Genomic DNA, 142,224 nt, shown 5'->3' with positions numbered 1-142,224 from the left:
TGATGCCTGGCTGGCCCTGCATCATTTGATCTAGATTTTAAGCGAGGAGCAGGAATTTAGGGCTAGTTTCTATGAGAACTTCTACAGCTGCAGTTAAGTGATTTAGAAACACTAAAGCAGCTGAATAGGAGATTCAATTTAGTTGAGCATATTATATGTATATGCCCTCTTTAACAGAGACCCAGGTCCTGATCCTGCAAACACTAACACATATGCCTAGCAAAACATGAATGGTTAATAACGCTCAAGCATATGTTGTTTGCTGCTTGTAAATCTGTCCCTTTGATGAGATTTCACAGGAGCTGAGCAATCTTAACAGAATCATCACTCTATCAGAATTTCTCAATCACAAACATCTTCCAAAAGACTATTGTCATTAGTGCCAATAACAATACGAATAATAGTAATAATACTGAAGAGCAGGAGTAGTGCACAGTAAAAAGCATAAGGTTCAACCTATAGAAAAGAGACACTGTATTTCTAAATTTGAGAAGAATATTCTTGTAAAGTAAAAGAAACTTCACATCTACCAAAGGCTGGCTTTTACTCAACTATAAAAATCTTCAGCTGTAAGTGTGAAAAGGGACTGCCCATAATTCTCAACTCCTGGTGTCCCATGGGGAAAACCTGGGTGCTGCTATTGCCAAAAGCAGTTATAAAGGCACGGCAGCGGAGCTTCCCTTGTACCCAGCACGCCCACCGGTGACCCTCCTTGGAGATGCTGCCCTGGGCTGCACATACGCAGAGATTGGTGAACAGTCTCCTGCTCCTATTCCCCACACTGGTTCACATTCTCAGGCCACATTTGCCCTCCAGGTTCTCAACATTGTCAAATTTAGGGACATCTTTTCTTAGACATACAGCTGTCCTGGTGTAGGTCTTTTTCATTACTACAGTTAAAAACAAAATACAACAGGACTGGTCCAAACTGCTTTGGGGTTATCATACAGGGTGGTGGTTATAATTATTATTGGTTTGGACTAAAAGAACTGCTGCCATTATTGAATGCAAACCAAAACCAAATAGAAAAATGCGCTTCATCTCCCCAATTAAAATTACACATGAAACGCACCAAACTGTCCACAGTCATAGATAGTCGTGGTCAGACAAAGAATCTTTAAAAAGGAGAAGGGAAAAAAAAAAAATCCTAAAGCCCAAAACTTACTTTGCAGCAAGAAGCATATTCTTCCTGTTGGCCATTTCATTGCGGCCCATGTGTGGTCTAGTTAAATATTCAGCCACTGCTTTGGAAGGAAACTCTGTCTCACAAACGTAACCAAAGTCACGAGCAAGATGTACCGCTTCACCTGGCGTGGGGAAAGGGAATGCTTATTAAACATAGTTACATTTGTTTACTATAAGGAGAGCAGGGAAATTAAGCAAAGTACTGTGAATTTTTGAAGTGTTTCTATTTTCAAAAGGGTCACTGCTATTTTACCACCATACCACTCATTACCATTTTCTAATTGTGTTGTGACCAGTGTTTCTTTGTAAGTTTGCATCAAGAAGAAAAAAAACAACAACCAAAACCAAACCAACCTACATGGTTACTGCTAGAAAAAAATAGTTCCTTTATACTGGAAAGAAAAACTCCTGTATCTAGATTAACTGCGCAGCAAAGACTAGGATTCAGTCTACGTCAAATTGTCCACTTATTAAGGCAATTTTGTCAGGCTTAAAAGTCAATTGGCATGACCAGTGCGTTACCTGTGATGTACACGTGTGCATGTGCGCACACATAACCTCTCTTTAACCCAACTTCCAAAGAAAGGTTTTAAATGGAAGTTGCTGTGTTAATTGAGCTGATGTAGAAGTAAAATAGCAGTAAGGTATCGATAGATCATTTCTCACTTTTCAATTACTGCTTCTATTCCCGTTAAATTGTAGCACTACCAGGATCTGCTTTAAACAGAAACACAAAACACAACCACACACGTATATATATACACACACCCTTCAAGTCAGCTTAACTGATAGAGGGTCCACATAACATGTTACAGATTAAAGGGGCTCCAGTTTCCTATCAGGAAGTCAAAAGCTATAAATCTCACTTTATATGCTTGTTTATTAGAAAAGCTTCTGAGGATACCGCTGAGGTAGGGCCAGGCACTGGAGTCAGCTGCCCCGGACTTTTTAAATTTCCCAAAGGGAACCGACTAGAGTGATGAGTTTCCCTTTTTACATTCCTTGCCTGTCCCTGTTCGCACCCTTACAAAACCCAAAACAACCCAGCCCCCTCAGGAAAGACAGAACTGGGCAAATGAGGCATTTCAAACAACTTGGCATACAGGAGTTACTGCATCCCTGCAATGCAGCTGTGCAGAAGAGGAGTAGTAGCTGGGTTTGTGCGGGTAAGGCTCTGAGGCCAAGGACTCAGAGACCAGATCTGAAGGGAGAAGAAGGGGAGAGGAGCCCCCCAAAGGCAGCATAGCTGTTAGTAGCTGCAATATCCCCACCATGCTCACTTCAAAGTAAACAAAAAACTCTCAATTATGTCCATTGACTTTCTAGCCTTTCCCTGCTTTGCCTAAAGGATAAAAGCAGTACACAAGGGGAAAAGAGTTTTATTTTTAAGACATGTTCAAGACTGACCTTCCACCAAAGATGTCAATAGTGTTACATTTGCAGCTTTCCTTCTACCAGCAGGAAGATTCAAGCCAATTTTATCCAGTTTTTCCCTTAATGATCTGCCACCATTTTTAGACTTGGCTCTGTAATTAAAGGGGGAAAAAATGGCCTTATTTATCTTCAGGGAACACTCCTTTTTAAAGATGAGAAATTCCAGTTACTGGCATTCAATAGGGTTCTACTGAGGGGGAAGATAAAAACCAGGCTCTTTTCAAAAGTCACCTAGTTTTTAAATGCTCTACTACAAACCAGCCAGGATGAAACACAGCAGAAGTCAAAATCAAAATGTTTTAAACTGACTATCGAAACCAACAGCTGAAGAACAATCACAAGCCAAATTAAATGTATGCACAAAAGGACATATAAAGTGTCCTTGTAATGATTAATCAAGACCATGATATTTAATCGAAAAATCATTTCATGGGGACACGGTTTGTTACAGGAATAATAAAGCTCCATGAACCATTTTTGAGACAAAAAAATCTGACTTTTAAACAGAGAGTGAGAATTGATGTCAGAGCTGTTAATTGCACTTCTGGAGAAGCAGAAGTGCAAAGAAGTTTTATTTCCAAAGCCTATTAGGATTCAGTGTTGTTGGGCTTCTCAAAAATCAGAAGTTTGCTAAAAGGCTTTCTTAGCTCCTCATTATTTTAATCTGGCTGCTCACGCAAAAGCACAAGAAAAATCGCGAACAATAGACATGGTGGGGATGGTTGTAAGGGGAGTCGCAGCCTACCTTCGGAGTACTCCTCCTAGCAAAGAGGCGTTGAGGCACTCGGGGGGCGAGAGCCGCCTCTGAACCTCTGCTACTGTCACTTTGTATTTCGACGTGGAGCTCAGGAGGGAAAGCCTCCCCGGAACCGAACAAAATACTTCATTGGGGTTTATGACCACTCCAATTAATCCGTCCTTTTGGCAGGGGAGACTCAGAGCACTGTTTTTCGTTAAGGAAATGGGACCTGCGGGAGGAGGAGGGAAAGCAGGTATTTTGTAAAAGGTAAAAATAAATGGGAATTTGCAAATGAATATACTTTCTACAAAAAAAAAAAAAAAAAAGGACCAGGAGACAGGATTCAGGATTTCGTTTTGCGCTAACTGCTCACACCACCGACTCCCGTCCCCAGCATCTCTGCAGCACCGGGCTCGGCGGCAACTAAACGGTCGCCACAACTAGTCCTGAACAGCTGTATTTTGCCACACTAAATTTCAGGGTGCTGCCGAACACAACTAGAAGCAGCATGCTGCGAGTTAGCAAATCCGCGCTCACAAGAAGCCCGATACAACTACAGACTTCAAATAGCATCATCTTTCAGCTACTGCCAAAAACTCTTTCAGATTCTGGGCAGGGAGAAGCCTCCCAGCTCCTGCTGGGGCTCGTCTTCCACCTCGCACACGCGGATTTAAGAAACCGCCTTTGGAATTTAATCCCAACAAATTCGTAACAGACACTACAACACAGAGAGAGATGCAGCCCAGAAGGGAACTGAAAGTAAAACGTGGCTCGTTCACGGCTTCAGCCTTTAGGTGAATAAGGACAACGAAGGCTTTGCAAGGAGCAAACCACAGATCCAGATTTCCATCCCATCTGCCCAGCGAACCCCCAGTGGTGCTGCGGGCTCACGGCACCGATCGCAAAGGGTTAAAAGAGCCGAGGTCTGCTCCGCTTCCCGGAGGGGGAAAGATTTTTCAGTGGTGCATCTGACAGCGAAATTATTCTCCCATGCGCTAAACGCAGCAATCAGCGCTCTGACAAACACTTCTGCTTTTCCTCAGTTAGGTATTTGTTTGAAGTCTTCAGAGGGAACTTCCACTGATTTTTTTTCTAAGCACAAATTTGTTTAAAAACAAAAGCAGGAAAAAAAAAACACCTAAATGACTGTAAATTAAGTCAATACGTCTTTCTCTTTCCTTAAAATCCTCAGCTTTTTGAGGTAAAGTCGAGCAGGGTTATGCCAGGGAACTCATTCCCCTCAAGTCTTGTAAAGAAGTTGAAGGGAAAAAAATAAAACAAAACAGAAAATAAGCCAAACCCAAACTCTCTTCGAGAGTTAGCAACAAAAAAGTCACCGCCACTAAGAAAAGAAAAAAAAAAAAAAAGCGCGCCCTGTGTCCCTTTACACACACGTCTTCCAGGGCAGCGTTAAATTGGGTCCAAGATCCTGGTTTCGATTAAAGCCACACACGGGAGCAGGGACTCGTCCGTGCTGGACTCCCCGGAGGAGTCTCGCCACCCGGGCTCCCTGTCGCCGCCGGACTGGGGCAGCCCCGGGGGTTTGTCCCCGCCGCCACCTTCCCTTGGATGACGTTAGAAAAATCCATCGACGGAGAGGGTGTAATAAACCCTCCTCTGCCCTCCCGATCCGAAAGGATCTGTCCTTTAAAAGATAATAAGGCGTCAACTCACCGGTGCGTCATTAAACTTTACTATTGACAAGGGAAAGTAAACTGCAACGCCACCTTACTGACCTTTTCTAATGACTGTCTGGTCATGCATTAATAAGTGTTGATCTTCCACATTCTGGAAAGAGAAAGGGGAGAAAGTTTCGCACCTTGAAAAGCTGAGTGGGAACGAGCCGGGGGCTTTTGGGATACCCACCCGCGCGCCCCATTCTGAGGACAGAAAGGGAGAAAAGGTGGGTTTCACTCCAAGGACGGGGGTTGGAGCGAGTAAAGGTGGGATGTGGAGAAGGGGACGGTGCCTGGCTCCGCAGCGGAGCGCTCGAGCATCCCTATTAGCCGGGGAGCGCCTGTCCCGCCCGCCCCCCACGATGCGCGGGGCGGCCCGGGGGGGCGGTGGTGGGGGCCCTTACCTGCACCTCCTCCATCTGGTGGGCCATGTCGTGCAGGCCCAGGTTATCCGCCAGCGCGGAGGCGTCCAGCCCGTGCCCGTGGGGCAGGAGCAGGTCGGAGCGTCGGTACGTTTCCCTGCGGCCGCCGGCGGAGCCGCTCTCCAGCGCCGAGAGGTGGGGGACGAGGCCGGGACGGCCGTGGGGGGCGAGGCCGGCCGGGTCCTGGCTCTGCCGGTTGGGCCAAGCGCTCTGCTGCTGGCTGGGGGGCGGCGGCGGCGGCTGGTGGAGCGGGTTGATGGAGAAAGGGTCCCCGAGGTGGGAGTAGGGGTCGCTGGACTGGGAATAAGGCAGCGGCTGATACGGGGGCGGAAAGTAGGGGGGCTGGAAGTCGGAGGCGCCCGAGTGGGAGAGCGGCGGAGCCGGGCTGTACAGGTGCTGGCTGACCGCTGAGAGGTGGGGGAGCCGCGGGTTCCCGTTGCTGCTGCCATCGTGCCGGTCCTGGAAAGCACAGAGGGGTGGGGGAGAAGGGAGGCGGCCGTCAGCGGGAGACTGTCGGGCAGCGGGAGCCCCTCAGACCCGGGGAACTCGCCGGGCAGCGGCCGCTGGGGGCTGCGGGCGATGGCACTTGCTGGCACTGGGGGAGAGGAGCGGAGGAGCCCGCCGCCCCGCTCCTGCCCGGGGAGTCTTCTCTTTTTAAGGCGCTCCGCGAAGGATATCAGCCCCACTCCCAAGGAAGAGAATACAAACCAGTCCTCACTTCTCTCCTCATTATGACTACAACAAACTAACTCCTTCGTTTGTGCAATTCCTTGGAAGAATCATTAAAACAGGAAAAATTCAAATCAGCGACCCAGCCCGATTTCTTCCGCGCTGCCCCGGCTGGGGAGGAAACTCGCTGCCCTTGGAAGAGAAGGGCCCTGGGCAGAGGCCCCCGGCACCGCATCCCTTCCACCCTCCCGAGGCCGCGGGAGCCGTCCGGGGGGCACGGCTGTAGCCCGACGGCTGCTGGCGCGGCAGGGAAGGACGGCGTTCCTTCCTCCAGCCATCCCATCTCTGCTTCTCCCCCGATTTCAAATCTCAGCAGTCAAAGCTTAAATGTCTACATTGAGCTGATCCAGGGATTTAGCAGCTTCTGGCTTCACGGTCATTAAAATAACAGGGCTAGTTAATAAGGGGTGAATGGGGTCCCAATGGAGCGTGAAGCGGGAGCTGCAGCTAATCTGTAGGAGCCAAGCAGGCGGACCGCGACCAATGGAGCCGGGGCGGGGGGTGGAATACAGCCGCTTTAGGAGAGATCAAAACCCGGGAGCACCAGACGCTCCCGCGGAAGAGGGAAGAGTGGGAAGGAAGATCCGCTCGGAGCGGGAGGCAGACCACTGCCCGCCTCGTCCCCGCAGCAGCTGCTACCTGCCGGCCGGCTCCCTCCGCATCTCCCGGCTCTCTCCCACCCGGAGCGGGCCGGCGCCGCTCGGCGCCTCGCAGCCCGGACCGGTCCGACAGGCTGGGGCACTCGGCACCGCGCTCCGCCGGCGGGGCTGGGGGCTGCCCGTTCTGCCGTCGGCCCCGGCTGTTACCCCTACCCGCTCCACGGGGGGACACCCCGCACCCATAAGGCTCGGCCCCACCGGGCGGGCTAGGGACGTGGGATGCGGGCTCGTTTCGCCCAGCCGGGGCTTGTATCCGCGTTTCTTTTAAGAGTTCAAAAGACTCGAGGGGGGTGGGGGGGAAATAAAATTTGCACCTCCAAATTAAAACAAAATTTTTTTAAAAAAAAAGCAACCCAGGGTCTTCGGAAAAGGACAGATCCCGCCTGGCGGGGAGGCAGGAGAGCCGGGCACCGGCTGGGAGGGAGCGGGGAGGGAGGGCAGCGCTGCCCGGGGGAGGGGGGGGAGGCGGCAGAGCCCCGCGCTGCCCCATGCCAGACACCCCCCCCATCTCCCTTTCCCCACTCTCAACCCCTCCCCGCGCTTCTCACCTCGCAGTCCTCTTCATACTTGACATTATCTGCTAGTTTCCACAACATGGCGTCCAGCGTCCAAACCAGGTGTGTGGCGTTGAAAACAGACGAGAGCTCAGGCCCCCCCCCACGGGCGGTAAATCCACGTCGTCGCTGGGCAAGAGGAGCTGCCCCCCGGCCGGAGCTCAGTTGGCAGGCATGAAGGCGGGTGACGGACTAAACCTCCGCGCTAATGGTCACTCGGGTTTTTTTCCCTGCCCAGACGCCCTTAATGGCAATAGGATTATCATAACTCCTCCCCAGGGATGGCTTGGGAGCCGCGGCCGTCAGCCACTCAGGAGGGAGCGCGCAGCCTCAAGCCACTCCTTCCGCGCTGCGCTCCGCGCCCGCGGAGCGGTGGGGAGGCAGCGCTGAGTCGGATCCCCCCCTCTCAGCGCCCACGGAGCGCTCAGAGCGCGGGGGGACAGCCCCGGCCCGCGGGGAAGGAGTCAAGCGTGGATATCCCCCCCCCGCACTGCAACGAGGCTGCCCGAAAAAGCCTCCTCCCGTGTTGGAATTTTTTTTTCTGAGGGGGGGAGAGGTGTGTCGGGTGTTCCACACGCTCACGCACACACGCGTCGAAGGACTTTGTTAAAATCCGCGCGGGGAAGCGCAGCGCCGGTGCCCTCCCCTCCCCCCACCCCCCCGGCTGGTCCGGCGGCTTCTGGGCGAAATAAGCTGGAAAAAAGTCCTCGTTGCAAACGCGAGAAAGTCCGAGCGCCAGCCTGAGCTCAATTTGAATAATTGTCAAGAGTTTGAATTACTGATTACAACTTGTAGGCTACCGATGTTTAAGGTGTAATTTACTTAATTATCCGACAAGATTAATGTAGTTGTGCTGGATCCCTCGTAGGTAAAGCAGCACTGATCCGGCGCCCCCGATTCGGGGCTGTGTGAATTGTGTCACGGGTTCATCGTATCGTTAGTGGTTTTATTTATTTTTTAACGAAAATCCCGCCTGTTTTATCTTTCCGCGCAAACTTGGGGCTGGGGAAGCAGGTGGGAGGTGAGACAGGCATTTTCGGACGCCGTGAGCACACTTTCATCTAAGCTTAGAAAATACTTCCTTGCCAAATTGCTACCTTTCTGCGGCCATTTGATCTATGCAGTTATGTGTGTCAGACAAAATGAACATCGTTTTCAAAAGCAACGACTTCTCCCAGTGTTTTAAGGTGCATCCGGATGACTGCTCATTTGCATGAGAGGAGCAAGTGTTTGTTTATTGTGGCAGGGACAAAAGATGACCCTGGACAGGGCTGGCTGCGGAGATCTCGGCTATCTCTGTGCCCGGGGACGAAGCAGCCTGAAAGCTGTTATTAAAGGCCCGAGATAGACCCACGTCTCGAGATTTAAACCAGTTCACACTTCCCTCGCTTTTTTACCTAAGGATCAGGGAAGAAAACTAACAAGAATAATCATTAAAAAAAAAACCCACACAAAAACCACCAAAACCAAAACACAATCCACCACCTCCATCCGACTAAATGAATTATCTAAAAATAAAACCGAGGAGGACGGGGGTGCTGGAAGTAACTGTTGGAGGTGTTATCTGCCTTATCTAGCACGCAGGTGCTGATTTGCAGCAGTTGCATTAAGCCCATCATCAGCAGGGACTCCGCATTATCATTTTTGGTGGAGTCTCTATTTATTTTTTTTAAACGACGGTGGTTTTCTTCCAGGGATGTTTCTTTGAAATGCAGTTCGCGACGATTATTAGCGAATGTGCTTGCGCTGCTCCTGGCGTCATTAAGACTAGGAATCTAAATAATAAAAGACAGGGGGAGCTTAAAGTTCATTTGTGTTAAAGGGACAAGATGGATTTAGAAAGAAACGAGGAAGGGAACCGTCGAGCTTCCAAGGTTTGGAATCAGCTCTCCTTCCTTCCAAATACGTTCCTGTATTGCAGCAACGTTGGTTATTTTTATTATAACCTCAGAAGACAAATTTTCTTTCTGCTCAGAAATGCGACACTTGAGAAGCGACCGCGATTTTCTCATTCTTTAGAATTGCCAAGATCCGAACATCTTCGTTTTGTTTCTTTTGGTGGCCAAAATCACGAAGATTAATTCAGTTTCTTATTGTTTGTTGTGTATATATAAATAATATCTATAAATAGAAGCTTGGAAGAGGATGAAGTATTTATAAGAAATTCCCTAAACAGGGCGACCAAAATAAGCACTTGGCTTCCTAGAAAACAAACCAAGAAAGCAGAGAAGAGGCTAAACACGGGGAAGTTTGAGACAAACTTTCCCATACATCCACTTGCTCCTCGGTCTCTGCTCGCAGAAGCGGCAGCTGCCAGGGACCGGCACGGGGGTCTGGGCTCTGCGGGGAGCAAACAGCCGGGCACGACAAGGCCAGGCACTGCCCGCCGCCTCCCGCGGGGTGTCCGGCCCGAGAAGGGCTCGCTCCGAGCCCCGGCCGCCGCCGCGCAGGTGATGCCGCCCCCGGGACCGAGCGAGGCTCCTGCCCCAGGTGCTTCTGCCGAGGGATGCTTTGACTAAACAAACGGCCCGGCCTCTGGGCAGCTCAGCGGCTCGGGCCTTTTCTGGGGGCGGGGCGGGGTGGGGGTTATGGTGGGGGAAATAACGCTTTTTGAGGCTCTCCGCCTCCGAAGCGTGGTTTTCCGCAATCCTCCCCGGTTATACGCAAAGCGGCAGAGAAGGGGGCTGCGGGCGGGCCGGGGGCCACCTGCAAAGCGCACCGGCGGCAGCGCCCGTCCGTCGCCCGGCTGTGTCCTCCCACGCCCCACGAAACTCTCCCTTTCCAGGGAACTCCCGGGCACGGGGAAGGCGCGGACAGCCAGTGCTGCCGCAAGGACACGGCACCTCCCTTTGAGACACAGGTCAGAGCTGTGCAGGAACCGAGGAGCAGCCAGGGAGGTGGCTTCTGGCAGGTGGCAGCTTTATTTACTTATTGAAAAAAAAAAAAAAGTGTTCTTCCTTTGGGGACATCCCGTGTTTCCGAGGAGAAGTGGTTTCTTGCTTCCTGAGGACACAGTTCCCCGTACAGCTCTCTTTTTACGAGGATGTGGTTTCCCATCGGGGGCCATAAAGCACCCCCAGGTGTGAACACGCTCTCGGGAGGGGAGCCGGAGCCGCTGCTGAGCCTCTGTCACATTCAGTAGTTTTCCTATTTGGCAGCAATTAAAAGAGAGCGTGGGGATGCTAATTAGTTACATCCCTCTTCCTCTAAAAATTATTTAAGCACACACATATCTGTATCATTAATGAGGCTGCAGCAACTCGGCCGGATTGTCGCCTCGGCTCCCGCGGAGCTTTACAAAGGCAGCTGCTGCCGGGCGGCTCCGGGAGACTTTCTGTGTAACTTCCACACCGAGGCCGCGGGGAGGGGCGGAAAGTGGGGTGTATCCCCCCGCTCAGGCTGCCACAGCAGGACGTCCCTCCACTGCCCAAAGCTGGGGGGGTAGACGCGCCCCCCACCCCGGCTGGGCTGCGGGCGGGCTCCTGTTCAAGGCGGGACGGCTCCCGGGGGGCTGGGGGCTGCCGCCGGGGGGAAATGGGACAAGTTCAGAGGTACGTACGTGCCAGTCGATGCTGCCCGGCAGAGCCATGGGGTGCGCGGCGCCAGCAGCTGCCTCTGTGGCGGAGCCGCGGACACCTGGGCGCGGAGCAGCGCGCCTGCGCACCGCATCCGCGGGCCCCCCCCGTCCTCCCCTTCCCAAACCCTGGCAGCCCCTCCCCTCCCGCGGGTTCTCCCCAGCCCCGCTGGGGGACGAAGAGACGGTCCTGCCGCGGCGGGAAGCGCGGGGCTCCCCCCGCCGGGCTTTATTCCCGGTGGCTGCCTCGCGCCATCGTTCCCTGCTGTCGGACGGATCCCACCGGGCCGCGGCAACGCCGGGACGTTTTAAGGAGGTTTTTGCCGCTGATCCGCCGTTTCTCCTCCCTTTACGGCGCCCCTGGGAATAGGGGGTGTGTGTGTTTCCCCGGGGCTGCTCGCAGCGGGAGCATCCCGGACCGACGGGAGCCTCGTCCTCTGCCCTCCCTCCGCCCTCCCCGGCGAGGGCAGCGGCCGCCCGGGAGGCGCTGGCTCAATTGCACCGCCCCGGTGGCTGTCCGGGCTGTCTCCGCCTCCCTCGAGGCTCCCACATCCCCGGGGGCTGGCAACATGCGACTCAAGCAGAGCTCTGGGCACACACACCAGTATTACACCAGTATTTGAGGTGCGGCGGGGGGGGGCCGGAGCCCGGTCGGGGGCTGTGAGTGCGCCTGCCCCAGCCCTCGCCCCCCCGCAGCTTGCCCCCCAGCAGGGAGCAGAGGCAGGACACGCCGTCGAGCACTCAGCACCTGCCCAGCTCCCTGCCTCAGCTTCCAGCCTCTGCTTCTGCAGATGAGAAGAGAGCGTGCCCACACCGCGGCTAGTTTGTTCCCAACCTATTAATTTGCTTAATAAACACGATTCCAGCTATGTTTTCCTCCTCCTCCTTCTCAACGGAGCTTGAGAAGCAGAGTCCTCTGGCCATAGCATGACATGAACCTGCAACAGAGAAGGTGTGTTTAGCAATTCACGAGCAGAAGTGACAGACTTTGACACCAGGCACTTTTGGGCACTCGGTTAGATGCTGCATGGCATGTGGCAGAGGTTCAGCTGCGATGCACAGCTGCCTCAGGCTCCGGCAAGGAGTTTCTCTGCCTTTCGTACACAAGTTTTGTCGAGCTGGAGGGTTCGTGGCTGGAGACGGATACCTAGGAGGTAGCTCACACGAGCCTGCCCGCAGCCACAGCATGGGACAGGGGTGAGGAAGACCCAAATTCCCAGCCTATCCTTGTCCTTGAGGCAGGGGATGACCACAAATGTGACTGCAGGTGTGTTTATCTCAGTCTCCTCATTCATAAAACAAGAGTAATAATCCCAGTGCTGGTGAGAGCTGGATTTTATCAGGTGGGACCAAGGGCAAAGCAGGAGCCATGGTCCCTGAGACTCTTGCACCCTTCCTTGCATTTCTGCCCAGTGATCCTGAGGTACCTCCCCCGGACTCCAACATTTTACTTGCAGTGGTGTGATCACTTCATTCTGGAGAGATATTATCTTTTTTTTTTTATTATTATTGTCGCTATTGTATGTCTATTAGGAGCAGCAGTGCCACAAACTTCCTTGCTGTTAGCCAGAGTATTGCTCCGAAGGATGTCATTGCTGGACTGCGTGTAGTTGAACTCAGTTTGTTAGGGCAGGAAGCAGACTCCACACTAAAAAAAATCACCACCAAGATCAAAAAACCAGAAACAATCAAAACACCACAATGCTAAATGTGAAATCAAGATTCATATATTTAGTTAGGCTCTTTTCTGAAAGCAAAAGAATAAACAGGCTTTTGGCACAATATACATAATGCATGCTTTAAAAAACAAAGCCTTGGTGGATCATACATTCCTACAGCTAATTGCTTATACTACAATAAGAAAAAAAAAAAAGACACACAGTACCACAAAAATAAAGAATCCAATAGGCTAAATCAGCAGAAAAGCAAATATTTCAGATACAGACACAGAAATGAGCTGAAAAAACATTGCTTAGCCCAATTCAGGCTGTAGCTAACAGAAATCCTTCGACATGAGCCTCTCATTCCTTTTGCCCCTTTAAGAAAAGGTGCGGGCATTGTCACTGAGCTGTACTTGCACTGTAAAAACACTTGCCATGAGATGCTCTCTTTATCCTTTCCTCTGCTTTCACGGTACATACAGCCTACATGATATCTTAAACGATGCACCATGTTCTAAGAAAACAACTTCTGGGGCACAATGGTGATGGTTTGGGGAAGGTTTCTTTGCTGACAGAGATGGGCACCAGGTACAAAAGGTCTTTTGCATCCCCAGCCTTGTGTCCCGCAGCCTGGGCACCTTCAGGGGATTCATCAGGTGTGGTTTTTAAAATACCCCCTTCTCCATGTACATGCACACATACACACACATGCAGCAGTTTAAAATCTTAATAAATTATCCAAACACTTCTGAATATAAAGGAGTTTGGAAGAGACGCAGGCAGTACCTGTACGGTAGGAAAGGAATTTACAGAAAAGTCAGATGCCTTATTTCTAGTCACCTTTCACTCTTCAGTCATCTTAAAGTGGTGATGAAATCAGTAAACTGACCTCAATGTCAGGGAAATGGGTCATGTGAGTTGAAGCTGAGATTTTGCCCGTAGGCAATTTGAATAAGTAAAGAAAACAAATTCAGTTACTCTTTTACTTCCATAGTCCAGTTTCTTGAAAACTCCTAATCCCTCTAAATAGCCGGTCTTCCCTGGAGTCCTTCATCAAAGCTCATCTGGACAAAATCTGGAATGTCTCATGTATGGGGGAAAAGCTCAGAGGGACAAAAAACTCAGAGACAAACAAAAACCTCAAACTCTTTGGCCTTTTTATCACTTATCAGCAAAGAAGAGCGCAAGGACAGTCTCTTCCCTTCCTGTCCCCATTAATAGATCACCACAGGTGTGTGCTTAATTGTGATGGAAATCACTGGAAAATGCAGAGGGTTTGGTGGCACCATGTTTCCTCCTTTGTGGTGTTTCTCCATTGCTGACACGCTGGTGAGCTGCACCTTTATTACATGGCAAGATGAAGCAGAGCTGTGTGGGGAAAAAAAAATTGAACTGCTGGCAAAAATTACATCAGTTAAAACTCTACACCTAATGCACTCTGTCATTTATAATCACACTAATAAGGCACCAGTGAAGGGCTGTCAGCATTATAAAATGTCAGGTGCCGGGAAGTACCTTCAAATTCTTCCAAAACGACTCCAAGCTGCATTCTCAAGGACTTGATTTTGCAGGTGTATCTGCAGAGACAGCAGTCCAGGATGATGCTGCACGGTTACTGTAGCAAATATACGCAGGGTCAGATTTATTTATTTTTTAATAGCTCCATTTTTTTTCCATGCAAAATTATTTGCAAAACTTCATGTAGCGCTATTGCTTCAAAGGCACAAAGGAGATACTCTGAGGTGTAAGAATTCGCAGTACTTAGAAACCTCTTATCTATGTTCAGTTGATTGCACAAAGGTACGATTGCAGAAAGATGCAGACTTGGGATGTCCAGATGACTCTTCTTGTACTAAAAACCTGCACTTTTCACTATTCAGTAATAAAATGGAGGCAATAGGATTCCGAGTGCTTCAGTTCAAATCTGAATTCAGGCAGCCTTTCAGGCATCCTCATTTTTGGGCTTCCAAGTTTTCCTCTGTCATCCCTTTTCTTCTCGACCTGCACATGCATCTGTGCTCCAAGATTTCCCATCATTGCTGTTGTTAACAGTTTTGTGCAGGAACACCGCTGTCACCAGGTAGCTATGGCTCCCCGTGCCTGATCCACAGCTCTTTCTTTGTCTATGCTACATTTCTACTTGCTGGAGTAGTGAAAAGTGCCCAGAACGTACTGATCCAGAGAAGCTTCAGTGTCGTAACCAAGGTATTTGCTGGATTTCCAACTTCTGACATAGTTGTTTTAGGAAAAAGCCACAAATTCCTGTGCCATGGGATTTAGGAGCCACAGTCCAGATCCCACTGGGCAATACAGTTCAACCAGCTTTAAATCTCCTACTACTAGTACAAAAATCTGTCACTGGAAAGCATTAAGTCAGTATAAATTCACTCTACCAATACAAATATATTAAAAAAGAGACTGATGTTAACTTGGTAGCAGCAGGTTTATGCTGCATGAGATGTCTTTTGCCCACACCACCGCAGCACCAAAACAAATTTACAAAAACTCCAAAGCTGACCCTAACCACGTGCTTTGACGAACTCAGCAGAAGTGGGACACTAGGTCCACACCTGATCCAAATCAAATATATACTGTTAGATGACTTGGTGGTCCACAGAGCTGGGATGAATGACTCTGGGAGCATGGCCTTGGACAGCAGCTGAGGGAAGCCTAGGAGGGGGTGTCAGAAGAGCTGCTCCCTCTCTCTGGGGCATGAGGAATTTTTGCTTTGGGGAGCCATGGGGCAAGGATCTGCGGAGGAATGCGAAGGAACTTGGAGGACAGGGAAGGCAGTTTTTACAATCGAGAGCAGTATCGGTGCAAGATGGATGGTTGCCTTTGAAAGCAAGCCCTGATGCTGAGAGGAAAGGAACGAGGCCACCACTTCCTTATGCTGAGCTGCATTAGAGTTGAAAACAATCACAGCAGCGAAACAAAACCAGCTCAGCTGAATGGATGCAAATCCAGTGGCAGACATGGGCTCAAACCAGGTCAAGCTGCACCCATGCAAATTACGGGTTACCCCAGAGCGCACCGTGTCCACACCGAGGGTGTGTGCTGGTGCGCTGCCAGAACCACCTGAACTCCAGCCTGGGTCCAGGCTGTCGGGCAGCGCTTGCCCTGGGGGGACCCTGGCAAACTGCCCCACGCAGGCACGACGAGGCTCTCTCGCAAGTCCCCTCGCCCGGTGCCAAATGCATCTCTCCTTGGAGACTCTGCCCGTACAGCTGCACAGCAAAGCTGCAGCGAGAAGACTAACTAGCCCGAGGGGAGATTTGCCAGTATAGTTAGACCGATAAATCGCTCCTCTTGTGTAAACACAGAATACACCAGCTAAAGTGCTCTTCTGTCAGCATAGCTTATCCCAGCATAGTTTTGCCAAAGGAATCCTCGCTGGTGTTTCAGTGAGACTGTAGATCTGCTGTAGCGTGGTTAGGAGCCGCTCAGAACAACATCACCACAAACAGCACAAATCTCTTCGCCAGTTCAAGTTTGTTTCCAGGTTTCCAACGCACAGCGTTGTTCTGGTGGGGAAGGCATCATCGGCTCTTTCCCAGCCAGCACATAAAGCCACCACAGCCACCACGGTGCCCAGCAAAAGATGGCCATGAAGCCAAAGCCCCCAGAGACCCCAGTGCCCTGGGAGCACCCAGGCTCCTGTCCGTGCCCAGGGCACCAGTTGCCACTTACATCTGTGGCTTCTTCCAGCAAAGCCAGCCAAACCTCACCAAGCCCGCGGTGCCTTCTCGAGTCCAAACCTGGCCCTGCTTAATAATGGTGGCATGTAAATAGACACAGGGAGGCTTTGCAGTGAATGGGAGGGAGGGATAAGTTCACACCTCAGCTGCCACAGCTGTTGGCCCGTGGTGGCTTCCTGGGAGACTGGGCACAACAGCCCCAGTTTATCCACTTGCCCCCACAAAACTGTTTTTACTAACTGAGGAGGGGAAGGGTCAGAGTAGTTGTTTTTTTTTAAATCCTGAGCCCTCCCTTCCTAAAAGCTGTGCCCCAGCTTGTCTGGAGAACGCGTTGTACCCATGAGCCTAATCAGTAGCAAGGACCATGTCTGCACACAAGCAGGGGGAGAATTTACATCTTCAGCAGTCTCAGACTGACTGAACGTCTGCCACACTCCATTGGTCTTCGCCAGCTCTGCACCACCTAAGCACGTACTCAGTAAGCTGCCTTCCTGTCCCAAAAGTTTGGGGACGCAGTATTTCCTTGTTTATAGTGGGGAAGCAGGAAACATGGAAATGTAAAGCATATCTACAAGCTACAAACACCTCCAGCTTGTCCTGCCCCTGCCTCAAGCTGGCCAGATGTGATCTGGGAGTTCCAGAAGCCCTTGCAGCGGCAGAGACACCAATTCCCTGCCGGAGCAGGCACACTGGCTCTGGCAGAGCAACGGCTGGCAGCCTCCCAAACCCACTGACACATGGAGCCAGTTCAGAGCAGGCTCAGAGAAAGCTTCAGTCTCTGCAGATGTGCCCAAAGGGTCTTGCTCAATGCAGGAAGGCTGTGACAGCAAAGAGGTGATGCCAGCTCTGCTGAGGCCTGGGCTGCAACCACAACCTCATCTCGTCCCTTGGACATGGAAAGTCCTTGGGTGGAGGCTGCTGGCTGTATCGCCCAGTTTAAGCTCTGCAAGCGGGTTATGGCACATGGCTCCCCACAAACACACCTTGCCGGCGGGACCGGACCATGCTGGAGACCTTTAGGCTCCAGTCTCAGGACAGTCTACCTGAAGCATGCAATTGATGCTCCTTGTAATTTTACCAGAGCTGGTGCCATTGCAAATGCCATTCTTATCTACCTAAGTACAGATCCTCTCTTGAATTGTTAACAATGTCATATAGTAATTTGTTACATAAGCTCATTAAGTTTTCTAATGTATCTATGTTAATAGGAACATAAATATGGAAATCTTGATTTCAAACCTGTTTCTGAAATCATTAGCTGGGAAACTAGGCTGAGAAAAAGCAAACATGACCCTGGAATACCCAGGGATTTATTCAGGGTTTAGGTATCACTGTGATGGATAGAGCAGGAATAGGGCTGTCAGGATGCCCAAGTTACACTCCTTGCTGATCAGCTCTGTGACCCTTTAAAAGCTTTGTGCTGCGCTTCCAGTCCTTAGCCATGCTACAGTGTCAGGCTTCTTTTATTTCTATTATTTTTCCCTCTTATTGCAGGTGCATGATTAACACAAATAAAAGGGCTTTGGTTCTCCAAAGGAAACAGAGACGTTGACTGCAGCCCAAGTATCCTCAATGGACAAATGTAAGGTTCAGCTGTATTTCACCCACATTAATTTTCAGTATCATTTATAGTAGTAAATGCTTTTTCAGGTGTATTCGTGTTTGGCTTGATCTCTTTAATTCGGCGGTGTAACACGGGAGAACACTTACACACCTCATGAGCCTGCCCTGAAAGGAAAGGAACCAAGCTCTCGGACCAGGCTCATCTGCTCTGGTTCCCTCATGATAGCTTCACCAGGAGCAGCTGCATAAGCTGTGTTCATTATACAGGCGTGTAAGATACATTCACACTGCTATTGATACATCACCACAACACTCTCAGTGCCTGCAAATGGAAGTTACCATTACATTACAATGGTATGAAGTTGGCTGCTCCATATTAATCCTCTGTGCAAGGCTGTGCTGCCAGAAGATGCCGAATCCAGTCTGAAGGCATCTGGGTGCCAGATGAGCAGTCCCATGTCCACACTGAAGCAAATTCCCTCTGTTGGTTCAATTTTATTATATTTTTTAAGAGGTGAATTGGCTGGGGTAGTGGTGAAGCACACACTAGAGAGGGACAAAGCTCCAGAAGACACCTTGGCTCAGCCCAGCCTGGTGTGGATTCAAGCCAAGGATTCCTCATTCGCAGCCAGAACCAGTGACAGGGAGGGAACGGGCTGTCCTAAGTCCTCTTCCTCATTCCCAGCTTTTACCAGCTCTCTTTTGACATCGCGGCACTGGTTGGAAACACCTGTCCTTAAAGCCAGCCATTCCCAGCCATTGTGTCCGTGCAAACTCCAGCCTTGGCATGCAAATGCCGCCAAGTGCTCTGCAGCCCCCACCCCGCACCGCGGCCGTCCCGTGGCAGGGACAGCGATTGGGAAATACTGCGAGTCGTTAATTAGGCAATAATGACCAACGGGAAGGGCATTTCCTGGCTGTTAACTGGAGACTCCTGACCTCCAGGTCAGTATCAGTCACCCAGGAATTATTAAAACGTGGAGGAGGAGAAGGAGGAGGAGAAGAGCGGGACAAGAAGAGCAAAACCTTCACCTTTCTAAGGCGGCGAGAGCTTCGCCATAGCTCCCTGGGCGAGTCTGCTCTCTGTCCCTCTCTTCCAGCTACTTTCATTTCCCAATTAATCTCTGTGGACATGAAGAAATGGGACATTAAATATTCAAGGATTATATATATATATATATTAATGTGGCTAAAATGTGAAGATGCAATTAGGAATAAACAGCGCTCCTGGGGGCCTGTATGTACCAACCCCTCCCTGCTTCCAAGGGGAGGATTTACACCCACTCTTCTGGTTTAAAATCGGGACCTTTCTCCCATATAACCCTGGTGCTTGCCCTGCTCTCCCTTACGACAGGTGACTACATTTCAGTACAATGGCTTCTCGGGGTTAATTAAACTGAGGCGAATCCCTGTATTTCCTAAGGGGTGACCATGAAACACCGTGTGTGTGTGTTTCCACAGCGGGAAGCACCCAAGTGCAGACTGCCTCTGCTCAGAGGGCTGCCAGCAACACGTTGGCCTCTCCAGCCCGGCCCCGCGCCAGAACTCGCGAGCCAGGTCTGAAGGACAAGTAGCAACAAAAATTAACTTCCCCATGCCCTACTTATCCACACAGAATTTGGCAAATAAACACCGCTTCTAATATACTTAAAAGCGAACGAAGAGCCAGAAGGGAGCAAAGAACCAGCCCAACTGACATGGGGTGAGAACCTCCCTCCTTTCCTTGCAGGGAGGGTGCTGTTGCTGCCTGGGTGGTGGCCCAGTCACTTCCATTGATACCTGAGTCACCAGCTCATACAATAGCAAAGGGCCAGAAGCCTGACACTACGGCTGAGGGACTCTCCCTCCCTCCTCCAAATCCTGCATGCAGTTCTTCAAACTTTTCTAGGCCAATCCCCTTACGATGGTACCTTGGTAAATGCAGACAATAAAACCAAAAGAAACGAGAAAAGCTTATGAGCGTGTGTGTAATTGCTAAAGGCAGAGCTGCAGCTGTTTGCTCACGTATAGAGTTGTCCAGAAAGATTTGCCCATTCCTGAGGACCTCCGTGGGTGACTGCTCTGAGACTGCTTCAGACTAGTAGGAGAAGGAGGTCATACACAAGCTATTAAGGACTAGATAGGATGTTTTAAAGTCACATGGTTAACCCAAAGTAGCTTTCATGGTCAAGATTAGCTTTTGGTCAAGGAAACAGTGGTAAGATAATAATATAGAGGAAATTGTCAGGTTCAGAGCTTTGAACATTAAGGCTTTTTGGGAAAAAAAATAAAATCACCTAAAAGCTCAACCCAAAGTCTGCGGTCTTTTTTTTTGACCTATCCTTGGAAGATCTGCAAATAGACAAGGATTACTGCACCCTGCTAGAAGCAGGTAGAGTTGGGGTAGAACAGAAACTCCATCCTCAGCAGCCCTAGTGAGAGTATGACAACCTTGGATCCTGCAGCACTGTCAGCTTTGGCCTGCAGCCTTAGCTACAACGTTGCTGAACTTTACCCGTGCTACCAAACCAAGCTACGATCTTGGACAAAGAAAAGGCTAGAACCAGAGAAAGTCTCACCTCCATTAAAAAACAAGTGGGTCAGCACTGGGTACCGCAGCTGCTCCCTACCAGCAGGCACTTGGACAGCTCTCCCTAGAACGTTTCGCATCAACCAGTAGCCGAAACTAATATTGAAAAGTTAACTCATTGAAGCAAACATATATATATATTTTTTTACATAGTTTTTCCTATTCCTTTTTGCCTGAGGGACGCTCTGAACAACCCTGTTTAATACGCACCGTATCCAAATGATTTGTCAGATCATCTCACCTGGATGCTGGCGCGAGTCAGGGTGTTGCTCTCGTTTCCTGTCCAGCCTCATCTCCTATTCCCAGAAAAAGCAGGTAAGTCCTGTTATCCTGTCTGGTGAACCCTGATTATTTACTGTGATTTTTCAAGTCAATCATGATATGTTGGCCCCAGAGGTACTAGAATACAAGTGGCTTTTCTGGAACATTTCTTGGGGATCAAAATTCCTTCCCCCCACCCCCCCCACCCCCCCCCCAGGTGATACTATTCCCTTGGGTGGATGTGTTAAACCAGCAACACCAGCAGGAGAATGAAAGGACCTGTTATACTCTGGTGCGAGGAGTTTTTCCCATTCTTCATGAGGAGCACAAAGCCGTTGAAATTTATTAGGAATCATACAAAGCAGGATTTATATGCAGCCTAGATTGATGAGCTATGTTATGCTATTTAAAAAAAAAAAGTCACAGTGATCCACACCCAGCACAAATCAGGAGAATAAAGACTTTTAACAGACAGTTGCTGCTTGTGAATTCTTTAAAAAATATTCCATCCTGTCTCTACAAAAGATTGGTGAGGAATTTACAAACGTCCTAATCCCCCTCTAATCCTTTAAAATACCAAGCTGTGATCGCACATGCTGTTCTGTGATTACGTGTCTTCAAGGGCTTGTTTGGATACTTATTAAGAGACACCAACTCATTTTTGTCATAGAAAGCCAAAATCACTTGATATGTTTCAGTTACACTTCACATTCTTCTGAAAAGAAACATCAGGTCTGCTTGGAAAGGCAAGCCATGCCCATCCAGTCTCACGTCATTGCCCCAAGGCAAGCCATGCCCATCCAGTCTCATGCCATTGCCCCAGCTTTTGGGGACAACCAGGACCTCTTCTCCATGGAGGAGGCCAGTATTCCACATTTTTTGAAGATGCAAGCAGAGAAGCGCTCCTCTCCTTGCTTTCTGCCCCAGCTGCTTCTCCTTTGCAAGCAAAGGTAGCAATGGCTCATCTAATTTCTTAAAACATTTTAGGACCTGCATAGAAAAAGCTCTCGAGAAAAAGGCACAGTGTATGACTACATTGTTTGGTGGTGCCTTTAGCAAATGCTTAATGGAGGCTATGGCTGGTTTAAGTTGTGTGTGATATTTCTGTGTGCACAGATAACCAGGGCAGAGCCGACTCATAACTGCTCATATGTGTTTAATTAGAGCTGCATTTTTAATCCTTTTAATTTGTATCTCTTTCTTAATAACCTCAGCTTGGCAAAGGTTGAAAAGGAATAAGTTTCATTTGAATATTGGGTAAAACTTGGTAACAGCAGAGCGGATTGTTTAGCAAAAAGGTTACAGCATGTTCTTTGAAGACTATGGGTAACAGTTTGGCTCCACTAAGCTCTCGCTGAGCCTAGGTTTTCATCCTTTGAAAATCATTTCAGAGAAGCTTAATAGAAGTACACTGGAGCTCAGTATATCACCCAACCTTGCTATGTGAACTTAAACTATATCAGTGGAGTGTTATTTGCCTGTAATCTCAAGGCAAGTAAGATCACAGCAACATTGATCAGTTTATTTGCAGCAGAGTTCTGAAATCTTAATGCAATCATCTTATAAATTCATATTTAACTTTTGCCCAAAAGGAGAAAAGGTCATTGCAGACTATTGCAATATCTGCTGATGAAAGGAAAAACCTACAGGAATGCTTCAAGCTGAATTAGTGAAGATAGTTTCAATAATCTCCAAGTCTTGAACCCAGAGCTAATAGACATGAATGAACCTATTTCTCAAGCACTTGCTGCTTTGTTTCAGATAAATTTGAAACTTCATTTCAGAAAACAGACCTGTCATTAAATACAGTGTAACTAAAAGATGAGCAGATAAAATCAGCAAGTTTTAGTTGTAAATACTATCATGAATCTTAACCAACATACTGGTGGACCCAGTCAGTATCATAGGAAGTCAGACCAGATTCCTCAGACAGGTGGCTTCTGGTTTAGAGGAAACAAAGCAAAGAGATCACATGAAAACACAGCGACTTTCAAAGTGGCATTTCAGATGTATTCCGTGGCATAATCTGTTTCTCCACAGTTCTGCTGTGCCATCAAAATTCAACATTTTAGTGTTAAAAATGGTCACACTGGAGAATACTCTGTGCCCTTCAGACAGCAACCCTTCAAACTCCATCTAGAATATACAAATAGATACTTGCTGGTTTTGTTGTATCTGAATAGCTACTAATGGAGGCCGGTTCTCAGCATGTTTAATTTTGGTGATCTCCAGACACTCTCCAGTGGATGGCAGGAATCACCATATAGTGAATGAAATTTTATTTTTCTTTGTTATCATGCACAGGTCACTTGGAAATAGCCCAGGAATCCCCAGAGGCTGCTGTAGCTGGCTGGAAAGCACCAGTGCAGATTAAAAAAGACCAAGTGTAAAAGCAATGGCTTAATTTGTGCACTGGCAAATCGCAGCATCCTTATCCCTCAGGACAACTATCGCAACCACAGCAGCAATGCAAGCTTACAGATAACCCAAGTCCCTGCACTGTCCTTCACTTTCGATATGATTCAATACAAATTCCTGTTCCAGATGCAGAAGGCTCACTATTGCTTTCAGACCACATTCCTTCCCCTGCGAGTGCCGGTGCCTCTACTCACATTAAACGTAAAGGCATGTCTCTGCATGAAACTTGTTGCAGCTGTTGCATATCTGCATTAAGCGATCTTCAACAGTCGTCGTGTGAGCAGCGTGTCTGCAGCACTTTGATTCTCTCTGACTACTCCAATTTTGCCTCGGATTCTTGTGGCCACATAACACTGGGATGTTTTGAAATCAATAATCGGTGCTCTGGTCAAACTTATTGCTCAACATTGCTCCATGTCTGTGCTGTCCGTGTTTGATGGGATATTTCATGCTGGGTATTATATGGTACTTCCCAGAAGGCATCAGAGTTCTCAGACGAAATTATATAGTTTTCCTAATTCCTTTTGTTCGTCCCATCACTCAGTTGTTTTTATATGGACCATTTTCTGACATTGTTGAAGAACAAGGATAATCCTTGTGATCATGAAATGCCACCATCCTAGAAAAGCACGCAAAGCTTACCACACCAGCAGAGGGTTGCAATGTCTTTGTGCAGAGGGACATAGGGCTATTGATACTTGCAAATACCCTGCTTCCACTTCTAGAAAAGCAGCTAATGTGACACCGAGTTCAGCTGTCGAGGAGATCTTTTTATCAAAGAGATAAATCTCAGAGGGGGATTTTCACAATAAAACGTACTTCTACAACATGGATAGGGGCTGGGACAATGAATAGCCTTTCTTAGGAGGTAGCAGGTGGTATGATCCCACCTGATGTCCTTGCATTGGGGTGCAAAATAGGGTGTGACAGACACGGCACCTTCAAAATTACACATTTGCATGTGCAGGAGGTTCAGACTTGTGTTCTGCCTTTCTGAGTACAGGTGGTGGTAGTTCGTCTGATCCTTCTGGAGTGAAACAGCAAAGGATTTCATTATTCTGCTTGTTTGGCAGTGGAGAAGTAGTCCACCTCTGGCACAGCTGCACCAACAGGCTTATCCCCAAGAAAAGTGTAAACTGGCAGCAACACAGGCTGTCCCTCCATCGCAGCAGGCAGTTGTTCCTCAGGACCTGCCTATGTCCTTTTTGCTGTTCACCTTTCCCACTGTGTGTCCAAAATCTGTACTGCAACTATCTACCCTTGTTAGTGATACAAATTCCTTGAACACCTACCTGCCTTCAGTTCCTTTTCCAGCATTATTATTTGGACGAGCATTCAAGCCAACGTTATCAACTACACCTGAGTCAGAGCACGATGGCAGCTGCTAGGGAAGAAACATGAGAGGATGACATCTGCTCACTCACCCAGCCAACAGTGCTGAATCACTGTCTTGTCTTAGTTTTTTAATTAGTTTTCTACAGCAACTCAGTGCTGAGTGCTGGATCTCTCACAGACACAACCCGGCTTCTCCTGGTAAGGACAAACTCTGCAAACTTCCCAAAGTTGGACCAAGAACTGCCCTGACTGTGCTGCACCTCTACCAGAGCTGCAAGTGCTCCTCATCTCCAGGAGATACACACATTCCTACTTTACTGCTAAATAAATGCAACCAAAGCCCGTTTCCAAAGCGAGCTGATAACACGGACTCCAATACAAGAGCGTTCACATCAAGCGTTGCTTCCAGATGCAAATGTCTTTAGTTTGAGCAACACAAAACGACCTACAACGACAGGAATGGAAGCTAATCACCACTGACTGGGAGAGGTATGGGCAGTCCCAGCAAAAATGCGATCTAGTGTCAGTGGCAACGTGACTTCCACCAGGACAGCATGCTGCTGGAGCACACAGATTGCGCTCTGCCATCCCTTAGCAGGGGGCCGTTTGCTCAGACCTCCAACGCCAAGAGAAGATAGAAGCAAAATGTACCAAACTGTACTGTGACCGGTTGTATCACATATGGTCAACACGAAGAAACATGCTAAAAGCAGAGCAAGTGCCTCCCTAGTGCCCCACTGCCTGAAATGGTCTGAAACCACACGCTGATGCCAACAGCTTTAGTAGGATGCCGGCCTGGCAAGCGAGCCAGATCATTGTGCCATCTTCTCAAAAAATCCTTCTCTGCCTTTGATATGTTAATCCTGCGTAAGGCAAATTCTCCCATTAGAATATAGTCCATTCTGGTCTCCATGCAATCTGCATTATCCAGTTCAAAGTTAAATTAAAAATCCCAACCTGTGTGAATGTTGCAATCACATTATGAAATCTGTAAATCTATTTTTAATGTCTTAATGCTGCTCTAGTTGAACAAGGCAAATAGACTGCTGCATTGCATTTGCTTTACACTTTTTCAGATTCTCATGCACTAGTTAAATATTCACTCTGCACTGGTTGCATTTCCAGTACTGCAAGACCCTAAAATAGAAGACAAGTTTTTCTTTCCCTCTTTTGTTTTTAAAATTCCAACTACGGGCAACTTGATTTGGGGATCTCTCCAACTCAAATGTGCAGTACTAAACACTGCAAGGAGAGCTGCTGAAAACGTTTCATTGTAATACACATGCCCGAAAATAGGACTTAAATCCCAAACATGCAGCTATTTGCGGTGTTTTTAGAGGGTGACGTAACCAAATATTTTATTTCATTTCAAATTTAAGATACACTCAATGTTAATTCTGTGAGTAGCTTGTTTTTTAAGAAAGGAAATATTTGAATATAGTTGGAACTACTCAAGCAATGGGCCCAGCTCAACTGTCCCAAATCAACATTTTACAGAACATTACTGCGGGAAGCAATTTGTGCTTTTCATTACGATCTGGAATGGAAACAAGCTCTGAACACTGGAATTTTCTGTGGAACAAACCTTCTATTTTCTGACCAAGTCTCTTTGAAAAATCAGTGTATTGAACAGTCAAATAAATCCTGCTGGTTTCAATTGAGAGTCATCCTAGTGAAAGACGGGCACTGTTTCTCCAGTCTTCTCCCTCTGGAGATGTTTCCCCCCTTTTTGCAGTGTCTCTCTTCACTACTACTCGTATTTATCCACTCATAATTTTGATGCATTCCCTGATATTAAGTGCATACGAACTACCTACATATGAAAACTGAGAAAGAAGGAAAGGACAATAGGGACAGTAGATTCATCCTGTGATTCTTCAGGGCAGAGCCTACAGCGAAGTTCTGTGCGACTCGGACCATCCGCAGCAGCCCTTGCTGCACTGCGGACCCTACGCCACGCTATGACATCATCTACTCACTGTGACCCGGAGCTACAGGCACCCAGCGCAGCAGAAGGTGCAGAAGGGGAAGCTTTAGCAAGACTGTTGTTACCCAAAGCCGTTTATCAAGTTTGAAAAACGGCGACTTCCAGCACAGACCGGGGGTTTGGAAACTTTGGGCAGTAGGGGAAGCGAACACGAACGTTCGGACGGGAAGTTCAGCTCCGGATCGACGCCGGTGTCGCTCCGCGCTGCCCGCCCGCCCCCGCTCCCGCCGCGTTCTCCCCTCCTGCCCCCGGCCGTGCCCGGCGCTGCCCGGGCCGGGCCTTTGGTGCCACCGCATGGACGGCGCGACCAAGCGCAGCGCCTCCGCGGCAGGATGTTGGCGCAAAGCCAAAAGGGCGGAGGGGAGGCGGGGAATAGGTTTGAGGAATATTTTAAGGAATAGATACAATTTGGTGACCCAGCCTACCGCGGTCTCAGCTCGGCAGCGAAGCAGCTGCATTGTCCAGCACCCGCTCCCGCACCTCTGCCCGCTCTCGGGGCTGCCTTCACCGCAGCACACCCTCACACACATTTACAGGTACTTGTTCTCAGGTAGTTGGGGGGGTGTGACTAAATCTTCACCCATTCGGTCAAATTCCAGCTCTTCCCTGCGGTTTTCAAGCGCAGGAGCGCGGGGATGGCTCTGCCGATCGCCCTCGCCCGGTGCGAACGGGTGTCTTGAGAGTGTTTAATGATTCCCGAAAGAATGGAGACATGCAAACCAAATGAACTATGAGTAGCTTAAATCTCAATGGGGAAGTGAATGGCTACAGCTTAAGAGATCCAGCCAGCCCAGCATGCCCGCTGCCGACAACAATTCATATGCAAATAGATTCTGTTTCACTGAATTAAACAACAGTGCTTGTTCAAATGTTAGGAAAGCTGAGAAAAAAATGTTCTTGGAGAAACAAATCCTGCTGTGCTGGATCAACTCCACGGACTAACTAATCCGGGATTCTGTCCTAGGAGCCGCCAGCACTAAATATCTCTGAGAAAGGTGCGGGATACGGACACCTCGTCATCTCCAAATCCTAGGGATGTTAATAGTTAAGGGAAACATTTACAATAAATGTATAAGAACCAGGTAGTCTTAAGAGGACACCCATGAAATACTAGAGTTCAATTTCATAAGCTTGAACACACAATGCAGTTTAATGGCTCAGTTTTAATTTTGTTAGTGTAATCTATCGGTCTCAATCAGATCCCAGCAGGGAAGAGAAGAGCCAGTTTCAAGGGACAGTTATGGGCTTACTAAAAATACATGTAATCATATTAGGAATACCATGTTCTCACAAGTAATATATAATGCAAAGCCTGACTGGCAGCTGATGCTCGAACAGACGGGACGGGAGCTGGGACATGGCACTCCCAGCACTGGACGTGGAAGGAGAATCGTTGGGGGGTGAAAAGAGCATATGCAGGTATTGCGGTCGGCCTCAGCCAGTGCTAATAATCATCTCAATTCACAAGCATAAGAGTCAAGTATTCCCCCCGCCATTGCCATTTAAAAAGTATCTGACCTAATTATTACTATCCCTGTTGTGTAAATTCAGCACTTTGTCAGTCTGAATAAATGTACATTAGCCCTAACATGAGTTAAACAAGTTTAAACAATGAAGGAAGCTTTGTAAAGCTCCCTTGCTTTTTAACTTATTTGACACCACACTAAAGAGCCCATTTAGGCTAAAGAGTTCAGCGCATTTTGGGGCCCATTAAATACCCAGGTTGAGACTAGATATTCGCTTTTTCTTTTTTTAATTTGTCCTGCCTAGTTGCTAAAGTCAGCACAATTGAGCAATAAGCTGCTTTGCATTTCTTTGGCTTTGCAGGCAGGTTGGAAGCTACACCCATCCCGTTCAGCGCAGCCCTTGCGATGCTAATTGGGCAAACCCCACTTATCGCTGCGAAGTGGGTATTAATTGATCCCTCAGAATTACTTTTAATTAAAAAAGAGGAAACTCATGGCATAAAAACGTGACATTTATGACTGTTAGAAAAATTTACACCGTCAAATCGTTTCTATTTTAGGCTAAAAACATATTTATTTCCAAGTCACCCTTTGACAGCCCAGGGAAAAGCATTCCTTGTCTTCTCTTTACAAATTACACTGTACCCTGATGTGGACATCTTCCAGCCTCCAAACGTAATAATTAAGTCTTAAGACATCCTCATACAGTGGGAAAGTGACTTACATGGGAGAGAAGGGAGTGAAAGACTGGACACCCATGCATGATCAGAGAAGGAAGAGGGGAACTCGTTTTTACCAGTGACATGGAAACGGAAGAGATATTGAACATCATCTTGTCCACCGTGGATCCAACTCTGCTCTTTAAAAACTGCCATACGGGGAGCAAAATAAGTAATCCGTACCGTGACAAGCTACGAGCCTATCCTGGCTCAAACTGCCACCAAATTCGAGACCTGGCCTGGAAGATGGAGAAAGTTCAGCTGGGTGAGGCAGCCAGCCTGGCTGCATGACAAATACAAATGGGCCCCGAAGAGCAAAGAGGGCTGCAAAACCAGAACATCACTCACCCTGATCATTCCCTGCTCTCCTGATCGTCATCAAGCAAAGCACTGTCCGATTTCTGTAAGCAGCAGCAAAGGAGGCAAATGAGAAAGAACAAGGGAAAAACTGGGTGTGGTCTGACATGATGATGAGTGCTTCTACAAGGGAAAGGGGTTGTTTTTCACCAACTCACGCCCTTAACTTTTGAGAAAACCTCTTAGAGATCTGTCAGAAATACTACACAAAGATTGAGTTCTGTTGGATGTGTTAAAAAGAGCTGGTAAGGCAACATTTTAAAAAGAGAATTTCACTTTCCTCCATGTCATAGTGAAATAGGTTCTTCCCCAAAAAAGATCTGAGGTCAATTTGTGGATTGAATTCTGCCACTGACCGGTAAAAGATATTTTAATCCACATTAAGTTAAATGCTTGACAAACTCACAGCTACACAATTGTTAGCAGTACCTCCCCTCCACAGTAACTGAGCACTTGGATATTTAGATTAAAATCCTGGCTTACAGGCAGAATTCCCATCAGTTTCAGATAAATTAGGATTCCACCCCTCTGCTTATTTTGAAGGTTGGTAAAGTTTAAAACACAGAAAAAAACCCAACTCAATTATAATTTCTAGCTGTCAGGAAGAAATTCTGTCAGCTCCATCTTCCAGAAGGCAATCTGCTCTGTCTAGCAGCAATCAGTTCCGTGTTTGTGAAGCCTTCCAACAAAACACTTTTTGTCGTTGATTTGTCTTCATCTTAGGGCACACTGATTTCAGACCCTCTGTGGACTGTAACGTATAAACGGCCCTTTTATTTTTAAACGCAACTAAGAAACTATTTAGCAGGGCCACCCTAGTTCTGAGTCTTGAGCAAGATACACCAACCGCAGTGGCGTCTAGGCTGCAAGGCGAGCAAGACAGGACACTTGCAGACAATTGTGTTTGTTCATTCCCTTTAGCTAAGAATAGGACATCAATAAGAAATATTTTCATCTAACAAGCATCATGTTTTAAAGGGAACTTTAAGCTTCTTTTTTTTGGTCAATTTGACAGGCATGTGATGATCTCATTGCATGGAAGTTGGAGACTGCAGCAGAGAGGTTCCGAGATTCCAATAAAATCTCCCAACCATCTTAGCCAACCACATGCTTTTTCCCACTGTACGTCTCTCAAACTGTATTCCCATTAGAGAGAAAGTAGTTCTATGATTACTTCTTAAAAAAAAAATTGTTGAAGGAAATAAAATTTAAAATAGCCTTACAGAATGAACTAACTACAGTTTTATCAGAAAGATGTCACTCAATTCATCTTTTCAGAACAGATACTACTCATTCCTCCTCAACTCTGCCTTCCTCATGGCTGTTGGGGGTGCTGTCTCTTCTCTGAAGGATTTTAGTCTAATTTTCCAGAGATTCAGGGCTGCTACACCCCGACTTGTACCAGCAACATTATAAAACATTGTTTAATTTCAACTAAGATTCACAGAGACATAAAACCCTTGAAGACATACCGTTTTTAGAGGTCTTGCAGAAAAAAAAAATAACTGGAGAGACATGACCCCCAACAGCAACGTGCTTACAGAGGGACAGGCTGCAGAGCTTGGCCACTACCTGCTGGCAGACGGACCAGCACATAACTCCAGCCTAACTGCTAGTAAAAACACATGGGAAGGAGCTGCTGGTACTGGCAATGCTGTGAGGCCAGGAGATGCACAAAGAATGGAGATACTAGAGGTTGGGGAGTAAAGGAGGAAAGTCACCTTTTCCTGCAGTGTATCAGAGCCAGCAAAGAGCAATCCACCCCAAAGCCACGTTTGTCAGAGCCAGGGTGTCGTTCAAGGTGTGCAAGGTTCAAGGTTCACTGTCCTCCACGAAGACAAAAAGCCACAGTGCCAGCAGCTCCGGTCCTCGTTGCAGATCAGCACACGGCACAGGTGAGCACGAGTTGGTTTATCAGCTGCAGTAGGGCATCGTGGTGCTGCACAGCATCCGAGGCTACAGGTACTGTAACAGGTCATTGGGACAAGGGGAACAGGTAGTTTACAGAATATCCTGTGAAACGGCACGAAACATCACATCCGCTTTGGTGCGACTCGGGAATAAAGCTGCGGTGTGGAACACTGATACCAGGCTGATCTCTGCTGAGTCTGAACATGTGAGCTTCTCAGGTTTTCCGTTTTAGAGGCACCCATATCGACAGGACCGAACACTCTGCAGTGTGCAGACAGACTGTTCACGGGGCTGTGAATCAGCATACGCAGCCTCACAGCATCTTTTCACGAGTGTGTATCTGGGCCCGGTTTCACAACCAACAGTTGATTATCGAGCTGTGTGAAAGAAGTCTTTGAATTTCAGTCCAGCTCCCAGTAGGCAGGTTCCACATCACAAAAAATCCCACTATTATACAACTGACACCAACTGGATCCTCTTTAAGCTCTTCAGAAGAGAGGCCAAGGCTTGAGCATCATGGAAACAGAACTAACTGTTCTGTGAACTCCCAGAACAGTGACACATAGACGCGATGCGGTGGGAGACCTACGCGGCATCTCAAAACATACAGGTTTCGGATTCTAAGACTTCTGCAGTCTTCAACTTTCACCAACATTCAAATTCACCTACATTAAAAGAAAATTAAATTGCCCTCCCCCACAAAAAGCGAACCACAACAAAGCAAACATCCTCCAGCAAACTATTCGCTTGAATCTATTAAAACTTGCCAAGTCAACGTCCCAGTCTCCACTGCCTGACCCAGCCGGCCAACAACAGAAGTGTCAGTTTTTTGCTCCTCTATTTTACATTAACAAGAGACAATTCTGGCGATGAATTGCATCACATGCCAACAATATATCACACTCCTTTACAGCTGTTTTTTGTAAAGGGAAGGAAAAGACCTCATCAGTCACTGACACCACTTCTATAAACTGTAAACATTTTGAGAACTCCATCCACATGGTCAGGATGGTAAACTACCAAACAAAATCCTAACAAAGTGGCATAACATGAGCTATTGATTCCGGACAATAAACCCACGTGTATATGAAGAATCAGTATGTTAACCAAAACACGTTACTCATGAGTTTACTTTATTAGACGAGCAGGTCAGGTTGAAAAAAAGAAGTCACTATTATGCCCAATGAGCAGGAAAGCCCGTTACCAAGACAGCAGGCTGGACTTTGCTTAACACATTATCAAAAAAAGAGAAACAAACCTGCATATTACGTTTTCTTTCACTCTTTAGCAAAGTAATAGCTAAACTATTTAAATAGAAGAAAAATGCACTCCTGTGAAACACCAATAGGACTTGAACATGTATTGTCAAAACAGAGTCAGACTACAAATAAAGGGCCTATACTATAGTATATTTTTTAGTACAGTAATTTAATTATCTGTAACTAACAAATAATAAAGGACAATAATGAAGAGGAAAAGAATACAGAATAGGGAGAACAAAGCTGATTACTACATACAACATGTAGCTGAGTGCTTCCTGGAAGCTCAAGTAAATCTCAAACTGTCTGATGTGATGTATATATGCGTTCACATCTCTGAAAACAAAAATGCTTACCACCATATAAATTCTACAACAAGCCATTTTTTAATTATACCTATGAAAATAAAAATAAAATCCTAGCAGTTTCATTCAACGTGCTTGAATCATGGAGACCACCTACACAAATATAAACACAGCATTTGAATCTCCAACTAGCGCCAATTATAAATGGGGACACTTTTAAAAATAAATTATGAGGATAATTAATCATTTTCACACACAAAGGTAACAATGTAACATCATGCAGTGGTTTTAAAAGCCTCCTACTTTCTGCATTTCTATTCTGGTTAGTTTGTGCCAAGATTATAAAAGCATATTTTAACTTTAAAAGAGGAAGAAAGGAAGGCGAAATGCTTCCATCCTTCCCTCCGGTCATTTCATGTAGATATTACTGGATTCAAATATTCAGCCACTAAATCACTGCTATGGAACATTAACATTTTAAAAGGATTCCTGTGCTTGGAAAAAAGCTGAGAATAAAAGAGACAAAGGAAAGTCCATAAAAAGTTATTCTGTTACAACACTGACAAAGTAGGCACTTGTGTATCTGTTCAATTGAACACAAAGTGTTACGGTCATATGACAAGAGCAAGTTTTATTTAAATCAATGTCACAGGAACAAAAAGCATAAATATAAAAGCAAAACTGATTGATATACTATGCTTAGCATCTTTCTGTAACAGCAATTAACAGCCAAATAGTTTGCTGTTAAGAATTTTATGTCAGAAAATAACATGACGTGTACTATGGATGTTGTGAAATCAGCACATTCCAGTTGCCAGCAAAGCGAAAGAGAAATGTTCTCAGATGCTAACTCCAGCCTTGCACCATCAGCCACCAATGGGTTTGACTTGCGTGACACTGGTGCCACACCATTTCTCCCTGAAAAGCCAGTTAAGACCTGCCTGCTCCTATTCTGACACCACCTGTTCTTCTCTCACCCTGTGCAAATGCTTGTATTTTCATGTAAGCTGCTGAACTCAAAATGGCAAATTGCTCCTCAGAGATGTACACAGAACCTTACTGTTTCAGCAGAAAATTCAGGAAACTTGTACTTTTGTTCCACTGTATTCTGATCCTCTGACAAAAGAAAGCAAGCTCAGACCTGGTACTTCTAGCTGTAAAAACACACATCCAGAAAGAAAACCTCCAAACCTTTTTGGGAAAAAAACAGCCTTAACTATTACAGGCTCATCTTTATAGATAACGATTTACAAGTGAATACTCTGTTATTAAAAACAGGCTACAACAATATGTACAATATAAATGTTGTACAAATATTTTCAAGATCATACTTTCATATATTCCAGCAAAAGGTAAATTACTTGAAAACACCTACAGAACCTTTCAGAAACATAAACTAGTTCTACTGAGGGCCCAGTTAGCTAATACAGAAGAAAAGCATTATTGCTCTTTTTCCTGTGAGAAAGCTTAAAAAAGTTTGAATTTCTGTACTAATACGTTGAAAACTATCATTACAGTTGTGCAAATATCAACAGAAGAGGACCATAGGCAGATCCTTCTACCCTCACTCCTACTACTGAGGACACTAGCTAGTGTCACTAAGCATGACAGCATCCAGCTGGGAGAAGAAAATAAAATCTTTTGTGCAAATAATCCATCATTTTAGAATAAGGTCTGCTGATTCAACATGGATCTGGTGATTTATTTCTTATTTAACAGAAGTTACAACTAACACAAGTTCATTAGTTATTCCTAAGTTTATAAACAACTTACAAACTGAGTAATTCCAGATAACATCCCATTACAACAAAAGTTCTGTATCAGAGTCGTACAGAAAAAGCCTTAGGGAAGGAAAGCAGTAATGAATGTTACAATCAGGCCCATCATTGTTTCAGAAATAGTATGCTGTGTGAGTAACCCAATTGGAACACTTTTCCTTTGAACGTTTTGCTGAGCTGTGTGATGTAAAAATAGATTTGTATGCCTCAGATTTCTCCTCGCTGTCTGCAATGGATCTCTTCGTGGCAGTAGAAGCAGCCTTATTGACTTTTCCTGGTACAGATGAATTTCCATTATCTGATAGAGAAAAAGGAATAGAATGAAGCATGTGTGACAGCTTACAACTGATAAAGATATTTAAATAAAGACCAAAAAAACTCCTTAAAATATAACATGTACAGAGATGAAGTATATACATTTTTTTCAGGGCTATTGCAAATTTATCCCATAATTGTACTTAACAGCACAAACGTTCCTAACAGCAAACACATTCCTAGCTTTTAGAATTTATACTCAAAATGCATTTAGAAATCTTGGAGAGAGAGGAATTCCCTACTTGTGTAAATGCCTTACACTGTAATTCAGTATTGACAATATTTATTCCTCTAAGTGAAAAATGGCTCTGAGCTCTAAGTCTCTAAGAAAGAAACATGAAAGTATTCCACCACCCTGAAGTATTGTTTAGAAATTAGCTATCAAATGACAATAGCTAAACTTCTGACATACTGTCCCCTGGGAATCTATCTCCTCCCTTTATTCTTTGCAAAGTCATTTGTGACCAATACCAACGGTCTGCACCATTTTATATTTGGGATAGGAAAACGCCCATCTCTCTGTTTCCAATACCACCTCTCTCAGTGTATGATATCTACTGCTACAAAAACCCCCTCTCTTTAACAACTATTCAATCTTCTTCAAAGTTAAAGGACGGTATCTTAAAAAGCATGTGCCAAGTCTCTTGTGCAAAGAAATGAATACACAGAAGTCTAGAGAAACTACGTATTTAGCTTAACTTAGGCACAACGGCATGTAAATAGTTAGTAAGGAGCCTGTCCGAAAATGCACTTAACTGATTTCTGCATGTAGCCATAGGAATTATATGTGAATCCTAAACCATCACAGATCAGACCCTTTTTGTATTTGGAGACTGCTGCTTTTAATGCCACCAGTGGCTGTCTGGAAAGAATTACCAAACACTAGATCTGAAAGAATGCCTACGTATGCTGCAAGTCCAGAAACCTTGGGGTGCCATGTTCACAAATTAATTCCTATGCTACTGCCATTCCTCAGTCCATGGATTTCGCTTTATTCTCCCTCTCTCTTCTTAACCTCTTGCTGGTCAATGTAACTGCTGCCAGATACATAAACCAATGACTTGACATTTCAAAAGGCATATTTTTTTCTTTTACACTCTTTGAAAAGAAAAATACATCAAACATTATTAGAATTACTAGGTTCCTAAACATCCAAGAACAACTGTAATCATCTGGAATGAAATATTTTTAAAAGTCTATCCTTTATGAAAACAGACAGTAGGGGGCAGGTAAGGCATTTCTGATCGAAATTCTTCCAGCTTCTCACATAGTTTATCCACAGTTCATTATTTAACTATTCTCAGATTCTTCAAACAAATTATATTGACTTTTTCTGTGGCTGTAATGTACATGATTGAATTCTTCACACAGAAACCTCAGACTGACTTTAAAAATGTACCCATTCCTATAGTTCTTTATGAAAACATCAGGATGAATTAGAGACATTAAATATCATAATATATGTTACATAAAGAGAGGGCACCATCCTTTGGACTACAGGACTGCCAACTTTCCTCACAGCTGCCTGACTACTGTAGGTACATCAGCACATCCTGAAGTTACATTCCACTGCTCCTACTAACGCACAGCAAATCAGCACCTAAAACGGACAACTAAAAGTAAAGTCATCAGCTCGGGATATTTTAATACACTTCATTGAAATGAACTGCCATAATAGATTTCTTGACTACTTGTACTTCAGGAAAACAACTACTAATTCTTCTGACACTACCTCCTAGCCAATAAAACAGATATACCAAACCCTCGACTATATCACTGTGTGAATAAGAGTATCTAATCTCATTCATTCAGGTTGATTCCAACCAACTTAAAGCAATATTGGAATGACATAAACAAGCAAATCTGGCTTGTTTCACGGTGAAAAAAAATGTAATGTGGTGAGAAGTGTTTATTATTATTTTTATTAGTTATCTGCATCACTACAGCACTTGCCAGGCACAAGCGTGAGCAGAGACCCTGTTGGTTTAGGTATTTTGTGAAAGTAACAAGAAGTCAGTACCTACTCTGTGGACTATTTAAACAGACTATAGGATGATGGAGAGCAGACAGGACAAAGGCAAACTGGGCAGAATAAGGAAAAATAGGCAAAGAGAAGCCCTCACACACTTTCTGTAGCATCAGTTTTGTAGACTTTGCAGATTGTAAAGCAAAGCTCTGTTTTAAGAAGAAGTTACACTGACTACAGTTTCTATTGAACGAGGAGATTTGTGCATGTTCACGACACAGCCTCCTACTCCAGCTTGGAAAGGCAGCCTTTCAGGACAAGACTTTTGAAAGAGAGGGCTCTTTGAAAAAGTGAGACATGGCATTATGGCTCCCTTGAAGACGGGAGTTGACCTTTTATTACTGAGAAAGATAAAAAAAATGAAGTGAGAGGGTAGCTTCTGAAAACTATGAAACAAAATAGTCAGAGAAGGACCTCTCCTATAATGTTTTTCAAAGCAGAACTGTTCGTTCACATTTTTCACATTTAGATTAAAGAATAAACACCAACCTGAACTTTTGGTGAAGATAATCTGCCTCTTTTCCCCAGAACTGGAATCATTACAATCCTTTCCATTCTTAGCCTTCGATGGACCTGGAGAATCTATGAAAGAAAAAAAAAAGGAAAAGATTAATCTGCTTCATGACTCAGAAGGCCACACATAATTTGTAGCTGTGACATTACCTTCAGTGGTATCTTGGTGAGAAGCCGATTCTGCTGACTTACATTTCTTTGACTTCTGAAACAACACAAGCAGAAATCTGGTAATGTACTGAAAGGATATACAATTCCCAACTTGTATTTGATAGACACACAATTTCATTTAATACATTTTTATGTCTTACACAGTGGAACTCTTCCTTCCACAATATTGATCCACACTTAAGGGGTTATTTCTATATGGAAAAATAATAACCTTGAGAACCTTGAAGTTATGGTAAAGAAAATTGTGCAGGCCAAAACTAAACTGTCTGGATACAGTATTTTGGATTGTAGACTTTGCAGGAGAATATGTTTGTTATCATCATTAAGGTAATCTGATACTCTGAACCCACATGGCAGAACAGTAAATTGCATGACATTAAACAGGACACAGTTAACTAATCAATACAGATGTTTTTCAATAACAATTTCAGAATAATCCTGCATCTCATACCCACTTAATTTTGTTTAGTTAATAAAAAAATCTCTCCTCGGTAGCCTCTAATAACCAGGCCCTTTGTTGTGGGATTGCTTAAGAAGAGAAGACGCAAATAGTTAATTTAATTTTTTTAAGAGCATCTGTGGACCAGATTTTCCAAGTTAATTTATGTTTGTCCAGATAAAAAACCACAAAAAAAACCCCAAACAACAGCAACACGAATCCCATTACTGGCTTTGATTATATAAATGCCAAGCTGAGAAGAAAGATGTATTAAAACAGTCGGTGTTATCATCACAGGAGATGGCTCTGTATACATTCAGAATGGTGTACGTATTTCAAGAAAGCTACACAAACTCAAAGAAAATAAATATATTTAAATGTGTTATAAAAATTAGGAGAACCCATGCTGTCAAGCATATGATGATTAACGCTTGAGGAAAAAAATGCCACACTACATGTTGCTGCAAAGCGCAGCCAGAAGGTGGTGGCAGAGGGTTACTATTCCAAAAAACAAACTTGCTCTCCCGGCATCCTTCAGCCCACGTGGAAAAAAACACTCTCTTCTGTGTGCTTCCACCTTCAGAGGATTTACAAAGAAATGTTCTCCCCCAGTATCTGGCATCCGAATTAGGAGATGTTTTTAAATATATATATGCATATATATTATACATAATAAATATATATAATACATATTTTATCATGGGGACATATAATACAGTTGAGCTTGAGTAATTTTTTACACTAGTGCTAGCTGCATCTTCCTTATGCTTCCTGCTCCAAATACAGCAGGTCCACTTGGGCTGCTCCCCTAGCTGAAAGAAGGAACTGAGGAAGAGGTCTGACCAGCAGTGCCAGCAGATGCCAAACTAGAAACTGTCTTCTGATGCTGGGACTGGAGCTCACAGATCTCAGGTCAGAGCAAATGGCACCAGTGACAGCAGAGAAGACCAGTTCTAGCTGCAGAAAGATCAGCAGGTGCAGCAGCAAGGTGAGGCAGTATTGCAAAAAAAACATCAGCGAGAAGCTTACTGCGAGATTTGCAAATACTGCACCTGCCTGTAGTGTAAGTCTCCACTCAACAAACAAACGTATTTGCATAGTCACATAAGGGACACAGAGCCTGAAGACCAAAGCATCGTTTCCTTTTGTCTGCCACCACCAGTGACTGTGCTGACAACATAAGAGACAGAAGCACAGTGAGCTCAGCACACTCAGGTACCTCTTTGTTGTGCAGAAGTTGGAGACAGCACCAGCTTTCAGACTATTCCAAATTATTTGAACCAAAGCTACAGATGCTTTGTTAGAGCTACCTTCCTAATGCAAATCGAGTGCAAATGACCACTATTTTTGAGGCTGATTACTCATCTGCTGAGATCTGGAATATTCTATCTTTAAATTATCTTTAAAATTCTTTCAAACATTTAATTACAAAGTACTGGGGGGAAAAAAAGAAAAGAAAAAAACCCAACCATGTGAAAAAACAGCATAATATTTACAGTATTGCTCTCACACCAGAAGCTACAGGACACAAAGTGTAGAGGCTATGAACAGAGAGGAAACAGAACAGTATAATTTCTGTAGGTAACCATCCTTTTCTTTTATTGCCCAGGCCCAATGCTGCTGCATCCGTGCAGATGAATAAAGAACCTCTGATGAGAAGGAATCATATACTGCCTGGTAAGTAAATAAGTATTTGTTTCAAAAGAATCTAGGAAACATTTGTGAGCCATCTAATCCTGTAGGCAGACAAAAATCAAGCACAGTAAGAGGGGTGAGATGATCAATGTCCATCTGAAATCTCAGTTGCTGAAAGTGTCAGACAATGATGATTCATGCTCTTGAGATTCGACTAAATGTGTCGACACTACGGACTGAGTCAACACTAATGTTTTTGCTTGCTTTGTCATCCTCCAGAATAGCAATGCCAGTTCAGAAAAAAATAGCAATACTGAATGAAGTCCCACATGCAGAACTGTCGTTTGACAGTGCAGTATCACAGAACAACTACTGCTTCACAGAGTAGTACTATACAATAGAGTGTATAGTAGAGCTGCAACAACTTTATTTCCATGGCATTTTGCTTGGTCAGATAAAAAAAAAAAAGCAAATACCTCAACAGTATGGTGGGAATTAGCATCACCAGTAATCGCTTAGGACAGTAAGAATTACAAAACATGAAAAAATTTCCAAACAGTGGCCTTACAGAATCAGACCAGGATTCTACATATTCCTGTATCATGTTTCTGCCAGTGGCCAGTACAGGATACTTAGAGATCAAAAAAACTAATAACTTGCCATCAGGAACTACCATATGAAATATAGGGAAGATTTTGCTCATTATTAGAATTAACTAATAATTTGTCTCAAGACAAGCCTGAAGTGTAGCTGGCATACCATTCATTTTACCCACAGCACTGAAATCCTGGGATTTTTGGAGCACTATGCACTGCCTGCTCATTGAAAGAAAGTTCCAGCCCATCCAACTTCAATACACTATCAGCACAATGTGCACACAATCTCATTACTTTTAAAAGCAGCACTGAAGTACAACACAGCTTGCAGGGTAAATCCTCCAGTCTGCGTAAAGATTAGCAAAGATATGTGATCTAAGAGTAGATTGCACTACAGACAAGAATTCTTTCAATTTTGTTTTAAACAATGTATAAAAAGATTACCTTTTCCAATTTACTTTTAAGTCTTCTATCCTCCATTCTTTTCTTCAATACTTCTGCATCTTCTTTACTACCATTAAGGACAATCACATCTTCCTCTTGAAAGGGAACACCACACTTCAAGGCAAAAAAAAAAAAAAAAAAAAAGGACAAAATTAGTATTTTTTTCAAGATCTTTCTGCTGTTGAATCTTTGTTATAATTAATACTGTGTTTAAACTCTCCAAGGAGCTCTCCAATCCTTCCCCTTGCCGCAGCGTCTTTTCCAATACTTTCTTCTCTTTTCATACAGTTTAATACATCTCACCTAAACTGTCAAAGGGAAAATCTGAGTTTTTACCACTGAGCAAAATAATGCTGATTGACAGCATCCCTCTTCATGAAAATAAATACTTGTCTTACTAGTGAATTGTGAACTTTTGATAACTACATTTAAAAGCAGCTCACATATCAACCTGCATAGCAAATTATAAAAGAATTTCAGAAACATGAAAACATTTTGCTCCTCTTCAAAGCGTTATTCCATGTCATAGGGCTATGGAAATTGCATATTTATTTCACTATCAGTTCCTTATAAACAACACTTTTAACTAATTCTTTTTTTTTCTTTAAAGAAAAGGCCCCATTGTCTATTTTCTGTTCATGGGTTCCTTGTTTTACTAGCATAAAATGCACAGTGACTAGATAAATCAAAGCAGCCCTAACTAGAATCTAATCAATTTTCTGAAGCCCATAGCTTTAAAACCAGAACACTAAGGTGCTTTCTGAATTTCTTAGTTATGAATGCATTTGATTAGATCTAAACATTATGCCACTCTGCTCTACAATTTGTCTTTCAACTTAGGAATACAAGGAGTAAAAACTGATAGGAGCAGTTCCTTTACACTGACTAGGAACACCACCAAAGGTGTTATTCCTCTACATGTAGAACAGACAGCACCAGGGAATTTTTCTCCCCAACATCTAGACTGGAAAACCTGCTTTGTTTGGGGTTTTTGTTTTATTTTTTTAATAATTATTATTTTTATTTTTTAAATTACTATGGGGATAAAAAGGGGTCATAAGAGCAGCATTATTCATTAACCCAGCCTTGCCCTCTAATTGTCCTTCATCTGACTTATACTACCAAGTTTGAAAATACATTTGTAAATTAATCTTGATAATGCAAGTAACATGCTTCATGCAATTCCACATTTGTTTTCTGTTTGAATACACAGGTGTTCCACTGCACACATTTTCAACCATTTGGTGAAGCCAGCACATTGACTGCGACATTTTCTAAGATCTCAGTTGTGGGTTTTTTTTTTTGCTTGTTTGTTTTTTGTTATTTTGGTAAATACAGAAGCTTTCTGTTAATCTGCAAGATTAGTTTGTAATCCTGCCTCCGTCATTACTCTTCTGTTTTCTAAACAAAGGTTTAGAAAGGTTACTCATGTATTTGTAGTAGGAATTAAACAAATGAAAGGACAAACGGATGGTACTTTGACTACAGTATGCTCAAGTGATGAACACAGTTTAAAAAATAAATCTGAACACAAGTGGTCAGAGAGATTACGAAGGAGAAGCAAGGGTTACAGAGATGCATATTCAGTAAATCAGGCAGAATAAATACTAAGTCACACACAAGCAACGAGTGAGTAGCCCAAATTTTTCCATTGCTACTCAATGAGCTAGTGTTAGAAATACCAGCTTGGTATGATCTCAGACACTTGCGAGTAAGAAGTCTAGAAAGTCAAGACAGACAATCAGTCCTCACACTAAGGCAGGAGGGACCAGCAGCTGTCTTGATTCTGAAGAAGTCCTACGTATTCATTTCTAGTGGGGTGTTTCCTGAACACAGCATAAAAGACTGGCACCCTCCTACAGGCTAGTGATTTAAAAAGTAATTTCTGCAATAATTTTTAAAACATACTCTGTTAAGCATACAAAAAGAAGCGGACATTTCCTCCAAGTAAAAGTTTATGTCAAAGGACTCTAATTTCTTGCATTTTGAAGATGCAAGCAAATTAAAGTTCCTATCTGGAAAACACAGATGGAACTGTTCTAAAATGAAAAGTATTTACAAGAAACAGGGAAATAAAGACAGTGTCCTCTTTCCATTTACTGAAACAAATCATTTTTTGCCATGACAACAGCCAGATTATATAAGAGACCATACCCTTCCAAACATACTTTTAGTACAGCAAGTTACAGGCATAGAGCCAACTTTGCCTTCCAAGGTTTCACTAACTCCAGCAGGTACAATTTGTTGTTGCATCATACATGTGCATCATTTTTCAAGTGTCAGTACTGTTGGATGCAAAGCTTTAATTCTGATTTTTTAAAAAGCTCACTATCTCTTCATGCACAAAAGGAAAGGAATCGTAGTTTAAGATGATTTCCTGGATTCTAAAGTTTACAATTTCTTCTTAAGTTTCAGCTACATAAGACAACAGTTGCACCTTATTTTTGCTGTAAACAGTTGTACTTTATTTTGGCTGTAAACTGCTTTTGACAGAGCATCTAAGATGTAGTTCCATCCATGACTACTCCGGTCTCAATATAATACAAATCAACAATTTCATATCTAAATGTTTACATCGATGTTACAATTTAATGTGTTATGAGAAACCTGAAACCTCTTTCCCAAATTACAAACAATAAGTTAACTCCTGCAATCCTCCTAAATATGACCATTACTAGGAAAAGCTAAAAGACATTATCACTTTTCCAAAACAATTCCCACTAGATTACGGAACACGTATTACCACAACCTGACTGTCCCTCTTTAAACAGGACAGTATTTAGAAAGAGGATTCTATTCAATCAAGGACCATACCACCATTCATTTACCAGTCTCTCAAACTCATGTATTAAAGATCACTGCCTCTTGCAACAGTTAACTAAAAATATGTTTTGAGAGATACTCTTCCAGAGGTTTATCCATTAGAAGTCCAGTAGTGTAAGATTCAATGAACCCAAGTTTTGACATTGCCACCCTACTCAGATACACAATGGGGCAAAAAGTAAATGGTAACTTGGCAAGAGTGGAAAGTCTCCTACACATCAATTCACAGAATGTGAACTTCACTCAGGGGTTGCAGCACCTACTACAAAAACACTGTCCAAGCAGACGCCCCTATTTACAGAACTTCCCTTAAAGTCAACAATAATTTTGTATCTGCCATGTCTGCAGCTCTGCCTTAATTTACTTTGAGGTTTTCTCTCTATTTATTTCTGACCAATATGCTATTTTTATCTGAACGTGTGAAAAATACACCAGCTTTCTTACTTGTTTCTAGAACCCCAAAGCTTCCTAATACCAGTAAATGCAAGCTGTTAACTTTTCACTTATTAAAAACCCCAAGAAACTTCACAAAAGTAGTAATATACTAAACATCCCGTTTCGGAAGGAGATATTCCATCGATTACCTTTTAGTTTCCAGCTACTAGAAATGACCAGAGGCAATTCTTTGCTATACTTATTTGCTGCAGATTGGAAAGTTTCAGCAGGCAAACAGTTAAGAACCGAGGGAGGAGGAGGAGGAAGAGAGAGTTGTTTCCTTTCCATTCTATCATTCAGCACGCTCAGTCAGTAGTGCAGAGGTTAGAGCAAAGCAATACTATTTATAATCACCAGCGCTGTACTCCACAGATTTGAAAGTCTGATGTCAGTCCTTTGAAGGCTGCCTTCCAAGGGTGGCAACAGAAATTTGGAGAAGCTCAAGTTTTCGGTCGTTATTGCGAAGCAGAGGACGTTTCTGAAGCTGAACAGCAGAATCAATACGCTGGGCATTGCGGGAAGCCAGATGAATTCTTACATGAAAACACTGACGTTAATGTTTAACTCTCTCCAGTTACCTGAGATCTCCACACAAGCCACAGAATGCAGAACACTGTCTGAATTCTGCTGAAGGACAATGGGACTCTATTTATTTTCATTATGCTGCCGTCTCCTGGTTAATTTTTGTACAAGGTAAGACGGAATAAATTAGATTGTAGGACTCCAGGTTTTTGCTTTTCCTTTATTAAAACACAACGTGTTTTATTTTTTTGTAAAGTGACAAATATTTGCACTTCAGAAAGACCATTTCGCTTTAAAAAATATTCAAATCTGAAATAAGGGTAATTTTTTTTTTACTTTATCATAGATGTACAGTAGTAGGGTGGAGGTCATTACTACTAGTGCTGTTTGTATTGTAAAAATCACAATACTTATGAATACTTGTTATGCCCTGTTGCAAGCAACTGAAATTTTTTTACAGCCCTGTAAGTTAATGGTTTAAATAGCTTTCGTAATATTTAAGTTGTTATGAGGTCAAACACACTACACAAGGAAAAAAAAAACAAACCAGGAAAACTGAAAAAAAAACACCCAAAGATGAACAGGTAAACCTCCATAAATCTGTTTCATATTTATCAGTAAATACCAATGCAATATTTTTAAGTACGAATGAGTTAAAATTTCTAAGGCAGTACTAATTTGGTTTGATAACGAATTTTTTTCTTTTACTTGATGCGTGTCACAACACAGAAGCAGACTCAGCAATCTTACCAAAGCTCAAGGAAAAAGCAAAGCAAAGTAAAAAGCAGCTAAAAGCACTGATTTTAACATTATGTTTTTAGTAGACGGAGTATTCACTTGCTTATAAAATGTCTACCATAATGTCTGCATAAACACATTCCAACAAAAACAGACACAAAAAAGATTTGGAAATAAGGAGTTAATGCCTTTTAATAATTTTATTAGAAGATTAAGTATTCCTAAGTAATTTGTTAGTGAATTATGAAATCATACAACCTAAATTTTATCTAAACATTAATATTAAGCAAATACAAGCAATACAAACAAAATAGAATATTTAGAGCTACAATGATGCAGTCCGAAATACTATGGTGGGAAGAAACAGTGAAATGTAAAATGATTTGTTACTACGAAATGCAAAGCAAAGTAGACAGCTAATGGGGTCTTAATGAAGTGAGATGATATTTCACAGGCTTATTTTCAGGCATAAACATAATTCTCCTTCTCTCTAGAGCTTACCTTTTTAATTGAGATGGAGGAGCTTAGGCTTACAACAACAATTTTCTGTTAAGCAATATCCATAAAAGCAGCCACAAAGGTGCTTGAAAATCCCTATAAATAGGTTGTTTTTTGAGGAATGTCAAACACTGCTCTCAGCACTTCTAAAAATTAAGACAACTTCATCCTACAGATTTAGAAAACCTATCCATAACATAGAAAAGGCTGAGTTTCAGAGATATTTGGACAACAGTAAATACTTGTACTCTTGCATAAAAGGCAAGATAGACTGGGTTATGCCTGGACAGTGGATCTCCTCAATAGTATGGTATCTTGCTCTTCAAGGACAGGAGAAAATATGGTAGCATAGTCCTTGACAGCAGCCAATAGCACAGGGGCCAGAGGATTCTTGTAAGTCGCAAATTTCATACACAATGGGACTAACAGCTGAAATTCTAAATTTGGTAAAACACTAACAGAAAGGCAATGTTTTCATTCTGTAATATACCCTGAAGATGAAAGATGTCAAATACTGTTCTCTAGGCAAGGCTTCATCATTTAGTCACTCCCCAGAAACAGGTTAACACTAGAGAAGGAATTGTTTCTTCTTACCTGATAATGGGATGTTTGTGTACTTTTATGCTGTCAGATAAAATACAGCTTCTAGATGCTATGCAGTTCAATAGGAAAAAATCCATAGTAAACACTTAACGACCTGAAACATCCCTGGAAGCTATTATCTGAAGGGTAATAAAAATTTAAGTGTATGAAACAAACAGGTTATAGCTTGGTTCCCTAGGGAACTAACCTTTGCAATCTGTCCACAAGGATGTATTTAACCAAAAAACCTGACGAGTGCACTCATTCTGTACAGATGTTCTATATTCGAAGAAGGTATAAAGTCCCAAATATTTCTGTTACTGCCAGGTGTCTTCAGTGTGATTCTTACGTTCAGAATGAACCTCTCTGTGACCTACCGTAGAGACCACATCACATCCACTAATTCAGAGCAACCTCAATGCTCGTCCTGTAATTATTCACTCAGAATAATACAGTTTTTCTGACTCCAGGTCCACAAAAATCAGTGCTTCTCTAACAGACCCTCTCTCTGCCCAATTTCGCCTACTGGGAACATAACGGCCCTTAAGGAAATCTGTTCTCAGCTCTGGTAGTCTGCTGGTAGCAGGCTACAGCACTGGGGTGTTTCATTTGTACTGTGAAAATCCTGGCTTTCACCTTGCAGTGGCATTCTGCCACACAGTATTGAAAGGTTGACAAGGATTTGATTTACTGAAGTTTTTCATTCAAATGGATGGAAGGCTCACATCAAGCTTGTTTACCCAGTAAATGTATCCCTTAGGAGTGGTGAAGAAAAAATATTCTTGTGGGACCTGATTCTCTAATGTTTTCCTTTGGCCTACGCATGCAATGCAGACTGAGGAGCACCGCTGCCGGAACACAGTAGGAAAATGGATGAAAACCCTCCACCTAACACACAACTCCACTTTCTGGAATGTTAAGTGGAAAAAAGGCATTCTTCCAGCATGAAATCCAGTGCATACCAGTAAGGACAGTAAGATAAATACATTCTTTCCCAACAGCCTAATAAGATTTTAAAATTCTCTTGCTTTGAATTCTGTTTTTTTTTTTTAATGCTTTTTAAATTCTATGCCTCATGTCTACTTTAACTACAATGCCCTCTACTTTCAAGCTTCTAAGACAGATACATACTGAGTTTTCATTTAACAAGTATTTTCCACTTCTTTCTAATGAAAACGTAAAGTCTTCTAACCACAGCAGCATTCCTATAAAGAAACTACCTTTACAAAAACATGCTTGTTCTCTCTTCCTATGTTATAACAAATACATCGTGATGTCGACAGCTGCAAAGCATGAAATATTTACAGGTGAAATATAAATTTTGTTAAAAACAAATTCATTGAATAAAAAAAGAGAAAATTAATACTCTTTACAGTAAAATCTTTCTTAGCTTAACTGTTAAGCTTAATGGCAGTAGATGGACCCTTCCCCCAACCTTGGAATTTTCTCTAGGAAGTTCTATACCAAATGCTCCAAGGGTAAAGACTTCATGTAATTGCTGTGGGATTCATGACTGCTGCACTCCCATTCTTCTGACTTTTCAACAAGGCATACATAAGAAAAAAATGACAATGGAAAAACTCTTATGCCAATCCTGATGTAAATTACACTGTTATCTCTGAATGCTAATGGTAGGGTACTTATCTCAGGATATGCACATAGGCTAAAAATAAGAAGTGGGTGTTGTCCGAATGTTCTGTTTTCCAAAGCACTAATACAAAGATGTCAGAGAAAAAAAAAAAAATCTCTCAAAGAGTTAGAAACATTTGCTGTCTTTATAAGGATAAAAACCAGCGCATTTTTTGGATTATGTTTTTATCTCTTCCTTTTGTTTATTTAATAATTTTTCTGCTGATTTAATTTACTCAATTCTGGTCCTCTGGCAGAACTTAAGGTTTCCTAGGCCTTCAGGAAATCTCAGCAGCAGCTCTCCCTCAGCACACAGTGCTTACACATCTTCTCTATTCCAAAACTAGACCTTGATCAACTTCCAGCACTGGACTCACCTACTGGCACACACATATTGCCCCAAAGTACAAGAAACTTCTATCTGATGGATGAGGCCCCTCCTTGCTCAAGTAATAAAGTGTGAAAAGCCATTTTGGGTTCTTTGGATAATTTTGTTTGTCCTAGAAAGACTGCTTCATGCCTCTGCAAGTACCATTTCCAGTGGCTGAGTACACTGCAGCATGAGCATGCACATGGGCACACACAGAGGCCCTCCTAGTATGTGGAGTGAGAGTAAGCTCAACATTTATAAATGTATCACTAACATGTCATCTATCAAAAAAAAGTCAAAAAAAGTTCTCTCCCTCTCTTTGTCTCACCTTCCCTTTCAGATACTCTGAACACTTAATTAAACTATGATGAGAAGACAGTATCCGGAAAATCAAAGATGAACCCACTTGGTGCAACAAAATCAGGATTTTTAGTGTGTATTGCTGTCTGTATGTTCATCTACACTTTTATCTACCTAAAGGATACGCTTTCTGAAGAACCAAATGAACAAAACTTTAATGCAAATATAGCAGAGTGTGGTTTTTACCCAGATGAAATTTGTTCAGCTCTTTTTGTGGGGAAAACGGCTGCCTTTAAAATTGGAAGCTTTTGTCAGAACACGTACCAACCTAAACCACTCAGCTGCATTCAGACGTCGTGCAACTGCTCCATGGTTTTGAAGACTCTGCATTTTATCACAAGACCACTGTCAGATGAAGAAGGAAATTTCTCATTGGCATACATCATCACAATTCACAAGGAGCTGGAAATGTTTGTAAAGCTGCTAAGAGCTATTTATATGCCTCAGAATATTTACTGCATACATATTGATGAAAAGTCACCAAAAGATTACAAAACTGCTGTACAAAACATCGTTAATTGCTTTGAAAATATTTTTCTTTCCTCAAAAAGAGAAAATGTTGTTTATGCAGGATTTTCAAGATTACAAGCTGATATTAACTGCATGAGAGATCTAGTTAATTCCAAAATTCAGTGGAATTATGTTATTAATCTATGTGGTCAAGATTATCCCATTAAAACAAACAAAGACATTATACAATACATCAAAAGTAAATGGAATGGTAAAAATATGACTCCCGGGGTAGTCCAACCACTTCATATGAAACACAGGACACAGGTTAGTTACAGAGAATATGTACATTCTGGAATGTCACACGTGTATCCAACAAAGAATATAAAAGCTAAACCTCCATATAATTTGACAATATATTTTGGTAGTGCCTATTACATACTCACTAAAGAATTTGTAAAGTTTACATTGACTGATGCACGTGCAAAAGATTTGCTTGAATGGTCAAGAGACACGTACAGTCCGGATGAACACTACTGGGTCACACTGAATCGTTTAAATGGTAAGATGTGTGTTATTTCTACTATGAATAACCCCTGGACCAACAGTGTTGGAAGGTGTCTGACGTGGAGAGCTTGTAAGCTCCAATTCAGAGCTTGACACCACCACTTAAGTGGGTTACGTTGCATAAGTATGGTCTTTATTTATTTATTTTCTTAATTCTTTAGCCTTGATGCTGCCCTTTCAAACAGTCACATCTCATGGCTGAGAAACAAAGCTTGATTCCAGAAAAGTACTACTTATGGTGCAGACCATTAACTACAAGGCTAGACAAATATTGGTTAAAAAAAGTAAAGTTTTTTGCTACATAAATGCTCATGCTGTCAAGGAATAAAAAAAGCAATAAGACTGAGAATGATATCTGTTCTTATGATGTAAATATCTGTAAATAAATACTTCATGAGGCCACATTTAAAAAGTCTTCAGCAGTGAAAATTTTCCCTCTATAAGTAGAAAGAAATCTTACAAGAACCTTATGTTTTTAAAGATGCTCCAGGGGCTACACCCAATGCAGACTGGGAAGGAAACATACGAGCCATTAAATGGAAAGACCAGGAAGGAACCATACACAGCGGCTGCAAAGGTAATGTGAATTTTGATCACAAACTTAAATTTGATTCATTGACCAGCATTCATTGCAAATCACGTACTACGCTTTAAACTAACTATTAGACGTACCACAGCAGTCACATTTTATTTTGGAAGTTATCAAATGAAATGGCAAGCTATCCTACTAAATTACTCCACTGTATCCAATCTAAATAGCTCCTGATATATTCTTACAAAGACCATCACAGTATCCATATACTGGCAACCATTCTTCCAACCTCCAACTGCCAACGCGCTAACTTGACCGATCAGTCCTCAGGGAAGAGCAGGAGGTTTACTTGACAAGCACGTTTGTCAGATACTTTCATCAATGTTGTAAAATCTCTTCTATTTGAACAATAATAAAAAAAAGATAACAGTGCTGACCATATGGAAAGAATACAAAAAAAATCTGTATAAACTCAGCACAGTGAAGTACTGCATGATTAAACTGGTATCCAGATAGAAGTAGGAGGTCAGAACTTCGGCGTGCCCAACTACAAGACACAATATTGAGCAGAGCAACACATCAATGAGGCAGCTGGAAGTAACATGTATTCATTTGGGTAAAATACAACAGCAAACCCTTGCCTTTATGTTCAAAATCTAGCATTATTGTCCAGATATATTTCAATGATGCCTAACGTGAAATCGAAAGGCAATTTTTGTTAGTAATGCTACAGAGTGAAACTATTTTTTTTTAAATTATTCTGTTCAGCTTTCTGCTGCTTTCAGATACCTTCAATTTGTCTTTGCAGGTCATTACATCAGAGACATTTGTGTCTACGGACTAGGCGATTTGCAGTGGATTATTGAGTCCCCTCATTTGTTTGCCAACAAATTTGAGCCGGCAACGTACCCACTTGTTATGGACTGCTTGGAGAGACGCCACCGGCTTAAAGTACTGCACCAGGCAGAGGTCTCGATTGAAGACCACTGGCGTTTTCAGGAAGAGAACAACTTCAACATGAAGCTGAATATTTGAGCTTGACTAACATCTAAACGAGTGTTCAGAATACTGACAGAAACCATTAACTTTTTAGCCACAGACCTTGCACTGTGCATTACAGCAAGAGGGTAAGCACAATACTGTACTACCAGTCTGCCAGTGAAATAACCAAGTTTAATTTATTACAGTAAGATAAACAGCAACAACTGGTAATGGGTTAATTCGCAAAGAAAGTGACATATCTAAATCTGTAACTAACTGAAGACAAGGGGGAAGTTCATAATCTTTTAAGCGACTTATTTAACTGGAAAAATACATATTCCTCATGTCTGCAGCCAAAAAAAGGACTAGCTGGTATGAAAATAATAAAATGGAAGCAATGACTGAACAAAGATAAAATATGAAGACCACAAGTTAATTAAAGTCATGTCTACTGTATGTCTTATGAAATAGATTATTTTGAATAATGAAGTTCATGCTAAAATTGCAGAGCTTGTAGATAAGCAAGTGACAACCAGTTTCAGACACAGTCCATCTCACTGGGTCTTTCGGTGTTTGCTTGTTGTTTTTTTTTCCCCATGGTCAGCTGCATCTCTAATTTCATTGTGTAGCATGGCAACATCACTTTTGTGTTACTCAGGCTTTGCTCCTAATGAAAAGAGTGTGCGTGCCAGTAACGGTAGTAGGGGCCCTGCCACGCATATTTACATTTAAGTCCTTGTTTCTGAGTCTCTGCAGGAGTTTACAGCAAGGAGACATGGGAAATTTGAGGCCAGGGAACAAAGGAATACTGAGTGAAAAGCTATCTTTTGATCCCAGTGTACCTGACAGAGGGAAATAAAACTTCCCTGAACCTTGCAACAGTCTGCAGCAATTGGAGATAACACCTAGCAGCAACCAGGACAAGCATCTCATTTCCCAAAGCCTCTGCAGACCAAATGCAGCACTTGTTCGTCTACAGTAGCGAAGCGGCTTTCAACACACAACTCAGGCAAAAACAGGGAACGGGAGTGAAAAAAGAACAAAGATCCAGCCCTTTTCCAGGCAAGAGTTGCTCTTTCCTCTCTAGAACTCCTAAATTAATCCTTTTCGCTCAATCCGAAAAAGATTGAGGGAATATGAGGAAACAGACGATATAGGTGGTGGTCTTTCATACAATGTGACAACTCTTCCGTGCGATTAAACCTCTGCACCTTTCCAGAGGCCTTTAGCTAGGCGCTACTGACAGAAAGAGAGTAGGACAAACCTGAATTGTGAGAAGTTATTTCAAACTGTTCGTCCTCCTTTAGAAGTATTTTGGCAAGAATGCAGATGAAAGTTTCATTCCAATGAATCCAAATAAAATCCCAATCAGTTTGCATGAACTCTGATAGAAACTAATAAAATACATCCTGTTACTTAAAAGCTCACTTACTTATAATTAGTAGTTTTTAATCAAGTGTCTAGGAGCAATTTAGATGTAAGCTTCAATATGCACCCAAAACATCACTCAGTTTTTACAGGAAAACTGACTTACAGATGAAGCATTTTTCCAAAAACTCAACTGAATCAACAAATGACCCAACAATAGAACATGAAAGTTTTCTATTACAAACTTATTCCCAGGTTCCTGGAACTGTACTGTTCATTTTCCCACACAAGTTTCTTGGAACCATAATTTCTTTCAAATGAACTTTAACCTAAAGAAAGACCATCTGGTCCCTATTTATTTACAGAAACTTACAAACTCAACCCAAAGGCCCATACTCAGTTTCATGAATAATCCAGGACTTATCTTGTGGCTAAATATTGCTGGAGATGCTTTTTTTATGGAGAGAAATAAAAGACAAAAAAAAGCCATGCAGCATGTTTGCACTGAGCTTGTTGACAGTCCCTCTGAAAACCATTACTGAAGCTAATGGGTCTCTGGCATGTATTAATCATAACAATATTAATAATCGATCTCTCGCCAAACCACACCCATTCCACTGTAGGGCACATTGCAGCAAATCCAGCATCGAGCTTTCACCTTCCATCACCATCACACGGAACCACTGTTGTGTATCCCGTCTGAACTGAACTAAACGGAGAAATTCAATAGCAAGGGGCTATATAACATGGCCTTGTTTTGCACAAACTGCACCAGGGAAACTGGGAAAAATGACCCACACAAAAACCCCTCTTAAAACATCATTTAGGTATCAGTTTATCCATGTCAGTCCAGGAAAAGCATTGAAACTGATCCTCCTTCCTTAAAGGATTTCCCCCAGGAAAATCACAATTAATTCATCCCATTCTCAATCATAAAGACATAGTATTCGACGCGTTATTCTGAGTGACCATAACCAGATTATATTCTTGAGAGATTTCTTTTACTTCTAACAACAGTAAAAAATTTTAAAAACTCTGAAAGTTGAGAGTCTTTAAACATCGATAAAAAGCATTCGTTAGGTTCTGTGCACGTTGCTATGTTATGAGTAGGTCAACGGCAACTTTGAGATCTCAGCAACCAACGTTTACTAACTTTTGGTAACTGTTGACCTAAGAGCGTATAGCATCAATGTGACCTTGTTGAAGGAAACACTATGCTCTGGCACATGCTGCACCCACATTACCTCTGCATCTGTAGATGTAGGCATCATTTCCGTTTCAAAAAGCCTGAGGCACATGCTCAATAGCTCTGTATCCAAGTTAAACATTTGATTAAGTGTTTTATATGGCACAGACTTTAACAGCTAGGGTACTATTTCAAGTGCAAATTAGAACCTGTTGACTCTGAAAACAATTCCAAAATAAATTTTGAAGTGATACAAGAAATTACAATTTAAAATGTAATCTTGTCCTTAACTTCCAGAGTGAGTACCTGACCTCTCAAATGGACTTCCACCACACAACCACCATCCTGTCTCCATACTACCACTAGCACACCATTACACCAATAGCGACTTCTTAGACAGGAGAGTCAACATTAAAAATGGGTCATGCTGCCTTTTTCAACCCCCTAAAAGTGAGGTTAAATAGATACTATACACTGCTAGGTAATTATTTTATTCCATCATTTCTAAAAACATAATTTTTATCAAATAACAGACTTCCAAACAAGCAGGCACCAAAGATTGCCCGAGCAAGAATCAGGAAGCCAGTTAGAACAGAAGTTCCAAAACATTGAATCACTTTGGGCCCCACTAAAATCCACAGGCCACCACAGATTAGCACTAATTCAAAATCCACAAGATCCCATCAAATACAAAAAGAGTGAGTAGAAACAGTCTTGCTTGTTCTTTTAATTTCAGTAGTCTGCTGGAGAATTAAACACAACAACAGTTAAGGACACCCTACTCAAAAGTGCAAATTTTAAACTGACAATTTCCATGTTACACATAATTTTTCCTGAAGAATAGGAATCAGGAGGCAGCAGAAAACTCCTCATCTTCAGAGCTTCTGCTACAGAACAGACATCACCAAACTCCATTACCTGGAAGCAAAGTTTTTTCTCTTTTTGCTGATTGAGTCCTGTCCTGCACGTTTTAGCATGTGACTTAGTACTGATAGTTTAAATTTTCTCTTCTTACTGTACGAAACCTCAAAAACATGGCTCAAACAAAAGACATTTCTGTGTAACAAGGTGCTATATGTTTTATTTGTATTCAAAAGTTGCTCTGTTTTAGACAAAACTCTTTTCAACCCTTTTCAGTCTAAATAGCTAGAAGCTTCAAAATTTGTCCCAAGCCCTTCATCTAAAAAGCCTGTTCTCCAACATAAACCACCACTAAAAAATTGTCATTGCTCTTTCAAAAATCTCTGGCCAGGGAGTTTTATATTTTAGCAAGACAGTTCAAAGCATTTACCATTTGGGCAATAAGAGACAATCTGTCTCTCTCAACACTGCTACAGTGTTTGCCTCAAAGTTTTCATATTTTGATGTTACTTTTTAACTTGCATACTGCTACTTAAGATGTGAAGCAAGAAAGAAGAGTTTACTTCCAAGGGAGGTAAGTCACTTAGAAAAAGTCCTCACAAATTAATTACAGTTGCCTTACTAAAAGTCCTCCATTCGTGACATTTTCCTCTCGCATTCTTGCACCTTTCCCTAGTACCAACACAGTCTTTTTAACAATTCCATAAAAGCAGAAAAATACATGTATTTAATATTGTCAGCTCTTCACATAAAGTTTCTATTGAGGCAAAGTATGGTTTTTTGAAAGAGAACTCTGATAGAAAAACTGCTTCATCCTTCCTGTACCTAGACTCCATAACACCTTGCAAATCTAGCACTACAGCAAATACTGTCGAGATAAACCAAGGAATGCCTAATTCTTCATCCTGGGTTTTTCTGTTTCCTTAAAATAGACAAAATCTGCATATGCATTCAACTTTTTCCTAAACATTCATTCTGTGATCTGCACACCACTGGGCAAACAGATTGCTCTATTTCTTGTATGAGCTGCCACAGAGAAAAATGAGAAGAAAACTGAGCAGTGAGACAACTGTCTGTGGGACTTCCCACAAAGTGGTAAGCATTCCCATGAGCCAAGCCAGAAGGCCTAGAAAAGAAGCAACCCTCTGTTCTGAGCATAGGAAAGTAATTTCCTACAGTTTCATGAAGCACAACACTTTGTGATATGCATCTTGTAGCATGTAATAGACGTTCGTTATCTAGCTCAGATGATCTAGTTTAAGGTATCCGAGCATAAAGGTGAGGACTGCAGAAGTGTTTGGGCTGCTGGATGTCTGTGTTCTCTGGTGAATGTTTGCACTGCATCATTACAGCATCTCTTTGACAAAGTCCTTCGGGAAACTGCTGCTGTTTACAATTTAGCAGACTATCAAGACTGCTCTGTAGGCTCACAGGTGAAATGAGTACACAAGAATAGCTTGTTTTGAAAGAGCTTTCTTGCATTTCACAGTAGTGGGGAAGAGAACTGCCACACAGCTCCTAGATTAACACTTCTCCAGTTTATATCCATGTTAGAAACCTTGTTCCTGGGGATGAAGTGAAAATACAGATTCTGCTAGTTGAAAAGAGAGACTGAATACGCAGAGTAAACAGGCAAATACAGGATTCTTCTTTTTGAACTACTCTCATCATGTCACTCTACAAAATCATATAACAAAGCCTCCGCACACACAGATGTGGCAGGGGCACACAGGGCTGGGCATCTGGGTACATACTGGCAGACAGAAGATGGCAAGGCCACGAAAAAAGTATGCTGTGGCCAACATGGATCCCATAGGTTGGATTTTAGTTCAAAAAACATATTGTAATTCTTAAAATACAGCAGTTAGCACCAGTAGAAACACATGTATGGCAATCCATAACATTCAAACATTCTTACTTCAAAAACCTTTTGTGTTTTAAAAGAGCATGTATGAGAAGAGGATTCTATTTACTAATAAAAAATTTCTAGCCCTACCATATGTACAATATACAACTCCTTTTTTTTTTTTCCCGCTTCATTAGTTCTAGTTCATCTTACTATATGCCCCATTGCTGCACGACGATAGGATGTGCCGGGGGAATGCTGCTAATTAGCACTTTGGATATAAACAAACTGTTAGCTACCGGAAAGCACGGCAACCAGTTCTCCATGATCCTATTTAGAAAACTTCTGGTCTTCTTCTTGATTCCGAACACAGAATGAGAACATTATCAGTATATATCCAAAAATTTAACAAATCACTCTTCTACCTTAATCGAGGGAAACGTGGACTAAAACATGTTCTCCCAGCTGGTTACTGTTGCCTTTGTGCACTAAAATCCGATAACAACAAGATGACACTAGATTATATTATATCCACTTCATTACTTCTAGAAGCATCCTTCTGAATATACTGAAGAATTTACAGACACGTGAAAACAGTTGCTCGCAAATATGAGGCTATGATACATACTGATTATTAAAAAATACCTCAGATCTAGGTGTGAATGAGTGTGAGATGCTGACAGATGGTCCCCTGGGAGCAGCAAGCTTTGGTTTTACTTCAGAGCATCACAGAGGCAGAGCTGGGGATTCCTTGTTCATGAGCACAGCCTGCCGGCTCCGACCGCAGCCAGCAGCGACGGGCGCGAGTCCTCCTCCCTCCTCCACACCCACACCCGTTGGTGTTTGAGTTCGGGAATGCTTTGGTTTGTGGTTTCCCCTGGGAAATGGATACGGCCACTGAAATCCCCACGAGATACCCCGCGGCCTTTCCTCCATGGTGTGAAGAATAGATCAGGAAACACCTTGCAGCTCTCCGCAGGAAAAAAAGAGGTTTGAACTTTTACAGACAAAATAAAAAAAAAACCAACCTCCAGAAACAATGGAAAATAAATAGTTTCCGCCCTCTCAGACCACTGGGCTACTTGGGGGCCCTAGGGATCGTGAGGCTACTGTAGGCTGTGGCATCAATTGACATTACCAGGCACAAAAGTAGCCCAAGGAGGGAGGTCTATAAGGACATGAAAACTCAGCATTCACCACAGTTCTACTGTTCTCTTCTGAAAATGGAGCAGGGGGGTCTGGTAGTCTTTGGGTCAACGCAGAGTCACTGTGCAGTCAGAATAATCAGCTGAACCCAGAAATGCTATTCCCAATCCTTCAGGTTAGACATAGCCTACAGAAAACATGGGGATCAGGCATCATCAGTCTCTCCACCCTGAAATACTTCCTACAATTGCTTGCTGGTGAAACTGTGCTTCACTCTTACAAACTGCAGGTAATTACTCCTTTGCTGCGATGTGCAGGATTACGGTCTCAGCCACAGTAACGTTACGAGATACTTAACTTGCATAGGATGTTTGATAATGATCTATTATTTTAATATTATAATCTATAACAATAATGTATTCTTTCAATATTATATGCAGGCTCTGCAAACAGAGAAAAGAATGGCCACAATCTTAGGAGAGTTACGGGAGGATGACAGGATCACCATTCTATGAGCCTTCCTCTCAAAAGAAGAAAAAAAAAAAAGAAAAACCCCATCCTCTCCTCTAGAATGAACCACTGTCCTGGAACTCGATCTAAAACCATAAAGTGATCTGGAACCTGTTCTAGAACACAGTCTAGAACCATAACCTGATCTAGAACCTGCTCTAGAACCAAGTAGTAAGCTAGACAACAATCCAAAAAACCCCAACTGTCTTGACCCAACAAGTGAGCTAGAAGTTCAAGACCGTCTACCTGAACATGAGATTGAGAGCATAGCAATCAGGAAACAGTAAGCAAATTGAATCCCAAACTAGCCACATAACAATCACGATCCAAACCGAACCTGCTCTAGAACCATAAAGTGATCTAGAACCTGCTCTAGAACCATGAACCAAGCTAGACCTCTGTCTAGAGCCCTCTCACTACCAAACTACCAATTCATCCCTGATCTTGGGAACAACTGCGCCAACACCACCCTAGATGAAAATCAGACTCAAAACACACCTGGACCCAGACTCTAGGGCCCCAGGTCCACAGCAAGCACATTTGTTCTTTTCAAGGAAAGGGACTGGGAAATAGGCAGATGAATGCTGATATTGTCTACCAGAAAAGTAAGCAGCACCACCCCAACATTGATGGGAACCATCGATGCTCTCATGAGACCCCACATGCAGTACTGCCTTCAGCGCTGGGGCCTCATAAGAAAGACACGGAGCTGCTGGAGCGAGTCCAGAGGGGGCCACGAAGATGATCTGAGGGCTGGAGCACCTGTCCTACGAAGACCGGATGAGAAAGTTGGGGCTGTTCAGTCTGGAGAAGAGAAGGCTCCAGGGTGATCTTATTGCGGCCTTCCAGTACCTGAAGGGGCTACAAGAAACCTGGAGAAGCACTTCTAACAAGGCAGTGTAGTGATAGGACAAGGGGCAATGGCTTTAAGCTGAAAGAGGGCAGATTTAGATCACATATAAGGAAGAAGTTCTTCCCTCTGTGGGTGCAGAGGCACAGGGACTGGTTGCCCAGAGAAGTTGTGGCTGCTCCATCCCTGGAGGTGTTCAAGGCCAGGTTGGATGAGGCTTTGAGCAACCTGGTCTAGTGGAAGGTGTCCCTGCCCATGGCAGGGGGGTTGGAACTGGATGATCTTTAAGGTCCTTTCCAACCCTAATCACTCAATGGTTCTGTGATAAACACGGATGATTAAAAAAAAATCCAGAAAACACGTGGGAATCATTTAGTTTTTAAAAGATTAACAGACTGGCCAAACCATGGACAAAACACCTCACTGCTGCATTTAATAATCAAGTTAGCAATACGAGGCTAAACCTAACTCACAATATTCCACATCACCTGCAACAACTTACCAAGAAAGTCTTTCCTTCACAGGTCTTGTGACAAATCTACAAATCAAATATTGGGGTGTTTGCTGAAAAATAACTCGGCCTAAATGTGGCAACTATCACCACAAATCTCACTGATAGTAAAAGTACTGATAGGAAAAAAGATTGTATTTGCAACTTTTATCATTGCCCCTAGCTACAAAGAAACTGATATAATGAGAGCAAACCAGCACTGTAAAATGAAATGCAGCCAGTATTTTCTACAATAACTTACATAATTGCCCCTCCCCAAGACAACAGCAAATGTCCTTTAAAAATACAGGGATCAAAACATAACATGAAAATGTAATCAGTTTAAGCACACAGAGCAGACACTGATAAAACACAAATCACATGCATTCAGGGGGAAAAAAAAAAAAAATAATCAAACCAAATACCCAAAACCTCAAACAAAAAAAACTAATCGCCCTTTTTAAAACTGAAATTATAACCAAATATTTGAAAAAATGAAATTTTTAAAGTAGATACTGCAAAATCAAACTGTCTCTGAGAACACAAATACTCACTCCTGCAACTACTTAGAAATACAGTTTTACTAAAAAAGACCACACAGAATGACTTCAGGCCATCATAAAACAGAACTTCTACAAGTTCTGTTTCAATTTGCATATTCAGAGTAAAAAAAAAACAATTTAAATAGTGAATGTGAATGCAATTGTACACACATACACGCAGGTATGTGCCTATATCTATCTGTGGAGGTCATACGTGACCCCACTGCTACTAAAGCTGAAGAAAAACTCACCTTGTGACAAACTTCTGATTTAATTTCTTTGAGAGCACGTTCAGAGAACACACAGCCACAGTTTCTCAAGAAGCAAAACCTTCAAAGGAAAGACAACAAGACATACAATTGTTTTGAAGAAACCTCGTGTCTAAAAGATACACATGCAATTCTGATTTAACACAGAAACAAAACTGCAGCAGGCTAGCAGGGCACAGCTAACTTGCTCTTACAAATTCTTGCAGCTAATCAAGTATCAGCACTTTTAAGTAGGCACTTACTAATTAGCACAATGTAAGAATCAAATGAAAAATACTGGGTACGTTAAACCACAACGGGTACTTTGTTATAACAGCATAGGTTTATGACAATCTCTCATAGGGATCATAGCAAAACAGAAGCTCTTGAGATGTTTTGCATATTTGCTGTAGGTCTGCACAAGCTTCTCTAGCATCATCACCACAGCCTGTTTCACTACAAAGTTGGACTATTTGAGAAGATTGCCAGTTTCACGTACTCTGACTCCAGCTCTCCAGCAAAGCTGCCACAAGCAACCCTAGCCAGCACTTGTCCTCCCATGTCTCTCCAGCCCACATGGAAGATTCTTGCAAGACTATGTGAAGCAATTACACACATGGTTCATGTGATCTCCCTTTCCTGAGAGCTACTGTTAATCTCTTCCTCTCTATCACCATCAACTGAATAAAAAAAAATAAAATACCAAGGTGGCTCTGGTAAAAATGGGTTTACCTTTCAGGTTCTCTCCTTAATTCCACCCGCATATTTCCTGGCTAATCACTCTCTGGAGGAAGAAATATTTCTCAACTATCAAAGCTGGGAACTCGGCCTCTTCTCACTCACCAGGGTTAACATACACAGAAAAAGAAATTCCTATTTTGCCCAAACCAGGATGCAAAGAAATGTCCTTCCTCAGCCCAATAAGAAACACAGACTATTGCAGGATTAGAATCAACATACAATCTATCTCCATTCTGATCCTGACACAGAGAGAGGTAGAACTGCTTGATGCGATACAAAAGGAGGTCTCATCCAATCACCCTCTGCTTGCCTATATCAATGGTTTAGCACTTAAACAACTTTTAGTCACTTTTTCTCTGCAAACGGAGCCCTCTACTCTTTATTATACATATAAACTCATTCAGGAAAGGGTTAACTTTTTATCTTTCCTCTTGAACGCGAAATGAAAGGACACTCAGTAGTCTCCTGAACTCCCTTCCACTGAAAGGGGGACAAATATTCCCCATAAAGGCTTGAGTAAGTCCACGACCTGCAGCATTATCAATTCAAACATTTTCACTTGCTCTACACTGAGTTTAGCACAGTACTTGCCTCTAAAAACAAAATCCAGAAACTTACTGACCTGTGCCTTCCATTCATTTCCAGTCCCACCACAGGGCATATAAAGCGTGCAGACTGGATGTCATCGTATTTGTCACCTTTTATACTCTCCTTATCACCGCTCCACGCTGGATTATCTGCAAGGTTCAGTTCTGTTACGTTCTGAAAAACACAAACGCAAGCCTTCAGCTGTTTACTGGTGGTTTTTCAGCCATGGTACCATCCCCTAAGATTATTTTCGTTGTGGTTTACTATTTTTAATACTTTTAGCACACAGTGAGAACATAAGCAAGCTGAGGTTTTGTAGCATGTTTTAACTTTCATGGCACCCTTGAAAATTAGACACAACCTGCTTACCTTAATGCTCTTGATATGTGACGCAGCTTCCATGGGAGTTTTATCCGCTGACTTGTCCAATAAAAATTCAATGACGGCATCTTTATTATACAACCTGTAACACAAAATTTTTAGTAATCGTATTTGATTCTTACTACGTTCTTTTATGTATAAATTCGTCCATTTTCATTCTCATGACGTTCTTTTATTTACAAATTTATCCACTTTAATACAGTGCTCTTTATGGAAACATTCATACCTGCCTAGCTCACAGGCTACAATTGGCCGACATAACTTCTCTTGACTCAGAGCACAGTAGTTCCATCTCGCCACCAATTCAGCGTTTTTGTCAACCTGAAGGCAAAAAAAAACCCCATTATTGTAAAATAACTTTTATATTTGTGAATTATTTAAAAAGAAAAAATCAAGTAATAGTTGAAGTTTTCATCAAATCCCCAGGTATCTTGCCAAACCTACTTCCTGCATTCACAGCTAATCTGTAAAACAACTTTAGCAAAACCTTTTAGCAAAATTCATGACGAGTTTCAAGGGTCTACCTCTACCTATTGTACACGTTTCTGCGTCTTGGGGCTTGAGACCTATCTTCCTAACTATAACTCAGTTTTCTCATTTTTTTGCCAATTTCACCTGTCCCTTTCCCTGCTTATTCTTTTTTTTTCTCTCCACATGTTCTCCACTACCCTTTTCTCTCTAGTTCTACATCTCAGCCCTGCTTGGGTTAACTACCATTTCCACTCCCTGTAAGGAACAAGATAACTAGAAAAGCAAATCTGGGGATGTCAGGATCCCACCCGAAGCTCCAGTCTAAAAATGTTGATTTTATGACGTGCTAGGCCATCAAAGGAAGGTTGAGGTTCACAGCTACTCTAACAGTCAGGCATGGAGAGGAAACGGATTTTATTTACTTATTTTACATCACCAAGTGTAACTTGACGAGGTTTTCTGCCACTTGCTGCGAGATTTCTCCTCATCTTCATCCACCTATCCACACACATGACGCCACTGTATACCCATGGCCCTAAAACACCCTAAAAAGCGAGCCCGAGCCACACGCAGAACACAAGCCGACAGAATGCAGACACGGCCGATGGTCCGGCCACCCCGAGGCGGCACCCGCCGTACCAGGCCCGGCTCGCGAGCACCGCGGCACGGGCGGGCCCGGCCGGGCCTCGGCAGAGCCTCCCCCGCCCGGGCCCTGGCTCGCACAGCCGCGCCGAGCCCGCACCGCGCCCCCGCCGCCCTCACGCAGCCCCCGCCGACCTTCTCGACTTTCCGCGGCCCCTTGACCAGCTCGTGCCGCTTGGGGATGGTGCCGCCATCGCATCCCATCGCGCTCCCCCCAGCGCTGCGCTTCCGGCTTCTCTGCCGGCACGGGACACACACTTCCGGGGGAGGGGAGTACGTCCGACGTGCCCTGAGCGCGTCACGCCTGTTGCATAGCAACCAGCCGCCTGGGGGCGGGGCTACAGGCGCAGCAGCGGGAGGGGTGGGGCTACGGGAGCACCGGCGGGAGGGGCGGGGCTGGGCGGGGCTACAGGAGAACCGGCGGGAGGGGCGGGGCTGGGCGGGGCTACGGGAGCACCGGCGGGCGGGGCGGGCGGATCCATCGGGCCGCTGCCGGAGGGGTGCGGCACCTCCCACCGCGCGCAGGGCTCACAGCGCCCCCTCCCGGCGGCGGGGCGCGGTAGTCCGTCCGTTGCCCGTCACTCTCCCGGCCCCGCCTGGCCGAGCAGCTTTCCCTTTTTTTTTTTAATGAGGAAACCGCCCGCAGGACACCCGCTTTGGGGGGTTTACGGGCAATTGTTGTTCCCGAGCGCGGCCGGGCTGCGCGCTGCCCCTCGCCGTTCCCCCCGGCCCCGCGCCGCCGCGGCGGGAGCGGGCGGTGGCGCGTTACGAACGCTCCGTTGTGCGGCAGCGACTTTGATACAAAACGTGCGAAGCCAACGGGAAGCGCAGTTACCGCACTGAACTGCGCCATCTGTAACGCTTACAAATGTCGACGCTTAAATGACGGTATAAAATACGGCGGCGGCCAAACAGAAACAGAGCAGAGGAAGATGAGGGAGTGAGAGCAGAGGAAGATGAGGGAGCTGGTTTTTCCGCAGCCGTGCACTGCCAGTCCGCTGCAAGCACTCGCACAACTAATGGTGCGTTTTCAGGGCAAAGACACGGGTACCACGTTGCCCAGAAAGGCCAGACTTTGAAATGTCGGATAAAAACTTTTAAATAAATTAATTAGGAAAAATACAAATAACACGGGTGTACAAACAGGCTACCTGGGTGGTTACAGGGCCTTGTTGCATTTCACATCCAGCAAATTTAGGGATAAAGTGAACGAGCTACACAGGGCCATGCTGGAAGGGCAGGTCTGAGAAGCCCCAGGCAGCCCGGCCAGTGCGGGTGTTTTGGGCACCCTCCGAGAAACAACGTCCCCATTCCATTTGGAGGAAGAGCTTGTCCAAAGCCTCTGCAGATTTAGCGACTAAAATCACTTCTGTTTTCAGCTGGAGCACTGCTCTGAACAGCTTCAGGCTGCGACGGAGGACAGCTGAGGTGCAATCCCCACAGATTTTATCGGGAGCCACGACTCCTCCAAGTCAGTTTTCCTCTATGCTCAGATACCAGCTGGAGCATTTCCCATCACCATCTAGGCTATGTGTAGTACCTGCCAGATTTTGTCCTGTAATACGTTCATGACGTTAGTACATGAAGAACAAAAGTTAGCTTTGCAGCTGTTATAAAATAAAATAACTGTAATTACAAATTTTAAGTCCTCAAGAAACAATTGATAATGGGATATCATATCTTACAGAACATTGTGCAGCAAAATTTAAAGAGAGACTTTACATATCCAAATAGAAAAAAAAAGAAAAAGGAAAATATATTTATCTGACCTATGTAGAAATTAGAAAAATAAGAAGTCAGCCAGATAATAAAATAATTTTGCTCTAATACACAGCAAACATTCTTTCCCAGCCACTAAGATGATGACATTTCCAGGCAGGATCTGAACAATGGAGAAATATGTACAGATTTAATTCTACGACTCCTCTTTTGCATCTGCTGTTCTGTGGATCTTCACCTGCTAAAAGTGCACCAGCACCCAGGGAAATGCGCAGCAGGAGTTTCTAGAGGTGACTGAAAGTTGGTATCACTGAGCTGCACTTGACCCCTTGGCTGCCACATGCCCAAGGATCAAAGAAAGAACCATAACAATGGAGAATTTATAAAAACAGCAAAGTGCCTTTCATTCCATCATTGCTCTAAACTGCTGCGTGTACTTGGACAGCTCCTCAGTTTGATCCTGAAGTTCCCTCATAGCATCTGTGTTTGGATATTGTATTGCAGCATTTTTGGTGGCGAGAGCCAGATTCTTCAAGAGGCTGCAAAACCGGCTGCTGCTGTGGAGAACATCATTCCGAGCGTCTCTTTCTTGAGTTTCCTGGCAGAGAGAATCCACTAGCTTTTGTCCTACCATAATGATCAGCTTGCTGTGGGATATGAAGACTTCGGGTGGCTGGTTGTTGCTCAGACTATTAGTAAATACGCCAATTGCCTTGTGAAGTGCACCAAAACACAGCTTGCAGTGTTCTGGAAGAGCGATTTTCTTTGCAGAGTCCTGCTTGCTTTGAATTACAGCCGTTTTTGCAGATGGCAAAACCTGGAAAAGTGTTAAAAAAAATAAAATAGTCTCAGCTTGGTGGCACACTGATTGTTTCTTTATTTGCTCTACCCTAAATTGTTCACCATTCTTCACTTACAGGAAGTTTTGTTAGTTAATAGTCTCCAAATTGCCCCAGCCCAGGAGTCTTTTACAATAATTTCTCTTTGCAAAAATTACTGGACTTCAAAGCGGTGTTTTCTCCTGATTGTCCTTTCCCTAAATAAATTTCACTAAATTTGATTTTAATAATGGAGAGCACACAAAGTGCTGTATCTAAACATCAATCCTTTATACAGTCTGGACTTCAAGCTTTCAGATAGTACAAATTCTGACTTGATCTTTAGTGGTGCTGACGTCATGAACGTTGTGAATGATTGAAACTGTGCAACAACAACAGAGTCAATCCTTGTACCAGCACATTACAAGATATTCTGAAATACCAGCTCTCACAGCCTTATCCCAAATGATACATGAAGGCACGCAAATAAAGAATACAACTTTAAACTAGAGTGGTTCATTACATTTGAGGAAAAGAAATGTTTTGCACAGGTTTCCAGCAGGAATTCTAAGAACAAGTTCTGGGAAAATGAACTGTGAGAAAACAAATAGATATCTATGTGTAGATATGTGTGTCCAAATGTAAATTATTTTAAATTATAGCAAGCACAGAAATCAGGGTCTAGAAGCCCTCATAAGTAATAAGTTTTCAAAATCAGAAATACCTTTGGTTTTGAATCTGTACTCTTCTTTGCTGCTACTTTACCTGAAATTATTTTCTGTGCCTGTTACAAATCAAAATGAAAGCAAAGTTGAAATGGTTTACATAAAATATTCAAATATAAATGTGTTTTTCTCTTATTTCAGGGGGAAATAACTACTTGCTATGCAGCTTTCGTGGTATGGAAAATAATGGTACTTTTATTAGAAGCAACTGTAGTTTTTTCTAAGTAGAAATATAGCGTCTGATCCTGCAAGATCTAAGACTGAAACCCACATCAACAAAATGACATTTCCTAAATTCAGAGGACAAGCCAGCATTTCTTTGTGGAACCAAGAGAGTTATATTCTTAGTAGACATTTCAGTAATTTTAAGAATTATTCTAAAACATCCAAAATTATTCTAACAAATAAATTTGATAATTCACAGTAAGAGTTTAATTTGTTTAATCAAAATTTTCTACAAAAGCATGCTTTCCTCTATACCTCAAGTTAGACAGTTAACACCTCTCATATGGTTATGTCCGAGTCAAACAAAACGTACTGGCAAGAAGAGAACTACTAGTCAAAAGAGAAGAGACAAATTGCTATCCCCCAGCTAAAAGCTGTCTCTCAAATTAATTTAAATGGGCAATCTTTAATCTTTTCTCAGTGCTGGCTGGCCAGCTGCCTGGGTAAATTCTCAAATGCCAGTTCTCTTTATTACTTGAAATTACTGTCGTTCTACCTATGCCATCTAACACACTACCAAAATCCTGAATTCACATAAAGTCTGGAAAATAGGAAGCAGTGCAAACTGAATTTGGCACTAGCGCAAAGATAAAATAACGCTAATAAGCTTAATATCTGCAAATGATCAGGAATATAGATAGTAAAATCCAGTTATACTAACCTGTAACTGAACATAGTCACAATCGTCAGTGGCATTTTCTTTTGGTTTCTCAGAAGAGACCTGACTTTGGTTGGGATTATCAGGAATATTTCTTTGAAGTGAATCTATTTCTGTTCTTCTTGGCACTGTGATTTGCTTTGCCATTTTGTATTCTGGGTTCACTTTTGATTGCTTCATTTCTTGCTCCTTCTTATTCTTTCTGAAGAGCAGCTTTCCATTGGCAATGATAATGGATACAAACCTTTTGATATCGTCTGGAATTGTGCGGGCTACCATAACAAAGCGATCAAGATCATCTGGATTGTTCTGAGGTTTTCTGAGGACCAAAGCCTCTAGTGACCAGTTGCAGTTGTTTATAGCTTCTCTTGTTTCTGTTAAGATTTGGAATGAGTTCACAAGAATTTCTAACTGCTTTTTAATTCTGGTCTGAAGGTTGTTATCAGTGAGGTAAGAGGTATTTACCTTTACAACTTGAGCAAAGGCCAAGAATTCTTCCAGTGATACCTTTATGTGATCGACGGCTCTATGGATTTCTTCAAGGCTTTTCTCGAGGTGCTCTTGTAATCTCCATTTACTACTCACAAAGATCATTAAACTGGCAACCGAGCTGGATACACTGTGCTGCAATCTAGTCAGTGTCTCTATGGCTACCTCAAGGTCCAATTTAATTTCTTTGGCAGGCTCTTCTGATGACGACATAGAAGAAGACTCAGCAGAATGATTTGAGAACGTAGAGAGTGTGCTGCTTCTGCTGTCCACACTAGAAACAGATAGTCTGTCTTGTTCCAATTTAACATCTCTTGAGACCTGTGGAGGAGCACTGTATGCTTGGTCTCCAGAACTATCGCTGTTTTTTCCCATCTCTTTCTTGGACTGCAAAGCAGTGGGCAAACTTTTTGGAATATCATAAACATTCTCTTCAGGAATCTGATTCTCAGCCTTTGGAGCCAGGAGACCTGGAGGTATATCACAGCTACCATTTTGTGGCAAAAGGAGCACGTCCCGTGAGGATGGAACATCATAGAGACGGATATCTGGAAGCGTTAATTTCCGTTGTGTTGGTGGGATGTCATATAGTTGTGGATTTACAACTTTGGCTTCAGTATTTGTTGTTAGCGCTTTGTACCTTGCTGGTGGTTTATCATACAGCACCTGGTTCTCCAAGGAATGGCCAGAAGGGTTTTGTTTTAACCCTGTTTTTTCAGGTGATACTGGAATATCATAAATCCATTCTGACTTTCGAGGATTTGGCAAAGTATTGTAATGGCCCCAGAAGTTTTTCTGAGAATCATTTTCTGAAACATCAGTTTCTCTTTTGGGAGGGACATCATATAACTGCAAGAGAGCACAGAGGATTTAAAACCAGTATTTTTAAACAAGAACCAAGAAACAAAACTGGATTCTTAGAGCATGTAAATGTATGCAACTCCAGTAATGTCAATGGAACTGCACTACAAAAAGGCTAACCCATAGTTTTTATTTCCTTTCTAAAATGCACAAGCTGCACATATTAAGGTACCACTATGTAATAAAAATTTTAGAAAAAAACGGCCAGGTCAGGCTTCCCCATCTGCAGAAAAGATGTATGAGAAGGGGAACCCAGACAAGAGTGTTTCAGGCCAAAACCAGAATTTTCCAAATTGCCCATGAACAAAGAATTCTAAGAAAATTTGATTTTGGAAGCAACAATAAACTGTGTCTCCAAAAGGAAATCTGCTCCCAGGCTGTTGTGGCTGGTTGGTGCAATTGTTAACAGCCATGGAGACGTCAGGAAGGGCAGCTTCAATGAGCAATTGCTCTTACATGAGCGTCCCACTTCTGGGTAGCACCAGTCCTACTGTCACTGCAAGACTGGCATCTCCAGTCCTGGGGCAGCCGTGAACCTACAGCACTTCTCTTTAAATCCACAGGACCAGGAAACCTCAGATTTCCTGCGCTGGGATGGTCTGCCCTGAGATCCTGTACCTCAGCCCTGGGGGTATGTGCTAAGGAGCCTGTCAAAATTCTCTTGGATCCTACAACTCTTCAGGAAAGTTGGCATTGCTTGTATATATTATTATCATTATAAACATATATAAAAATTATTATAATAATTACTTTAAATTTTAAATTATTATTAAATTGTTCTTATCTCAACCATGAGTCTCCTTCCCTTTTCCCCTTTAATTCTCTTCCCCATTCCCCAGGGTGAGTGGGTGGCTGCGTGGCTTTTAGTTGCCGGCTGGACTAAACCACAACAGTAGAGTATTGAATTTGCTTTTCACGCTGTCATAAAAAGAAGTTAAGGCAAGAGATCTTGTTGCCTACAGCCTAAAAAGCAAATGTAAATGTAGTAGTACTCCTAGTCCTGGTAGATACCTTGACTATCCAGAAGCCAGGTAGTATTCATGTCTTTAATATGAAAGACAAAGTACTGCACTGAAGATGTGCTGGCCTTATCCCTGTGATCACCTTGAAAGAGGTTCAGCACACATGCCCAATATCATAGTAATGACGGATTATTGTCTCGTGTCCAACAAGTCTTACTTACATTGCCCACTAGTGAATCTTTCTGGATAACAGTTCCTGCCTTCTCTGTGCTGGATGGGATGTTGTAAAGCTGCTTCTGGTCTTCCTGGAAACACTCGGTGGATCTGACCAGCACAGAGCCCTTTCGTGAGGTGGGTGGAGTGGCACCGCTCTGGTCAAAGGGAAAAAAAAACAACAGGTTGACTTCAATTCTTTTAGAGCCCACTGAAGACTTTGATGGAATCAAAGGCTTTCAGGCCATATGCTGCGTAGCTCCTAGTTTGGACAGCATGGGTCAAACTCAGCCTGCTAGAGAGCTGCTGGAGAGCCTTCCTGCAGTGCTGCACGGAGGGCAGTGGGCACTGGGTGGTGGAAGGCAGCTGCTACCTACACACCTGGCTTTGTGTCTGAGCAGGGATCACCCCACTTATACAAAGCGGCTGACACAAAGAAGTTTGTGGATAACTTGATAATAAATCAGTCAGAGTCGGCTCAGCCCTGTACTGCCAGGTGCTGCCAGGAAGGGCAAGATGCATGGGGAGGCTCCGTGGATGTGCTCCAGTCCCACACACACCTTGCATGGTAGGTGTTGGGATGGGGCTGGAGCCTAGCGTCCGTCCCAGCCTGGTGACCTTGTACAAGCTGCAGTGAGACGCAGAAGAAACATGGTGACATTCACTCTCCCCAGGGCAGCATGGTATCAAGAGCAAGATCATGTAACAGGACGCTTCAGCAGTAGATGTGATCGATGTGTTGTCCTCACCCTGGATGCGTCGCCCTCACCCTGGATGCGTCATGGTTACATGATCTAATCCCTTGTGTTTTGCTGCCCAGGAGGCAGGTGGTGTGAGTGATGTTTAGTGTGCTAGTGACTCTTCTGTAAACATCTTGAAATCTTCCTGATCAAATGACACAGAGACAAACGTACGTTTCCTGATGGATAAACCAAGGCAGAGAAGTCGACACTCTGATACTGAGAATTCATCTGGAACTCAGTAATGGTAAAACCAAAAGTGTTTATTGGAAACGTACCAGATTTAAGACACATTTCTCTAAACAGCTAAAATTCAAAAGAGAACTGCTTTAGGTTTTGAACTTCCCAGGTTTAGAACTTCCCGAAAAATAGATGATTTGCTGCCAAATTTCACAAAAAGCAAATGGGGAAACACTAGACTTTACCTTAAAATCTATTCAGAGGTCCTACAGGGTCCCAGCTGCATGGGGGGGACCATAGCAGGACTCACCTGTGTGAGTAAGGACTCCCGGCGCTGTGTGGATGGAACATCGTACACCTCACTCCTGATGTTTGGGACTGAAGCCCGGCATGCTCTCGGGAGAGTAAGCAGATGCTTAGAGGGGAACAAAAAACAATAATGAGAAAGCTGCAGTGAGCAGTAAGCACAGGACATTTTTGAAAACTCAATTAGTTGAATAGGCCACTGTTAGAGTAATCACTCTTGAGAGATTAAAAACTTTGAAACTTTTCACTGATGGTGATAGACAGGAACTGACCTTATGAGCAGGCATGGTATTCTTTCCCCGTAATTCTCCTTTGCCAGCATTTCTGCTTTATTTCAGATAAACTAAGAATTGGCACATACAAATCACACACAATCTGCCTTACTAACCAAGGAGGGGGAAAAGATTCTGAGAAAATCCAGCTTCAGTTATCGCTTAAATCTTTAGGCTACCCAAAAGCAGAACCACTGAAAAAAGAAAGCGGGGGAATTTCTGCTTCTCCAGGCCCACAGAGCCATTAGGTCAAGCCGTATTTAGCAGAAGTAAGAGCAGCAAAAACATACAGACTGAGATGCATTACTCTCAGTTAGGAAAGACTAACTGATTCTCTCTAGTTAGGAAAGACTGACTGATTTAGAAGGAGCAATCATAGTTACCTCGATGTCTTGTCTGGCTCCATAAACAGAGAAGCCTGATATGGGAATTACATTATTCGTCTGTAGTCAATTACAGACCAATTCTTCTGTTTGCTTAGAATATAATTCGAAGAGCCATGACCAGATCTGTGGGACAATTAGTTAAGGTGCCAAAACACAAATGTTGGGAAAGGACTTTTTTTTAAAATCAACCCCCAAAACTTTGTGTTTTGTTCATTCAGCATGGGTTTAGCCTAGCTTTCCACAGCTAGTTTATAAATGGACTGCTGCAAACTACTGACCCACAGAAACACCGCTGGAAATGAAACATTAAATTATTTAAAATTGGAGGTAATGTTCTCCATCATGTAAGTGTTGTAGCAACTAAATTTAGGGGAAATATGGTAGAGGAACAAGACTCCAGCTTTACAGCTGCCTGCTTCATCTGTGCAAAAGCTCTCAGCTCTCTTCTGAAGAAAGGCAATGAGGAGTGAATGCAAATCCCTGTAGCGATCTGCGATATGAGCCACCTTGCTTGCAAACAGAGGCATGAAAGAAGATACTTCCTTGAGTAGAAAGAGTAAAAATTAAGTGGTTTACAAGAAAGCCATTCTCAGTCCAGGCTTGTTTTCAGATGGACAAATCTTACTTAGCATACAGCAAAAAGGAAACTCACTGAATATCACATCTTACTTTTTTTTTTTTTCAAAGTACTTTCAGTCACAGTAAAGCAAGAAGGTGCCCTGTGTATTAGGCAGAAGCAACGAGGGTGAAAACACGCAGGCTTTGAAGGATTTTGTTTTGTTTATTGCTTTCAATCAGCTCCCTCAAAGACTTAACAGTGGCTCTACCCAGCTGCTCAGAGGGCAGCTGAGTATGCCAGGAACTTTGCCAGTTGTCCCATCGGATCTACGCGGGGCGGTCCGGAGCGCTGCTGCTCGCGCTGCACTTGCACAGGCGGCTCACCCCGAGCATCTGTGCGTGGCGTGTGAGCCCACAGTACAGTTGGTGTAGTAACAGCTGGGACGCTGTGCCAGAGGCAGCTCAGGCAAATCTGAACTTCGAAGTAATCAAAGCAGGCTAGGATTTTTATTTTTTTTTTTCCTGCTCTGTTAGAGTAAACAAGGCTTAGGTATATAAACTCGTGAAATGACAGACACAGGAATAGCTGTGGAGCTCTTCTGTTGGGCCATTCATTCAGATAAAGAATAGGAGATGACGTTTTCAGCCTGATTTACTGGCACAATGTGGAAAATTCGTATCAATCTTGCATTCAATTTGCAAATGCCTTCTTAGGGTTGGGAATGTGGAGAAATCAGATCACGGCAAGTGCAGAGGGGTCTTTTGTAGCTATTTCTCTGTTTGAGCTTGCAGTTATGGTAACTGGACACAAAGGCTGAACATGCAGCTGCAGCGCTGAAAAATAGGTTTCAGTCACCAGAGACGCGAAGAGTTTGTTTGTTTTGCAGCACCCGTTTGCCACACAGAAGGAACCAGCACCTCGGTTTCCATAACTTGCCTTTTGGCACAGCAGGATGAAAGCTGGCCGACCAAGTCCCATACATCAAATTATCATTAAATCAGCCTAAAAGGCTGTATAGTTCTGGGCTGAATTTCTTTCCTTTTCCTTTTTCAGTTAACGTTTCTAACGTGATTGTCATACATGGAATAAAGAGCCAGTCAGGGTTGAAGAGCTCATAAGACTGAACAAAAACTTGTGCTTGAATTCCATCTGCACCTGCTCTAGATTCCCCATTCATTTTATGCTGAAGAAAGCACAAGTTTTTTCTGTGTTAAGACACTTGAGATAATATTTAGTTAAATTACGTTTTCCACTTACATGTTTCATTTGAACACCCAATGCAAGGAGCAGGGAGAAAGAAGAGGCCAGGCAGCTGGAATGACACCCAGAGAAGCTAGGTTTGCAATTCTCCTCTGTAACTAGGGGGACACTGGTGGCTGCTCTTATCCCATATATCCTGGTCACTGTCTCAGCAGCAGCAAAAACCAGCTGGGAGAGAAATTGCTTCAGACTGCACAACCAAACCCTGCGCCCTCCAGTACGTCTCTAGTAGGTGCTCCTGCTTTGTGCAAGTGTAGTGACAACCTTGAGTAGCAGAAGAGAGTGGCAGCAGTGCTCTGAGATTGCTGAGGTGCTGGAAATAGTAAGAACTAGACCAAAGGAAGCAATGGCACAGAAAAGCGTGATTTTTTTTTAAATTATGAATCATCTTTCTATGCAGATGGATGCAAAGTGTGCCCAGAGGATTCCAGATGGACGCATGCTGTAGACCATCAGAGGAGAAAGTTCTGTATCTTGTTATTTTAACTTTGGAGTAGGTTTGTAAACCATTTCTAGATTCTTCCAAACAAATGGTATATTCTTTACTTCCTGCCCTATTTTAGAGCTGCTTTAAACTGTCAAAAAAAAGTGAGGGACTACAGAATACAGAGACTCTCATCTGTTCCCCAGAGCAGCATTTCTCACACAATGCTATAAACTGAAGTAGAACCGATGGGAGTTTCCTAAACATCATTTATCAGAATGGCTTTGCTGTGAATTCCACTGAAACGCTCAGGCCAACAGCCTTTATTATTTTCGCCGCTCCCAATGATTGTTTTAATAACATTTGTTACTTTTACAGATGCTTACATTCTTACCTGGTTTGTTGAGCTTTGGGTCCTTTCACTGAGCAGCTGTGCAGCCAAGGCTGGTACCTGGTAGATTCCTTGGGCAGGTAGGGTAGAGACCCTCGCTGGAGATTTAACCCAGCCCTCCATCTTCTCATAGGTGGATGACAACACGGTAGGCTTGGGGACGGAGGGAACTTGGTAGATGTTTTGTTGGCCCACTGTTGACTCCACGGAGTCGCTGCGGGTGGAAGGAGGCAGCAGGACAGCCTGAGAGGCGGCGAGGAGCTGGAGGCGGTTAGCGGGGGCCAGGCCCTGCCTGCCATGGAGAGAGCATTTCCACCAGCCCTCACTGCCGATGACGTGTTGGTCCAGAACCGTCAGGATGTCTCCTTTGCGGAAAGCGAGCTCATCTGAGCACTCCGCTTTGTTGTCGTATAGCGCCTTCGCCAAGGTGTTCTGGAGAGAGAAAAAACATCAGCGTCGCACCGTTACACCAGCAAAAACCTTCATTAGTTTCTGGTTTGGTGTTCATCTCCGCCTTAATTTCAGTTTCATTGAAGTCCACACATTTTCACATTAAACAACACTTCTCAGAGCGCTGGTTTCAGAGTGCCAAACGTTTGCAGCCTGTGTCTGTTGTGTTCAGTGCAGTAAGGAAATAGATAATAATACTACTGCAATATGCTTCTTCACCACCTTTTCCCCCAAGGCTCTTGAAAAAGATTGCTAATGTTCATTACTTAGACCTATTATGAACATCCCTATATGAAAAATAGGTGGTTTTCTCATTGGCGTTCTGTGAATTCTGTCAGAAGCTGCAGAGAAAATGCATCAACCATCCAAAAATAAAGCTCATGCCTCCCTGCCTGCTACCCAATTTACCTGGAGACTTCAACTGCACATGAAAAAGGCTAATTATTTCTTATCTAAAAAACCCACAAACAAACAAACAAAACCCCAACCTTCCTTCTTTTCCTTTAAACTTTTTCTTTTCTTAGAGCCTTATGAAGACAGACCTCTCAGTGACATCAATGCTAAGGGAGTTAATAAGTGCCCAGTGGTAACACCAGTGGCAGAAATATCACTGTAGAGCAGCGATGGGCTGTGGTACTTGTGAAGACCCAGACTCCAGCTAGCTGTGTCCGTGTCCACCCAGACTAGACAATTGGATCCCACCAATTCCAAGCATCCCAGGCTAATGATTTATGTGATGCATTAGCTCAGGGAAAAATCTAATTATGCACACAATGACACCAAATGAACAGCTCTGCTGGCTGGTGAGTCTTCATGGCAGGTCAGCGCATTCATGAGCTGATCTTCAAGTAAGCATATCCGAAACAGTGTCCGTGTTTCTCTCCATCACACAGACATCACCTGTATCTGAATACTTCTGCCTCTGTATGTTCTGCCACTATATCTTTCAGCATCTTCACAGAGTGCTCTTACTGTACGTTTTTTCAGACAGGAAACCAAGTTAAAAATAGAGTAAGTGACTTTCCTAAGATCACAGAAAATCTGTGAGACAGCAAATATTCATATTTCCCAGTTTCTTCACCACAGGGCAGCCCTACCTGTCTCAGGAAGCCCATAAATTTCTGGCCATCATGAGTGCATAGATCACCACATTTTATTTTTGGCATATTTGTTTTGAGTATTTGCTTACTCATTACAAGAAGACAGTTAAGAGAACGAATAGTAGTAGCAGCAGGTAGCTTTATTCATCCGAGGCATTCGTGCAAAGGATGGAGAGAGCTGTGGATGTAGTGTTTTTCAGGACAAGATACCATTTGCTTTCAGCTTTAGAATAAGCCTGACTGCTTCCCAGTCAGTGGGACACTGGCTGCGTTTCAGCATTAGTTTCTTATCAGAAAGTGCAAGTAATGGCCAAAGAGATAGTGCCCAAATAGGAAACATGATGCCTTGTATTTTTGTCCAGAGCATTTGCTGTAAAGCAACAGCTGGTTTGAAGTTGCAGTAGAAGAAAACCAATTTGTCAGCTCAGCTGATGGAAGCGGACTGTTGTTAGCAGCATGCGTTTCTTCGTCAGAGTGGCCGTGAACAATGGCCTTTTTATGATACGTGGGCTTGTCCATCAGCAGCTGCCAGAGATGGACAACAGTCCCATTTACCTTGTGTCATGGCCTGGTTAAAATAGTCTTCTTGCCTCGAACATGGGAGCCCACTTTCTATTCGGACAATGCCAGATGCTCTGGACCACCTGTGTTGAAGTCAAGCCCTCAGGAATGCCACCACAGAGCACAGCCCAGCGCGGGTTTGGGCTTCACACGGCATTGTTGCAATTGTGAAAAAAAGGAAACCAGTCAACTTTTCCTATTATTCATCAGCAACACTTCTAGATCTGGCTTAACATTTGATCCGTTCTTGCTGGGCACTGCGCAGACACGCCTGAAAGACAGACCGTCTCCTTCAGACCCGAGGAGGGCAGGCAGAGGGACACTCTTGCCCTGTTGCAAACAGGCAACTGAAATGTGAAGAGCCTTATCCAGGCGCACACAGGAAACCGGTGGCAGAGCCAGGAAGCCTGAACTCAGGAACTGAGCCCCTGTCTAGTGTGTTAGATGGCAAAGAGGAAAACTTAGCTCACAGTATGGTTTAGAAAGGCATCTAAATGTTGACGTTTCTCCAGCTAATTATTTCTTGTGGAAACAGCATACTAAACATGTTATTGGGTCTAGTTCTTTAACCAATCAATGTATGAAACTACGCAAGTCTAATTTCCAGTCTCATTTGCTTTAGAGTAAATATGCTGATTTTTCACTAGGTCAGAATTTGGTCTGTACACATCAGAGAGAATTTCTGCAAATAATTACTGTAAACTACAATCTAAGTTATGCAGAGAGAGGAGGTACCCTTCCTATCAGTGACACTTTAGCAACAATAAAACGTGACTGCAGCAAGTATTAGCAGCAGAAATAATGCCAACTATTCTCTCATCTCTTTTCCCAGGCATTGCTGGGTCTGCTTTGCTGCAAAACAAGCGAAGCGAGAGAACAGCCACATCAGTGAAAGCAAGAGGGAGGTCTAAGCTCCATTCAACAGCAAAGATGTTCCACAGAAAGGTGGTCCAAACTCAACTGACCGACATTTCCTTTGACAGTCAGGTGAATATATTCAGGGGTACTCACACTGAAGAAAAGTCAAATTTTGAACTTACACCGTGAAAGTCATAAACCTTTTCAACAAAGGGATCTCTTCACTTGAAGCACAGCACACATTCCTTCAGTTTAGCCAGCAAAGCTGTGCAAACATCCAAGGGTGAGTAGCCCACAGCAAGATACCAATTCAAAGCAGAACACAGTGGTTCAAATTTTGAAAAGTGGTCTCTGGTTTGTAGAGCTCCAATTAGGGCATGTGAGCTCACATCAGTAGGCAACAGGAATAACCAGGAACCTCTGAAATCACCTCAATTGCAAGCCAAGCAAACCATATGCAAAGAAACCATAGGACACTTTGGGAAACTTGACCTAGCTAAAACAAGAAATCTGTTCGGAGATCATCTCATATTCCATCCATAGGGCTGGAACCAAAAGAATTAAGACCTTAAATAGAGAAGTGATGGAGACAAGCTCCAACCTCCAGACTACAGAATGGGAATGAATTGGAAGACCGTCAGACCTCTGCGGGTCAGCTGGGCTCTCAAACAGAAAAGGGGGAAAAATAAAAAAACCCATACAAACAAAAACAGAAAAGCAAAGGTTCTTCTGTCTAAGGCAGTGCTAAATTAAATTTCAAGTTTCAGGACACATGGTCAGTAGTATAGAATTGGAGAGCAAATATTTTCCATCCACTCTGAGTTTCAGTTTTGCATAAATGCACAGCAACATATTTCAATTTGTCATGATTTTCTTTCAGGAGCACCAGCTCCATCACTGGCATAATGGGCCAGCCACTGGTACAGATACAATTCCAGGTGGCAGTGAAAGGCATTAGTGATTGAACTAACTTGCAGCCCTTGGTGACATTTTTCAGTGCATTTTAAAAAGAGTAGAGAAGCTTAGGAAGGTATTTTAATGAAGATTTCTTATGCTTTTGACTTGGAACTAGTCTCTGAAGGAATTCACAAAAGGTAGAAACATGTGCAACAGAGTACATTAGTAATTTATAACTAGCAAACTACAGGAAGGTCCTGTGCAAAACCCTTTCAACAGACAGCCTCTTGTTGCAGTGCAATCTGAGGATGTAAAAAAAAATAAAAAATCTAAGCCACTAAGACAAAACAAAAACCCCCATCATCATCTTCCCTGAGCTGACTCTTCTGCGTATTTTCAGTGCCCACAGCCTGGCAGAAAGTTGCAGCAATGTGTTGAAAAAACAATGCAGGCAGCACCACACTGCTGAAGTAACTAACTTCTGCTGAATTCTGATCTCTCCAAAACCAGAAGGAGGAATGTTTTCACAAGGTGTAAAAACACCAGGTCAAACAGGTCTGCCTTTATATTTCACTGTTCTCCTTTGCTCCTCTGTTTACAGGACTAGTAAGTCCCCTTTACTTCTTGTTTCCTTTCCAAGCGCCCTGGTTGCTCACTCAGGCTCTCAGGACCTGATCGCACCAGGGCTGGTGTGGAAGAGACCAGTGAAGCATTTCTTTTATGCAGCGTTATCACCACAGGAACACAGGCAATACTGCTCCTATAAGCTCCCAGCTGTGGATTCAACAAGTATCAGCCCAGGATGCTGAAGCAGACGTTGAAGATCAGCCTAACACTGGTAACACAAACTGTAACAAACCCCCAGCAATGCCGAGCACCACAGGTGCTGATGCGTTTAGGTGTTTTATAGGGTATACTTAAAAGCAAACATTGAACTAGCTGGCTCCAGCACTGGAACACACTGTAGCTCTGGTTCAGCAAAGAGCTGGCTATAGGTTACCTGATTTTCTAGTGGAGGGTGGTATTGAATTCCACAGTGCTAGAAAAAACCTGCTGGAGCCACTGAGCTGGGTCAGATATGAAAGCTAGACTGGTTATATCCATGTTCCACTGAAATTAAACACCTAGTGATATTCCCGTGAAGTGGGTATGGCCAAAGCACTGTGAGGTCTGGTAAGGAACCGCTGCTCTCCTGTCTGTGCCCTGTCTCTTACTGGCATCCAGCCCACAGCTCTGCAGCTCAGCGTCCTACGGACTCCATCTGCCCATGTTAAGGAACAGAGTTACTGAGAAGCCACTGGATGCCAAACCTGTTCCAATTTGCTTTCCAAAGAAATCTTTTTGAGACACTTTTAAGAGTCTCGGCCAATAGATTTTGTGATCTCAATAAGGGTAGGAGCAATTTTATAGACAAAGTTACAGGAGGTTTATGGCAGGACAGTGCTTGATCCAACAGCACAGATAGCCAAGGTCTACCAAGTCTATCTCCAGTTACATGGAGTGAGGTTATTTGTAGTACAGGCTCTGGCTCATCTAATGTGGGGCTGTTTGTCAGAAATCGGGCCCTATCTACACTTTCAGCTGTCTAGGACATATGCAAAGACTCACTGTGGCAGCCCCTTTCTATCATGTAAGCAGAAGCATCTCTGACCTGCCATTAACTATAAACAAGTACTGCATTCCCAGGATCGCAGAGACCTTACGGGATGCTTAGCTAGGAGGAAGCTGTGCTTTGGGGCCAGTGGGATCTGCATTTTTTCTTTATTACCAGAGGAGCGGAAACTGGCTGTCTACCACTATCATCCACAGAATGCCATCCAGGGCCAGCTGTGGATAGTTCTTTGTTATTTTATGTGATCTCCTTAATGTGTCCTTAGAATAACCAGTATGTAGTAAGTACTAAAGCAACACAGATGAGATCAAAGTGGTTTTCCTTCTTTGACGTTTGTTGCTTCTTCCCTGTCAGCAGCCCTGAAAAAAATATCCCAAGACAAAGAACATCTTAAAAGCCAGTTCATTGCCCCATGAGAAAGCCCCTCGGCAGACAATGCTGTTGCTCTTCTCTCCCTAAGCAGACTTTAAAAAGATGGTGACAGAGCACAGACCTCGAAAACATCCCCTGCATCCTCTTCCTGAGACTTTGTTCTCCCCCATAGAGAGTCCATGGCCTCATCAGACCAATGCAAATTACTCACATATATTGAACCAACCATACTGAATGGATTTCCAGCACAAGACCTCTGGTAACACAGGTTCAGTTAACTTAGGTGTGAAGAAAAGTTCTTGTGTAGTTAGAAGTGTGTCTCCTTTTATTGAATTGTAGATCAGATGTTAAGATAGTAACTCTCCCTACAAATCAGAATTTTTACATCTTTGTTGTTTGTGTGTCCTTATCCAGCAACACTCCCACTACAAAACCTAACAGCCCTTAGGAGTCTTCAGAGTGAAAGATTTTAACTCATGTTTATTAACGAAGAAAAGGAAAAAATTGATTGAGAATTAGTAAAGCTGCTAATTGTACAATTCTGTAATAAAAATTCTATAACATCAAAATGGGAGCACTCGCATAGGCTGACATCTGTGCTGTATATACATAATAAATATGTACTAAGGCAAAACCCCAGCACTATTACTGAGATTTCCTGATTCCTTTCCTATCCCAATCTCTATCCTCAGCCTAGAGTGCAATCAACAGAAACAACCACCCTCATAAAATATATGCAAATGCTGCTAGAAAAATCCTTCACAATTATCAAATGATAATTTGAGCATCTTCCCTGCAAGTCTGCCAAAATAATTTATGTACTCCTCTTCCCACTTAGTTTGTATTTGGAAACTCCGGTTCACTACTATGTACTATTTCATGTGATACGTAGATAACTGTAGTACTTCACAGCATTTCAAATTAAAAAAAAAAAAAAGTTTTTTCCTCTATTGTCTTAAATTTGCTTCTTAAAAAAAACTGTTGCAATAATCTAAAAAAAGAGAGAGCGCTTTAGTCACAGGAGTTTCTTTTGCGGATGAAGATAAATACATTTCAGTTGCATTTTGCACATTTAAAAAAAATATGTGTAAGTACTTTTACTGCAGGAAATCAGGAGTTAAAATATTTGAAGGAAAAGATACAACTAAAGGCAGCGGGTTGTGTTTGCTAAACAGTTATGTTCATGCATCAATGACACCCTCTGACGTGTTTACAGAATTGTGTCCAGTTAATCTCTTCACCTCTGAACAAAGCTGAAGAAATAAACATTCTCCATTGCCCCCTTAGCTGGGAACACACTTCCCAGAGAAGTCCCTTTTGAACAGTAGACCAAGTTTTGTCAATTTAAGTTTTGTCCAATTCAGTTAATTGTAGAGAGGGTTCACGTGGCCAACATTCACAGAAGAAAGAAGAATTTAACGTAAATGCTCAGATCTTTCTCTACATGCCTGTGCCTTCCTTCTAGCCGTGGGGTTTGCACGTCCCACTCGATGTGCAACATTTCCTGTGACTTGCAGAAGGTGCTTCTACTTTATTTCTTGTTTTGTTTGCGTATTTTGGAAAATAAGTGTCCTTGTTATACAGAAGTTTCAGATCTTTTTGTACGAGCTTCAGCGAGGTGTGGATGTCAGGTCTTGATTTTATTGCCTATTCAAAGGGTTAATTGATTTTTGGAGGATGGAACGGAGTACTAATCATCAGGTTTTAAATTCTGAATGGTCAAATTTTTAAACTTCAGGCAGAACCATTGAGATGGAAATTGTACAGATTCACATTAGTCAGTGATGCAGGAGTGGGAATTACAAGCCAGTTCTGGTAATGTTCCCCAAAATCTGTTTTCTCCACAAAAGTAGTTAATCAAATTATAGCTGTATTAAAACCAACAAAAAACACACACGCCCCCCCTCTGCTCCCCACCCTGTTTTCAGTGTGATCAGGATTTCATTCCCATTCATAGCATTTGTGCATATGTGGTCTTACGCTCAAATTCAAGGAAAAAAAACCCTGCCATTTCCCAGTATTTAAAAACTAAATGTGTATGTATTTCTGGGTTTTGGCTCTTCTTACTGTCCAAAAGTTTTTGCCCATATGCACCAAATTATTTTTTGACTTTTCTAAACCTTTTAGTATTTTAATCACATTTTACTCCAAACATGGATTTAAAGATACAGAAAGGTCTGATGAGTACGAGTTTTCTCCTTCTGCCTCCTAAGCAATAGATGCTTCACAGAGCCTCGTTAGAGCCGGGCGCTTGCTCTCCTTCCTCTGCCTGCCCAGGGAACAGGCAAGAAATTCCTAAGACAGGTTGTCAGGAGCAAATTGCAAATTTTTCATTTGCAGTGACTGCTGTATGTTCTTCCTCTTGGGTGTCCCTGCATCCCATCTGACCAGGGTTTCTGCTGATTCCCTGGATGTGGCAGAAGTGACAGTAACCGAAGAGGCAGAGGCTCAGGGGTGGGTGTTCTCTGATTCATAATGAATCAGCAGCAACGCCGCATCTCCCAAAGGCTGCCGCTTCCGACAGCTCTCTCACTGCAGTTATCTGTCCAAAAACATTAATTCTGTTTTAAGACCACTGTTTTGGACAAAGTTGCATTTATCTGAAATTTTAGCCTTTTTCTGGGAAAAGAAGTGGCTAGTTTTTCACCTGCACTGATCACTAGCGTGCGCCACGGCTCCCGTGTAGCAGCTGTGGGGTGCCCCTTCCCCTGTCATTAACACGGGGCGCACGGTGACCGCGCAGACCCTGCCCGAGTCACAGCTGCCAGAGATCAGCTGTGGCATCGGGTGAAAGATCTCGTTGGTTTCACAGCCAAAGACATTCTGCTTAGCACAAAGCATGCTAATGCCAGGGGTTTGCGTGTGCGCTGTGCTGGAAGTCAGGGCAAAAAAAACATTAATGTATGACTATAAAAGGGACTTGATCCATCCACTTCTTCCCCCCTCCTCCCAGAGCAGGGAGTATTTCTTAAAAATGAACACTGCGGCCACTTCTTTCCTCTTTTGAGCTTCTGTTCTCTCTGCAAAGAGCACTGCAGGACACGGTCAGTCATTATCCTAGAGTGCACAGACTTCCCCAGGCTCACATAACTCATATTGAGATATTGAGATTACTTGGCATTTTCTCCATCAAAGAGTGACTCAAGATGTTAAAGGATTTCCATTACCCGTTTTCTAGTAATCAGTGTAAAAAATTATAACCTTTTTTGAGATACTGTATGACTCAAGTGCTAATCATTTAAGCTCATTATTTCCAAGAAAATACAAGAAGCCAGGGATATGATTCTATGATAGCCTAATGGCCAGCCAAAGTCATTTACGGTAACTTTTTTAATAAGGCATATTATTGCCCAGTATGCACAATGCAAGACCTTGCCCTTCTTAACCAGAGTGTTGCTCTTGATAAAGCATTTTTTATCATCTTAACTTGGACTATATTCTATATTTAAAAAAGTAAGTCTCTGTGCTCTGTTAGCAATATGCAAATAAGATCAAGAGCATGCTTTGAAAAGCAATCCTGACAGATGCAGATTTTCCACTACGTTCACATCCACTACAAATGAAACGAGCAAAGCCATTAAGTTAACTGCAACAGAAGTAAAATAACGTAGTACTCACATTGACCTTCATTTTGTTGTGTCCCGTTTCCCTGTTACTCCATCACCTAAGGAGAAGGATATGTTCTCCCCCAGCTCTTTCTCTTCCAGCCCAGTCTGGTGGATTAGACAGGAGCACTCAAGGCTCTGGCTAGAAGCCTGAAGAGCAAATGCCCAACCTCCTTCCACCTCCTGCTGCATTTGCTGGGAGCCCCAGAGGAGAGCAGCTAATTACATAGCAAAATTATCTGCAGGGTGCAATTGGCCTGCAGCTGCTGATGCTAATGAGGGCCTGGTGCGGGACACACAGATGTCCCCCCTGCAGAGACCCCCAGGGAAACGCCTTTTCTGCTTTGCAACTGCATCTGAACAGGAAAACACGGGGCAGTGGAGATGGACCAGAAAGTGAGGATTGGATTTTGAAGCATTTTTGCACTTTTTACAGCATCATTTTTTCACTCCTGATTTTCTTTTTGTTCTTAAAAGTGGTTTGATACACTTTGAAATTTTCACGTTCAGGTCTGTAGAAAACTGATGTCCTTTGCAGTTACAGAAATCCCTGCAAAATAATCTTACTTTTCAGAGGCAGAAAACCTGAGGAGCAAAGCTAAATGTTAACTGCAGCTGAAGGGTTTTGTTTATTTGATTATTTTTAAAAAAATATTTAATATTATTAAATAATAGTGTTATTTAAAAATATTCGTAGTTGCTATTTGCTCAGCAACAGTTCTGCTCAGGTTATGCTTATGCAAATGCACAGGTTTTACTGCTTTGTACTTGTGAATAACTTGGGGTTTGCAAACTTTTACTGGTTTTGCCTTCACACACTGCCTTTCCCCTGGCAAAAGTCTTTTCCTTCCTCTTTCCACGGTAGCTTCAAAATGAAATTAGAAAATTAGATGCTCACTCCCAAACCCACAATCACGTAACTAGGAAAGCAATGCATCTTGAATAGAAAATGCTGAGTTGAAAAGGCTTTCTCAACCAAATCACCTCTCAACAAATACACCTCTGGGCTGGGGCTCAGAGCAGACAAGCAGCTAAGACAGTTGTCCAAATGGGAAAGAATTCCTGGCACAAAGCAGCTCGTGTTAATGCCTTTGAGGTTTTTCTTCCTCTTTTTTTTTTTTTCTGTTAAATATTACAACCAGCAGTTTAACTAGCTTGAACGCTCCACTTCATGCAGAAGATAAAGAACAGCCATTCACGTACTACCCTGGCATTTTTGAGGTGCTACCAGCATTTGAAATGATCCAGAAATACAAGTAACGAAGCCACAACTTGGCATTTTTGAGGTGCTACCAGCATTTGAAATGATCCAGAAATACAAGTAACGAAGCCACAACTTGTGGCCACAAAACTACTTTCACACACAATTTGATGTTCTCTTGAATTAATCCCAGGCAGGACCCCTGCCATGGCGGGGCAGGGACACCTTCTGCAGACCGTGGGTGACCCACGCTGGGGCAGGGACAGAGGCACAGAGGAGTGGAAGAAAACGGGCGACCATCACAGAGCAGCAGCCAGAGAGCTTTTCCCCCAACTCCAACCTCCTGTGCCACCGTCATCTCCTTAAAGGAACTGGGGTGGACTGAGTGTACCCCAAACAAAAATAAGGCAAGTTGAGACTAGGAGGGGGGAGGAAAGATGCTTACTTAAGTGCTTGCTTAATTGTTCATGGTTTATTCTTTCTCAATCACTCAAATCAGTGATTAGAAGTTTGTGCTAACTGGCAATAAATTAAATGAGATGAAAATTCCCTGGGTCAAAATTGTTTTGCCTATGACAGAACTAAAGTTTTACCTCTAAGATTTCCCCAGGAAAGCTGGGCCTCGACTCCGCTTCCACCTGACTGCATCCCTGAGAATAGCCCTAAATTTATTGTCTGAGGCCTGGGAAATTGGAGACTTCGCCATTGTCTCCAGTATTTCCTCTTGGCTATTTCAGTAACTCCTTGCTCAATATATCAGCTCTGGCAAATCCTATTTTTAAACACATATTTTCTCCCAGGTGTTTGAGATGGAGACTGGGGGGTGACCATGGGCACTCTAGAGCCACGGGGCTGTAGGTGCACCATGCCTGGGTGCTGAGGAGCTCACAGAAATAAATCTCACATCGTTCTTCACGCGCTTGTTTATGGACAAGATGGGAATATGTGAACTGGGCGTTTGGGAAGGGGAGACAAACTTTCTATCGACTTAATGTGTGTTTAAACAATGCTCCTGTTTTTTGGCCACAGCACAGAAGATGTCAAACAGAATGAGAACTCTTTCCCAAGCGCAGCCTGTCATGCGAACTGTGTTCTGATTGCACCAGGAGGTGCAGCGTTTCCTGTGCAGACTATGACGCAGGTGTGTACGCAATAAGAAGGATGCAACGTCATTTCTCTGGCTGTGGTCATATACTGAATTCATTTTCAGAAACAGTTTTCCTTGGGAAGGTGGAATAGTTGGGGCACAGTACTAATTGCAAAGCGTTACCTGTCACAGCAAAGCTACTGATGGCTGACGCATGGTGCTTCAAGAAGTCCAGATAACAGAAAAAACACATCCTTAGTGTTTTCATATTAAGTATAACATTTGAATATTACAATAAACAGTGCTGCTGGGGCAGTAGGAACCTTATAAACAGTTCAAAAATTACACAGCAGAAATAAATTTGACTTTCAGTGGTGACTCAGCTGAGTTTAACTGGGTGTGCTATGGCTGTGTCTAAAGATCTTAGAGCAGGACAGGAAATCTGCTTGCTACCATTACTTTTATTTAGTATATTATAATTTAGTATATAAATTATAAATTATTTATAATAATAATAATTTACTATTATTATTTTAGAATAAATAATACTTATTTATTCAAGAAAACTCAAAATTTCATGCCTATAAATAGAAATTCCCTTCTCTGTGTAGAAATTAAAAATGTTCTGCATCAATTTCTGATGACTTAACATGAAAAATACATTCTCTTTACATGCCTCAAAGGAAAATTTTAAGAGCAAAAGAATGACTCATTGAGATAGTACTAAGCTCTTCTCCCTCACTACATTTTCTATCAAATTTCCAGGAGGCAGTTTATTTACAGTAGGCACTGAGATCATAATCCAGGATGAAAATAATAATTCCATTGCACTGCTTATTAGAGTTGCAGACAGTAGGACAATCAAGATATGTACTTTGAATCAAGATTTCAGCATTCTCTAACCCTTACAGCTGCAGCAGGTTATTTTATCTATGTGTATATATAAACTTACACTAGATGCAATATGAATACACAAATAAATGTAAAAAAACTTATAAACTAGGTCCAGTCTTTCAAAAGAAACAAATACAATGCTTCAAAATTTCTTCTGTTCTGTGTGTAACGTAGGGAAATTATCTGTCATGCAACAGGTCACCTGGACCGTCACTGAAAGTCTCTGACAATACAGCCGTGCCTGAAATGTTACTGCAGGATAGCAGTAAGACAGGTGGAACCCTGAAGGTATATATTTATTATTTCATGACTGTGTTTATTCACAGATATTTGCTATTTGGGAATTCTACTTTATTCACAGTTCTCAGAAAGATGACATTTCTTCCAGTTAATAATTTTGTCATGACAAAAAGCACAGGGAGGTGGTACATGAGCATCGTGAAGACCCCTCTGTCCACCTCGAGATGAGAATACCAAACATTTCCAACACCACCAAGCGTCACGCTGAATTCAAACATCAAACCCTACTCTAAGACCCTTTTTTCTTAATTGTTTATATGCCGTACTCAAAAACCCAGACATACCTTTGCAGTTGCGTGGATTCTGACGTTGCTCTCCATTGCTGTCATTCACCAGCAGTGCCACTTGGAGCAATGCAGATAATTCCCGCAGGATGAAGAGACTTCGGCTTCGCGCAGTCACTGCGTGTCAGGGACTACGTCTCAAGAAAGCACATCTGACAGCTCTACCCCTAAAAGCATTTAGGAATTCGTAGAAAAGACTCTCATGAAAGACAGTATCTATGACAACAGATAAGATGAAAAAGAACAGAACGCAAAACAGAGAAGCCCTGTTAGCGTCTAAAAGTGCGGAAAAAAGTCTGTCTGCAAGTGGAATTTTCCTTGATCTGTGTGTCACTAACTTGTCGCAATTAACCGCAGCCAGAAGTCTCACCCTTCTGTTTTGCTACATGTTCCTGTATTTCCTCTTTTAGAAATGTGACAAATACAAAAATACTACGGTGCCACCAGAGGCTGCACAACGCTTGACAGAAACAAGACCGCCACAGTCGTATCAATCCGGCATTTTGAAGCCAACTTTTTTCACACCTTCCGAAGTTGTCTCAACATTTATGGCACCGATAAATTTTTTGTTATAAAGGGGCTTTGTGAAAACCTTATGCATTACTGTGCAAGCCTGGGGGTGAGCGCAGTGCGAGAGGGTTCTCCTGGCTGACCAAGGCTTAAACACGTACACAAGGAAACGCGTGGGCTTTGCTTCCTGTCCTGCGATATCCCGCTCACCGAGTAGAGCAGTTGTGCTGCAGCACATGTGAAGCGTTCCTTACACCACCACGGAGAACTTCCTAACCTGAACTAAACTGTCTTAACTAATTTTCCTTTATTGCACTTCAGTTATTCCTGGGATTCAATCTTACAGGGCAACTCTGGCGGAAAGACAGAGCTCTGTGTCCACAAAATGAGAAATGTGTCTCAGACCAGTATGCTCCCTTAAGTAGAAAGTTTGAAATCTGCTTCAATGGATGGCAAACAAGCCCAATTCCAGAAGTGGCCTTTTAGGAAAGCCTTTCCCAAGAGCTGTGTGCCAGTTACTGACTGCCAAGGAATGCTGAAGGCCGAAAGATACAAAACTGCAATTATGGTCTGTCTCCAATGTCGCTTTGCTTTCAGGTTGACACATCGGGCTGGCCTGATGCATCAGCTGCGGCATCACCTCACCACGTTTCCACGACAGTTTACACCAAGGGGAGGCAAGAGTAGGTTACGTGCCAGATGGATGCAACAGACCTTTAGGCAGGTGATGGGAGACTTTCCTGAGGAGGCGATGAATCCCAAGTGTGACTGTGCTTCTCGGAGTGGAGCAGCTCACTGGGATGTAGCTACCAGGAGATACAGACTGCAAAACTTGTCAAGGGCAAGTGGCTGCACTGGAATTTAGTGGATCAAATACAGCTTCTATATGTGAAACCTCTCTTGAAGAATGACTACTTTGGTACTTCCAGGTTTGCACAGAGAAAAAGATGTGTTCCCATCAAATGCAGGTCTAACAGGACGACCATGTGTGTGCACAACCTTTTTCTCCAAGATGTAGTTATGGCTCCTCTTTCCTGTACTCCACGTGTGCTTGCTCTGAATGCTGTAGAGCAGCCTTGACCTCTCTCATTCTCATCCCCAGTCAACCACCTTCAACTACCAGAGTACCACTGGGATGTTATAGTACTAAACTATTTCACTCCAGGGCTGTGTTATCTACCTAAACAGGATGAGTTCAGTTTCTTCCAGCTCTTATTTCTTAAACAGAAACCCCCAAACTTCTGCCCTCAAGCAAGATGATACACAATATGAAAAGAAAGAAATGTGCCAATTTCGGGATGTTTTTGCATTAACAGAATAAAATTCTATTTCCACACTACAAGTTAAAAGACCACAGAATTAAGGAAGCTTGAGGTGAAAGCTAGCATGCTGCTAACTTATCAACCACAGTAGTGGTTTAACACCAAAATAGGGTTTTAAAAATAGAAGAGTCCAAACACCAGGAGCAAATATGTTACTTATGGAGAGCTTCTTTAATAGAATTGAAACAAATGTGGCACTCCAAAAAAAAAAAAAAAATTATGCCACTGCTATCAATTTAGCAGGCTGGCTCTAATAGCAGAGGGCTGCTGTTGCTGAGCGAGTACAGCGTGCATTAATGTCAGGGCTTGGCTTCCCCCCCCTGCCCCCCAAAGCTCTGGTTCTCCTTGTTTCTCCACCAAAAAAGCCACCAGAACTGCTATCTCATGCCCTCCATGTTTCTAAAGTTTTAGAAACTTGTAGGGGGGCAGAGGAGGAACAAAAAGGATTGCTAAGCCTAAGAAATGTTTTGCATAGCAGTAGCTTTTAAGAGTTAATTAAATTTCATCCTCTACTTCTTTTTAAAAAACCACCCCACGTTCTATACTCTATATCTGATTCAGATGTAACAAAACAAACAAATTAATTGAATTTCCTCCTGTATATATTAAATAGCTTTTAAAAAAGGTAATCTTTATTTAAATACAAACAAAACCTGTACCCTCATCAGCCCTTGAAAAGACACTTCATTAGCCGTAACGGAAAGTCAATCCGGCAGTAAGAACAATCTTACATTTAAAAATCCTCATGGAAACAAGAGTTGAACTTTTGACTAAAGGAAGCATCCCAAAGCGAAGCCCAAGAGCACGGCACAAGGACGCTTGAATCAACACATTTAAAACTGCACAGGCAACCATCTGTAAAAACAAGTAGTGAATTTTCCAACTTAGAGCAGATTTAAGCACAGAGTTTCTTAATGATCTGTGCTTCTGTTGAACAGGATGAGGTCTGGGAAGCTTGAACTATTAGAGGTAACAGGGAGAAGAACCAGGGAGAGTCTAGGTTTCTGAATAATTAAAAAAAGAATGTAATTCAAGTGCTGTGTAACAGACATAGAATGAAAAATTCTCAAAAAAAATGAAGCAAAGTGACATTTCTGAGGTACGTATACAGAAATTAATATGCACAACAGTTTCTTTTTTTGAGAGGATACTGAAGGTCTCTATGGCAAAATTATACTCGTTTTCACATGCTGCAGCACTGTCACATTTTACAGTTGCAATGTGGATATTCCTTGAAAATCCTATGAATTTGAGATCCCACTTGTTAAGATAAATTCAAAATAAGACAAGATTTCAATTCTGAGCTTCAATACCAGAACTAGCACATAATTTCTTGAATTCATCTAAACAATTTAAAATCCTCTTTCAAATTCTTATGGCACAAGACTGGCTTGAACTGAAGACCCACTTGGCCAATTAAAAAAAAAAAATCCACCAAAAAAAAAAAATGCAGACTAAAAGATACCAGAGCTTTACAAAGAATGATTCAGAACTGGAGGCAGCTTAAGGCTTCATTAAAATATCTGCCAAGTTCTGCTGTTACTTGTGTAATCCATTTTCTAAACAGACTTCGGTGGGATTGCACAGATACAATGCAGAGCAAAACTGGCTCATACTGCCCAGTTTGAGCAAGATACAGTCACATTATCTTTCGCGGGATTTAGAGAGACAGAAGAATAAGCGTAATCCTTCCTGCAAGGATCATTTTATTCTCCCTCCCTCCTCCTTGAGTACAACTAGAGATGACTTACAAAAATTAATACCACACACACTAATAAAAAAATTAGCGTGGGGCAACGCTTAGTCTCAGTATTTTGATATTTTTCTGCCACGTTTGACAGAACTGAAAAACAGACACAGCACGGCTTTCATCTAGGCATCTGCTGGCAGTACAATCAATACAAGATGACATAATGAATCTGGATAATCACTGTTTTATAAAGCTGTCCTTAGTCTGTCGTTGATCTTCTGTACCAGAATCTAGCCCTGTAGTCATCACTGCAGGTCATGAAGCCAGGATTGGTAGGAGAATGGACAATACAACGGACAATGCTGTTGTGCCCAAGAGAAAGAAGATTTCTCCGTTCAGCAGTTCTTGAGTCCCAGCAGCAGAGACTTATGGTCCTTTCATCTGGAAGCAGCACGTAATCTTCTGTGTGGTTGAAGACAGCTTGTGTCCTGTGTACTTGTCGTCCACTCAAACCAGCTCCTAAATATATGCAGTAGAATATTAATCCAAACAGGATCAGTTTTAGGAAGTTTCCAAAGACCTAAAAATAAACCTCCCCTTAAGTATCAATTTCTGCAGTCTACAAAGCAGTACTTTACGACTTCCACATACAACAGGTGAGTCACTAATGAACACTCCTTTGTAGTTATGTACATGGTACATTCTAAGGACAGAAAGATTAACTACTCCAACTGTGGCAGTCAAGTCAAACCGCTCACTACGAGTGCAATCACTTAACTGTACAAGCACTTTCACCTTACATTTGTTGTGTGAGGCTTACAGCTGTAACCAAGAGGAACGACCACAGAGTAGAACACACAGATTCTCGTTATCAATGACAGCTGCTGGTTTTAATGTATGTATCATATGGCACGTTGTATGATCTAGCCTGGCCATACCTTCCCTTCATATCCTTCAAATAGAACATGTGTTTCATACAGAGGCATTTATTTTGCAATGCACACACCTACATCCCATCTCATATTTTGCAAAAGTTCATCAAGGAGGTGCTGCACCCTGCTGGTTGAGAGCAAAATAGAGCTAGTGTACAAATACAGCCCAAAGGCTGACACACAAAATTTTCAACATCCTCTCCTCTTTCCTGCCATGACTCCTAATGCTTAAGCGCATCACTGCTTGACCCAACAGCTTCCTCCATCACACAGCTGCTATCATATGCAAAGCTTCTACATCCTTCACCAGTCTTTAAGTCCTGCTGAGATCAAAGCATGGTGTTGTCAGCATGCTCTGAGTGACTATTTTGCACACAATCACATCGTTAAAAAAAAAAAGAAGAAACAAACCGGTTGTAGCTATTTTTCAGAATATTGCCATGGCTTACTAGGGCCTCTTTTGCACAAGAGTCTAATGGTGAAAACAATTGTCTCAAAGTATGTTCAATTCCCCCTGTCTGGGTGGATACTCTGCAGGAAAGTGGCCTACTCTAGCCAGAAATGGATTAGGTGTTACTTTTGACCTTTCCAGTTTAAACTGTGCTCCTAGTCTACCAATAAATGGACAAGTCACAAAATCAGAATGATCACCAGCAAGAAAAGTGATGATGCTGTTTTGTTTTAATACTGTTTCTAAAACACTCTAAAGAAACACTAGAGAACAAAGCCCTCTGCACAAACGTGCTAGTCCTTAGGGCAGTGTTCCTTTTTACTTTGCTCTAATTTAGTGGTAACTTCCCTCCAAAGCAATGGAGTAATGATGTCAGAAGTCTCCAAAATCTACTCAGACTAAATATATTTACGCTGACTGACATACAAGAATCACGGCTTCTCTTCTGGAATTAGTCTATGTTAAGTGTTTTCAAAAATTTGGGGCAATTTATCCCCAAAGCAGTAGCCTCCCATTGCCTTTAGGAATTACTATTCTTCTGGAAATATTACCACTCCTGCTGTGGATCGGTACCTGAAAAATAAAGTATTTGGAAGGTCACCTGCCACATACCTGTGTATTTGACCAGTGTTCGACCAGTGGATATCTCCCATAGTTTAGCTACAGAGTCTTTTCCACTTGACAAGATATACTTTGAATTTTTGGAAAAAATAGCAGAACAGACTTCAGCTCCATCATGCGCCTTCTCAAAAGTGGTGATACAGCGATTCGAAACACCATCCCACAGTTTGATGCATCCGTCCTTACTTCCTGTCACATACATGTTTGCACTTGCGTTGTAATTTACTGAACATATAGCATCAGTGTGCTGATCTTGAGGATTGCAAGACACAAAACACTGGAAAGTATTGATATCATACAGTCGTAAAGTAGGGTGCTGGGTACCAACAAGTATGAAATCTCCAGAAGGGTGAAAAGAAATTGAGCGCAACATCTCTGCTTCCTGTTTGATCAAAAATACATAATTGGTGTAAGAAAGAAAAAAAATCTGAAATGGAAGCGTCAATTCTGGTGGCATTAAAGTGCTAAAAAAATAGTTGTTAAATTATCAGTTAGCACAAATGTGTTCTGTTTTTGCGAAACAGAAAATGCTTCCTACAGGATTAAAATGACAGGCTACCTTTAAATGTATCGTAGTTGTTGTCCTAGAGCAGCTTGCAGTGCCTACTCATTTTTGGGCTATCACACGAAAGTGACAGGAGGCTTTGTCAGCCAGTCACACACCCCCAAAACCCACCACCACATAATCCCAGACTCTCCTCCAAAACAAAGATGATATAATTGACTTCAAAATCACCCATATTAGATTTGGTCTAGATTAACAAAAAGCAGACAGGCACTACATTTAAAGACCGTATGCATCCATTAGGCACAAACTCTTAACACGTAATTACCACAATGCCTGTAAATTTTGTTGCTGCATACTCCTACATACCTAACCACTTATAAACTCAGACATCATTCAGCTCACTGGTACCTCAGTACTTAGACATTCAAGCTTTGGTTGCTCTGAACTGGTATTGTATCTAACCTGTATATATTTGAAGGCTCTTTTGGCAGAAGGTTTTGAATAATCAAACAATTTAAGTGTGTAGTCCCTTGAACCAGATGCTAGGATCTGTTCTGTTGGATGAAAAGCTAAACACGTAACTTCATCCACATGATCATACAGAGTCCGAATAACGGGGTGATTTTCCATGTTTTGCTGTGCTGTCTCATTCATCATGACCTACAAAGAATATTCAACAAGTTAGAGTGTTAGCAAGCAGAACACGCTTTTGACAGGAAATGTAGGTTTTATACTTGCCCAAGTGGGAAACAACAGCTACCTTCCTGACATATGGCTAGGCTTGTAATCACTATTATCTTCATTATTTGAAGGACTATTATATATTGTTCTCAGATAAGATCCCTGTATCTTTATGAAGGTCAACTGCTCAAGGGCAAAGCAGTTTCAGTAGCAGAGAACTGATGCAAGAAAACATATCGCCTTCTTCATACACAGTTCGAATCAAAATACTGTATTGCCATAAGAATTAGGTGAAGCTATACCAACCAGGAAAACTGCAACTTTTACTCGTGCAGGCTACTGCTGAGAATTCGGTGTGCGCTTTTTGGTGTGGAAAAAAAACGAGCTCCCATGTTTAAACTGCTACCCGATAACTGTATTAGAGAAAAACTGATGCAAACAAACATGTATTCTGTGAAATAGTTCTGAAACACACAGCCACTGGAGGCTGTAGAGGCCAAAAGTGTAAGTGGGTTCAAAAATGAACTGTGTTCATACAATACAGCAAGCATCAGCAACTACCAAAAGCAGCTTCTGGCTCAATTCTCTAGACTGATGCCAGAAGTCACACAGGTATACTTGCCCTATTTCTTCTTCCTTTTCTTCAAGGGTACTTTATGAGCTGCTCTTGAAGTAGGAAATACGGCGAGACAGATATTTAGTCCAACCCACTGGGCCAGCCACAAGGCACAGACATGGCATGAAACAGACAGCACCTCAAGAATTCACACAGTGGTTATGATTCAACTCATATTTTACCTCTATAGGCATAGCACTTTTGGCCAACATTCTCTCTGTATCGAGAATTTTTATTGAGGCATCAGCAGATCCTGTAGCTATTAACTGTCCATCTCTGCTATACGTAGCTACACGACACGGTCCTTTATGAGATGTGACATAACAAGTCTCATATTCAGAAGCCTCAGGAGACATGGTCTGTACATCTGCATCAAATTCCAAGTCAATTCCTGTGCCGGGAGCTACTGTATCTGACCGTCCAATTGCATATTGAACAGCACTGTCATCGTTCTCCATTCCTGAAAAGAGAGAAGTTGATGCACTTAAACCAGGTTAACCTTCTCCTTAGACAGACAGGCCGTGGCCAGATGTGTGCTACAGACTTCTGCAAGAGCTACGAGACAGGTTTTAAGAGAGGCAGCCCCTGTTGAACAAGCTAAGCTAGCAGAGTAGATTTAGTTACACAGCAGTGCTTCTCGCAAGAAATGAGCAGTATTTTGGCTACGCTAGAGCAGAACGCAGCCCTTAAAATTAACTGTGGAAATACAACCAGCAAATGCTGTGAGATGATAAATACTGATAAATGCACTGACAATCAGGTACCGAAGCCATTGACAGGCCTCTAGTCAGCTTTTCACAGGGGGAGAAACAAGCTCCAACATTATTATATGAGATTTGAAGTAAAAAACTGAAGCATTTAGGGATTCTTTTCCTGGTTTATTGCATTGAAGAAAAAAGACCATCCCACAAACAACTATCCCAGCATCAAAAATGAAGATTTTTACTCCTCTTCACATCCACTCTACAGATGCTTTTTATTTTTTTTTGTATTTCCAGGATGCATCTACAGAACAAAGACATTTCAGCACTGTAAGTGGTAACAGGACTGGCACAATCATTTTCAGCTACGTGCCCAACTGTGATCATCAACTGATCAAATGCAACAGAAAAGTTTCTGTTGCTTTCATCCGCAAAGTGCAAGTCTAGCATTCTTATTTCAAACAGACACAAGGCTTCACATATTTATACTCTTGGAACTCAACTAGTTCAGGCAGCAGAACCAGTTCAGTTACAATACGAAGAAGATATAATGTTATGGCTAGACCTCTTCCAGTAACTTAGTCAGCTTGTTTCAACAGCAGCTCAGGTATTTGGACTCCATACTGCAGCACGGATGTACTTTCAGAGAGAAAGATACACAGAGAGAGAGTAGGCAATACCTTTGCTGAGACCCTAGACTGTGAAGCTTATTTTCTTGAGACTGATATATAAAGGCTAGTGGAGATTGCCAATGGAAGGGTTTGCTTCCTTTCCAACACCGTCAGGAATAATCACATAGAAAACATTTCTGAAGTTGGCAGAGAACTGTGTGAGTCAGTTTTCTATTAGGTCCGTGGACTCAGTGATCCCGTTTACTGGAGCATATTTTTAGAAGGCTGCCAGTCACCCAGGACCCCGGGCAGGTATTCTTATTTGTTACAAGTTCACACAAACAGATTTCGACAACACTCAGTGATCTGTTTTGCTTTCAATGCATACTAAGGAACGAAACATAGAAATAGAATGCTCTTCAAACAAAGCCACAGAGGCAAAGGTGTCTAAATATACTAGAGGCTGTATCTAAATATACAAACACGTTATGCTATTACTAGACGTAACCTTTATATAAAAGATGTCTTTTCGGTAACACTAACCTCCTAATTCACAAGGATTTGAGATAGGGATTTAGAAACTGGATTTGTATGTTATCTTTTTATTCCAGCTTACCTAACTTAATTAGGTGCAGCAGTTGTTCGGATGGTGCACACACTGATTGTGGTTTTATTTCATTTATCAAGCCATTGGCAATATTTATGTATCCATCATATAGCAGCTGACTAATTATCAGTTTATAAAGTTGCTGACGGTCTTTCAAACTGACTTTTGTTCTATACATTGTGAGCAAGGAATGCCTTGGAGGGGCCTGAAATAAATAAAAAAGAAAAATCACATACGAGAGTTGCATGAAACAACCACAACCTTTACACCAAACACATCCTGCTGAATTTCAGTGCAGACACCAAATACTAACATATTTTAGGTACGATTCAGAGACATAGAAATGAAAGAGAAAAAAAAAAAAAAAAGGAAAAACCTGTTGCACTTGTTTGCGGCAGAAATGAAAACCTCACCAATAAACAGAACACGAGCTGTATTAAGGAGCAGCAGAGAAGACAGAAATAATGCGGCATTAGTTAGCGAAACGGTTCTGCCAGGATCTCTCGCTCGGCCTCGCCAGCGCCGCCGGACCCGGGCAGCGGGGCGGCGACCAGCACAGCGTGCGGGGCAGTCAAACGCCCCACCGCCCGCCCAGCCCAGCCCGCTCCCTCCCTTCATCCCGGGAGACCGCATCCTTCCCGCGCCTCCTCCCGGCCGGACGCCGGCCCCCCGCCCGCACGCCCGCTCCCAGCGCCAGGCTGCGGGACCAACAACCGGGTCGGGACCCATAACCGGGCGGGGAGGGGGCGTGGGGGACAGGGGCTGAATGAGGGCGGGCAACGCTCGGCCGACAGAGCGGGCTCCCAGCGCCGCGGCGGGACGGGCAGCTTCGGGCGGGAGCTGCGGCGGGCGAGATCCGGCCCGGGCAGCGGAGTCGAACGGGAGGGAGAGCCCGGAGCGGCCCCGGTACCTACCGACCCTTCCTTCTGCCTCCCTCGCTCTCCCCCTAAAATGGCGACCGGAGCCCTGAGCGCATCGATTGGCGGCGGCGGTAAGGGAGGAGGCGGCGGCGGCGGCCGGGATCGAAGAATGCTCCTCCGCGAAGGCTGCTGCATCGAGCGCCCGCAAATCGATTGGAGGCGACTCTTGAAGGAGAGAACCGCAGCATCACATGACCGTGACACCCCGCGCGCGCGCCAGGGCACTGGCAAGCCCCGCTGCGTCACGTGACGGGTGACGCGCCCAGGGAGCCCCCGAGCGGCGGCGCGGGGGCGGGGGGGGCGCGGCGGGGCGGGCCGGGCCGGGCGGGGGGCCGCGGCGGCCCCGCTCCCCCTTCCCCCTTCCGGGGGGGGTCAGGGCCTGGGCCCGGGCCCAGGCCGGCAGAGCCGCGCTCAGGGCGGGATGCGGGCAGCAGGCCCCGCCGGCTGGGCAGGCTGCGGGGGGCCGCCGGCTGCTAACGGGAAGGTGGCTGATGGCGGGAGGCGGGGGGCCGGGGCTCTTTTGTGCCCCAGCTGCAAAGCTCCGGAACGCTGCTTCCGCTGAGAGCCCGGGATCCCAAACACGGGAACGTGAACGGGCTGTGAAATAACACGTTGCCGGCACTGCTGCTCAGCGCTGCAGGCCTCCCCGGCGATTGCAGCCACTCGGGCAGCACAGTCACAAGCACCCCACAGTGCCGGACCGCACGGTCTCTCAGCAGGCCGAGAGCCTGTCCCCAGAGCACACCACCACCCTCCCAAGAGCCCTACTCACGTCAGCCTCAAGAAACGGCAGTCGAAGTGGCCGCGGGTCAAGGAGCGGGGATGCCATGCTACCCATGCCCCGTGGTAGCTGACGTCTATCACATGCTGCAGCGACACGACGACCTGACATCTTCTTTTTACCTATCCTGTACCACTTGTAAACACCAACACACACACTCGGGTTGCCTTCGCACTTGTTTTCAGCACCGCTGAGACAGTTAAAAGTTGCCTTCAAGCACGGTTCTTCAGAGGCCCGAAGTACTTAAATCTGGTTTCGGCTGCCGCTTGTCACTCAGCGGCCGAGGTCCCTCTCACAGGCGTGAGCAGGACCAGTGGGGCAGCCGGCAAGGGAGACAGCACAGCAGCCTCGCGCTCCTCTTACGCCGCTACTCACAAACTGCACTCACTGATCGTCCGCTGCCGGCGTCGGCTCGCTGCCGCTCGGTGTCTCCTCAGGAACCTGCGCGGTTTCGGAAGCTGCCACGGGCTGCGGGTCCCCGCGGGGGCGACTCGAGTGGTCGGCGGGCTGGTGGCGGCACCCGAGGCCGGGCGTCCCCTGGCGTGCCGCGCTGTGCCGGGGCGGGCGTCCCCTTCGCGCGTCTTCAAGCACCGACGGCACGTGGGGCGCTGCCCTGGGGCACACGTCCGGGCGAGCGCGAGGCAGAGGCCTGCTTCACCCCTCCGCCCGTCCTCCCGCTCCGCGGGGCTGCGAGCGGCCACCCGGGGCACCTACCTCGCCGGCCGGACACAATGGCCCCCGGCCCCACTCGCGCTCGGCTCCACGCGAGGTGGCAGCACCGCCTCTCCCTCGGCCCGGGGCGGCGGGTGCGTGTGTGGAGGAGAGGGAAGAGGCCGGTGCTTCGCAGGATGCGGGACTAACCTGGCGCCCTTCCCCCCGCCGCCGGCGGCGCGCTCCGAGGCCTCAGTGGCTGCGAGGGAGGGATGGTAGTTGTAGCGTTGCCACAGGTGGGTGGTCTGGACGTACGCGATTTGCGTAACGGAAGACCCGGCCAGGCAGAGACTTCGCAGAGAAAAGTGTGCAAACGGGGCGCCGATCCACGCAGTTGGAGTACGGAAGAAGCCAGCGGCGGAAAGACGGTACGTAAAATACGCATGTAGCGCAAACACCGCCCTCGGGGCGGGCGGGTTGGACCGACTCGGGATACGCAGCAGGCCGCCGTTGCGCATGCGCCCCAGAGGCTCGCGGCGGCGAGGCTCGGCCTCGCAAGGAGCGGAGCGCGCGGAGAGCCAATCGGCGGGCGTGCCGATTGAAAAGGAGCCAATCAGCGGGCGGGAGCGGTGGGAGCGCGGCCAATGGCGAGAGGCGGTGGTTTAAAGGGTATTTAAGGGAGGGCGGTTTGAATCCCAACGGCCGCAGGCAGCCGAGGCGGGGGTGAGCGGGCGGCTGGGCTCCGCGGCGCGGGGGACCGGGACCGGGCCCGGTGGAGGTGCTGGCAGGGATGGGCCCGGCCGGGGAGGCTGTGGGCAGAGGCTGGCGGTTGCGGGCGGTAGTGCGGCAGTGCGGCGCTGAGGCCGTTCCGGGCCCTGACTAGGGGCCTCCCGGCGCTCGAAGCGGGTGGGGGGGGGGGGGGGGCGGGCGGCGAAACGACGCGTTTCGAAGAAAAGCTCCAAGTTGTCGCGTTTTCTGTGGAACGGACCCCCATTTACTACGTCTTATCTGTAGGCTACGCCGTGTTCAGCTCTTCTCCTCAGGCGCTATGGACAAGAATACAAAAGAGAACCGTTCTGGATATCCCAGTCGTGCTACGAAAGTAAGTGACTTTACGCTGGGGGATGGATTTCTCCTGATCGCTGCAGGTTTCAAACTGTCTGTGGTAATTACTGTTAACTCTGCTAAATAACGAAAAGGGGGAAAATTGTCTTGAAACAATGTTTTCTGAGTGCAGGAAACAATTGCCAGCTTTATCCTTTAGTAGCTTTCTCTTGGAGAGCACAGTGCCCAAGGCTTAATTTTTTATAATTGCTAATATTGATACGTCATACTTGAATTGGGAAATCCTCCTAATATTTTAAGTCTAATCTAAGAGCCTTTAAAGAGAGAGCAAACTTGTGTAGGCAACCTATTCCAGATATGGCTTCCAAAAGCAAGCACGGTGTTTCTGTTACTATGCACACCTCTGTGCAGGCGTACTCATAATCATCCTGATTATGTGGGGTGTTTCTTTTTGCGTATAGAAACACAGAGACTTTCTCATTATTTTAACTTAAACCCAAATGTTTTAAAAATTCAAGCTGTAAATACATTATTTTTAATCAACTTAACGAGAAGACTAAAGAACATCTGGGGAAGGAAGAAGTACAAATTGATAAGTACGTATCATTAGAAGATCAAAATTGTGAGAAGCTATTAAATAGCATTTGAACTTAATTGTAGGCAAAGTATCCTAGAACTACTAAAAATTTTTTTAAATACAAGCTTAAACTACCTTCTCTTGCTGGAAGCAGAAGATTAAAAGCAGATAGCTGAACCTTGCTAAATAAACTTGCTTTGTTCCGCTGAACTCATGTTGCAGTGCAAGGTACATCAAGATGAACAGCATTAAAGGCAGCAATGACTCAAAGCAGTGTATGTTTTCGTAGTAAAGATCTGCTGTCTTACAACCTTTGGCTGATATTCTTCAGGTGTGTGGAAAAGTTCTTCTGCTAGCTATAAATAAGCATGCTGTTGATAAGAAAAAGCTAGTGTTTTTCTACGATGTAGAAATTTAAGAATGTTTTGATTCTTAAAATATGAAATCTGAATACCCTAACATCTTCTGTTAATGTGCTTTGTGGCTTTTTTTTTTACCCCCCCTGCTCTATTGAATGGGGCCATAAAGACTGTAGTGTGCTATTCTACAATTAACATATCATCTTTTCTTTTTGAAGACTGCTAATCCCATTGGGGATGGCCCGAAACGTGTCCCTGTGTCTCAGCATTCTGCCCAGAACCGGTTACTGAACAGCGGAGTTCAAGCGCAACGTGTTCTGTGTCCTTCAAACTTTGCCCAGCGAGTTCCCGTGCAATCACAAAAACCTGTACTGTCAAACCAAAAACTGTCTAATAATCAGACAACGCAGCAGCCTCGACCAAAGTTTCCGGTCCAACCAACTGCGAGGCCTCAGGTTCCAAGCAAGAGCAATGAAAAACCTCAACAGGCTTCAGCACCTGGTAATTCTGAAGATGATGTACATGTATTTGTACAGTTGTGATGTGTGGGATACTTCTGTGAAGCAGAGCGCAGTGCAGAAAACCTAAAGCTGATGATTATGTGGGACAGTCCTGTAGAGAAGTACTTGGTTGTGCCCAGAAACAAAATAGCAGCACATATGTTGGTTTAGATGTTGCTGCACTATCCTTGTGGCCAGGATTACCCATTTGCAGCCAATATGGGTACTGAAAAATTTCCAGATGCTGGCTAGTAAGCTGTGAATTAATGTAATTGGCACTTGTACATCACAGTTTTTCCAGTATTCATGTCAATCTCTTATACACAAGAATACTGTATTTTTTTGGGAAGCTTAGATTTTTTTATTTTAAGATTTTTTTTTAATTACATTTTGACAACACTGGTAACTGCTATGCTGCTTTGCCAATAGTAAGTTATGCTAGGTTGTTTAAAATGTCATTGAATGTATACTAAGAACTGTTGCAGGTACAACACAGAGGTTAGATTTGCTCTCATGTGAATTTTCGCATTGTGTTCGTGGTCTGGTTCATAACGTTAACCTACTTCTCTATACGTAGCAAAAAGTTCTGAAGCAGAAAGCACCTCTAAACAGAAAAATGAAGAGACTGCTAAAAAGAAAAATGAAGAGACTAGAAAGTAAGTGGCATGCCTAAATTGTTCTAGCTACCTGAGTCTTGTTAGATAAGGCTTGTTTTTAACTTCTAGGACTTAATGCTGCAACTGAGTTTCAGCTAAACCGAAGTCTAATTGTGCCCCTTGGTTGTGGAGAACAGTGACCTTGCACTTCACAGAGACAACATACGAAAATCTGGGAAGTTTTACTTTGACTTGATAATTCTCAGGAACACGGATTTTCTGTAATCTAAAGAGAACTTTTGGCTAAACAAATAATGGCTCTTTCCATAAAAGAACACTGATAGCCTCTACTCCAGTCACACGATGTACACTTGAAAACAAAGCCTCCCTCGTATGTGTGAGGCAGGAGTCTAAAGATGAAGTTAGAGCTGTAACATGGCTGCCCTCAACCAGTTCTGTGCACCAGTAAGTACATCTGTACTAAGTGTATTGAAACGAGCCTGGCTTGGTGTACGCAGCTTTTACTTTGTAGTAGTGGGGTTGGTGTTAGTATCTCTGTGTAAGTTTTAGGAAGGAAGAGACTAGCTTTCAGAAGCGTCTTTTGAAAACTCTCAATGTGTGTTTTATCCTCTTGCTGATGTTCACTTAAAGACTAAAATCTAGCTCACATCACCAAGTATCTATTGAACAGAAACATTATCGATTGTAAAGGTATGAGTCAAAGCCCACACAAGTGTCTAGCTTTGGTAACTTTATCTTTCTTCTTGCAGAAGGCAATGGTCTCTCGATGATTTTGAAATCGGTCGTCCTCTGGGGAAAGGAAAATTTGGAAATGTGTACCTGGCACGTGAAAAGCAGAGTAAATTTATTCTTGCACTGAAAGTGCTCTTTAAAACACAGCTTGAAGAAGCTGGTGTAGAACATCAGCTACGGAGAGAAGTTGAAATACAGTCTCATCTTAGGTAAAGTTTAGTGACCAAAGCAACTCTTTGCTTTGTTTGTGTTCAAATAAACAAAGTAACCTTGTTTATGATAACATACCCTGTTGAAGAAAAAGTTGCTTTTGAAGCACATGACACCTTGAAATTGCTAGTTAGGATTCTACTCTTTCTGCACCAAGGTTTACCTTTGTCTAGCTTGCAGTGAAGTAACCTCTGGTAATAAATATTTCCACTACAAAAAAAAACAACCCTTGTCTGCTGCTTGGATTTACATGGGTAACTGCAATTTCTGGAGTCCAAGCTTGTTTCTGGTATTCTGTTTCTTGGAAAACAAGCCCAACTTGCTGAAGAAATTAGTTTTCACAAGTGTTTAGGCTTAAATTCCAAAATCCATAGGAATTGGGACCTTCAATGGTAATCTTCCAGTTGCTGTAGAAAGGTATGTTCAAGAAGATATGAATTAGTGAAACTCTTGATTAGCTGCTTGTAGGGAGCATAAGCCACTGTTTTGGTAAACACCATATGTCTGCTGTGAATCTCTCTGAATGGATATGTTGTGAGCTGCAGGAACACTTACAAGATGTTGAAGTTCCTATGCTTGCCTTGAAAGGGGGGAGGCAGGAAAGGGAAATCTAAGTTACGTGGACAAATACGTTGTTCAGAAGAATATTTAAATCTTTTTGCAGGCACCCCAACATTCTCAGATTATATGGCTACTTTCACGATGTCACAAGAGTCTACCTTATTCTAGAGTACGCACCTCATGGAGAAGTGTACAAAGAACTTCAGAAGCTTACCAAGTTCGATGAGCCAAGAACTGCTACTGTAGGTTGTTCTAGCTTCTTGTACATTGCTCAGTCTGAAATATCCGCAGCATAAAGCTAGCTCTGCAGATGAAGCTCTGTTCTGTTGTGTGAAACTGAGATTCCTTAGATGCTCGTTTGCTTGTGCGCTTGTAACAAGGAGGAAGTTGGGAGGACAAATTTGTGCAGTGCTAACACAGCTGTGTTCAGTGTTGCTTAATAGCAAGTGCTTGATCACTTCAGGCAGAGCCTGTATTGCCAGACTTCAAGGGCTTAAGGAATAATTGCTCTAACTTAAACTCCTAATTATGCCTAGAAAAGGCTACAATGTAGCCCAATAAGCTAGAGCAACGATGTCTTTAAAGGTTTGTTCTCTTTCCAAATACAGTACATCACAGAACTAGCAGATGCCCTGTCGTACTGTCATTCTAAGAGTGTGATTCATCGAGACATCAAGCCAGAAAACTTGTTGCTTGGCTCAAATGGAGAATTAAAAATTGCTGACTTTGGATGGTCTGTGCATGCTCCATCGTCTAGGTGAGAATGCAATATGTACCTTATGCAGTGAAATACTTCTGTAGTGGAAAATATTAGCTTTCTTGTCACACTTAGTTGTGGAATGGAGGTAAACGTGAACTGCCTAAAATACTGGGAAGAATCCTTTAAGAACTGGGCCACTGCAGCAATGGCCTTAATAGTCAACTGGTGTAGCAGAGAGGGAGTGTCGTTATCCTGTTGTGTTTTTTATTTTCAACTTGTATGGTTCAAAACTTGTTGAACCTCAAACAAGTGAAGAAGGTTGGTGTACTGTTGTAGAGTTATAGTGGTCTCTGAGATAAGACCAGCACTGGTGTTCAAACATCACACTAGCAATATACTTAAGACATTTCCTTAATTAGTCTGAATTGCACCTGACAAAGAAAGACCATATTTGATCTAGCAAGTCAGATGAAAAAAGGAAGGATAAGACCGCAGTGACTGAGATGGTTTAAAGCAAAAGTAGAAAATGTACTACTGGAACTCCTTCATCAGGTCCTCTGGTGGTGCTGAGGGTATCTGGGGTAGACTACACAGAAGCACAGATAATTACCAGCATTAGCTTCTATCTGGCTCTTGAAATGGATCTTACAGTTGCCATAATCAGTAAATTATTAACTTATTTTTTTCAGGAGAACAACTCTCTGTGGGACACTTGATTACCTGCCTCCTGAAATGATTGAGGGAAGAACACATGATGAAAAGGTGGATATCTGGAGCCTGGGAGTTCTGTGCTATGAATTCCTTGTAGGGAAACCACCTTTTGAAGCAGAAACATACCAGGAAACCTACAGAGCTATTTCCAGGGTGAGTGCCAATATTTATTTGGACTAGTTGAACTGTGCTGCCTTTTGGTTCTGTTGTCTTATCAAAGCTTAACAAATGGTCATTTGAAGAAGGGCATGTATTATAACTGGAACTGTGGCAAGACATAATGATATCCATAAAACTGGATCCCTAGAACTGTCTTCAGTCATCCAGCAGAACGAGTATAAGAGACCTTAAGCTGCCTTGCTTGACTTCCTTGGTTCCACCCTGGTTCTACCTGCATCTGAACTCCCACCTCTCTCAAAACAACTAATCTCCACATCTTTCCTTTTCTAATTTATAAAATGAACATTTAACTTTCAAGGTATTACTAAAAATACTTAACTTTTCCTGTTGCATACCCTACAAAGGTTCCAACAAGCTAATCTTATTTGAAGTACACTGAAAAATACACTAGCTTAAGTTCTCCAAGCAGTGAGAACTTTGTTTTCTTCAGGATTATGATGAAATTACTTAATCTAATCTCAATAGGCATAAGGCGTGTAGCCCACAAGGCTGACACAGCTTTCCTCTCTAGATATGCCTTGGAGGGTACAGACTTTGTCCCTCTAGTTATTGCCAAAGAATTTTTGCATCATCTTCAGTGTCCTTCCTTTTCCTTAGGTGGAATTCAAGTTTCCTCCATTTGTAACAGACGGTGCAAGGGATTTAATTTCAAAGCTCCTGAAGCATAACCCGTTCCATCGACTGCCCCTGAAGGATGTACTACTTCATCCCTGGATTACAGCAAACTCTACAAAGATGCCCAACAGTAGAAAGAGTGACGTTGCTGCCTCTTCCAGAACACAGTCTTAGGGGTAGCCTCCACACGGAGTCTTGTACTGTGACTACTGTAATGCTTACAATAGGAAAAGCAGGTCTTGGAATCTAATGCCAATAGGAATGCAAATCTTTGGGTTGGCCGTTGTCTTAAACTCTAATTGCCATGTAAAATTATTTGACTTTTAGCTGGAGGTTGTGGAATATTTAATATACTTGAAATCCAGTTACATGTGGGCCAGGTTTGTTGATGTAAGTATTAAGCTGTTCAAGGCTCTTATGGTGTGGTCTGTCCTGGTAATGGTTTCTTGTTCCAGTAACAAGAGGAAATTGTGGTTCTGGCTTATTGAACAGTGCAATATCCCAGAGATACCCGCCTCCGAATTTATTGGGCTGCTAAGGGTATCGTTAACTGTGGTGTAACCTGAAAGTGAGCGATGTGAATGCATTTCTCTAAGTGTCCTAAAATGATGTGTGCATTATTTTGTCTCTGTTTTGTCTTAAATGTTAGCACTCAACTTTTTAAATAAAGATCTGTTATATACTGCCACTAGCATGGTAAGGTTCCTTATAGCATTTAGCCCTTCTACTGGCTGTCTCTAACCACTTATCTCTACCATCACTACAGCTTGACTCATTGTCCATGATCACAAAATAAGTTTACTTCCCATGTCTGTCAAAAATGAAACTGGTACCACAAAGTAGATGTGGTCACTTCCCGTTCTACAATGAGAATACAGGATTACAAGGTAAGTACCAAATGTATTGCTGCTTAACCTCTGAGTTTTCTGCAACCCTTAAACTAATCTAGGCCTGCTTTTCCTTTTTTTTTTTTTATTTAATGCAGTTTGTCAAAGACATCAGAGTCTCAAAGCACCTCTAAGAACTGGAAAGTAATGTTATCAAATGGGATATGTAACAGGAACTAATGTTAACATCTGGTGGTGTAAGACATTTATTCCCTAAAACATAGCAAGGGTCAGGCCACTCACCAAGAAAACATACAAACCAACTACCTTCCAGTAAAACACTTCAAGCAAACTAAGAGAAAGCAATTTATTGTATTTTCATTATAAGACTTTAAGGTCATCTTCACTATTTTACAAACCATTTTTAAAAAGGATCCTTTTACAAGCAAGGATTCTAGAGTTAAAAATATATTCTCAAATTAATTTTAAATATACTTTGCAAAAAAACTTCACCTAAACAAATTGCCAGTAGTTTATACAACCATAATTATCTTAATAGGTAACCTAAATTCTGGTCATAATTTAAATGAAGCTTGCTCTTTACTGCAAGAAAATCTCTAATTAGTGCTGGTGACTTAATAATGTTTAGGTGCATTTGCTTTAAATGATTCCTGCTTTGCAGATTGTGTTGTGTTTTTTTTTTTTAAAAAAGTAGCTTGAATTGTCCTTTGATATTAACTTTAGGACAAAACATTATTATACCAGAAATGACTGATTAAATGAAGACTACAAGGATGCCTTGTGACTATTCTGGCATTCTTTTGTTATCCTTAGTAACAGAACATTGCCCTAAACTGATAAAAAGAGAGAGGGCATGTAGAAAAGAAACTTCAGAAAGGCTTCTGTGAACAGGAAAAAAATAAGCCATAGTACAACTTACTCTTAAGAAATACTGACTCCCTACTTGATATTTAAAAGGCTGTAGCTGTTCTAGAAGAGTAGGTCATAGAAAGCTACAGTGGTGTTAGCTGGGAGTTGTCAAACCATGGTAACCTTTCAACTGCTGTCTAGATACTGCAGTTTTTACCTATCAAACACTTGGCAAGAAGCTTCCTTGAAGGACAAACATATTTGAAACTTATGCTCAAATTAGAGCTGGGTCAGACAGCTGCAAGCTGAAGCTAGTATCCTGGGCAAGCTGCCATGCAAAGCAGGTATGAAATAGGAAAACGTCCAGTCTGTTATTAAAAAAACAAAAGGCAGCTTGTCAAGGTAAGCTTGCCAGCCCCTCCTCCTGCACACACAGGTACACGAAGCAGCAGAGCATCAGCTCTGTGTTTAACAAGCCAAGCAGCTGGGCTTGACAAGCTCCGTTAGTGATGCAGCTCACAGCTCCCACAGAAGCAGAGCGTGCTGCAAGGCTGGTTGTCAGTGTGTCCTGCTTCCAAGGGTGGCATTTTGAGCAGTGTTCTAACTATGTAATGCATCTTTACACACATGCCATGTATAGCTGTGCTTGTATTGTGCATCAAAGCCTCTAGCATGTGTACCTGCTCTCTGCTGCAGCTGTTTCCATCTTAAGACTCTAAACCCTAATTTGAGCTAACAGTGCAGCCCCACTGAGACCAAGCCCTTGTCAAGGTGGTTTTTGTTTTCAGGTGGCAGGCTCTAGCCTCAGCTTACTTCCACAAGGCAGAGGAAGTAAACTGCCTCTTCCAGTTTTCCCTGTCTTAGAGAAAACCTGATTAACCAAGGGTTAACAATAACACAGAGGTACCAGGATATATGGGGCTGTGACTCATCTTTCTAGAGTGCAAACGCTTGCTCACTTTTGAGCCTGAGAATCCTCAGAGCATCCAACTAGCCTAGGGGTTGGACTTTCTGAATGGGAAAGGACTTAGGGTGCAATTTAATGTTATGGCTGAGTGGAGTTAATAGGTTGCTGATAACAAATTACTTGTTCCTTCTCTCCCTCAGCCAACTCTCACCCTGATCACATGATTTCTTCCTCTTGATTCACTAAATTTCAGAAAAAAAATCCCCATTACTCTGATCACCAGAGTGATTTCCTGCTATTTTACTTTAATCAGATTCCTGTGTGAACAGATATGTCAGAGCCACCTTGTGGCGAGCACAAAGGCAGAAAGACAATACAAAAAGAGCAGACCTGGAAGGAGGAACAGGTCCAAAAGACTGATAGGTCTGTAAGCTAGCTCACAGAAGCACAGTCCTAAGTCTGAAACCCAGGTTTACCACAGAATGTTATTCTGACCTAGTTTTGGGATGCAGCCTTTAGGTTAACTGAAAAGTGGTATGTGAACGTATGCATGTGCAACTACATTCTAACAGGAATAATGTCCAAGTAAGGAGTGAAAAGCAACACTAACTGGTACATTCAACAGTCTGTCAGACAAAAGCACAGGAATTGTTCTTGAGAACATGAAGTATGAATTGTAATGTGTGGACTTCAGGTACAGATTTGAGTTTCATCCACAGGAGCAGAAAGCTGATAGGGTTAGTTTTCAGATGAAAATGTGTCTCCAGTACATTAAAAATCCACAGATACCTTGCCTCTGACTTGGTGATCTTTGGAATATGTTCACGTAAGAGGTAATTCTGGTTACACTGATTTCAGCAGACTCAAGATTCCTTCTGAGTCTATAGGCATAAAAAAATTAAAAAAAAGGACTTTAGTAAGGCCAGTTCCTAGCCTATAAATAAAGCACACTTTCAAAAAATAAAAATCTTGAAACATGGAAGCACCACTAATGAGCTGTACTTTCAGAACAGTGCATCACATTCTGGCTAAAACAATTATCACTGTGCAATAATTAAGAACATGGCTACTCAAGTGAGTTCAGCATGTGTGTTGTATTGCAAGACTGGGGTCATCATATATGCCTTTTGTAACAAAAGAAACACCTTCCTATTACCTTAGATTTCAATGCATACAGTTATCAAAAGAACTATTCATATAGCAGGATATTGTTTATTCCACAGACTATTAGGAAAAGAATCTCACTCTGTTTCTCAACTGCACAGTAATAAACTAATGCTGCCACTCTATTTTGACAAGAAAAAAATTAAAGCCCAAAAAGCTAGATTATAAAGACCAAGAATTATGTGTTCTAAAGAGACTGCTCATTGTCAAGCGTTTATATTACCACTTGCAGTGGAAACCAGATACCATTTTAAGAGGTTTTGCTAAAGAAGAGGTGGCAAAAGGGAAAGAAGATAAGGACAGCACTTTTCACGGTGTAACATTTACCTGAAAGAACAAATAAGAAACACAAGAGGAGGTTAGCATTAACATGAATTCAAATAAGTCTTTAAAGAAATTTACCAATCTGAAAAGCTACATGGATAGAGAGCATTTAAAAACCAGTAAAAAATCGTCATGGATTTGGGGCAGGGGGTTTGAAGAAGCCAATCTTCCGGCAGTATCGGACAATGAATGGCACAGAAACTAACGTGATGCTGATTCGTACTGGAGCAAACAATTTGTGAACAGCATACGCCAACACAAACGTGCTCGTGCCGGCAGCCATCTTAGATTGCAACGACGACTCGCTGAAGCCAAGTTTGAAGAGAACGGCCGTCATATCCACACCGCTGGAGAAACAGAAAACCACATCTTTCAGTTTATTTTCAGGTTGCATGCTACAGAATACAAATTAAAAGTGCTATTTTTTTCCAGGGAATTTAACACAGCATACTTCCAACTCTGGAATTTATGTTTAAATCTAGATGTTTAATAAAAACAACAAATTATTTCAGCAGTAACAGCTCAAGTTACTTCTGTAGCAACAACACATACGATATTTTCAGATGTGCATTTTTTTTCTTAAATTGACAAGTTCCTTGTGAAGTCAAATATAGTCTTAGTTTTACAACTGTATGGAGAATACTCAGTCCCATGCTCAACACTGATAAAATAATCTATTTCCCTACTTTTTAATTTTAAAAAAGTTAGAAATTTGTGAATTTGTGTTAGAAATTAATCTACCCAACATTTACAATACAGTATATTCTGTGTCTCAATTAAATGTATCACATAAATATAGATTAATCCAAACCAAATGAGGTACAAGCTGTTAGCCTTAAAGTGTTCCAACAGAGGCATACAAAGCTGCTACAATGACAAGCACCTAAAATCTAGCAAGTGAAGGAAGATTATGGATCTCAAATAAGCATTATCCACCAAATCCATCAATATTTTAATTCTCTACAGACATAGCAGCTTTCATCAAGGTTCCTATGTTTGGAGTATTTTTCCAAAAGAAGTTGTTACTGTAACTTTTCTCCCTTCACTTGCCAGGATAGTGTCTTGTAACTGGGAGTTAAATCATACCTGAATGAAAAAATTTTCTTTGTCGCCCTGTGCCATGATGTAGTAAAGGAGAGAAATGAAGCATTCCCATATTCCCACGGAAGTGAAGAGTAAGTGGCAGGGAATGGTTTGAGAAACAGTGTTTCCCTGTTTCCTCAGGGGAACACAGCTAAACACCTCATGCTCAACAGACACACCTATAACTGATGCCTTCCCACCAGGAGCCACACAGCCCATTTCCCGCCTATCTCCCACATGCTTATCTAGTATTCCTTCTTTTAAGCTAATCCTGGTTTAGTGGCCATTGCCTTCTGCAGTTTCAACTCCAGAAACTGAGTTCAACACCCAGAAAAATAAATTTATCTCTAAGGTCCAGCACTTTTGTATGGCTCTATCTTTACAGACCATACAACTGTTTGAGAACAAAAGATATCTCTGCAGAACAAAAATAAATTCTCTCATCTGGCTAGTTATTCTGCTGCAGTCTCGGCTGTTTCCACCTGCCCACCACGGACCGTGAACCTATGCAAAAAACACCATGTACATCTACATTCTGTCATGCCTGATGAGAGATTAGATTCATTTATGGATCCACCTATACTCAAAACTCAGAAAATTACTGTGTATAGATCAAACAGACGTAGAGTACACGTCTCCCTCCAAAAATAAGCACAATGCTAAGATGTTGTTCTTGGCTAAACTACTACCTAGAGACTACAGACAACTGTACAAACCTCACCTTGACACAGCCAGGTAGAAGATTCCTAGAGATACTAATGAAATTCCAACATGGAATGAAACCCCTACAGCACCATATTCTTTAAAAACTTGTTTCAGTTGCTGGGATTTGTTGAGTTTCTTGTTTTCACCACTGGGATCCGTGGCTGCCTTTTCAGGGGATACACCTGCATCCTAAAAAGAAAACAATTATAAGTATTTATTAGCATTAAGCACAACATCATAGTCCAGTCAGTTGAAACAATCTGAGATATTGAAAGAAGTGGCTTACACACAGTCATGTTCAGAATGCTTTGGGATCAATAGTAACACACTTTTGCTCTTTCCCATCAGGATAGCAGATGCCTGTGGCAAAGCCCATGCAAGCTCCATTTTCCCAACTATTTATATGAAAGGGATACACTGAGCTTGGTGTAATTTCTTACACAATGCAAGTTTCATAATGAAAAAAAGTTATTATAGCCTCAGTCTTCCATTTGATCCAAATGAGTGCCAACACCCACACAGTTGCTTGAGAGATGAGACCGAGGTGCCAGACAGATCTTGGCTTACACCCACTGCTCAGCTTTATACAGTGAATTCTTGTAACAGCTTTTTGCTCGAGGGCTAAGCAGCTGATGGCACTGGAAGCCAACATGATACCACACTGATGCTGGCTTACTAAGAACTTACTGACAGAAGAGCTCCAACATTTAAATCACTCTCTGTAGATCAGCTGAAAAAAGGAAGAACCAGGGATTGGCTACTGTTGGCAGGAACAAGAAATACTGTTGCCGTGGTGTAGATAATACCTACACAGACATGCTGGTGTAAATAGCCTAACTTCACTGAAAATGTTTGTCATAGTAAAATTTATTGACGGCTTTTTATCTGGGTAAATTGAAAGCACAGAACTTCCTACTAAAATATCCCCCAAATCAATCTGACAGTGCAATGCAGGCAAAGAACAGCACATATGCTGCTAGTAATACCTCCCCATACTTGCCATAGAAGAAATACTAACTGGAGACAGAAAACGGTTCCATAAAGACCTCAGGATTTTTCTCTAATTAGTGAGTGGTTGTCAGGAAAGATTAGAAGAGTCCGTCCTTTCCTGCTGCATTCAGCAGCGTCATGACAGCCAGACTGCAGGACAGGTACTGAGTGCCTGGCACCGCTTTGTCCTACTGTAGGCTGGTTTGAGGCATACAAATTAGAAGAAAAATACTTTTGATTAATCCTTGGAGAGATTGTAAATTAGGATACAAGACAGGCTCTTCTTACAACACTCATGGTATGATGAAGTCGTTAACCACACCAACCCCACAAACTCCCCAAAAACATGTCTGCTGCTGTTTTTCTCTTTTTTAATCATAATTTGTGTTACTTTGTATTTCATTTTAACAGGAAATCATGCTGATCCATAAATACATATTTAGGGAATTGTGTAGCTCAACTTATTCTGATTCCTGTATTTTTAAAATTTTCAAACTTAACGGATAACATTAGATTTTTTTCTTTTTTGGCTCATGAGCCAAAGGAATATTTGAATAGAAACTGAAACTTGACTAAGAAATAAAAATGTCCAGTAAAAAAAGAAATCCTTTATTGCTTAAACCAAGCAGTTTTAATACTAGAAAGTAAATGAGGAAAAAATGTTCAAATATATATGTATTTAAACAAAAGAATGGATTCATAGTGAGATAATCTAATTACTTTCAGCCACTGGAAGTAATTAGATTCCATACATGGCTGTACTACACGGCTGCTATTTTACCATGTTTCAGAACTCATTCTCTTACTATTCAGTTTTATTACAGGCAAAGGGGAGGTGGGGAACTGAGGGGGAGGAGGGAAGAATGATGTTTTAACTCCTAGTCTGTAAAATCTAAGTACTGAGTTATGGAATGGAACTCATTGAATAAACTGAACAAAATAGTCTCATAACACCTTCTGCCAAAAGCTGTCCTAACAATTCAATTGACATCACATGCTTAGTAAAGAATATGCATTTTTTCAACAGCGTGATTTTTCTTAGAAGCCAAGCATGGTTTGAACGGCATTTTAAGATTTAATAGCTTACAGTGAACTTTTCATCCAAACAAAGATGATCATTATCTATTTAAGGAGCCACACATAAAAGATTTTCTTGTGACAGCTGCCCTGAAAACAGTGCTGACAATCTACAGAGGAACTCTGGGTCTTGCGGCCACACTTGCAAGGTGGATCATAAGGACTGAAAAACAGCTCGTTCTCATCACCCACGTACATGTCAGTTAACTCATGCTCTCATGCCAGGTAATTTCTGAATGGTATCAAAGCAAGATGTTAAAAAAGTATCACTTCAACAGATACAATTTGGACTATCCAGTAGTAGTCACCTCATTTAGGCAGAGATTCAGCTTCTGGACGAACTAAGGCATGAAAACACATCGAATCATCATGTTATGCTTTGCAATACGGCTACAGAAATTAACCTGAAAATTAAGCTGTAGAAATTAAACTGTCAGTAAGGCTTTGTATGGAAAGCCCATGTTCAATCTTGGCACAAGCAGGTGTAAAGCAGGTCTCTATCTCCTACAGAAGCCCAGTATAAACATGATTTAATAATCCACTGCAGTGCAAAAACCTGTTACATGTAAGGCCTTCACTTGCTTTTCTCTCTGAGTCAATTCGAACTTAAAACAATGAATTGTACAAATTCATACACATTTTTCCTTTCCATCTCCAAAAAACGTGCCGAATGTTGAAAGCTCAGTGAAACACGTAATTAACCGGTTGCTCGTTCATATTTCCTCTCTCAAAATTCTCTCTCTCTGCAAGGCGCAGTCAGGACCTCTCCCCGCAGGCACGTCGCCAGCGGGACACCCGCTGCCGCGGTCAGAGGCCAACCCCACGGCACTTCACCCGGGCTTCGACCTGCGTTAATCACGGAAAACCCCGGTTTTTATTCCTCGTGACTCACCTGAAGTGCTCAAACCTCCGCAGCCCCCAGGGAAAGCACATCCCCGCTGAACCCCTCCTCCTGAAAACACCCCAAAAGCTGGAAAACACTTCCAGGCCAGGCCAACTGGTGCTTTAACCAAAGCTACGACTCGCTCCCCGCCAAGACCCCCCTCCAGAGGCGGCCCCGGGCCCGCGCTGCCCCCTCACACACCGCGGTACCTCACGGGGGGCTCCCAGACTCCCCCCTACCTTGGCGGAGGTGCCGGCGGCGGCCCGCAGCGCTACCGCGGGGAGCGGCGGGCTGAGGCGGAGCGGGGAGATGCGCGGCCCGCAGCCCAGCGCGCGGGGGGCGGCGGCGAGCGGCAGGCGGCGCGGGGGGCCGCGCGGAACGGCCGGCGGCCGCAGCGGGCCCGGGCGCGCCAGGCGGTACATGGCAGCGGCGCAGCCCCAGCTGTGCGCGCCGAGCGCGGCGGGCGCGAAACCAGACCCGACCAGCCGAGCGCCGGCCCCGCCCAACGGCGGCGGCCATCTGAGGGGGTGGTAACAGGCGTGGCTGCCCGCTGGACGGGGCGGGGGGGAGCGCGGCGCGCTTGTGGTCGGGGGGAAAAAAGTCTGTGAAGGCTGCATGGTGCCGCTTGGGACGGTGTAAGGCAGTCCCCTGCCTTGTCTCGGCGGGTTAAACCACCTCCGGTGCCCTTCTGGAGGGGGCTGTGGGAGCGTGTGGCCTGGTGTGGCCTTCCAGGTGGCTCCTAAGGGGGAAGAATTGCCTTTTATTTGATATTTGTGCCTGTAAGCGTGGAGGGGAGGTGATGCCTCTTGTTTTCCAGAGTGCTCCCAAGGTCTGCGCGCACACTGGAGTAGCGGCTGAAGTCTCAGCGTTACTGCGGTCTGGTGCACGGGCTCACAGTACGGGCCGTTTTTTTAATTACTGACTTTATCTTGAAGGGCTCCGGTAATTTGCCAAGACTTCGTGTTACAGGGCAGCGTGCAAACGCAGAGCTTTTCCAGTCCAAAGGGTCCGTAGCATCTCTGAGACCAGAATAAGCCTACCGACAAACACTGTGAACGTCTTGCATTTATAGCCTGGTTTCTATATTAAAACTGCAACAGGAAAAGTAGGAATTAAAAATACCGTTGAAGTGTAACATCACTGTGGGAGAATTGTCAGTATTGGCAGGGGAGACATTCCTGGCTGGTGAATCCCAGTGCCCTGGGGAGCTCTATTTCAACCATTAGGGCTTTGGTGGATGGGAAAGATCTGTCTACATTGGGTAATTTTCAGGATCAATTCTTAACCGTTGTGATTTCCAGACCTTTTGTGGTGTTCCAGCCATTCGGTGTTAACACTGACAGAACATGGTTCAGAAGTGGTGGCTCCTTGCGGTCACAGAGAAGGCTGCTCACTGTATGGGGAAGGGTAAATGTTGCATAACCATATGAATGTACTGAAAAAATGCATCTCAATGCTAAGCTCTAGCAATAAAATACTTTTTTTTCTCCTAGTTGCTAAGCCTTTCTTCTTCAGGCATGTGATGTAAGCATACAGGGCTGAGTACAATAGGAGAGCTGTGTCAGATAAATAGGAGGTTTTCCCTCTGGAAGAGCTTGCAGTTCAGAAGCACAAGCTGGAACTGTGCTGGACAACACTGAAAGGCACAATGCTGAAACGGCATGGTGGGTGGCTCTTGTTAAGTGCAATGCACCACAGAACAGATGGGTTTCAAGGAGTATCTTGGAGGAAGAGAGGAGAGAGCTTTGTGTGCATTAAAATAGAGTGTGTTCTGGCCACAACTAACAGCCCTGCCAGTTCTAGGATTTTACACTTTCTTTAGTTCTTGCTTTGTAAATCTAATGTCTCTCTGAATGCTTTGTAGAATAATGGTTTCTTGGAACACAATTTCACGTGTTTATTATGTTGACGTATTTATTATGTTTATTACTGTTCCACAGCAATTTGCTAATGCATTTTCTGTGACTATTTATACATTAGCAGCACCTGAGTAGACACATGATATTGACATGGCAGTGCTCTAATTATCGCACACTACAATCGCATGGTAGAGAACACAGAGCTGCTCTCCTGCGGCATGTGTCTTATGCTGCTGCTAGACATGTAGAAACCCTGGGCGAGTGGAGAGAAGAGCAGGAGGTTAGTTAATGAGGCATAAAAGCATTAGGGTTGGCAGTTTTGTATATACTGTCTGGCTGCCTGCTGTCTCCAAAACCTCAGTGGGAGGTTTTGCTTAGAAGCAGCAAGGAAGAATACTGTAAACATCAAACACAAAGCTGGTGAAAAGGCTGGAGGGAATGTCCTGTGAGGAATGGCTTAGGACTTTGGACTTGTCTAGTTTGGAGAAAAGGAGGCTGAGTGGTGACCTCATTGCTCTCCATGGCTTTCTGAGGAGGGGAAGTGGAGATAGAGGTGCTGGTTTCTTCTCCCTGGTGTCCAGTGATAGGATACGTGGGAATGGTTCAAAGCTGCACCTGGGGAGGTTTAAACTGGATGTTAGGAAGGATTTCTTTACCAAGAGGGTGGTCAAACACTGGAACAGGCTTCCTGGAGAGGTGCTGGTGCCCGAAGCCTGTCAGTGTTTAGGAAGTATTTGGACAATGCCCTTAATAACCTGCTTTAACTTGGTCAGCCCTGAATTGGTCAGGCAGTTGGACTAGATGGTCGTTGTAGGTCCTTTCCAACTGAAATAGTCTATTCTTCTACTGTATATATGCTCACTGAAAAACAAGCAAACACCCAGGTTTAAGATACCTTAAAGTGAAGATAGTTTACAAGTGCAGGGAAAAGACGTGAGCTCTGTCCTGCTTACTGTAACTAAGACAGAGAGGAGAAGGTACAGCTTTCAAAGGCAGCTCGAGAACGTGCTTCTCCGCAGACACGTATTTGTGCAGGTCTCTCTAATATGTGCAATGGTTACTCCTTGCATGTCACTATATTTACGTGGACTCGAGTCCACGATAGTAGGACTCGAGGCCATCTTCTAGTTTCACTAAATTGTTTTTTATTACCTGAAATCTTCAGGTGTTGCCAGGACACCTGAAATCTTACCTAAAAACCTGAAAGTACAAGTAATCCCGATGGTGCAGCTGAAGAAGTTAAAGGAAAGACTGATGAGCCTGAGAGTTCACTTGCAATTCCTGTGGTCCTTGGGAGAACAAGGCTTTAGGCCTAACAAAGAACTGCCTTGAGCTTGTATTTACTAGCTGTTAACGTGCCAGATCCCATGGGAGGACCTGATGTTGTATCCGCTGCAGTGGGAGCAACAGCAGCAGAATGTGAAGGAGAGATTCACTTTTTGGTTACTGAATTTCTCTATTACATTCATACAGTGAGTTTATTGTTCATGTAAATAGAGGTGATTGCTACTGTTAGTGAGCAGGACTGACTAGCAATTTTAGTTTTTCTAAACTAATTAACTTCAATTGTCCTGTTGTTCTTTGGTAATTACAGTATCAGTCTTTATACTATGTAATTTTTTCAAGCAATAACTTCATAATTTATCTTACATAAATATACTTCTTTCCCTGTTGTTCATTTTCTCACAAGCACCCATGTATCAAAATCTTTTGGTGTCTGTACTAAATATAAGATAAACCGAAAAAAAACGGATGCTACAAAAAGCTAAAATATTTACGGATTTCAAAAGTGTGTTCAGCAGTCCTGAAACAAGAGCACGCTGTCTCGAGATGTGAACCCGAAATCAAGATGGCTTAGGGATCTGTTCTTTAAAAATAGACTAAGATCGACTGTGCACATGGGTCTACTGCGTTTGTGTCCTGTATGAACCACTCCTTCATCTCTCAGCCTGCTGCTATGTAGATTTACTATTATTTTCCTTTTGTAATTTTCCAACAGCCAGATAGCGCTGCACTGATTTTGTGTTATTCATGTTAGTATTGCATTGTTACCGTTTATCATCAGCAGGAGTAAAGCTGAGAAGTGAGATGAGAGATTGCCAAAGAGGCAGTAAGATGTCACCAGAAGATACATTTGGATTCCGGTAAGGCAAAGACTTTTCCATAAGGACTGTTCTCATATAATTTGTCAGAAATGTTTGTCGTGCTTTTACCAGACCATTTATGATGAAGTAGCATAGGGGATACCCTTTATCAAGATATTTATTATAAACCCCTTCCATAAGACTTTCCCTTCCATAATTTGACTTTTTGAAGTCAAAATCTCTCTTGGTTTTACAGCGTTGTAGGAGCAGCAACAGAACCGAAGCAAGCTCTAATGTGCAATTTTTGTAACTAGAAATCCATGTTGCAGAATTGTTCAATCTGGTTTGCCAACAGCGCAAGCTACGTACTGCCATTGGTGCTTGCAGGACCCTGCCATGAGCTGGTTCAGGAGTAAAGTTAATTTGTAAGGATACATGTGATTAGTAATTCAGGAGCAGCTTACTTTTAGTAATGGCTTAGTCAAACTACAATGACGTTTTGATGATGAAGAAATCTTAGAAGTCTTCTAAGTTTTCTAAATTGCATGAGAACAAATACATCACATGTTTTTCAAATCATTTCATCTGCAGATAATTCAGGGATCATGAACGTGGTAGTTCCAAAATATAATGCCTTCTAATGAGCAAGTAGGAACTGGTTCCTGTATGAGAGTGGGAGGCAATTGCTTATGCGTGATGGAAGCTGTACCATTTAGTATTATTACAAATGTAGTAATGCCATGTACATAAATGTAATGAGAGAAGTTCGGACATGATCATGAACCTCATTAAGAAAAGAAGCTAAAGTAAATTTTTTTATATTATAGTAAATTAAGGGCATGACATGTGAATAGTTTTAAGTGGCCTGGTTCTTTAGTACATTGGCTTTTTCACATCATGTTCCAAGGGTGCTTAAATTATGAAGATGGGATAATGTGCGTAGTTGATAAGATGAACATGATTTAAAATTATATCAGGAAATTTTATTTCCTTGAAATTAAAATTTGTATCTGTGCAAAGTATAACACAGTGACTGTTTATTATTTGAGGAATCCATATGCAGTTTATAAACATATTTGGCAGAGAATTTCTGTATCATGAATACTTGAGTATGTACGGTTAGCTTTCAGGGACATGTTCCTTCTGAAGCAAAACCAGTGGAAAATCGTTAAAACTTGGTATCTTCTGGGAGGACACTGCACTGCTAGGATAGCTAAATCCAAAGGAAGCCAGTCCATGTATTTTTGTCTGAGAGAGGAATTTAGAGTGAGACAAATCTCCAAACAGTGCAGAAAAGAAGAAATTATTCACTTTATTTACCTGCAAATCCCTGAAGAATGGGGCTGTGTGACTCTGTTTCATTCCAGTGCCCTGGAGATGCGTGGGAACTTCCATTGTGGACCTCTGGTTGTCCAAGCAAGGGGAACTGTGGCTTCAACCCGTATTCCTCTCAGAGCGACTCTGGCAATTTATGTGATAACTTTTGCGGGAGCCTCTGCACAAAGATGAATTTCACCTGCTCAGCAGATCTTGCTTTCTGCCCATTGGCTCTCCAGTCTTGTTGAGCGAAAAAGACTGTAAAGTAAAACCAGAAGAAAATAGAAGTGAAAACATCCAAATTGCTTGTATTTATGCAACCCGCTGATGATTTCATGTGCCCATCCTTGGCACGTGTGTGGGTGAGCAGACTGTCCCCGTTGAGCACTGAAGGTCTCACTCTTTCTCATGGAGGAAGCAGAGTTTTTTCAGGATCTTTGTGCCTTAGTTGACAGAACAAGTCAGCAACATTAATTCTTTTCTCTGCAAGAGTCCTCTCCGGTAATCTTCTGATGAGACATTTTTTCATTTGAGTGGTGTGATGTATAGCCATTTGAATGTGTGAGTGAAAATCGCATCCAATGTCTCCTGCTAGGTGTGGGATTGATAGCCCCGGCAAAGCAAGAAGGTTGTTTTTTCAGAGAACAGATAAACTACAGGGAGTGTCAGCAGAGGCAGCTTCCTTGGCTTTTTCATGTGTTTCACCCTAACGTGGAGGGTAACGCAGTGTCCGTGTCCAAACAGCTCATGGCCTTTTGGCCCTACCTCTGCTTATTATTTGGTCACTGAAGACACACACAACGTACTTCATAGAAGTCACGGGCTGTTCTCACCATTCAGTAACTATTAACCTGGGTCACATTCGAAGCAGCAGTAATTGCTGTACCCACCGCTAGTTCCGTGAGTCATGTTATCTCGTACCTACTCACAGTTTGAAAGACAGGCTTTAACTTTTAACTCAAGTCACCTTTTTTGGTATCCAGCAAAGTTTCTGTTCCTCATGTCTGCGAAGAAGTTACCATCTTCTGCCCTTAGACTGATATTTATTCTGCAGTGAAGTGCAAACAATTCATTCAGGTAGCTGGGGTTTGGCATTTGGATAAGATTTCAGTTGGCCATTTAATTTATCATTCAGTGCAACCCACTCTGAGCAGAGGTGTCTGCTTTTGACTCGTACCTCTGGAAAAGAGCTATCAAACTTCTAAAACAGATGAAGTCAGCTAGCCCAGTGAAAGTGCAGTGTCTTGTGCTGATGAATATAACACAGAGAGGGCTGCAAAATGATGCTGTTTAGTGATTTTTTTTTTAATGTCTGCTGCTGTTAAAATGGATAAAGTGGTATTTTGTGAAGTGAAAAATTATGGGGCCAAATTTGGAAGCTGAATGTTTAAAATGCTTTGCCTCCTCAAGCTGTTTTATACCTCTTCTGATTCCCATGGACGTTCAAATCTGCACAGTCTCCTTTAGATTTATTTTTTGATTTGTTGCACTACTGTACTGGTCATAATTTAGCTGCATGAGAACTTGGCAAAAATTAGGCAAGAGATGTGTTTTGTGTTCATTTTTCTAAATGTTCAACAATTTCAAATTGTTTCCACAAATAAAAAAGCCAGTTGTCCTCTTCCCCTTCAGACTTAAAAGCTGTGTGAATAGTCGATAACATTCTGTTGTTGCAGCCCATGACTCAGATTCTCAAGTGCAGATTTTCCTGCCCTTCGCTCCTTACTGATATTGCTGTAAAGCAAATCATCAGCCTATTTAGACAAAACAAGTAACAGCCAAGGCCAGATTCCCTCTTTTCTACCTCTCACTGCATAATGCCATAATGAGATTCTGGCCAAACAACTCAGTGCAGTGCCATATTCAATCTGCAGCGTACTCAGAAGAGGCTGATGTGAATTACTAAACACAGTCATTAGCCCCTGTTTGTATGAGATTGCTGGAAATTGTTCCCACATCTTTCAGCTGGTTATGCTGCTGCACTGGGACACGTCCTTTCAAAGTGAGTGACCCACCCAGTCTGAACTCTAACGGATGTGAGTTTACCTTGCAGCTTTTGAATATGCACCTTTAGTTTGCTGAAGAGGTTCTGATGTGACTGGCCATAAGGAAGAAAACCTTCCATGGACTTCCTTAAAAGCATGGGTAGAGGGGCCAAGGTGATCCTTAACTCCTGCCTGCTCTACAGAGCCAGCATTCAGGAGCAGGGCAACAAGAGAGCGTTTTGCAGGAGGGCAGGTCCCCATGCTTGCTGGACGTACCTCATCTCTGGTCTTGCACCAGAACAATTGCATCCAGTTTCCTGAGACCAGAAGAGGAGCAGGTGCAGGAGAGGAGCATGCCTTCATTTGGTGTCTTCTCATGCTCTTTTTTTTCAGCCAGAATTTGATACACACCTAAAATTGTAACTGCTTTGAATGACCAAACCTTAAATAATGATAATGATAATGACAGTGATAATGATAATGATAATACTTGCATTGATACAAGCGTTGAATAGATGTGAGTATTTTCTAATATAAGCCCATAGCTAGAGAGCATCATGGATTACAAACCACCGTTACGAGCAGCCTTTTGGCCTTCTGACCTTTCTAATGATCCCTGACAATGGGAAATGTTCTTTTAAAGCATCTCACCTATCACTTATAAAAGATTTGTGTCATATTTTCAACTGGGATTTGGTAAAGTAGGACCACTAGTAATGGAGTCATTCTGTATAGAGTTGTCAGCTTACAAAATAAGGAGCCTTTTTTTGGACTCTGGGCATGCGATCACCTGTCACTGGCCGTATTACTGGTGCCATGTTACTGTACCTGATTCTGATCTTGCATTATGGTGATGCTTGTTCTGTGATTTCAGTAGGAGAAAAGAAAATAGCCTGTTCTTTGGCTCTAGGCATGTGATCACCCTGTGACTTGTCATGTTCTTGTGACACTAGTTAGCTGGCACAAGCACCCATCTATCATGAATCAACAAGTGTGAAGGTAGATGCTCCGCCTGTATGAGTGAAGCCTTTTAACATGTCTGGCAGCTGTTGCTTGAGAGCAGGTGTTGTGGGAACTCGTTAGGGTCCAGCATCCAGTGCTTTCTTTGGCAAATTATCTGCAAGAACAAGAAGGCAGAATGGAGGGATGTCGCTTGTTCCCTGATAGATATTTCTCCCCTGCCAAGCACATGCCTTACAAAGTTTAGTCAATGGATGGCACTGCTGACTTTTCACAGCTGGGCTGGTTTTGGGAGCTGCCTTGTGCAATGCATTTATGACTCATTGTTCGGTTTAAACCATGTCTGAAAACTTGCTATTGCAAAGTGAGTGCTTCAATAGCAGTCATGCAGCCAAATCCCTGGAACAAAGAGGGAGTAAATGATGTTGTGGGCCATTGAGGAGCTCTATTAGGGAAACGTAACTGGGTCCCCAGCCAGTCCTCATTCATCACTGCCTAGTTCTCATTAGGTAAAAGGCTTGCTGTGCCCCATCCTGTGTGGGTACAGAAAACAGAGTGAGATTTTTTTTTATTGTGAAGGCCTACAGCACATTTTACTGATAAGACCTCAACCTGCTTGGGCTTTGAGATAACCAGAAGTCATGTAACTGTTCTGTGCTGAGCTAATGAGCTCTGCTGAGAAAAAGCTGTATTATTTCAGGGCCAATGCCATGCTAATGTGGTTACCTGACTTCTAATAAAACTTGGAGCCGCTGCCAAATACGCACATATCTACTGGGAATATGGACAGATATAGAATAAATGGATGAATAATTTTTTACTGCTGCAGAAGGTTCTTTACTTGTTCTTCAGATGTGCATCCAGTTGCCAGGCTATGCTTTCAAGAACCACTGTATGAAATCTGCTACAGTAGCAAGTCTGGAGGAAGGAAGGTTCAGAAGGTATCCTCAGCACTAGGGAAAGAGGAAAGAAAACCATTCTGCTATATTACTTCCCATTATTCATTATTTCTTATTAATAATGAATAAGACATTCTTCATTATTTGTTATCCTGTGGGATAGTACATGAGAATTCACTTCTTATTCATGGATTTAGCAAGTTTATCTATTTATTAAAGACTACTTCTCACTTGAGCTCGCTGAAGCAAATTCTTAATTACACTGTTGTAAACCCAGAGTTTGTAAAATGGGAGAGAAGAACAAGGAGATATGCAATATGAATTTAAATGGGGAATCAGAAAAGAGAGCTGAAAAATTGAAAACAGTAAGGATCTTGGATGTTGTGCAAAGGTTATTAAGCATTCAAAGAAAAGAAAAAACAGAAAAAAAATGAAAGGAGAAAGTTAGAAGTAAAGAAGAGATCCTCTTGTTCCAGAAGCCTGGATGAGTTCTAAAAAACAACCCAATTCCAAAATTTGCTAAAGAAACTCAACCTGCTGACACTCTTTGTTTAGCTGGATGTAGTTAAATGAAGCGCATAGTGTTGTGATAGGATAAAACTGACATAAATCAGAGAGTTGTCTGTGTCTGCCATAAGAGCGATTCAGCCCTATGGAAACCCCAGGTGGTTCCCATGGTACATCATCCCCCACATACTAATAGGTCAGTTGCCTTCTAGAAATACTTTCAAGATGATTAAGAAAAATAATGAACAGGTAGACCATTTTACTTCTAATTGGGGGTCAGAAGGATTGAACCCTTCAAAATTGGAGAGTTTTGCTAATAATCAGAGACAATCAGCATCCTGTGGTGCTACCTGCTTTGTTCTTAGTTGTTTGTGAAGTGTCAGATTTTTAGTGGATGCAATATGCACCACAGATAACCCAGAGATGATGATTTTGGGGAAGCTGCTCTGCTGCTACAGTGGAACTGAATTTTGCTGGCCTGAAAATAAGGTGTTTCTCATCTTTGGGGTTACAAAGCCTAATTTTGCCTGTTGTTAGAAAAGCCTTCACCTGCCTCTAACAGGACTGCAAGCAAAGGAATTGTACTGGAGAAAAAGATCTGACAATATATGTTGTCTGCTAAAAACTTCACTAGGGTAAGCAGTTCTGTTTCGTACTGACTCATGAAGCAAACAGACATCAGTGTTTATCAAGTGCTGGTAACAGTCCATATGAATCCAGCTTTTTGATGCAGCGTTTGGGGTTTGGAGTTGTTCCTGGATAATGCTTGAACACACAAACATTAAGCATGTGGTTGTAAGCAGTTTCCATGGGAATAGCATTAAAAGCTATTTAAGAATGAAAGAAAAATGAATCTTTTGTAGGTTTTTATGCTAAAATAATTGACGCTAAAAGCTAATGTGAAGCAGTTCACACACTGACACATTGGTGCACAGAGATGTTTAATTCTGCTTTTGTTAGAGGTGAAGTATTTGTAAGTACTTGTAACAGGCAAACACTGTGCAGACAGAAGTTATATGAACATTTATAATTCTGCTCTGTCTTCACTTTATGTGCAGAGGAACTGTATTGATGAACACCGCAGTCTTTCCCAGCCAGTATTTAATACTAGTATTTAATTCTCAGTGAGCAGAAGGAGCTCGGGCTTATTTCAAAGTATTTCCTTCTCTTTTCTTATCAGAATAAAGTCAGGAATTTAGGAGGAAAAGAAAAGATGAGCTCTTTGGTCTTTTTTGAAGTTGAGGAGGTGGCACAGGAGTAACGAACCAGGGCATTCGACACTCACAAATACCCTAGAATAATAAACCAGCATGTAAACCAACAGTGAACAGAAAGGGGGAAAACCAGCCTGTGCAGCCCTTCTGAATAACTCTGCTTTTACAGAGGATAACCACGGGATGCAGGGAGGGGGAAGAAAAGGATGGGACCAGGAGGCTGAATCGATTTGAGAAGCAGAATCTCGTTACAAGCTGCCAGGGAATAGTGGCTAACAGAAAATGTAAAGGATTATTTCAACAAGATCTGAAAAGTGCCGTGTCAGTGTCATTTTGAATTGGATCACTGTTGCTCTAGTGAAATGTGCTGGATGTGATGAAACTAATAGAAACTAGGAATGTTAATTATGAACCAGGTGAGCCGTCCATTTACTATTAGTGACAGTGTCATCCAGCTGCAGTACCTGAATAGACTTTCTTACACGCCATTGGCAGTCACTAATTTTTAGGAGCTGATAGACCCCAGATCAATAACTTACCGAATACATTTTCTGTGCCACCTACAAGCAACTTAACATATGTGAGATTGGAAAGAAATAGTCTGGAGTTTATGATACCCCATTTTTTTACAGCTGTTTCCCTTGGAACAGGATGTTCTCCCCAGGCATCAGAGGGTGCAAGTCCAGGACTGTCTCTGCAGAGGTGCAGCTTTGGCTGTACCCAGCTTCCACGTGCCCAGCCATGCAGACAGCATATCCTGCCTGCTTGATTGAACTGTTCTGTATCAAGCAGCACCATCAGGCTGGAACTGGGCCAGGGGAACTTCATTCGTGTCAGAAAGTTTCCCTTTTACGATGGAACAGGTATAAAAATGGGACCCTTGAAGCACATGCTAATGTTTGCCTTGGTACGAGTTGCCGAATAGGGCAATTAGAGCCTGACCTTGTGGCAAACTCAGCATGTGCTGCAAGAGATGCTTAAAAAGCCTTGGGACTTTTCAGATCTTTATTTAGAGGAATGAGGAGATAATCAGTTCACAGGATGTACTTTGGTGGACAAAACCAATCAAATGGAAATTCTAAGCTCTATATTCATGCTCAGCAATAGATGTTTTTGTAAATGATGTAAAACGCTAGCTAGAAAAATGGTTTCCATCTAGGTTAACAGTAGGAGCTCTTGCATAAGCCACTGGAGCTTAAAAAAATGCTTAAAATAATTTCCTGAAATCTTCTAAATGGAACTAACTGAAGATAAAAATTGGAATAATTTCCTCCGGAACCTACATTACGTTTAACTTGTTATCAATGTCTGGATTGCATTTCTGAGGCAGCAACCATATATGCTGACAGCCTGGGACCTGTATTGCATGCTTTTTTTTTGATTTTTAGTTATAAATGCTCCAAATGAAGGAAGGAACCTTTGTTATTAGGAAAAGTACAATGATAATTAAAAAAATCCACCTTGTCCAGCTTGTTATTTCCTGCTGTAGGCTACCAGGTGCCAACTTTATATTTTTTCTCTGCAGTTGGAGCATTTGTATATTAGTAAGGTACAAGAATGTCCAGCAAGGAAGACATTCAACTTTCTGGAAATTTGTTGAAGATGGAACATTGGAACACTGCCCAATATTTTTCTCTTCTAAACCTATAGCTGTACATTTAATAAATATTACGGAATTTGTAACATTACCATCCCCATATCTGCCTTAATATCAAAGGACCTGAAGGTTGCACATTTTCATGCTGAAGGTTAAGATCCTTGGCAACTAGAAAACAAACTAGATGGATAGCCTGTAATGAATATTGTTTTTTTTTTGGTGTGACTATGGGAAAAAGTTTGATTAACAGATTTGTCGTCTTCTGATTTCAAAAGGATTCACATTTCTTCTTCACTATCTTTCTTAAACCATAGTGTAAGACTACTGTGTGGTCTCAGGCAGATGTTTCATTGTACCTCAGAAGAATTTAATGATTTTTTGCACATTTCTAAAAGCATCTAAGATAAAAAGAATTATATTGATGAGCAAGTACCTTATAGCAATATTTAGGGCTCTGTAAAAAAAGATACAATACCTGTCCACTGTTGTAAAATATTCTAAACTTTGTTACTTCCTCATTCATATGAAATTTTAATCTTATTTAAAAAAAAACAAGTTGGCTTTATAATGTGCACTCTGGGCTGTTTATAGTGCTGGGTTGCTTTCAACCTGCTGCTTTACCATGGGAATGTGGCACAATTTCTTGCTGGCCAGCTGCTTCCGAGAATTATTTCAACATGCAGATCCTGACCTTTAATGAAAGACTAATTATCTGACAGTGGCTGAGCCTCAGAAGCCTGTTGGTATCTTCAGGCTTTTGACTCAAACCTCTATGGAAGACAGCGGCCACTTTCATGCTGTATCTGTTGAGGTCCTGGCTTAGTGCGTGCACACACTTGCTACCACCAGGTGAAGGAGAAAAACATCAATTTTCTTTAAAATTCACTTGGAGTTCAATACATACTTTAGGAGATATATTTTCTAATGACCTAGAGGTGATTCATCCGTTATCAGATAGTCTGCCTTTAGCTGAAATTATTTCAATACAGTGAGTTAAAGACAAAACCCAGTCTCCTAGAATGGAGAGAACTTCACATAGAAACGAGCAGAGTATTTTAAGTTAATTGAACACTTTCAACCTTTGAAAAATTCTGACTGCTTTGGAGTCTTCTGTGGAAGCAAAGCAGAAGGAAATCTGATTTACCGTGCATTTAGATGGGCTTTCCAGCTTCTTTGTCAATGAGTGCGAAGTAGCAGGCTGAGGCTGGTATATCAGGCTGTTAGCTTTAACCTAACGTTTCATGTTTTTCCCTTCAAAAATAATAATTATGGAATGAACATTTCTTGGACTTATTTTAGTGTTTAAAAGGAGCAAATACTCACATGACATGGCTTGGGACCTATTGACTTAGAATTTTGTTTCTGCTTCTTCAGTTGTATCCTGATTAAAATGGCATGTACCATCTTCTGATGTTTACTGTTAGAACTTAAGTTTTGTAAAATCTCTTGGGTTTTAACATTCAATAAACCAAGAAGCAGAGAGAGCTTGTAGCCTGAGTACTGAGGGCAGTTAGCAAAATCTGTGGACTGCACAACAGCTTCAATTGGAAATAACTCGACTTTAAGTGGCTTTGGACCCTGACATTCGCTTTCAATGATTTCTCACTAATAAGGTTTTTCTTTCTTTCTCTTTTGGCTTTAGATAGAAATGTTTTATTTTATGGATTTGTCAGCTTTCCCATCCTGTCAGAAATCAGACAAACAACCACTCATTTATAATGGAATAAGTAAGGTGAAGAAGTGGTTTATGTATTGATATTCTGTGCACCTAAAATATCTTGAAAGAGGAAGAAAGTTGAGTGTCTGATCCTGCAACTCTCTTCACAGAGCTCATGTTAAGTCCTAGCTTTTCCATGAAGAAATCGTAGTCTGACAGAGTATTAATAAATAAATCATCTCTTTGTCTTACAGAGCTGACATTAATGGATGAGAAGTTTCATGTCTCACTTGATATATCTGGATGAGAATGTAGCCTGGAAAGTGCTCTTAGAACTACTTCTGCTGCCTAGTTTACATACTGCTGAAGGTAATTCTTATCATCTTAGTTATTTTTGTAGTTTTAAAGGAATACATTGATGAGAAAATTTATAAGCTTTTGGAAGAACCAGTGATCGTTTTAATATAATGCTTTTTTCCAGGAACTTGACATCTCTCTTTTACATATTCTGGATCTGAATCACCCTCAGTCTGAAGTTAGATATTGCTGGTGAATTCTCCCTTGTATCACTTGTAGATCATTTGTTTCTTTGCCTATTGTGTTTGATTTTCATCTTGCGTGGATGAAAACTTGCACTAGCTCTCTAAGGGTGGCTACCGCGGGTACTAAACTAACAGAAACGGAGTATTCTTCTCACTTCACATATTTGTTGTTTTTTTCAATTAAGCAGCCATAAAAGAACACACAAGTGGAATATAACTGTTGAATGATGACTCTCTGCCTCCTCCACATCCATTTTTTTTTGTACTCTTCTTCCATTTTCTGTGCTGCCTGTACTTTTGTATCCTGTGATGACAGAGCTGACCTCAGCAGGTTACCAGTTCTGGAAAAGTGCTTAAAAATCACTTGTGTAACTGACTAGAGAGAAATTTATGCCAGTGACTCTTTGATTACCAGTCTGTCTGCACAGAACAGCAGCCTCTTAACACTGGGGGACACAGAGGTTCGATGCCCTGGACATGGCAGGGAAGAATCAGAAGAGCTTTTGAAGAGGGATCCTTCCCATGAAGACAGACCAGTCCACAGCCATGGAGAGAAGGCAGGAAGGAATTTCACTAAACTCGAAGCAATGACTATTTCCTTCAATCAAGGGGTGAAGTTACCCTAAGAGATGAGGAGGAAAAAAGAAAGAAAGAATCTCTGGACTTCTTCCACCCACCCAGACCCACCAACAGGGCTTTTTTTTTTTTTTTTGTACTTTCCTTTTTAGAAAGTATCTGTGATTTAAAAAAAACCCAAATAACCCACAACAAAACAACATCCAAAACTTGTCAGCTAACCCCCTCTACTAAAGCACCTGCTTTCCTGCTGTTACACCTTTCTAGGGCTGAGATTAACTGTACAACTAAAAACTTGGGGGAGATGTATGTGGGTTTGGGAATTTGGAGGGCTGAATTGCAGAAGCATTCCACCTGGAATCTGCTCAGGAGAGTGCACTCAAGGGAGCAGAAACCACATCCACGCTCACCCAGGCCACACCAGGGCTGTTTACAACAGACGGGCTATCCAGAGAGGACTGAGTCAAGAGGTGACAAGAGTGGGTGAAGAGAATGAAAACGTAGCTGCTAAGTGACTCACTGCTGCAGTCAGTGTACGCAGAGAACATTGGGCATCTTGTCATTTCAGTCGTACAAATAACTCAGCAGTGCTCTAATAATATGATGTATTACTGTATAATTGCACAGCTAATTTGGCAGCAAGACTAAATTAATTCCTTGATGTCGAGGTCTGCAAGATACGGTAGTCTTTTATGTTGTGTTTCCCTCAATTAATCTGGAAAGTAGCCAGATAAACAACTTGTGATAATAATGGTGTAATTGTTCTCTGTCAAATCTGGAATGTTGGAAAGAAAAACCTCAGCTTTTCTGTACTGCAGCCAGACATAATTGTCACTCTCTTCTATTCCACCAGGTGGAGAAGCTCACCAGTGTGACTGAGAGGAAAGGGAGAAAGATGCTAAGCAAACTGCCGAACAAGACAGTTCCTGATCAAGAAACCCTTGATTTTATTGTGAGCCCGAACATGCCTATTAATTTTTTTAAGAAAAAGGAACTGATCAGCTAAAGTGTCATTTATAACATGTTATTTTCTAGGGAGGAAGGGAGGAAGATGGCTTTCACATCCGAAGCAAGCACCATGTCACAGCCCTCTCCCAAAATAACATCGCTTATTACCAACGCTTAATAGCCTTTCTCACCTATCATTCTGAAAGTACTTTTTACAGGTGAGTAAAATCTTTAGCCCGCTTTTACAGATGGAGAAGTAAATAAGAGCTAAGCAGCTTTCTTGAGATACACTATAGATTTGTAGTAAAGACAGTGAATCATCGTATTTCGAGTTACAGCTAATGAGACTAGAAACACCAGCACAGGAAAACTGACAGAATAAATCATAATCCTGCATGAATTTACAGTGAGTGAAAACGTATCATGAGCACTCCTCAAGCTGAGAAGCCTAATTTGATCCCCAGTTAGGTGACAGGACACTACTTGCTTTTGCCGTTGGAATTGTGGGCAGAGATTGTACCCACTGAGAGAACATCCTTTGAAAACTTTACCATGTTGTCTGATAACCAGGTGGGGGCTGGAGGCTTATTGAAATGAAGGGATAAAGGTTTGGCTTTGTTGTTGAGCAGGGTGGCCCTACAGAAGATCCAATCTCAAGACTATTCTACATGTACAAGTGTGGGATTCTGGATGCTGGACTGAAGACATCTGATGACACTGGCAGGAGCAGACAGATGTGAGGTGTCTCTGGTTATGTTAACCCTCCAACAACAAGTGCAGGATCATTTGCACCAGACTCTTCTGAGCTGAGAGGACATGAAGCTACCTGAATGCTGGGCGATGTAGTTATCCTAGCCCAGGGCCAGGGCTTACTAGCTGAAACACAGCATGATGCTAGTGAGAGTGCTGTGCCAGCTGTGCGCATAGAGCATCTCTGAAAGCTATCCATTTGCAGTATGGCAGATCCTCAGGCCAGTGTTCTCCACAGGGAACTTACAGGTTTAGGAATCAAAGTTCTCTTCCAGGCTTCACTGTCTTGAGAGAAATGCTTGACCTCAGTTATCTGAGTTACTTAGCTGTAGGATAGCTTTAGCTTTTACTGTAACCACTTAGAGTAGTCCAGCTGGATAGTTTAAGGATTAAGCGAAGGATTAAGTGATACATGAAGCAACAGGCAATCCATAAGAATTTTTTCTTTTCAAGTATAATCCTGCCTTTTGATATAGGTTGGCTCAAACTTCAAAAGCCTAGCTCTGGGAAACTGGACCTTAACCCTACTCCCAGAATGTGTCCTGTTTACTGAAGGTCTGAATCCCTTCAGCATCTATCAGCATTCTTCTTGTTTGAATCTTGCCTTCTGCACAAATCTCAAGAACTGAGAACATGGTAGTTAGAGCATGATAGTTTTAGGTTGTATCAAGATGAACTCTGTACTTTCAATCTATTATAATGTTTGATCTTTCTGACCCCAAATCAAAGTTGTTTTCTGAAGCATTACCATGGTGATGCACAACACGGCGTATTGTCGTTGCCAGTGCTTTTAGAGCTTTATTGAAATGCTTCTGAGCTGAAAAAAAAGATGCATATGAAATAATAGTACATTATGTTGGAGATTGACTTACAATGGGATGCTGTATAAAATATTTAATAGAATCTCTGAAATTGTATCAAGACAAGTTACCAGAAAATTAAAAATACCAAAGTATATAGAGCTGCAAACATAGCCATTAGTGTGTGAGTACAAGCAAACCTCTCCTTCCAAAGCACTGAGGGAAGAAATGTTTGCTAGCAAATTGAGTAATTGTTCCTGAAAATTGGCAGCTATCTAGTTTCTGGGTAAGCCTTTAGTATTACCTATTCCTAAGAAACTTCTTTGGATTCACAGAGTGCTTACTATTGTGAAACTAATAGATATGTTTTTGATGAATACATTTTTCCATTTGAATTGTGAGAGCAGTAACCTTTAGTCGTACACAGACAAGATCATTTCAATTCTAGGCTTAGTCCAGCAAAATTGCTTGATTCAGAATCTGATATGCACATTGGCTTAATTATTTTTGAGGTTTCTTTTTCCATTGTGATGATTCCTATGTGATGATCAGATTATGAGGTTTATTTTACGTGTATGGTAAATTCATCTTAGGTCTGATGAATTTATTTGTCCTCTGTTCTCCTCTGCTCTTTAAACCTGTGCAGGATTTCTTTTACTGCTTTTTTAGAACACCCTTTGTAAACATCATATTAGATCTAATCCCGTCTTCCCTGAAAATAAGCAATGGGTGTTTGATGTGAAATCCTAACCATATTCAGGATTCAGCAGAAATCTTAAACCATTAACAGGTAGTTCAGACTCCACTCAGTGCAAATGAGGGCCAAACCCCATTCATTTTCCTGGGTTAGGCAAGAATCCTAAAGCTCTGTTGCTGCGATGTGCAAGATTTGACTGATCTTTCTTGAATCTGTGAGTCTGCTCTGATTCAGGCTGGTAAAAGTGCAGTCAATGCTGTGTATTTTACCTTGTATGTAATTAATTTTAACACATTTTGTCATTTCCTCTCAAAATTCATTAATGAGAATAGAACCATTAAATTTACATACATCAATGACTAAGCAGTTATGTTAACCAGATTGTTAGAAACATCAATATTACTTGGAAACATGTCTAATTATATACTGCTTCACATTTTGGGCGTTTTTTCTATCTGAATTGTGATGTGGTTAAATTATTATTTTGATTAAGCTGATGAGTTCATTCTCATTTATCTCCATTTATCTCCTTCATTCGGATTGATTTTGTTCAGAAACCTTTTAAATCTGCATAGCTGTCCCACTCTGAGAAGCCTCCCACTAAAGTTCAAGCAATGCAGTGCTATTCTTCATGAGGGCAGAGTTATTGGAAACTGGGAGGAGCAAGAGAATGGGACAAGATATTTTAAGTCACAGGACTGAACTTCCTGAGTGAATTTGGGAATTACTCAAGAAGCTTAAGTTAATGCAAATCAATGCAAAACAGTTCAGCTTTGCAGCCGGAAGCCCAATAAATGGGTTGAACTAGCAGACTTGAACTTGCTTGTGCTAACAGTCACCCCGATTATCTGCCTTTTTCAGCAGTTCCTTACCAAGTCTGTAAAAATTCTTTTCCAAGGATTTTTATTTTCCATCATGTGCATCGTTTCCTGAGGCTGATGTTCTGCTAGTTGGTAACTGCTGTTTCTCCAGAAAGAGGCACTTGACGTATCTGTGAGGCCATTTCCTCAATAATGGGAAGGATTGCACGAGTTCGTTCAGAATTAACTAGAGCTCTCAGTGGCGGGCTTTTGCCACAGAAGTGGTGAGGCTGACAAGGCACTCCTGCTAGTTCTTGTCCTCCCCCTCTTCAGAATGAAGCTGAGCACCAGAAGACTGTCCAATCCAACACGCAGTCTGTTTGTCTTACCTAAAGAGATGACTCAGTTCTTTATTTCCAGATCAATTTATAAAGCTCATTAACGCTTCATTTACTAAGTAATAATAAAAAAATGGAAGTACAGCAATCAAAAGCATGAATTAGGAGTTATGGGAATTGTGGCTGAGCAGTAGAGCTCGCTTGGTCAGTTGCTTGGACTGTACCCAGTCACCTCCCTGTGTTGCACATCTTCTAGTTAGACTGTAAGTGCTACGATTGTAGCTGTTAAGCCAAGGCTTTGCAGACACCGTTATGGATAAAGGACAGCTCTTGTACATAACTGCTGTTTGGGCCACATAGAGCTTCATGTGCTATTAACTGAAAGCAGATTGCCAGAGATGATGCTGGGTGGTCTACCTGTGGTAGTCCTGGAGGTTTAAAGGACAATGTTACTGTTGTTGTACTGAGTTGGTGCTTTTGTAACACCAATGAAATGCTTCAAACATTGCTAATTGTTGCTGAGTTTGCCAGAGCTCTCTTCTTTCTGACTGTGATGTCCAGAGCACCCACTAGCAACTTATTACAGAACAGTGGCGCAGCTACCCTGGCTTTCCCTTCCACACTCTATATCTGAGCTTTGCGCGTGCAGTAGGAAAAAAGGAAGAGAAATGTGTTTAGCAATTAATGTCTCCATTCTTGGTGAACTGCTATCTTAAGGGTTATCTACCAGCAACAATAACATGGTTTCCCTGCCCGTGGCAGGGGGGGTTGGAACTAGATGATCTTTGAGGTCCCTTCCAACCCAAACCATTCTATGATTCTGTGATTCTAAGTTAAATAAACCAATAAATGGATGAGATACTGCACTGCCTGTATATGCTTCAGATACGCAAAGAGCGTTTTGGTTTCGGCTGGATACCTTGAGCCTGGTCCTGCTCCCAGGTTAGGTATAGCCAGGTACTCTGTGGTTATAGGCTCTCTTATCCCACAGGAAGACCCATGGTTACTGCGTGGGGGTTGCACCATTCTCCAGACAAGCCAGTCTTTGTTTCTGATTTTCTCCTTGCTTGAATGCAAGCTGCGCACTAGCTCCAGCTCCCCTTCCCTTTGCGGTCTGGATACAATGCAGAGTAATTTAATTAAGGATGCTCTGTGGGGAAAAGAGAAGGCTGCAGCAGCCAGGGGACAGCACATAAAAGCAGAGCATCAGCTGCAGCTAAATGATCAATTGTATTGCAAAAGGAGTAACGGATACTGTGACCAGGTGGCAAAATGGCAGTTTAGATGAACTCACACGGATCCCAGGTTAGGCTCAGAATCAGGACACAGCACATTATTTTATGAGCTATTGCAGCAGGCAGTGTGGGTGCTGTATCTCTGAGTATGGCTTCGTTTTTCTAACTGGGCCATGACATTTAATGAAACTGATTTTGTTTTCGTTCATTAATAAAGCAGATTTTTTAAACAGTATCTGGCATTGGTTTTAGAGGCTTCGCTGATAACTTTTGTTGCTCTTAGCCTCAGTAAGAGAAAAAGCATGACCTGATCATTTCTATGTGAATCTAGAAACTGCAGGGCTCCTGTAGAGGAATCTACAGTCCTGTTTAGGGACCTAATTTTCTCCCATGTTGGACAGGGAGTTTTGCTGTCTTGCCAGCAGTGGCCAGCATCCTGGATGCAGAGCCATCTTAAAAGAAACCTCGGGTAGGAATGTCCAGAAGATGTGTACATATGTTTCAGCTTGGCACATATGAACTTCTTTTCTTCTTAGGACTTTTATTTCTGTGTGTGGCACAGGGTAGGGAGTCAGAGGATTAACAAGTCTCCATTTCATTTCTTCACTTCTCTTGTAAGACTTTCCTAATTGTCTGAGATTTTTAGAGGGAGAAAGGGCCTCATAACTTGAGGTTGGTTTCAAATAGACAGAAAATCAAAGGTCCACATTCTGTCCCCACACTTGCTGTGGCAGTATCAGGGCAACTGTAATTGCACTGATGCTAGTGGAGAGAAATTTACTTCAGAGTTTCCCCATTGCAATGGGAATTTTGAGACTATGTAATGCTTGAATTATTTTAAAGTGAAGTACTACATGCTGTTTCAGGAGCTGGCTTAAAAAACTATAAATCCAAACTCATTCTAATGTTAATTGCACTGAACTACATACTGGGCTAATTGCAAAGCTTTTAGCTATGTTGGTTGTCCATGCGCTCCCTACTTCTCTGCCCAGGAGTCCCAAATTACATATAATGGAAAAAATTAAAGCATTAAATGCTTACTGCAAGTGGCTTAGATTGCAGTCTGCCATAGCATCTACGTCATCTATACAGGAAACAGAAAGTGTTATTGTCTGGAACGTTTCCATTCATCTAAAAGACATCAGGAAGGCCCAGCGCTTGACTTTTACATGAAAAATTCTTTATCTTTAGATGCTACAAAACAGAAAAAGGGCATTTTCTTAGAATGTATTTGTGATTCTGAAAGGCATAATAAAGCTGTACTTAAAGTTTGTAGATAAGATAAGATAAGATAGTAAAAAGCCTGAGCAAAGTAACAGAAATTCCTCAGTTTTGGTGGCTAACATTTTAAGAACCATGTCTTGATACAGTAAAGTGATACACCACTTTATGGTGAGAAGGCTTGTCACTGGAGGAGAACAAGGACAAGGACTCCTCCCTGTTCCCTCTCTGAAGTCCTCAAAGGAGGGCACACATGTGACAAGGCCACAAAGCTATTTTTTTGTTGAGGCCTCTGCTGATGCAAGAGAAGCTGGAAGGTTTTCAGAGCAATAGGAGACACATAACCACCTCTCCTTTTCTTTGGTGGAGAATGATGCATCTACTGCCTAGATGCAGTCTGCGGAATAGGTCCAGACACATTCCAAAGCTCCACCAAAACTGAGCTCTGGCACAGTATGAACAAGGTCATCCAGAGTTGGTCAGGCTGGAATACCTTCAATACATTTTACTTGCACCTGGCACTGCAACTACCCACCTGATTTTCTTCTTATGGAGGTCAATTAATTGTGCAGATTAATTCTGTAAACAAAACTAAATGCCTGCAAATATTTATACATCTTTAGTTTTTCCGTGATTATTGAAGTAGTGCTTGACTTGAAGCTGCCATGAAGAATCACATTTTCACTGTAATGGAAGGCAATCTAAACAAATGACTTTTTGCTTGTTTTTATTTCCTGCTCGGTGGCAATCAACTGTGTAATCTGGCACCAGGTGGACACTTCAAACCAAGTTTTTCTGGGACTGCAGCAAACCAGAAATGTTTGCTAGTGAGTTATCTTCGAAGATAATAAAAGTATTCTCAGTACCTGTCAGTGAGCAGAACAGTCCCTGTTGGAGATCTGTGCTTGACTGACTGCGTCAGCATAACCAGAATGAATGTACTTATGGTGCTCAGCAGGTATCGGAAAACAAGTTTTCCTTGAAAACACTGTGCTATATTATGTCCTCCAATTACCTCCTGCTGCTGAAACTGCTGGAAGAAAGATCTTTGTCGCTGATAATAGATATGTTAAAATCAAACATACACTCCAGGATTTTGCCTCAGTAGGTCCTAGAAAAGAAGGGAACCAAGTCTTCATGGTTCTTTGAAGTTTTAGCTTCTCCTGACTATTCTACTCTGTAGTTATGTCCTTATCCCTGTAGCATAAGAAATATCTTCATAAAACATGAATTTATCTCCTGGGTGAGAAGGAACTAGAGTGAGAAGAAAGGGAAGCATTAAAGAGTCTATCTACTACAAGAAAGTGAATGTGTTTTTCATGTTCACTCATGATCTGTGGCCTGCAACTGTCCCTATCTATATTATAACTGTATCCAGTCCTGATATGAAACTGCTGGTCTTTGACATGAGCTGCATCATGGCATGCCATGAGGTTTGACAGGAGCTGCGTCTTTGACATGGGCGGCACCATCAACGATAGATTGGGAACAGCTGTGCTTTCCAAATAGGCCATAACCTGTTGGAACCACAGCTGTCAGGAGTTCATGATGTCAAAGACAATCAAAAGCCTTGGGAAGGGGTGGTAAAATGGTTAATTCTTCAGTTTCTGAAGGGGCCAGAGAGGCTTGTTGCTTTGTGCATCTCCACTTGCTCTAGTTACTGCAACAGAAACTGTCCTGCAGCTCCTCTTGAAATGAGCTGTCTTGAGCCGTTACAGAAAACTGATAATCAGATTGAGCTGATCTTTAACTAATCAGTCTACCAAACAATGTCATTATGAGTGTTGCAAAATACCCAACCAATCACCCAAAACCACAAAAAAGACAAAAGCACCTTCCCGCTCCAAACTCCTGAATGCATTGTAGCTTTTGCCTTTGTTCTCTAATGGCAGATATTGAGGAAAACAGGTCTCTTCCTTAGAACAAATTCAGCATGAAATATTCACTGTCTATGACACAGGCCTTCCTCTTTTAAATTACCAGTGTCCTGAGGGTCAAATACTATGCATCCACTGGATAGTTCTGCTGGTCTCCCCGTTCTGCACTGTTCTCAGACATTACCGGTTGGTAGCAGTAATCACAAAGTTCTTCTGTGCTGTTTATTTCAAAAAGTGTCATACAATTTGGGAAACAGTGTACGAAGTCTGCTTTTGTCCACAGACGTGGCCATATCTTTCCAGTCTTTCTTCCTTTAATTATCTGGAGAAAAAATTCCCTTTCAAATGCATTACAGCAAACCTTTAAGTGATAGCATCTCTGAGATGAGAGTGTTATCAGGTTGGTGCAGTCTGAGTAAATTGGAGTGAGCTTGGATGACCTTTCCCGTTGTTCAGAAACAACACCATGAGCCTCACAGCATCTGTTTTTGTGCTTTGCAGGAGCACCCCAGAGAGAAGATGATCATCTATTGTCAAAAAGTAACACCTTTTCTAACAAGAACAGTAGAATTAGAAGCACGAATCTGGAATTATGGCAGCATGTTATAAATGAGAGCAGCCAGGAGACAATCAATGCACAAATCTCTGCTTCCTGAAGAAAGTACAGGAAAGGTACAATTGGTATCAACCAAGAGAAGAAAAGCTACATGAAAAGAAATGACCGATGAGTATAAGAAATGCTGATACACCGAATATGCCTTTGCTCTCATTCTCCGTGGACACTTCCTTCAACATACTTGGCAGTTAGCTGCAGGCAGTTTAGTTTTATTCTGAGAAAGCAGTTGTAGATACTTGCATTTTACCAACTAAATTCAGAAGAGTCTATAGGGAAGTGGGACAGCTGTACTGCTGTTGTGTCTTTCCATCACAGTCTCCGCCACTGGTCCCTTTGGGCCAGGCTATAGGTTTTAACATTGCAATGAACTCCTCCGCTTGCTCCTAGCCTGGCTAGCAACAAGGGATTCCTACTGTAGTAATTCCCTTAACATGCAACTCAAATCCCGGTTTACACCAATTTAAAGGTATTTCCATTACCATCTCCACCCCTGGTCCCTTTGGACTAGACCATCAGGCTTGACATTGCAATGAACTCCTCCCCTTGCCCTGCTCTGGGTTGGATTTATCCACAGAATGCAGTCCCTTAGAGGTGTACCTGCTCCAAGCAGAGCCTTATCTGTGAGCCACAGTCTCTTCAGGGGTATACCTGCTGTGGCATAGACTTATCCACAGCCACAGTCACTTCAAGGTACACCTGTTCCACCATGGCCTTATCCGCAGCCACAGTCCCTTCAGAAGTAAACCTACTCCAACATGGCCTTACCCATGGCCACACACTTTGAGGTGCTCCAACATGACCTCATGAACAGCCACGAAGCTTCGAGGTGTACCTTCTCCAGCGTGGACTTATCCTTGGGTCACAGTCCCTTCAGAGGTATACCTGCTATGGCACAGACATAGCCACGGCCACAGACACTTTGAGATGTACCTGCTCTAGTGCGGACATATCGATGGCCACAGATGCTTCAGGGTGTCCTGCTCCCATGTGGACTCATCCACAGCTCACAGTCGCTTTGGCTCAGGTTCACACTAGAGTTCCAGCCTGTCCAGTACAGCAGCACAGAAACAGCAGTGGTGCTCTGGCCATCTGCCAGCCCAGGCACGTCACCACAGCTGTCATCCAGATGTTCCCAGGCACCGCAGAGCAGGATGAGCAGCAGTGCAGCAGCACGGCAAGCAGCCAAAGCAAAAAGCAGCCACTGACGAGCACTAGGCTCTAATATGCAGTCAGGCAGGCAAAGCCCGTGGCAAGTGCAGGAGCCTCTCAGTTACTGGCCCCTGACAGTGAGGTACAGAAGCGCTGACAATGATAATTTTCCAGAGAGGATTTTGATGATTTGGATTTTCCCCTCTATTAATAATTGACCCTATTGGAATTAGGTGACATTCTCAAGCATTTTTGTTACTGTTGTTGAAGGTTATTTGGAAGCCCGATGCTGGCCGGTGTAATGAGTGAGGGCTTGAAGCATTTGCTTCTACAAAATAGAAAAAACCCCGCCAGTATCTCACAGCACGGTGTCAAGGAAGCCTTAATTTTCCTGTGCTTGACAGTAAGAGGTAATTGATTTGTAATTTGTCTTGGGTTTGTGGTTTGTTTGGTTTTTTTAGATAGGAAACTTCTCTAATTGTCATTTAATGTATACTGTTGCATTCAATGATTATCATCCTCCACTTGAGTGACTCTTCCCATCGTGGTGTCTAACTGTTTAAAACTGAGGTTTTTGTCAGCACTAGATTCACGACGGCTCCATAACCTTCCTCCTTTGAAAGAAAGTAATTATTCAACCAAAACATATACACTTTGGTTATTATGTCAACATACCCACTTCCTGCTGGGTATTAAACTGTATTATTCCTGGCGTCTGGACTGGGAATATGATTAATAACACGTTCTGATACAGAAGATAGCAAATGAAGGCCGAGTAATAGTAATTTTTCATTTGAATCAGAGACAAATTGGCTGTTTTGCAGTACTTGTCTATGGCAATTACATGTTGTTTTGCTTCCTAATGCTGATTTTCTTCCACGGTTTATTAACATGAATGTCAGGGAAACACTAGCATATTGTTTTTGTCTGTAAACACTTCTGGCCAGGTGGAGAAGGCAGCCCTGTATGAACTGCTGATTAGATCTGTTTGAATTCAGGCACTCCTGCAAGATAGTGCTTTTGCTGAGCTCCTCTGATCCTGCCATGGTGTGGCACAGCAAGCTGCTCGCAGCACCAGCCTGCTCGTGGTGGCCATCTGTGAATGGCCCCATTTGTGACATGCTGGGGAAAAGATGTGCAAACCTTCTGCAGCACACACTGAAAGCCAGGTGACCCTTCTCCGGCTCGCACAAGTCACCTCGCTGAGCTCGAGCTGCAGGTTTGCTCCCTGCCCTGGAGCGGCGCTGAGCTCAGCAGTTCACATTTTGGGATGCTTGTGGTCAAGATCCTATACTCTTCCAGAACTCAATGTTCCTGGCTCTCTGAAGAAATTTGGCCCCCAGCATGCTTTTAAATACGCAGAGGAACTAAAGGGAGAAAAAATAAAAAAAGGAATTGCTTTCTTTTTCTAATTTCTCTGTTAGAACAGTTGCATTTTGTAGTTCCACAAAATAAGGCGATAAAAATTGAAGCAGTGGTTGGATCGAGTTGACAGAGGGTCTAGAAGAGAACTGTTGAGATTTAAGTTTTCCACAAGAAGCAGATAGTGTTAATCTAAGTAAATTGTAGATTGCTTTGTGCCAGTTTGTCTTAAAATGACCGTTGTAGATCTGTGGATCTCGTTTGTTTTTCACATTTTAATTCAAACTAGTTAGATGTAAGACAGGCAGCAGAACAGAGGATGCGTAAATTCTTGCTAAAAGAACACAAACAAATAACATTTTCATACATGCGAAGAACAAATGTGACTGCAAAAATCATTTAATTCCAGATTTTCTCTGAATTGTCAGTGATTGATTCAAAGTGTGCCTTCATAAGGAAAATGAATATATGGTTTGTACATGTACGTGTATAAATGCATAGATATATATGTAAATATAAATATTATTTAACTCTTAATGATGGGAAAGTTCTCAACAAACTGCTGTTTTTTACTGTCAGCTTCTAATTGTAGGATGTGAAAGTACACATTTTAGCTACTTAGACACCATAAATGTACAGCCAACGTGGGTGTGATTACATTACATAGGTGCTGACACAATGAGCAAGATGCTGCTTGATTCACGTCAACAAAAAGATTTTTGAAAATGAATTTATTACAACATTAACATAATCATGCTAAGCAACATTTTTTAAAAAATACATATTCTGTAATGATAATTTGTAATTAAGA

General features: G+C 42.8%; 7 protein-coding genes across 11 annotated transcripts in view; 2 read left to right on the top strand and 5 right to left on the bottom strand.

Moving 5' to 3' along the window:
- The window catches only part of TFAP2C (transcription factor AP-2 gamma), a 7,980-nt gene extending 540 nt beyond the window's left edge, over positions 1-7,440 (bottom strand). The window contains exons 1-6 of the mRNA XM_086622870.1: positions 7,393-7,440; positions 5,439-5,915; positions 5,095-5,146; positions 3,365-3,587; positions 2,593-2,711; positions 1,166-1,307 (exon numbers count right to left, since the gene is read on the bottom strand). Coding sequence (XP_086478996.1) covers positions 1,166-1,307; positions 2,593-2,711; positions 3,365-3,587; positions 5,095-5,146; positions 5,439-5,915; positions 7,393-7,440 — 1,061 coding nt within the window. The remainder of the gene's footprint in view (positions 1-1,165; positions 1,308-2,592; positions 2,712-3,364; positions 3,588-5,094; positions 5,147-5,438; positions 5,916-7,392) is intronic.
- A 24,593-nt stretch (positions 7,441-32,033) lies between these two features.
- RTF2 (replication termination factor 2) lies at positions 32,034-62,999 on the bottom strand. 2 transcript variants are annotated; one of them, XM_086622893.1, is made up of 9 exons: positions 62,891-62,999; positions 61,869-61,963; positions 61,631-61,724; positions 61,296-61,435; positions 59,936-60,014; positions 40,399-40,512; positions 37,264-37,318; positions 37,090-37,182; positions 32,034-34,557 (listed from the first exon to the last, which is right to left on the bottom strand). In XM_086622893.1, exons 1-9 carry the CDS (start codon positions 62,957-62,959, stop codon positions 34,373-34,375), a joined length of 924 nt encoding a protein of 307 aa, XP_086479019.1. In that variant the 5' UTR covers positions 62,960-62,999; the 3' UTR covers positions 32,034-34,372. The 2 variants fall into 2 exon arrangements, with proteins under 2 accessions (XP_086479019.1, XP_086479021.1); XM_086622895.1 differs by having other exon boundaries at positions 37,090-37,173.
- Positions 48,392-50,939, top strand: LOC104370909 (putative beta-1,3-galactosyl-O-glycosyl-glycoprotein beta-1,6-N-acetylglucosaminyltransferase 7). The gene is made up of 3 exons (XM_009991514.2): positions 48,392-49,367; positions 49,854-49,949; positions 50,713-50,939. Exons 1-3 carry the CDS (start codon positions 48,392-48,394, stop codon positions 50,937-50,939), a joined length of 1,299 nt encoding a protein of 432 aa, XP_009989816.2.
- A 1,527-nt stretch (positions 63,000-64,526) lies between the features above and the next one.
- CASS4 (Cas scaffold protein family member 4) lies at positions 64,527-87,346 on the bottom strand. 3 transcript variants are annotated; one of them, XM_086622884.1, is made up of 7 exons: positions 87,165-87,346; positions 73,947-74,375; positions 70,656-70,760; positions 69,434-69,583; positions 66,904-68,238; positions 66,017-66,076; positions 64,527-65,291 (listed from the first exon to the last, which is right to left on the bottom strand). In XM_086622884.1, exons 1-7 carry the CDS (start codon positions 87,207-87,209, stop codon positions 64,878-64,880), a joined length of 2,538 nt encoding a protein of 845 aa, XP_086479010.1. In that variant the 5' UTR covers positions 87,210-87,346; the 3' UTR covers positions 64,527-64,877. The 3 variants fall into 3 exon arrangements, with proteins under 3 accessions (XP_086479010.1, XP_086479011.1, XP_009982596.2); XM_086622885.1 differs by lacking the exon at positions 87,165-87,346 and adding an exon at positions 83,412-83,430; XM_009984294.2 differs by lacking the exon at positions 66,017-66,076.
- A 2,262-nt stretch (positions 87,347-89,608) lies between these two features.
- On the bottom strand, positions 89,609-98,605 carry CSTF1 (cleavage stimulation factor subunit 1). Its single transcript, XM_086622936.1, has 7 exons — positions 98,107-98,605; positions 97,329-97,499; positions 96,424-96,619; positions 94,678-94,955; positions 93,661-93,858; positions 92,682-93,072; positions 89,609-91,205 (listed from the first exon to the last, which is right to left on the bottom strand). Exons 1-7 carry the CDS (start codon positions 98,224-98,226, stop codon positions 90,946-90,948), a joined length of 1,614 nt encoding a protein of 537 aa, XP_086479062.1. The 5' UTR covers positions 98,227-98,605; the 3' UTR covers positions 89,609-90,945.
- Positions 98,606-99,796: 1,191 nt separating this feature from the next.
- AURKA (aurora kinase A) lies at positions 99,797-105,801 on the top strand. Of its 2 annotated transcripts, none has more exons than XM_009992120.2 (8): positions 99,797-99,868; positions 100,986-101,268; positions 101,845-101,923; positions 102,634-102,825; positions 103,491-103,629; positions 103,996-104,144; positions 104,777-104,951; positions 105,576-105,801. In XM_009992120.2, exons 1-8 carry the CDS (start codon positions 99,815-99,817, stop codon positions 105,765-105,767), a joined length of 1,263 nt encoding a protein of 420 aa, XP_009990422.2. In that variant the 5' UTR covers positions 99,797-99,814; the 3' UTR covers positions 105,768-105,801. The 2 variants fall into 2 exon arrangements, with proteins under 2 accessions (XP_009990422.2, XP_086478874.1); XM_086622748.1 differs by having other exon boundaries at positions 99,815-99,868; positions 100,986-101,278; positions 101,843-101,923.
- A 3,814-nt stretch (positions 105,802-109,615) lies between these two features.
- MIMS2 (mitochondrial inner membrane scaffold 2) lies at positions 109,616-114,845 on the bottom strand. The gene is made up of 3 exons (XM_086622845.1): positions 114,663-114,845; positions 111,490-111,662; positions 109,616-110,032 (listed from the first exon to the last, which is right to left on the bottom strand). The coding sequence occupies exons 1-3, from the start codon at positions 114,843-114,845 to the stop codon at positions 109,816-109,818; spliced, it is 573 nt and encodes a 190-aa protein (XP_086478971.1). The 3' UTR covers positions 109,616-109,815.
- Positions 114,846-142,224: the final 27,379 nt, after the last annotated feature.

Source organism: Tauraco erythrolophus, chromosome 18, assembly GCF_009769465.1.
Source record: "Tauraco erythrolophus isolate bTauEry1 chromosome 18, bTauEry1.pri, whole genome shotgun sequence".
Classification (NCBI taxonomy): Eukaryota; Metazoa; Chordata; class Aves; order Musophagiformes; family Musophagidae; genus Tauraco; species Tauraco erythrolophus.
The sequence above is the reverse complement of the archived record's forward strand: the minus strand, read 5'-3'. Positions and strand labels throughout refer to the sequence as shown.

What these genes read in the sequence shown, in the direction of transcription:
- LOC104370909 (XM_009991514.2), top strand. Translation starts at nt 48,392, where the DNA reads ATGAACCCACTTGGTGCAACAAAATCAGGATTTTTAGTGTGTATTGCT. An exon ending in CACACTGAATCGTTTAAATG is followed by an intron (nt 49,368 to 49,853) that starts GTAAGATGTGTG and finishes ATGTTTTTAAAG; the next exon opens with ATGCTCCAGGGGCTACACCC. An exon ending in CATACACAGCGGCTGCAAAG is followed by an intron (nt 49,950 to 50,712) that starts GTAATGTGAATT and finishes TTGTCTTTGCAG; the next exon opens with GTCATTACATCAGAGACATT.
- RTF2 (XM_086622893.1), bottom strand. Translation starts at nt 62,959, where the DNA reads ATGGGATGCGATGGCGGCACCATCCCCAAGCGGCACGAGCTGGTCAAG. An exon ending in GAAATGAATGGAAGGCACAG is followed by an intron (nt 60,015 to 61,295) that starts GTCAGTAAGTTT and finishes TTTCCTTTGAAG; the next exon opens with GTTTTGCTTCTTGAGAAACT. An exon ending in AATCAGAAGTTTGTCACAAG is followed by an intron (nt 40,513 to 59,935) that starts GTGAGTTTTTCT and finishes TTTGCCTTGAAG; the next exon opens with TGTGGTGTTCCCTTTCAAGA.
- CASS4 (XM_086622884.1), bottom strand. Translation starts at nt 87,209, where the DNA reads ATGACAGCAATGGAGAGCAACGTCAGAATCCACGCAACTGCAAAG. An exon ending in GGGAGTCCTTACTCACACAG is followed by an intron (nt 69,584 to 70,655) that starts GTGAGTCCTGCT and finishes CCCTTTGACCAG; the next exon opens with AGCGGTGCCACTCCACCCAC. An exon ending in AAGATTCACTAGTGGGCAAT is followed by an intron (nt 68,239 to 69,433) that starts GTAAGTAAGACT and finishes GCTCTCTTGCAG; the next exon opens with TTATATGATGTCCCTCCCAA.
- CSTF1 (XM_086622936.1), bottom strand. Translation starts at nt 98,226, where the DNA reads ATGTCAGGTCGTCGTGTCGCTGCAGCATGTGATAGACGTCAGCTACCA. An exon ending in TGCCGTTTCTTGAGGCTGAC is followed by an intron (nt 97,500 to 98,106) that starts GTGAGTAGGGCT and finishes CTCTCCTTCAAG; the next exon opens with AGTCGCCTCCAATCGATTTG. An exon ending in GGAGGCAGAAGGAAGGGTCG is followed by an intron (nt 96,620 to 97,328) that starts GTAGGTACCGGG and finishes TATTTATTTCAG; the next exon opens with GCCCCTCCAAGGCATTCCTT.
- AURKA (XM_086622748.1), top strand. Translation starts at nt 99,815, where the DNA reads ATGGACAAGAATACAAAAGAGAACCGTTCTGGATATCCCAGTCGTGCT. An exon ending in ATGAGCCAAGAACTGCTACT is followed by an intron (nt 103,630 to 103,995) that starts GTAGGTTGTTCT and finishes TTCCAAATACAG; the next exon opens with TACATCACAGAACTAGCAGA. An exon ending in GTGCATGCTCCATCGTCTAG is followed by an intron (nt 104,145 to 104,776) that starts GTGAGAATGCAA and finishes TATTTTTTTCAG; the next exon opens with GAGAACAACTCTCTGTGGGA.
- MIMS2 (XM_086622845.1), bottom strand. Translation starts at nt 114,845, where the DNA reads ATGTACCGCCTGGCGCGCCCGGGCCCGCTGCGGCCGCCGGCCGTTCCG. An exon ending in CCGCCGGCACCTCCGCCAAG is followed by an intron (nt 111,663 to 114,662) that starts GTAGGGGGGAGT and finishes TTTTCTTTTTAG; the next exon opens with GATGCAGGTGTATCCCCTGA. An exon ending in TTCTACCTGGCTGTGTCAAG is followed by an intron (nt 110,033 to 111,489) that starts GTGAGGTTTGTA and finishes CTGTTTCTCCAG; the next exon opens with CGGTGTGGATATGACGGCCG.